The following is a 144,179-nucleotide window of genomic DNA, read 5'->3' as shown; positions in this document are numbered from 1 at the left end:
TGGATTATTATTATTATTATTATTATTATTATTATTATTATTATTATTACAGATAAGCAATAAAAAATGGATGGATGGATGGATGGATTATTATTATTATTATTATTATTATTATTATTATTATTATTATTATTATTATTACTACTACTACTACAGATAAGCAGTAGAAAATGGATGGATGGATTATTATTATTATCATTATTATTATTATTATTATTATTATTATTATTATTATTATTACGGATAAGCAGTAAAAAATGGATGGATGGATGGATGGATGGATGGATTATTATTATTATTATTATTATTATTATTATTATTATTATTATTATTATTATTACAGATAAGCAGTAGAAAATGGATGGATGGATGGATGGATTATTATTATTATTATTATTATTATTATTATTATTATTATTATTATTATTATTATTATTACAGATAAGCAATAAAAAATGGATGGATGGATGGATGGATTATTATTATTATTATTATTATTACTACTACAGATAAGCAGTAGAAAATGGATGGATGGATTATTATTATTATTATTATTATTATTATTATTATTATTATTATTATTATTATTATTACGGATAAGCAGTAGAAAACGGATGTATTATTATTATTATTATTATTATTATTATTATTATTATTATTATTATTATTATTATTATTATTATTATTAATTGTATGTATAAGTGGAAACATATAGACTTACACAAATAAAAGGAAACACACATCTTTTGAGGGTTGTTGTTAAAAACATGCTCCTGTAAAATCCAGTGCAACATGTTTCTGTGAAAATGTTGAACACAAATGAATGAAGACAGCACACACATTGAGTGGAAAGACAACCTGTCGCCTTGCGGGAAGCAGGTGGGTGGGTGGGGGGTACATTTCTCAGCAGCAACACCCCACGACCACAGGACATTGCAACACCATGCATCAGCAAGCGTGACAATTACACACCCACTTCGCACCGTCACCCACGTCTTGGATGGCAGTCCCCTTGCAGAAGACCCCCGACGCACAACTCAGGAGCGACTACTCAGCTATTGTGTCATTTAATCATAGTTATCAGATCTTGTAGGAAAATTCCACAAAGTTTAAAGTCAAGTGGAGATATTGACTTTATTTCAGTTTTTCTATCAGAGGCAGACTTCTGACAACCATGGCCAACTCTGGAATTCAGCTCTTGGGTTTTTTCCTGTCCCTCATTGGTATTGTTGGACTGATCATAGGGACTATTTTGCCGCAGTGGAAGATGTCAGCCTACATCGGGGACAACATCATCACGGCAGTGGCCATGTACCAGGGACTGTGGATGTCCTGCGCGTTCCAAAGCACCGGACAGCTCCAGTGTAAAATCTACGACTCTATTCTGCAGCTGGACAGTGAGTACCCTGCACTTTTAGAACATCCGAGGAACATTTTCCATGTTTCTTCAAAAACGCAGGCGTTAGTTTTGGTTTTCACTCACAGCCTCTTTTAAAAAGTGGGTGTGAGTGAAAACCAAAGGACAGCCAAACCATGGAGAATACATGATCACCTGTGCGTAATTACGCATTACGCACAGGTGATCATGTATTCTCCTTAAATAAAGCCCTAAGCCTCTAACATCCATAATTGAACCCTTTCATGCACAAATTATGAGAACCTTAATCAATTTTTTTTTTCTTGTGTGTTTTTATTCCTCTTTAGGCATGAAAAAAACAATGCAATTGAAAAATTTCTTAGGAAAAATAAATAAATTAATTAATAAATAAGCAAAAACTCTATAAAAAACAAAAAAATAAAGTTAAAAAAAGACATACTACTAATAATAATAATGATAATAATAATAATAAAAATGATCTTATGAACCTATTTTACATGAAGTTGCAAAAATGTCCATTCAGCTGGACACCTTGCATTTAATTTTTGAAATGAAGAAACATGTATTTACAGATAAATTGTGTGAAAACTGGGAGGAGGGGGTTGTAGTTCTGGGGGTGAGAGTATGCTCAGGGGAGATCTACACAATGTTACCAATTCATGTCAGAAAAGATTTGTAGTGTCTTAAAACTTTAATAAAGATATGTGCAAAAACAAACAAACAAACAAAAAAATCCATGAATATATATGAGAACAGCTGTAGAATAGCTGTCCACTATACATGAAAGGGTTAATCATGCTTTTAGATGTAAAGCAGTTTGGGCTTCTTTATGCTGTTGTGAAGTGCTATATACGAGGGGGGGGCTTAAAAGTTCATAGAATGACTAAGAAGGAGTTTCTCCACAGCAATGAAACTTAGCATACATTAAATTCAACCTCTCCTGATACTAACTGCATGGTTTCCTTCCAGATAAACCCACACTGGATAAATAACTTAGGACTCTGAAAAGTAGTACCAGAGACATTTGGTGAACCATCCGTGGTACCGTGGTCTTATCAAATGTCTGCAGAAAAAGGGGTTAGCCCCCAAGGACATTCATGCTGACATGGTTGCTATAGGGGATGATGCTCCAGCTTTATCAACTGTGCAAAACTGGGAAGCTGAATTCAAGAGGGGGAGAGAGAATGAGGGAGGGGTGAAAAGCAAGCATTTTCATGACATGTCTGTAGTACTACTTTTCAAAGTCCTAAATTATTTATCCAATGTGGGTTTATCTGGAAGGAAACCATGCAGTTAGTATCAGGAAAAGTTGAATTTAATGTATGCCAAGTTTCATTGCTGTGGAGTAACTCCTTCTTAGTCAGGCTATGAACTTTTCAGCCCCCCCGTAAATAAACTTTGATTTAATTTTTGATTTAACATATCAGCCTATACAACCGGTGTCACAGCCTTCTACAGATACACCTGGTTCATCCCTCACCTGGATGACTGTAATCTGACGCTATGGAACACTGTCCTCTAGATTAGGTACATGAGTCTTTGTGTTCATAAAAGTCAAACTCCAGGAGAAACAAGAAAAGGCTCTGAAAACAGATATTTATCAGATAAATCCATCTCTAAAAGGCCTTAAAAGAGGAGTTAGGAAAACATCTATATGTGGCTTCTTCATTTGTATATACCCTACTCCCCCCAAGTATCTGACACAATAAAATACAATGTAAAGGCAGTTGCTTACTACTCCATATACGGTTGCCCACAAAAGACTTGAGGGTGAAAATAGGATTTATTCTTTTTAGAATATTTTTTTTTTCAGTTTTCAATTATATAAAACATACACATACACAAAAAAAAACACAACAACAATCACAAAGGCTCAGATGTGTGCACAACCAATCAACTAACTAACCAGACAGTCCTTGTTCAAAGAAAGAAAGAAAGAAAGAAAGAAAGAAAGAAAGAAAGAGGGGCAGAGGCTGAAGTCAGTCACTGGTACACAAATACACTCCCTAGTCCAATCCAGGGTTTCCCTAATCCGAATGACAAATGGTATGGAATAACGAATGACCACTAGGGTTAGGGTTAGGTCATTCGTTATTCCATGCCATTTGTCATTCGGATTAGGGAGGCCCTCCAATCCAACTTCCTCCAAGTATGCAAGAAACAGAGTCCAAGCATTTGAGAAAGTGTCCACAGAACAGGTCCTCAAAGACCTGAGCTTTTCCATCTGTATTAATGACAACATATTATTGACCCACGCTTGCAAAGATGGAGGGTTTGGAGACTTAAAATGGGATTTATTCTTAATAAAGTGTAACTGTGTCTCAGTATGTAATCATTGCACCTGGAAAAAAGTTATTAGTGACGTGTATGAATAGAAATTAAAAGAGGAATGTTTCTGAAAATAGCAGTTTTCCAACTTTAAGGGTTACAGTGTGGTATGGTAGATTGTTTAGGTGTTTGATGAGTGGGAATGTAGGTAAAGACATACACCAGATGGTCTATCCAACTGGGAATTTAAGTGGTGACTTTAATTCAGGGTAAATGAGTCTATGTGGTATGTGTCCTAACTACTTAGCTGTCAGGTCTCCCCTATAACTAGGGGGTGACCATGGTAACGCCACTGCTGCCTCATAGGCTTCTCATCTAACGTACATCACCCAACACATGTCCAGTCTCCCCTAGTAACCTTTGTCATGCAGGAAAACCGGCATTAATTCAGAGAAAATTATAAGCTGTGGTAAGGGTCAATATTGATTTGCTTTGCAGTAAAGACTACAGGTATGCTGCAAATTTTTATAATAATAATAATAATAATAATATATTTTATTTGGATAGCACTTTTCATGGAACTCAAAGACACCTTACATACAGCAGATAAAGACAGAAGCCAAACACAAGCAGGTGCAAAAGGCAAGTATACGAATATAAAACAATTAAACGTTAAAATCAAACATTAAAAGCAATCTTAAATAAATGACTTTTTAAAATGGATTTAAAGGTGTTGAGGTCGGAGCAGTGTCGGATAGAAGGTGGGAGGGAGTTCCAGAGGGTTGGAGCAGCAATGGAAAAGGTTCTGTCTGTTTTGGATGATGCTAAAGTAGTCGCTACTGTACTTTGAGTTTGGTTTGATTTCATGTACAACTACAATATGTCATACAAAGACATACCATCTATTCCTCATCAGCTAAAAAAAAAAAACCCTTAGCGGTCACATTAATTATGTATCATATTTTATTAGTACCTTAAATGCATATCTGCTGAGTATAAAAGCAAGTTTAAGTATTAACTCTAAATTAATTGTATGTGCTAAGTCACAAATTGCACTATTAATAAAGATGTAGAGCAGGGGTGTCAGACTCATTTTAGTTCAGGGGCCACATACAGACTAATATGATCTAAAGTGGGCCGGACCAGTAAAATGATACAAATAACAGGATAAGAACTTATAATTAATATCAACTCCAACATTTTTTCTTATATTTTTGAGTGAAAAAAGTCAAATGTTTACATCTATGAACTGTACTTGAACATATCACCAACAAATACGAACAACCTGAAAATTCTTAAGAAAAATAAGTGCAATTTTAAGAACATCACGCCGTAGTTTATCATTTATACATGTACATCACAGCTTACAGACCACAGTGGATCTACAAATACACAAAACATTTAGTAAAAGGCAGATTGTTGGTAAAACTCCATGTAATTCTGTTAAAAAATTTCAGGTTGTTCACATTTTTTTTGTAAAAGTTTAGTCTGTAAATGTAAATATTTGTGTAATTTTACCTTTTTTACACTAAAACAAAGAGAGAAATTTGTGGTTTTCTTTATTTATAGGTTATTATGATAGTATTTTACTGCTCTGACACATTTTAGATTGAATTGACATGCTTGATTGTTAATATCTTCAGTGTAAACTTTGCATTTCACAAATTCATCCCAAGGGCTGGATTGAACCCTTTGGTGGGCCGGATTTTGCCCCCGGGCCGCATGTTTGACACCTGTGATGTAGAGGAAAAACAAAACCATTTCCCTGGAACTAGATAACACTAGGTTACAAAAAATTGTTTTTTGCAAGTTGTCTAGGTTTTTTCAACTGAATTAGGACCATTTTGCACCGCTAAATCCAAAAATGACATCTGTTTTTCTCAATCAGGTCAGGTTTTTTTTGCTAATTTGATTTTGAAAAATTTGATCTTCTCACAAAATTGATTACATTTTTGTGACTTTATCAGCTGATTTTTTTATTTAGTTCTCACCCAAAATAGGTTTTAAGAGAAAAAAAAAAAATTTTCTAACAGGATTCCTGTTAGGTACAATGGTGTATTCACCGCAGATGTAGCAGAATACGTCAGGCTTATTTTTGCAAGATCTTCTAGTCGAAGCCATTTCATTCACCTGTAACATTAAAAAAAAACATTAATCATAAATTGGCAAAAGTAAAATCTTCAGAACTCGTTTATTGCAAGAAATATGAAAGAATTTTGTATCATATGATGTGAAAATGCCCATAAATGTAAGCAAAAATGTTAAAAAGCCAATATGTAGCATAGTTCAGAAAGCTGACCTGACTGAGCAAAATGAATGTGATTTTTGGATTCAGCACACCAAAATGATCCTAAATCAGCTCAAAAAACCTAAACAATAAATTTGTTGTTGACCAGTGTAATAAATACATCCTGTTAGAAAATGATTTTTTTTTCTCTTAAAACCTATTTTGGGTGAGAACTATATAAAAAATCAACCGATAAAGTCACAAAAATGTCATCAATTTTGTGAGAAGATCAAATTTTTCAAAATCAAATTAGCAAAAAAACCTGACCTGATTGAGAAAAACAGATGTCATTTTTGGATGTAGCGGTGCAAAATGGTCCTAATTCAGTTGAAAAAACCTAGACAACTTGCAAAAAACATTTTTTTGTAACCCAGTGTTATTTATTATGTATTCACTGCAGATGTAGCAGAATACGTCAGGCTTATTTTTGCAAGATCTTCTAGTTGAAGTCATTTCATTCACCTGTAATACTAAAAAAAAACATTAATCATAAATTGGCAAAAGTAAAATCTTCAGAACTCGTTTATTGCAAGAAATATGAAAGAATTTTGTATCTTATGATGTGAAAATGCCCATAAATGTAAGCAAAAATGTTAAAAAGCCAATATGTAGCATAGTTCAGAAAGTTGACCTGATTGAGCAAAATGAATGTGATTTTTGGATTCAGCACACCAAAATGATCCTAAATCAGCTCAAAAAACTTAAACAATAAATTTGTTGTTGACCAGTGTAATGACATCTGCTTTCTTTGCTTTTACTTATAAAGAGTAAACGAAGCAGGGGAGTATTCCAATAATCTGTACTACTATTATGGAATAAATACATCTTTAGTTCTCTTCTCTGGCACCAGGTGAGGGGTGTAGAGTAACGTCAAAGTCACCCTAAACTAGGTTTGGGATCAACTATGTGAATGGATCTGCATTTCTACTCTTCTTCACTATTTGATCTGGTCTCCGTTTCCCTCCCCTCGGTGTCTCTCGGCCCATCCCTCCCTCGGTGCTGGAGTGATTTGTTTGTTTGGGCAGGGCAGGGATGGCCTAGACTGGCACAGACTGGTTCTAGGTGGACACAGAGAGAGAGAGAGTAACAAAAGGGGGGGCTCCCCGTGATAGGTTTATAGGACGAAGTGGTGGTGGTGGTGGCGGTTGGGTGGGGGGGTGGGGGGGCAGTGACAGATGAGTGCTCTCACAGTAATGTTTCAGCAGGCATCCACCTCTCAAACCCATGGGGAGGAGACAGAAAGACGGGCCCTGAGATGTTTGGTTTTCTGTTGTGTGTTCATGTGTATCCCAGGGTTTCTCTTCCAGGAAAAGCCCACATTAAATAGTCCTGGCAGGGTCATGCAATTCACAACCCGTAAAGTCTCACTGGGCAGGGGGGGGGGGGGGGGGGGGTCTACAAACCAGTTTATTCAAGTCTTTTGTGAACATCCACTCACCATTTGCACATTACAGTACTTTTAATCTACCTTTCACACTTTTTTTTCCTTTTTTTTGTGCGTGTGTCCTCCTCTCCAGGTTCACTTCAGGCGACTCGAGCCTTGATGATAGTAGGCATCATCGTGTCCATCGCAGGGCTGGGCGTGGCCTGTATGGGAATGAAGTGCACCACCTGTGGAGCTGGTGACAAACTTCGCAAGTCCCGCATCGCCATGACAGGAGGGATCATCCTTCTAGTGGGAGGTGAGGGTGGAAACACCTGCACACCTTTACACCCAGGTCCCCATATAGCACAGGTGTCAAACATGCGACCCGGGGGCCAAAACCGGCCCGCTAAAGGGTCCAATCCGGCCTGTGGGATGAATTTGTGAAATGCAGAAATTACACTTGATATTAACAATCATGAATTATGAGAACCTCAGTCAATATTTTTGTCTTGAGTGTTTTTATTCCTCTTTAGACATGAAAAAAACAATGCAATTGTTTTTTTGTTGTTTTTTTTTTATTTTTTTTTTTATGAACCTATTTTCCGTGGAGTTACAAAAATGTCCACTCAGCTGGACACCATGCATTTAAGTTTTGAAGCAAAGAAACATTTATTTAAAAATCATCTTCAGAAAGTGATATACTGTGTGAAAACTATGAAATAAAAACATTTTTAATGCTGCACCTGGAGGGTTCAAATGCAAACTTTTGGAACTATTAGGGTCCAAATACACAAATAAATGAACCAAAGACTGATAAAAGTGGGTTTAGCAAAATATGACCTCTTTAAAATATGTCAGCTTTTACCATTTAGGGCAGCGGTTCCCAACCTTTTTTGGCTTGTGACCCCATTCAAAATGAAGACCTTTTTTGCTAAATTAATTAGTTTTTGATCATGTAATAGTTTGCTATATTATGTTGCAAATTAATGTTAATAAGTTCGTAAGTTCGTGACGTAAGTTCTTCCATCAATATCTATGGCATTGTACAACCAAAAACAGTGCTTTTAGGCATTCCATATTTTCTTTTCTGTCTGTTTTAGTCACATGATACACACAGGAGTTAGTACTTGATTGCATAACCATTGTTTTTGATGACTTTTGATGGTCTAATAATTTTTTCCACGACTGTATATAGTAATAGTTGTATTATAAACCCTCAGGACTACTAAAGGGTCAAAACACAGAATTCGAAATCTCTCTTTGGGTACATTTTAGAGACAATTTGACAGATTAGTGTTGCTAAATGACCCAAATTTTTACTTTCAAATTCATTTTTGCTTTAGTTGGACCATAAGGGATTATCCAAAACAAGGAGCTACTTTATATTGAAATAAATGTTGGAATGGCAATGAATTAAAGTTAGCTTTCTGATGGGACGTTACTGTGTTTTTAACCGAAAATGTTTGGATTAGAGCAGAGGTGGGTAGAGTAGCCAAAAATTAGACTCAAGTAAAAGTACTGTTACTTTAGAAACATATTACTCAAGTACAAGTAAAAAGTAGTCATCCAAATAATTACTCAAGTAAAAGTAAAAAAGTACTTCATGAAAAAATTACTCAAGTACTGAGTACTTCCTGAGTAACATCGTATTTATTGTTCTTTTAAATTCAACAATTAATAAATGAAATGTTAAAATAAAATATATAGAATATCCATGGGAACATTACAGCTAGTTACAAATATAACCTCACAGTAATCGTTGTTGGTTCCATTATATTTCTAGTCTATTCTTATGGAGGCAGATACTGTGCATGTTTTTCCATTTACTTTTATGAGTTAGCCTAGATTAAAAAAAAAAAAGCATGCACAGTATCTGCCTCTATAAGAACAGACTAGAAATATGATGGAACCATCTATTTCTATTTACTTTTATGAGTTAGCCTAGATTGGGCGACACAGTGGTACAGTGGTTAGCACTCGTGCCTCACAGCAAGAAGGTCCTGGGTTCGATTCCAACACCAGTCGACGGGGGGTGGGACTTCTGTGTGGAGTTTGCATGTTCTCCCTGTGTCTGCATGGGTTCTCTCTGGGTACTCCGGCTTCCTCCCACCATCCAAACACATGCACTGATAGGTTAATTGGTTAATCTAAATTGCCCATAGGTGTGAATGTGAGAGTGATTGTTTGTCTCTATATGTTCAGCCCTGTGATGAACTGGCGAAATGTCCAGGGTGTACCCCGCCTTCGCCCCTGTGTACCTGGGATAGGCTCCAAGCGACCCCCATGACCCTAGGGAAGATAAAACGGGTTCAGATAATGAATGAATGAATGAGTTAGCCTAGATATCTTTATCTTAACATATCGTCCCCTTCTGTCGAATTTCTTTAACTCATGTGAGTCATGTGAGTTTTTGGCGGAAATCTTTCTAACAAAACAAAACAAATGGTTCATCCATTAACAAATGACCAAAAATAAAAGTAACAAGTAGAATGTGCACCATTGTAATGGAGTAGAAGTAACTTCTTCTTCATAAATATACTCGAGTAAAAGTGAAAAGTGTGTCATATTAAAAGTAAGTAAGTAAGTAAATTTTATTTATAGAGCACTTTTCACAGACAGGGTCACAAAGTGCTTTATCAAATCAAGTTTACAGAAACCCAACAGAATCCTCCAGGAGCAAACACTTGTGATTGGCGACAGTGGCGAGGAAAACTTCCCTTTAACAGCAGAAACCTCGAGCAGACCCAGACTCCTGAAGGATAGCCGTCTGCCTTGACCAGTTGGGGTTAAAGAGCGAGAATAAAGGAGGAGAAAAGAGAGAGCGATAGAGATATAGAGAAACTGGGGGACTCTTAAAAAAAGTACTCTTAAAAGTACAACTTATGTAAAAAGTTACTTAAGTAAATGTAACAGAGTAAATGTAATGCCTCTGGATTAGAGTGCATAATTCTGTGAACTCTACTTGAGGGATGAACACTATTCTTCCGTAAAAATCTGTTTTGTTGCATTTTTCAACACCTCTCTCCAAAATCTCCTAACCACGGTCATGAAGGTCTCAACACAGCATCCATCCTCTGTGAAGTAACTTCTAACAGAACCTTCACTTGTGTTGTTTCCACCTCATCATGGGTATTTGGAGATTACCCGTGACTCATATTTTTAAACTCTGGATGAAAACAAATCATTACACCCTGCACCTGCTTATGTAAGTAACATTTCATTAAAACCCGGCCAAACTCACCTTAGCATCACGCAGCTGCTTTAGATCCTCTGCACATCATACAGTATGTAGGAGGTAGTTTGATCCCAGGCCCAAAAACATTTCCTTCCCACTCATGTGCTCCGGAGGTCATTAGACTGGATGAGTCCAGTCTGCTGACGCTGACATAAGAGGTCTAACAGCCGCTGAAGGGCAGAAACTAAGAGCTAATTGTGCTGGAGTCTATAGCTAGCCACGTGGTGAACATAAGGGAGATAAAAGCATGAGGGCTAGTTTTGTTTTGTTTTTTTTTTGATGCACTGATTGATCTTTGTTGCGTTCTTGCAGGGTTGTGCGCCATCGTAGCGTGCTCCTGGTTTGCTCATAACGTGATCCGAGCTTTCTATAATCCATACACTCCCGTCAACACCAAGTAAGTCTTTCCAAAACCTTTTTTTTTTTCGTCAGCGGCGACTATCCAGAGGCTGTCTATTCACAATTAACACGTTTTCCCGGTTTGTAACAGGTTTGAGTTCGGCGCCGCCATCTTCATTGCGTGGGGTGGTTCGCTCCTCGACGTCCTGGGCGGGGCCATGCTGGCTGCTTCTTGTCCTCGAAAGAAGCAGGTATCCAAATATCCCTCCATGGCCAGCTCCCGCTCCGGCCCCCCGAGCAGCGCTAAGGAATACGTCTGAGAGCGCCCCTGTGACAAGACAAGAACATTCTTCTCTCCTGTTGCATCGGCGAGGATTAAAACTGAAGGTGTACGGGACGATACGAGATATAGACAGACTGATACGGGATGTATTTGATTTCCAGCAGGCCTTTTGATAACCCCTTCATCTTAATGTGGCCCTCGATTGTTTCATAAATGATGTTTCTCACCCCGTCCAAACATTCCACAATTGTTTACAAGTGGTCTTCGCAAATACATTATAATTGGATCCCCTGACTGAATAGACAAGCCCTTGGGGTGTAACCTCATGCATTGTAGCCTAAATGGTGGATTATGGCCAACATTTGCACCTCTTTGTAAAAACCAGCATCTATTAGCATTTGCCATGTAATTGAAAGTAATCAATCCCCCCCCCATGTGTGTGCAGCATAGACTCCCACAGACACATGGTGACAATACAGTGTTTTATATGAACTGTTCCTGGTTCTAAAATAGACCTAATGATAAGCAGGGTGTGACTTCACACACAGGGCAGACTGTGTAGGGTGAGCGGATCACACCAGCCTTTTACTACAACACTCACTACAGACCTCGCAACTCTTCATACCAGCCTGTTACAAACCCTGCTCTGATATGAAATAGTTCATAATGTAGTCACCGTGCCATTATCACTCTAATAGCTTCCATGTTCTACTGAGACACATGTTGAGACTGCCTCTATTTATATCGTCCAAATATTTTTTTCCTCCTGTGTAGATCGTTGAGAATTGCTAGTTCACTGCGACCCCAGTTTTAATTTTATAAAGCACAGGTGTCAAACATGCGGCCCGGAGGCCAAATCCAGCCCGCCAAAGGTTCCAATCCAGCCCGCAGGATGAATTTGAAAAGTGCAAGTTAGGGCATCAAAGTCAAAAATAATATCATAATAACCTATAAATAATGACAACACCATTTTTTTCTCTTTGATTTAGTGCAAAAAACATTAAATTATGAAAATGTTTAAATTAACAAACTATCGTTTAACAATAAAATGTGAATAACCTGAACAAATATGAACAACCTGAAATGTCTAAAGAAAATTAAGTGGAATTTTAACAATATCCTGCTTGTGCCTTTGTAGATCTGATCTGTAATGCATATGTATAAATGATAAGTCAAGGCAGAATATTGATAAAATTGTACTTATATTTCTTAACAAATTCCATTTTTTTCAGGTTATTCACATCCTTTTGTTTGGATAGTTTGTAAATGTAAATATTGGCATAATTGAATGTTATTTTTTTCACAAAAAACAATTTGGAGTTGTCATTATTTATTGGCTATTATGCTATTATTTTACTGGTCCGGCCCACTTCTGATTAAATTGGGTCGAATGTGGCCCCTGGAAGAAAATGAGTTTGACACCCCTGTTATAAAGGGATATTTTTATTTTTTACATGTTTTTTTCCTTTAAGGCACAGGTGTCAAACATGCGGCCCGGGGGCCAAATCCGGCCCGCCAAAAGTTCCAATCCAGCCCGCAGGATGAATTTGCAAATGCAAGTTAGGGCATCAAAGTCAAAAATAATATAATAACCTATAAATAATGACAACACCAATTTTTTCTTTTTGATTTTGTGCAAAAAACATTAAATTATGAAAATGGTTATGTTAACAAACTACCCTTTAACAATAAAATGTGACAAACATGAAAAAATATGAACAACCTGAAATGTCTAAAGAAAATTAAGTGGAATTTTAACAATATCCTGCTTGTGCCTTTGTAGATCTGATCTGTAATGCATATGTATAAATGATAAGTCAAGGCAGAATATTGATAAAATTGTACTTATATCTCTTAACAAATTCCTTTTTTTTCAGGTTATTCACATCCTTTTTGTTTGGATAGTTTGTAAATGTAAATATTGGTGTAAGTGACTGTTATTTTTTGCAGTAAAAACAATTTGGAGTTGTCATTATTTATTGGCTATCATGCTATTATTTTACTGGTCCGGCCCACTTCTGATTAATTTTGGTCGAATGTGGCCCCCGGAAGAAAATGAGTTTGACACCCCTGTTATAAAGGGATATTTTTATTATTTACACATTTTTTTCCTTTAAAGCATAGGTGTCAAACATGTGGCCCGGGGGCCAAATCCGGCCCGCCAAAGGTTCCAATCTGACCTGCAGGATGAATTTACAAAGTGCAAGTTAGGGCATCAGAGTCAAAAATAATATCATAATAACCTATAAATAATGACAACACCAATTTTTTCTTTTTGATTTAGAGCAAAAAACATTAAATTATGAAAATTGTTTACATTTACAAACTACCCTTTAACAATAAAATGTGAATAACCTGAACAAATATGAACAACCTGAAATGTCTGAAGAAAATTAAGGGCAATTTTAACAATATCCTGCTTGTGCCTTTGTAGATCTGATCTGTAATGCATATGTATAAATGATAAGTCAAGGCAGAATATTGATAAAATTGTACTTATATTTCTTAACAAATTCCTTTTTTTCCCCCAGGTTATTCACATCCTTTTGTTTGGATAGTTTGTAAATGTAAATACTAGTGTAACTGAATGTTATTTTTTGCACTAAAAACAATATGGAGTTGTCATTATTTATTGGCTATCATGCTATTATTTTACTGGTCCGGCCCACTTCTGATTAATTTTGGTCGAATGTGGCCCCCGGAAGAAAATGAGTTTGACACCCCTGTTATAAAGGGATATTTTTTACATGTTTTTTCCTTTAAAGAGAGATTGCCTTTTTTTAAGTCATAATTGTATATTTTCCACATTTGGTGTGTTCGAAATGACTGTAAGGACATGTATAACAAACATGTTTATCGGTACTTAATATTATTATTGGCTCATTTATGTGCTAACTTGTAGACTGTTTACACTGCAAGACAGCAAATGCATCATCCAACCTGTGCTCCCTATGTTCTCAAAACTAATTGGGAAAAAAAAAAAATACTATGAAATAAAGTTAACAAAACATTTTATGTGTCGTGCTCCACATCTCATCGAACTGAAGTGACACCACTTGTAGTGTTTTATTATGTCATATACTGTATACTGATCCATAAAGGTGCAATACGTAACTTATGTGAAGAAATTTACATGTATTAATTACTTTGTATTTCCAATCTGTGAAACATATTTTAAAGAATAAGCACCTTCCCCAGGTACCTACACTGTATCCTACACTGCAAAAAAGAGTGGTGTCAAAAAACCAAGATAAAAACATTAAATCTGAGGAAAACGGTACTCAAAACAAGTGAAATATCAGCCCATCAACAAGATAATTTCACTTGACAAGATTTGAATTAAGATGGTTAAATCTAGAAATAAGCATGTCTACAGATGTATGAACACTGAAAATAAGAAATTAACTCTTAAAACAAGATAAATTATCTAAAACTTTGAAATCTTTTTTTTTATTTCTTTTATCTTGGTAAGAAACAAACAATTTGCAGTGTACCAGTTTGTCTACATCCATGATAACAGTCTGTATTGATTTTTTCTATATGGAACACTCCATATAGATTACAGGTGTCCAACATGCGGCCCGGGGGCCAAATCCGGCCCGCCAAAGGGTCCAGTCCGGTCCTTGGGATGAATTTGTGAAATGCAAAAATTACACTGAAGATAGTAACAATTCTTTTAGTTCAGGTTCCACATCCAGACCAAAATATTTTCATCATAACATATAAATAATGACAACTCCAAATTTTTCTCTTTGTAAATGTAAATATTTTCATGTATTTACACTAAAACAAAGTATAATTTTGCAAAAAATGTGAATAACCTGAACAAATATGAACAACCTGAAATGTCTTAAGAGAAGTAAGTACAATTTTAACAATTTCCAGTCTGTTATTAAATGTTTTGTGTGTTTGTAGATCCACTGTGATCTGTAAGTTACAACGTACTTGTGTAAATGATAAACTGAAGCAGAATATTGTTAAAATTACACTTATGTTTTTCAGTTTGTTCATGTTATTCACATCTTTTGAAAGGATAGTTTGTAGATGTAAACCTTTTCATAATGTAAATTTAGTTTTTTCGCTCTAAAACAGGGAAATTTTGGAGTTGACGTTATTTTGATATTATGTTATTATTTTACTGGTTCGACCCACTTCAGATCAAATTTAGCTAAATGTGGCCCCCGAACTGAAATGAGTTTGACACCCCTGATATAGATGACGTTTTCATGAAAATTGCTGCCTATCCTAAAATGCCTCCCTTCTGCTCCTCTACAGCAGCTACACCAGCGAATCATCAGATCAGAAATGGAGTCTGTTCATTTCAACATGACCAGCTTCCATCACAACACTCTTAAGCACAAAAATATGCATAAATGTTCCATATTGCACCTTTAAAAAAAAAACTGAATCTCCCTGTCCAGAAAAACAACCTTCTATCTTGTAAATAAGTTTACATACAGTGAAAAAGACAAATATTCCACAAAGATTCATCTTTTATTTTGCGAGATGCAATACGAAAAGTTGACCATTTCCATGCAAATGGTAACAACAACCCAAACAACAATCTTTGAGTCAGAGAATGAGCTGTGAAATGCAGTGCTTTTACGACGCAAAATAGTGAAACACTAACAAATTTTCCCCCAAAATAGGTAACATGACATTAGCATGAGCCATTACAGATAAGGGGTCACCCCACACAGCAATCTTTAAAAAAAACACAATAGTCAAAAATGTCAGTGTAAGATTGTCTCAGCAGTGAAAGTTAATCACAGATCGTCACTTGTTTTCATTATATCATGCTGTAATCATGAGGTTTAAAGTAATCCACCTAAATCTGGGTGTGGTTCAGCAAGCAGATTTCTGCTGCATGACTGAATATTGATTTAAGCAAAAGTTTGGTTTACAACAGATAAAAGTGCCAATCAGTGGTAATGACCTACCAAAAGAATCTAATATCATTTGGCAATTTATTTCAAACATTTAGAAGTGTACATGTTTATCACAGTTGTCTGGCCGACTGGGAAACCTGCCTCTAGAAACAACAAACCTGCAGGGCTGTGTACTTGTTTATGATAATTTACTGCTGAGTTTGCAGCTCAGGCCAACAATGTGCTGAAATGTTGACTCTGCAAAAGAGCAAAAGAGTGGTTGGATTTTAAATACTACCTACATAGCCCTTAATATCAGGAAACCAGTTATGTGTTTTGATGCTTTAACAGACTCCATGCATAGAATTCTGCAACATGTCACTGCACATAACAGGCATTCCCACAAAGTGCACCATTTGGAAACATAATAAATCTTAATTATAGATGACTGAAGCAATAACCATTCAAGAACAAGTAAAAAACATAGAGAGGCCATAACAACACAAAGTGTCTCTTCTTATTTTTGTAACAATAAATAACTATTAGCTGTAGTTTTTTCTTTTGTAAATAGCGAGCTTTCATCCACTGGATAATAGTACACCACTTGCATCAGTGTAAGAGGAGAGAGTGATAGTCATTGCACAACCAAAGCTTAACAATTCACCTGTGTGATACGCATTAACAGGCTTCTGCTTCCTCACGCAGCCAACCCACATTCAGTAACCCCCGCCGCAAACCGGCTGCTGAGAGGCTGCTTTTCATCCAACGATTCACTCAGTGCAATTTTAGAAATGTAGCCCTTTTTAAGAAGCTCTGAAAAATATAGACAATCGCGCCAAATCTTTCTCAAGTCCTGATAGTCGACTACCACCCGAGGTATACAGTAGAGGGCAATGCAATACATTTCATTCACAGTCTGACCAAAGGTAAATTAAATAAAGACTATTTACAATCAGGGCCTAGGCTTCAGCTGGCGCAAAATTAGCCGTTTTTGTGCCTTGTTCAGCCATCAGAAGCTTCAGTAAGACACTTGACATGATCAAGGCCAAAGATCACTGATGGGGCGTTTTGGCGTCCTGGGGGATTAGTTTGGCACTTCTTGGTGAAGTTTAGGAGATGGGTGACAGGGATACAGGACATTGCCCATTGTTGTTCATGATGTCGTCCAGGTCTTCATCATCCAAATCCACTGAAGAGAAAAAAATCATGGGTCAGCGATTCCATGTACGTCGACAGCAGTTAACAGGTCAAAACCAGGGAGCAGAATATTATACTTCAAGTTTATTTAGGAAAGTATTAAACCTGTGTTTGCTATTAAAAATACTGTTTAGAATATCACTGCTTTAATGGAAGAGAAAGATTTTATGATAGTGTAATGCAGTTTGTTTTTTTTTTTAATTTTGTATTAACTTTTGTATTTGACAAATTTACTTACGTGTTATTAAATACTTCGTACTTTTTGACCTAATGTCATGTACACTACAAACAAAAAGGTAAGGATATTTCTTTTTTTTGTAATTTTTTGGTCATTTTTGCCATTTGTAAATAAAACTATGTCTCGTCATTAAAAAAAATGTGTTTCAATTCAATTCACACACAAAAAAGTAAAAAACCCTGTGCAAGAATCCCAACTGGAAAAAAATAGCCCAAAAAGTAAAAATATCCTTAACTTTTTTGTGTGTAGTGTATATTAGGTTATTTCTACAGCTCTGAAAAGTCTTAATGTGAAAATAGTCACAGAGTGTAAATACGTTTAATAATCCTTATAAGAAAAGTGTATCTTAATAGTTCTTTTTGTCTATTCATTGTCAGAAATGTTCCCATCTTTCACAGACTGACAATAAATATATAAAAAAGGAACACTACAATAAAAAGCACCTTGCATTCCTCACACTAGGTCAGGGGTCTCAAACATGCGGCTCGGGGTCCAAATGCGGCCCGCCAAAAGTTCCATTCCAGCCCATGGGATGAATTTGCAAAGTGCAAAAGTTCCACAGTCAAAGCAGTCGAACTCATGTTAGTTCAGGTTCCACATACAGATCAATCAATAAGATCTCAAGTAAAATAATAACAGCATAATAACCTACAAAAAATAATGACTCCATATTTTCTTATCGGTTTGATGTGAAAAAAAAAACAAAAACAATATTACATTATGCCTATAAATTTTGGTCTTTTAGTGCAAAAAAATAACATTAAATTATGAAAATATTTACATTTACAAACTATCCTTTAACAATAAAATGTGAATAACCTGAACAAATATGAACAACCTGAAATGTCTAAAGAAAATTAAGCACTTTTTTTTTTTTTTTTTTTTTACAATTTTCTGCCTGTTACTAAGTGTTGAGTGTCTTTGTAGATCTGATCCACAATGCACATGTAGAAATGATGAACTGAGGCAGAATATTGTTAAAATTGCACTTATTTTTCTTGAGAAATTTCAGTTTTTTCAGGTTATTCATATTTTTCTTGTTTGTGTTTTAGTGCAAAAAAACCCCCAACAACATTTAATTATGAAAATACTTACTTTTATAAACTATCCAAACAGAAAAGATGTGAATAATCTGAAAAAACTGAAATTTCTTTAAGAAAAATAAGTGCAATTTTAACAATGTTATGGCTCAATTTATCATTTATATATATATATGTGCATTGTGGATCAGATCTACAAAGACACAAAACACTTAGTAACAGGCAGAAAATTGTAAAAACTGCGCTTAATTTTCTTAAGAAATTTCAGGTTGTTCATATTTGTTCAGGTTATTCACATTTTATTGGTAAAGAATAGTTTGTAAATGTAAATATTTTCATAATTTAATGGGGTTTTTTTGCACTAAAACACACACAAAAAAATTTGGAGTTGTCATTATTTATAGATTATTATGCTATTATTATGAATTATGAAAATATTTACATTTACAAACTATTTTTAACAATAAAATGTGAATAACCTGAATGAATATGAACAACCTGAAATATCTTAAGAAAATTAAGCACAATTTTTTTTATAGTTTTCTGCCTGTTACTAAGTGTTGAGTGTCTTTGTAGATCTGATCCACAATGCACATGTAGATATGATGAACTGAGGCATAATATTGTTAAAATTGCACTTATTTTTCTTGAGAAATTTCAGTTTTTTTAGGTTATTCATATTTTTTTTGTTTGTGTTTTAGTGCAAAAAAAACAACAACAACATTTAATTATGAAAATACTTACTTTTATAAACTATCCAAACAGAAAAGATGTGAATACTCTGAAAAAACTGAAATTTCTTTAAGAAAAATAAGTGCAATTTTATCAATGTTATGGCTCAATTTATCATTTATATATATATGTGCATTGTGGATCAGATCTACAAAGACACTCAACACTTAGTAACAGGCAGAAAATTGTAAAAACTGCGCTTAATTTTCTTAAGAAATTTCAGGTTGTTCATATTTGTTCAGGTTATTCACATTTTATTGGTAAAGAATAGTTTGTAAATGTAAATATTTTCATAATTTAATGGGGTTTTTTGAACTAAAACACAAACAAAAATTTGGAGTTGTCATTATTTATAGATTATTATGCTATTATTATGAATTATGAAAATATTTACATTTACAAACTATTTTTAACAATCAAATGTGAATAACCTGAACAAATATGAACAACCTGAAATGTCTTAAGAAAATTAAGCACAATTTTTATAATTTTCTGCCTGTTATTAAGTGTTTAGTGTCTTTGTAGATCCGATCCACAATGCACATATATATAAATGATAAATTGAGCTATATGATTGTTAAAATTGCACTTATTTTTCTTGAGAAATTTCATTTTTTTCCGGTTACTCACATCTTTTTTGTTTGCATAATTTATAAAAGTAAGTATTTTCATAATTTAATGGGTTTTTTACACTAAAACAAAGATAACATTGGGAGTTGTCATTATTTATAGGTTATTATACTATTATTTTAATGGTTGGGCCCACTGAAGATCAAATCGGGCTGAAAGAAAATGAGTTTGAGACCCCTGCTCTAGGTCATTTAACCCTTTCATGCATGAATTATGAGAACCTTAATCAAGATTTTTTTCTATGTAGGCATGAAAAAAAAAAAAGTGATTTAATCTTTTTAAATGAACGTATTTTTCATGGAGTTACAAAAATGTCCACTCAGCTGGACATTATGTGTTTAATTTTACAAGCAAAGAAACATGTATTTACTGATATACTGTGTGAAAACTATGAGATAAAAACATTTTTATTGCTGCTAATCTGATGTTTTCTCACATTTTAACAATACCTGCATGGAGATAATGTTAATACTGATTTTAATACTGACCATAAGTCTTCTATTAGTTTATAAGACACCTATGATAGCTATTCAGTTTTCAAATTTAGTTTTCGAATATTGTTTTCTGTCCCCAATATCTGCTTCTTCTATCCACTTCCGCAAAACCTTCAACTGGTCTTCAAAATCTCTCAGTTCTGCCTTTTTTTTTTTTTTTTTTTAGGTGTCTTATAAACTAATAGAAGACTTATGGTCAGTATTAAAATTAGTATTAACAATAATATACAAAAAAAAAAACCCAAAAACAACCTTTTTCTTAAGGAAAAAAAAAGTTTTAATTACAGTTTAATAACAATTAGCTTTTTTTGCCAATCAAACATGTTAGTGCAGATCAGGTTTATCTAAAACACCAAATTTACAGTAATGGTATAAATTGCTGTGATGGGATGATGGGATGATACATAATACAGACTCTGAAACAGTTTTTATCCAGAGGCAGTTAGAATGATGAACTTTGAGCCCAGAATGCACTTTTAAATTGGCACTTTACTGCTGTGCACTTTATAAATGAAACTTTTTTTTTTTTTTTTAGTTATTTATAAATAATTTTGAGGGGGGGTGTTATTGTTATTGCTATTTTTTATATCAGTATTTGATTATTTTTATTATTTTATCAGTAACTTATACTATTTTTAACTAAATGCTGCTGACAGTCGGGGACCTGAGTACAATATTTCGTTTCGGTGTATTTTTATATGCTGAAATGACAAATAAACTTGAATCTGAATCTGAAGTGTGTTGGCTGATATGGAACTAAAACAACAAAATCCATATTAGAGGACACTTTTGAACAGCTGTCCACTATGCATGAAAGGGTTAAAGCTCCTACTCATCCCACAGCTCCACTTCTTAGAAAATAAACATCCTTACCTTTCTTGGACCGACCGATCTGGCCCAGCTTGGGTGCCCTCTGGCCCAGTCTCTGTGGGTTTGGCCCTCCTCCGTGGCCGTTGACCTGAGGATGGCCCGGGTTGTACTGACCTGCGGGGCCCGGCTGCCGTGGGGGTCCGCTGGGTGGGATGAGTTCTGGGATCCCTGATGCTCCGTACATCTCTGCCACGGCCGCTAGAAGGCGCCTTCTCCTGATTGGCCACTAGATGTCCGCACAACCAAAGCTTTGCGTCGTGTCGAAAACAGCTCCTCACTTCCGCAATGGCATTCAACAATGAATGTATGGAGAGTGAACAGCAGCCGTGTTGGAAATAACAGAGAAAAAGTCCTCCTATCCTGTCAATGAAAGTAAACACCTTTTGTCAAAAATAGCGCACATGCGTCAGAGAGCGCTCAGCTTTTGGCAAGTGCGCACAAACTCTTGTCGGCTGTTTACACTGAAATAACCAACGTACTCGCGTGTTTTTCCCCCCCCCACTCTTATTTCTTATTTCAACTAACGTATTAAAACCCCTCCTGTCCGTTATAACAGCCCAACACTACACTCACCACTCTACCATGTGACCCACTCGCTATAATAAACTCCTTTTCCGCGCGTCTCTAAAATAAACCCCGCTTTTCTCTGTAATCCGCTTCAATACTGGTAAATATCACAAACGTCACCTCACCTCTTCTTTACCGAGGCCACAGTAAAGAGCTGAATCCGGTAAAAGCGGCTCCCGTGATCCGTGTTGTTGTTTATCAGAGCTTTCTCTCTCTCTTTTCTTGGCACAACACCGAGAAAAACGTCGATTTAAAGGGCCCTCTCGTTGTTTTCTCGGCCTTGGGGATTTCCTCGTATTGTGTCTTGACTCATAGCGGCGGGTGTACGTCACTGTGCGGTTGATATAAGCGACAAGAGCTGACACTTCACATTATACAGTGGAGGTGTGCCAAAGTTTGGACGGCGCACTGCGTAATTACGCACCGGAGTGACGCAGACGTCAGCCAATGCCAGCGCGCGCTCCAGTTCTGCCTGTTTAGTAATGTGTTGAGTTGAGGGCGGTGGTTCACTGCGGTTTACTGAACACACAGGTGTCCCTTCTATCCTCCCAAACTATTCCTACAAAGACATAAAAAAAAAAAAAAATAAAAAAAAAAAAAAAAAGGGGTAACACTTTACTTATTTAACGCTCCAGTATCCCATCCCTTACTAGCACCAAGTGTGCCTTTTTGGCTCACTTGTGGAATAATGTCAATACAATTCTCATACAGTTTGTTTTTAATTTTTTTTTTACCCTTTTTTTCTACTTCATCAACTTGAGCCGTAAATAAAAATATCAAATATTAAATAATTGTCATATTTTTTTTAACCTTTTAAATGTCATGTTTGTAATGTAAACAAACCTTTTTTTTGTTTGTTTGTTTTGGGATGCAAAAAACAACATTTTTTTTTTTTTTCCAATATACTACATAAAAAGTGGATCACTTTTCTTGTGATTAATGGACCCCCCCTTTTTTTTTTGTGAGTGCGTGTGGGTGTGTCTAGCTTTTTGTTTTGTTTGGTTTTTGTTTTTTGGTATTTATATATGTGTATATATTCCTTGCATGGAGCCTATCCCAACTGCAGGTTCAGAAAATGAATAAATGAATGAACACATATCCGTTTTATTACAGAATTTTCTTTCTTGTACATATGTGATTTTACTTTTGGTTTTCAGGGTAAATTTTTTTTTTTTTTTTTAATTTATTCTTATTCTTATTTTCATTGTGGGTTTGGTTCTTGTACACCTTGTTCAAAAAAAATAAATAAAAATGTTAAGTGTGGCTCTGAATTCAGGGTTTTTTTTTTCTTTTGTTGGACAGTGACTATTATATTTTTCTGTCAGACTTGTATTGCCGGAATTGTTGAGTTTGTCTTTGTTGTGCCATACTTTTCAATAAAATATATATATATATATATAAAAAAAAAAAAAGTGGATCACATATTATTTGATTTTGCATCCTGGCATGTGTCAATGATTAACTCCAACACTGGTTAATTTGCATTATTATTTTTGGCGCTAGGTCAAATGTTAAAAAATACTAGCATCTGTCACCAAGTGTGCGTAAAATGCACACCTATAAATCAAACTATTAAATATTATATATTGATTTATTTTTCTGCTCTAATTTGATTTTATTTTTGTAAATCAAGGTCAGCTCTAATCATACATATCAAATGGAAGACATAGTGCATTTTTGGCACACTTGGGAGACAGATGCTTGTCTTGTAATTTTCTTTTGTTTACAATGTGCACATTTTAGTTGGTGGCCAGAATTTTAAAGATCAAGCAAAAATGAACAACTTTTGAATTCTAACCTTATTTAAATTGTGAAAAATAATATGAAGTTTTTAAAACGAAGTGCAAAGTGTGCCTAAAAGGCACACCCAGATACCGGAGGGTTAATGTTGTATAAAGTACAATAATGACATGACAAGTACAATGCAATATTAACATACTAATAAGACATGAACAGAACAGAACATAGCCAGGGGACAAACCACATAAAAAAAAATAAATAAATAAAATTACACAAAGTTCAAATCTGTTGCATAAATCAGTGGTTTTTATAGTTTTCCTATTTTTAGAGTACTGAATGATTGAAATATACTGGGTAAGCTCAATTTTAAAAACGAAAAAAGAAGGTTTGAGATTTGAAAATTTACATTTGTGAATGTGGTATTTTGCCAAAAATATAATGAAATTGATTATGTAATGTTGATCTGATTTGTTAGCAGGATATGAGTATATACTAAACAATATTTTTGAATAAGTATAAGAAAAATCAGAAATTATATTTTGAGAAATAAAAAAAACAGACATCTTGCCAGAAAATATTTGAAAAGGGACAGGACCAAAACAGATGACATACATTTTCTTCTGATTGATTACAAAATGAGCAATCTGCACTGACACCTTTTTTTGGTACCACTTTACTCAAAGGTCTAGTTTATAATGCATTTAGATCATATTAGTCTGTATGTGGCCCATGAACTAAAGTGAGTTTGACACCCCTGACTAAAGAGCACAGTTCTGGTGCTTACACAAAGGCTAATCACAGAAGAGAACAAACAGAGAAGGGGAAAAACCTCCTGTCCTCTCACTTCCAGAATTTTGCAAAGTTTACACAAAAACATCATGTGTTAGAAACTTGCTCATGTCAAAGTGGTTTTCATAATAATAATTAACCCATCAAGACCCAGTGCTACTTTTATGGCACTTCTCAAATGAATGTTTCTCTTTATTTAACCTTTCGTAAGGGATTTTACTCTATTTATTATAATGTTTCATCCGTAACTGTGATTCTCTCCCCACATTCAAATCCAGACTCAAAACTCATCTTTTCAGAATAGCCTACCCCCCATAAGTTCTACTCTCCATTTTACATCTTCATTTCTATATATAGTAATTATTCTTTTATCTGTTTATTTCTTTGTATTCTATGGATTGTCTGTTTTATCTTGTTGTACAGTGTCCTTGGGTGTCTTGAAAGGTGCTTATAAATAAAATGTATTGTTATTATTATTATTATTATTATTATTATTATTATTATTATTATTATTAATGTTATCCTCTGTATTTGGCATTCTTTCACTAAAAATCATGTGTTTTTCTATATTTAATTCACTGACCATGAAGAGCTTCATAAACTCAGATTAAAGTTGAGAGTTATTATATCAGAAACAAAGAAAACTGAAGAAAAAGTGACTTTTTCAACAAATTATCTCATTAATTGAACATTAATAAGTGTCTCCATTGACTGTCATTGATCCAACTCCATGGGTTTTACTGGTGAATCAATTTTGTAGAAGATGACGGTGTTTCCATGGTAACTACGGAGCCTCTGAATATCTAAATGGGTCATATCTGATGACCATGAAAAGACGATAAACTGTATTTTACACCAATTATTTGCATGTATTTATTGGATTAGTGGGTCAACAGGTATTAAACAGTTTAGGTCAGTTGATGGTTTTGTTTGTTGGTGGATGTTTGGGTGTTTAAGGGTTAAATAATAATGACCTCTTTCTTTTTCTCATATCCTGTTTTATATTATTTTTTATTATTTTCTCTGTTTTTGTTTTTTTTGTTTTTTTTTTTCTATCCTAAATTAGCCCTTACCTCTAATCTCTGTAAAATCAAAACAGGGAAACTATTCAGCTATATGACTTTAAAACCTGCAAGGTATGATTTTTTTTTTTTTTTTTTTTTGACTTTTAGCCTGTGAATATTGTGAAAACAAGTAGATGAAAATGATCCCCTTTGCACTAGCAAATGATATTTCCCAAGTGTAAACATGTTGTTACTAGACCGATAATAACAGGATTACTGTTATGTAACTCTGCAATGTACATAACCAGGCTAAGTAGAAGTTGAACTAGAAAACACCAGAGGAGCTCAAACCTCAGCCAAGGTAGAGAGACTCTGCACGACGACATGTGACCAGTGTTATTATGGGAAACGGAGAGAAATGGAAACTTACATTCTGGAAGATGATGGTCTGAAACTGCTCCAAAACTGCTTGACTGTTTAATTAATTAATTAATTAATTAATTAATTAATTTATTTATTTATTTATTTATTTATTTATTTTACCATTTTACGGAGCCCGTTTGGGGACATTGAGAAAAAATAAAGAAATAAATCGGGTCAAGTTTTATGAGATCTCGCAAAAAGTTGACCCGATTTTTCTTTTTCTTTAATTTTTTTTTCGCAATGTCCCCTAACAGGCTCCATACAATTTGACACTTCAACTTCAGAGAAAGATTTATTATTTTTTCTCAGCTATGACCTTTTTGTGGAACTAAATCTTGGCATTATACATGTATAGTATGTGGTGAAGCAGATTAAATCAGATGACCAAGATATGATTTTTTTTTTTTAATTTCCCCCAACACTCCCAAACTGGCAATTCTTGGGATTTTGTGAAATTTTCTAATCTTACCATACCTACCATACCATACCATACCTACCAGACCATACCATACCAGACCAGGCCAGGCCAGGCCAGGTCAGACCAAGCCATGCCAGGCCAGACCAGACCAAACCAAACCAAACCAAACCAAACCAAGCCAAGCCAAGCCAAGCCAAGCCAAGCCATGCCATGCCAGGCCAAACCATACCATACCATACCATGCCATGCCATGCCATGCCATGCCATGCCATGCCACACCAGGCCAGGCCAGACCAGACCAAACCAGACCAAACCAGACCAGACCAGACCGTACCATACCAACTTTATTTATGAAGCACATCAAAAACTTTACAGTTGGCCAATGCCGTACATGAATCATATCACAAAGGAAAAAATAATCAAAACAGTGATAACCCATGATGCAAAGTGGGCTAAGTACAACAAAATACACCCAAAGACCAACTCAAATTTAACCCAAACCCTAGCACACATACACACAAAATAAATGATGCTTTGTCCAAACTTGTGGACACTACATTTCTAATAGACAGATAAATGGTAGTAAATAATAAAATAAATGCAATGCAAAGATAATACATTTACATTTGTATTTGCATTTTTTCTGTTAATATTGAACTGAAAAATGTGAAAGCCAAAAAAAAAAGGCTAAAAAACACATGAAAACATTCATTATGTTTGTTTTTGTCTGTAAAAGCTATCACCACATTCATCACATTTTACAGGTGAATCCATGCACAGTTGAAATCCCCTCAAAGACTTGTCAAGACTGATCTGGTATGGATCAAATTCTCCCCCCTACGTGGATTTGGATTTTGCGGGGTGGTATATATTTGTCAGAGTTGCTGTTTTTCCTCACAGTGATTTGACAACCTCAGTGTAAACAGAGCGAATACAAAACTACTGCAACGTCATCATGTCCAGGATCGTTGCTGTGACTTTCCTACTCATCATTCTGGTTGATAACTTCTATGTCAATGCAGGTAAAAAGAATATGCATTTTAATATTTTGTCTAAAATAAAACCATTTTTTGAACAGTATTGAAGTTATCACCTTGCTTGGCTAATATGTAAACTGTGTGGAGTTAGAACGGGTTGATGGATGATGTATTATTGTTCTGTATAAATGGATCCTGTCTTACTTTTACAGTTGCATTGGCTGGATTTCATGTGAGCAGTGTGCACATACGGAAGTGCAGGTGCAAAGGTCAGTGACGCCTTTTTCTCGATTTTTTTTTTTGGTTACTGCTCCTTGTAATCAGTGATTGGAAAAAATATTTGATTTAGGATTGTCCTTCACTGTATTTTAGAGATAAGAGCCTGCTAGGACTGTTCTTAAGGCGTACAGTCGCAGCAAAAATTATTAGACCACCTTTGTTTTCTTCAATTTCTTGTTCATTTTAACACTTGGTACAACTAAAGGTAGATTTGTTTGGACAAATATAATGGTAACAACAAAAATAGCTCCTAAGAGTTTAATTTCAGAGCTGATATCTAGACATTTTCCATGTTTTCCATGTTTGATAATAACCAAAATCACTTCAGTTCTTACATCAGTAGCTATGATATTGTACCAACAAAAACAGTGCTTTTAGGCATTCCAGGTTTTCTTTTCTGTCTGTTTTAGTCACATGATACACACAGGAGTTAGCACTTCATTGCATAACCATTGTTTTTGATGACTTTTGATGGTCTAATAATTTTTTCCGCGACAACAAGTCTCCTGGTGATATTTGGTGATGATTCGCTTTATTTTCCAGACAGTGTTAGACCAGGTGTCAAACTCATTTTAGTTCACATTCAGTCCAACATGATATGAAGTAAAATAATAACATAATAATATATAAATAATGTAAACTCCAAACTTTTCTCTATGTTTTAGTGAAAAATGTAAAATTACATTATGAAAATATTTACGTCTACAAATTATCCTTTAAAAAAATGCGAATAACTTCAACAACTATGATCAATTTTAAATTTTTAAAGAAAACTAAGTGTAAATTTCACAATATTATACCTTATCTTCTTATTTACACATGTGCATCACAACTTACAGATCACAGTGAATCTACAAACACACCAAACAATTAGTAACAGACAGAATATTGTTAAAATTGATTGATTGATTTTTCATATATTACATTGATAGGAAGGTAAACGATAGACTGTTGAGTGGAGAAGAGGTGAGATTAAATAAGTTCTACTTCCTCCCACTCCTTTTCGAATATGCAAATGAAGTCATTCTTTGTTTTCATGTATATGTATAGGTTTTTGTTTGTTTTGTTTTCTTATAATCTGTTTAATTTATAAGGACTAAGTAGGATTATTTTGTTTTGTTACATATTCAAACTAAACTAAACTTAAAAAAAATGCTCTTACTTCTCTTAAGATATTTTAAGGTTCTCCTATTTTTTTCTGGTCATTCACTTTTTTTGTGAAAGGAGAGTTTGTAAATATAATTTGATCTCAAGTGGGCCAGAGCAGTGAAATAATAACAGTGAAAAAAAAAAAAAATTAAATTAAATTCTGAAAATATTTACATCTACAAACTGTCTTTCAAAAAATTTCTGAAGAAAAATAAGTGCAATTTTAACAAGATTACACCTCTGCTTACCATTTACACATGTGCATTACAATTTATAGATCTATAAATGCACTAAACCTTCAGTAAAAGGCAGAATATTGGTAAGATTGCATACATTTCTCTTAAGACGTTTCAGGTTCTTCACAATTTTTGTGAAAGGAAATTTTGAAAATGTGATCATTTTCATGTAATTGCACTTCTTTTTACACTAAAACAAAGAGAAAAATTGTGGAGTTGTCATTATTTACATGTTATTATGATCCTATTTTACTGGTTTGGCCTATTTGAGATTGAATTTGGCAGAATGTGGAACCTAAACTAAAATGATTAATGTCTTCAGTGTAATTTTTGTGTTTTGCTAACCCATCCCACGGGCTGGATTGGACCTTTTGGAGGGCCGGTTTTAGCCCACGGGCCACATGTTTGACATCCGTGGTGCTGGGTATACAATTCAGTGGAAAAAACTCCAAATTTTACCAAGCGTATTTTGATCATTTTTAGTTAAAATATTTCATCACACTTAAAATAAGACATAAACACCTTAAGAGAAACTTTTCAGTGAGATTTAATAACCTATTTTTAGACAATAGATCTGGAAAATCTTATTTCAAGAAATCTTACCAAGATAATTTTCACATGTTCCATTAGCAGATTTATTTGCTTGAATTAAACAAAAAAATCTTGAATTTAATAAAAAAAAAAAAAAACCTGACAATGGAACAGGTGAAAATTATCTTGCTATATATATTGTCTAAAAATAAGTTCTTCTAACTCACTAAAAAGTTTCTCTTTAGGTCACAGCTGTCAAACATGCGGCCAAATCCGGCCTGGGGGGTGGATTTGTGAATTGCAAAAATTACACATTACACAAAGATATTAACAATCAGTGGTGTCAAAAGCATTTTAATTCAGGTTCCACATACAGACACATACGGTCCAATTAGATTTCAAGTGGGTCAGAACCAGTAAAATATTATCATAATAACCTATAAATAATGACAACCCCAAATTCTTTCTTTGTTTTTTGGTGTAAAAAAGTAAAATTACATGAAAATATTTACATTACTAAACTATACTTTTCCAAAAAACATGAATAACCCGAAGAAATATGAACAAACGGAAATGTCTTGAGAAAAGTAAATGCAATTTTACCAATATTCTGCCTGTTACTAAATGTTTTGTGCGATTGTAATACACATGTGTAAATGATAAACTGTTAAACCGAGGCAGAATATTGTTAAAATTACACTTGTTTTTCTTCAGACAATTCACGTTGTTAATGTTATTCAGATTTTTAAGGAAACTTTGTAGATGTAAACCTGATCATAATAGAATTTTACTTTTTTCACTGTTATTATTTTACTGGTCCGACCCACTGGAGATCAAATTGGGCTAAATGTGGCCCCTGAACTAAAATGAGTTTGACACCCCTGCTTTAGGTAATTATGTCTTATTTTAAGTATGATGAGATATTTTGACTAGAAATGAGAAAAATACACTTGCAAAGATTTAGATTTTTTTCCAGTGTTGAATGAAATCAAGTGTAAATAATTAGATTAACCCTTTCATGCATGAATTATGAGAGCCTTAATCAAGATTTTTTTCCAGAGTGTTTTTATTCCTCTTTAGGCATGAGGGAAAAAAAAAAAAAAAAAAAAAATGAACCTATTTTCATGGAATTACAAAAATATTCACTCAGCTGAACACCATACGTTTCATTTTAGAAGCAAAGAAACATGTGTTTACTGATATACTATGAGAAAACAAAACAAAACAAAACAAAAAACATTTTTAATGCTGCTAATCTGATGTTTTCTCACATTTTAACATACCTGCATGGAGATAATATGCAAAAAAAACAAACAAACAAACAAATAAACAAGCAATTTTTGTTTAAAAAAACAAACAAAACAAACTGTTTATTTCAGTCTAGTAACAATTAGCTTTTTTTTTACACTCAGACATGTTACTGCAGATCAGGTTTATCTAGAACAGCAAAGTTGCAGTAATGGTATGAATTGCAGGGATGATGCACAAAATAACAAAAAACAAATCCATAAATATACAAGAAAACACCTTTGTTCAGCTGTCCACTGTATTGACCACCATGCATGAAAGGGTTAATGTGGAGATAAATTCAACCCTGTGCTCTGTTGTCATTTCAGTGCTAGTCGATGGAAGAATGAAATGTCCCAACCCAATATTTCCCACCAACCATGCAGATGTACTGGATCTGTTCAAATGCCTTTGCAGCAAAACAAACCGACACAGTGAGTGAAAAGAAATTATGTGTGGGTGTGAGATAGACACATTTTCTCTTTTATCTCCGTTAATATTCAGTAAAGCTGTTTAATACACTTTTCTCTTCAACTCTTTTTCATTTGTAGAGTTTCGCAGAATCTGCAGATCAGTGCAGCCAAATATTTCAACTCCCCTGTAAACCACGAAAGAACTACGAACTACGAACTACAAACTACGCTGAGCTCATGTTGCATTATATCATTTCATAACTACCATATGCACGCATCACATTGTCCTTGTAATGTGCTGTACAACCAAAATGTGACACATGTGACACAACAAAACTATGAAATGTAAGATATTGTCAATAAAGCTGTTATTTAACCCTCATGTTGAAACAGTTTGAAGACTCGCACAAATAATGACATATATCTGGCTGTTTTTACTTAAATGTCTAAAATGTGATGATTATGTTGTTTTAATTGTATATAAGTTTTATTTTCTGTTTGTTCATTTGTTTTGTACTGATGTGCCTTTTGGTCATTTCTCTGTCAAAAAAGAGATTTTATTTTAAGGGTTAAATAAAGAAAAATAAATAAAATGATGATAAGCACTTAACCCTATAATGCTAAATGCATGATGTTTGATACATGAGTTTTGAAGCCCTCTACATGATCAGTGTGATCATTTTTTTCTTGAAAAACCTGATGTATTTAATTAGATACATACAATTCCCGGATTATACAGCAGGGGGGAGGAATTTGTTCACCAGAGGCCTTTCCAGTGACACTACAAGACTGTCATTAATGAGGAAGGAGGCAGAACTTTGACAATTTTGAAAAGGAATTACCAATTTGTTAGACATGTTTGTGTTATATTATGTTTTTGTTTGTTCAAAAATAATAATATGTGAGCACTGAGACCCGATGTGTCAAATCTGATACAAAACTGAAACACATACATGGAAATTGATATGTGAAAAAATAGAAGGACCAATAAAGGCTCCAGTTTCACCTTAACCATTGTACACTTCCAATTTTTTTTTTTTTTTTTTTTACATCTGACCTTTCATATACAAGATAAACCACTGATTATAATTCCACTTCATAACATTTTACTGTGAAACTAGTGTATTCTTGTATGAATAGACAAGAATATAAAGGTTTGTTTCTCTCAAAAGAGGACAGACAAGTTTTCTTAATGAACAGCTGAGAATTTTTACCTTTTATAGCATATTTAAAGCACATCACATTAATATCAACATCATATACTACTACAAGCCAAAATGTAAAACACAAAAAAAGGAAAAAAAATTCTGTATTTCTTGTTCACTCTTGATTGTTTTTGTCTTTTTGAACTTTACTTTTTGTATTTTTGCTGCTGTTAACACTGCAGTTGCCCCATGATGGGATCAATAAACTCTCATCTTATTTTAAACATTTTACAACATATCAAAACTTCTTAACCATTTTAGAACGGTATCTGTTTTTAGCCACAGCCTATCTGTGTACAGGTCTTTCGGGGTTAACCCTGATCTCATTCTGTATGTAATGCTTTCCTTCCACGAATGCCACCTCTGTTAATCCTCTGTGCGATCTTGCATGTCAGCTTCAGCCCCCATGGAAAGGAAACAGGTTTAGTTTAATAGGGGAAAGGATTCACTCCAGTGAGCTTTTCAAGTCCGTCTATATGCCCACATGTGAGAACATTTTATTGTGTATTATAGCATTTAATCTAAAATCTAAAACCTAAATTAAAACCGAATCTTCTCATGTTATTCTATTTCTTTAACCACTATTTTGTTGTGACTTCAATTTAATTAAATTTTCTCAATAGTTTACCTTAATTCAGCGATTTATAACCATTGATTAGAATGTTATCTTCTGCATTTTCCTATATTTCATTTATTTACTATGTAGATGTTCATAAAAGCTGAGTATATTCAAAGGCTGTCAAATCAAAACAAAGAAAACTGAAGACCTTTTCAGCAAAATACAGGATTTACTGAAAATAAATATAAGCTTCTACAACCTCTGTTATTGGTCAAACTACATGGGTTCTACTATTGCCATGGTTCTCAAACTTTTTACAGTGGAGTACCCCCTGAAATAAGTTTTTAGACAAGTACCCCAACTCTCACTTCAACATTTTTAATTGAAAAAAATGAGGCAAAATGTATTCCTGTGCCAAAGGTGTTTGGTTTTATTTTCAAATCTTTGTAAACAAACAACATATATTTAACTTTAAAATGTTAAAAATAATACATCTTTATAAGTATAGTTTGTGTGTAAAATATAAACTGAAAATTGCCCTTTTTCATTAATAAGACAAATAAATGAATTGGTCATTAAAGAATAAATAAACCTTTCACCAACAAAAAATTATTACATATTTACTCAAATAAATTCATCTTGAATAATAAAAAATAAAATAGAATTGTTCTTAAAATGTTACCAAAGCTTAGAGTGGGGAGGGGGGGGGGGGGGCTCCGAGTCTTAAAAAATATTGAAATTAAATAAAGTCAGGAGTGTCAGTTTTATTATATTTATTGTGTTTTATATCTCAGCATCAGTTCTCATTATTTTTTATTTTGTATTCAGTACATAATGGTGTATTTAATATATTGCCCCTTGGGCTTCTTCCAAGTACCCCTGGGGGTACAGGTACCCCCATTTGAGAAAGTCTGTACAATTACTCTCATCCTGTGTAGCTATTGAACGGCTCACAAGCACAATTAAATGGAAAACTCATATCTTCCACGAGATATGGAATTAATTTCTCTAATTCTTAGAATCAAGGCCTGATATCTCGTCATCATAACTTACAAAGACAGACCATACCCCCCCACCTTTAAAAAAAAAAAAAAAAATTTAAATGATGTTTGATTATGTATCAGACATATGAAAATGGATGATGACAAGAATTCAAGTCACTATTAGTTATATTTTCTGTCAATTATTATTTTGTTTTTTACTTTCATTGCTGTTTCAAAATTTTGAGGTGGTGCGGTGTGGGGGGGTCACACAATGTTACCAATTCATGTCAGAAAAAATATATAATGTGTTAAAAAAAATAATAAAGTCTGTATTATTGAGTCAGCGAGGCAGAAAATGGTGTTTTCATGTTTGTTACAGAGCATCTGAACAATCCAAATGAGTCATATCTGATGGCAGTGAAAAAAGAAGTGCTTTTTTTTCAGTGTTCTTTTTATTGGAATCAAGGTTAAAAAAAAAAAAAAGGAAAAAAAAAGAAAAAAGACAGTCATACAAGAAAAACAATGCTTTTGGATTTTCTACATAACATAACAATACAACACCCACCCCACATCACCCCTCCCCTCCCCACCCTACAAATTCCCAGGTAATGCACCCCAATCTGAGAATAAATAAATAAATAAATAAACACATAGAAGCAATAATATTAGAAGGTATGACACTCATCAGGCATAGATAATTTAACAAAAAGAAAACAAGAGTGGAGTTGGTCTACAGCCCAGATGTGAGAGCAGGAGGTAGAGCAGACCCCCCCAAATGTGTATTTAATCTTTTCCAGACTTAGATGGGAACCAGTACATTTTATCCCCATATTATTTAACTGTATTGATACTATTAATGGGTCAATAGATTATTTTCCAGATGCTTTGGGAACATCCTAAACTGGATATATCATTAACTTGTTTATTTCTACAGCAGCTACAAAAATTCACACTGAGGTTAAAAAAGGTACACCATGTTTCTGTGTCTAAAATTCAGTGTTCACCTGGTTAGGCATAAACAGATTTGTCACTAAATAAACCGTCCAAATGCTGCAGGTCAGCGGACTTAATGTCGTGGGAATACAGCCTATTGTTTAACTGACAGTGTCTTATTTATACCAAAACACTACAGTCAAGAAAGAAGCACAAGTGAACAAATGTGAGAGTCAAAGTAGGAAAAGGAGGTTCAACAGGGCTCATTCTGTGGATCGGTGAGGATTTTTACGTCTGTGAAAACTTTCCACAGGTGAGTCATTATTATATTCGTTATCTTAAGGAAACTTATGACGTATTTCCAACTGGACTCAACTTTGCCCAGAAAGGAAAAGTAAATAATTCCCCATGGCTCAGCAGGTTAACCCCGAGGCACCAGAGGGAGGGAAGGATTCTTTAGAATTAGCCGAGAAGCAGAGTTAAAGAATAACTTGTGTCAGGAGTAAAGCAGAGTTTAACCCATAAAGACCCAAACATCCAACAGGAACCAAAACCATCTACTGATCGAAACTGTTTAATACATGTTGATCCACTAATTCTATCAATACATGTAAATAACTGGTGTAAAATGCAGTTTGTCATCTTTTCATGGTCTTCAGATATGACCCATTTGGACATTCAGAGGTTCCACAGTTACCATGGAAACACTATCATCTACTACAACATTGACTCACGAGTAAAACCCATGGACTTTCACAAATGACAGTGGATGAAGACACTTGTTTTATGTTCAATTAATGACATATTTTACTGAAAAGTCACTTTTTCTTCATTACCTCCGCCACAGAGGTTATGATTTTGCCAGCGTTGGTTTGTCTGTTTGTCTGTCTGTCCATGTACAAGATAACTCAAAAAGTTACGGACGGATTTTGATGAAAATTTTAGGAAATGTTGATACTGGCACAAGGAACAAATAATTACATTTTGGTGGTGATGGGGGGGGGGGGGGGGGGTGCTCTCTGAGTGGTTTTCTAGATTTTTTTCTATTTTTGATACAACATTCCCTAACTTTAATCCAGTGTTTTTCAACCTTGGGGTTGGGACCCCACTTGGGGTCACCTGGAATTCAAATGAGGTTGCCTAAAATTTCAAGTGAGAAAAAATAAATAAATAAAAAAACCTTACTAATAAAAAAATCTATGCTGAGTTGACAGAGACAATCCCAATCCATAAAAGACATGACAAACTGAAGCTGAAACTGAAGCACTGTGGTACTGTTTATCTTTCAAATGTTCATTGTGGTCGGTTTCAGATGCTGCAGCTCTTTCATAATTCATAGTTTGAGTTCTTGTTTGTTCAGTATTAATTGTCAGCCTTGTAAATCCAAGCTGGACTGACTGTAGGCAAGGAAAATTTATTTGTATAGCACAATTCATACAGAAGGCAATTCACAGTGCTTTACAAAAATGGAAAAGAGACTAAAAACGAGATTAAAAACACACAATTACAATTAAAACATAATCAATAAAACATAAATAATAATCAGTTAAAACAAAGTAAAAGAGAAGAGTGCAGATAGAACCCTTTCAGTTGTTCCATGCACAGTTGAACAGAGCTGTTTTCAGCCTGGACTTAAACATTGTCACAGTAGAGGCCTGTCTCACGTCATCAGGAAGACTGTCCTGACCAAGGAAAATCAAATTCTCACTTTGTGCAGTAATCTACACCTGGCTTTTCTACCTCCGTCCATGATAATATACATTATATAGACTAAATGTCGTCTAAAATGAACGTTTATTTGCAACATAGTATAGCAAACTATTACATGATAAAAAAACAAATTGATTTTAGCAAAAAAAAGTCTCAGTTTTGAATGTCTGGGGTTGCCACAAATTTATGCCATTAAAATGAGGTCACGAGCCAAAAAAGGTTGGGAACCACTGCTTTAATCTGAGCTTTTATGAACATTTTCATGATCAGTAAAATAAATACAGGAAAAATATCAATTTATATTAATAAAATGCCAAATAAAGACAATAATATTATAATAAATGGTGATAAATTGCTTAAGAAAGGTTAGATATAGAGAAAATGTCATTTGGGAACTCACACAAAAGTAGCTCTGGGTCTTTATGGGTTAATTCTTTCTGAGTGTGTGTGTGTGTGTGTGTGGGGGGGGCATAGAAGTTGGCTCTCACCTCTTTCATCTGTTCTGCGATAATGTTTTTTAGAGGATGTAATAACCCAGACTATGTGAACACACACACAGATGTACAGGTTGCCACACATCCTTTTGTTGAAGTACTTGAAATTTTTTTTCAACAGAAGGAAATGTGACAAAACTTCCCTTTTTTTGTATTTAACCACAACCTTTTAACAAAATATTGCTAATGTCAAGTATTTTAACCGTTTCATGCATAAATTATGAAAACCTTGGTCAATATTTTTTTCTTGAGTGATTTTGTTCCTCTTTAGGTATGAAAAAAACTATGCTATTGAAATTTTTTTATGAGCCTTTTTTTTTCATGGAGTTACAAAAATGTCCACTCAGCTGGACACCATGCATTTAATATTTGAAGCAAAGAAACATATATTTAAAACTCATCATCAGAAAGTGATAAACTGTGTGAAACCTTTGAAATGCAAACATTTCTAATGCAGCTAATCTGATGTTTTCTCATTTTTTAGCATATTCTAATTAGGGATGTCCAATATTGGCTTTTTTGCCAAAAACCGTTATGCCGATATTGTCCAACGCTTAATTTCTGATTCCAATATCTACTGATACCGCTGCCGATATATGTGGGATATTAAACTAATTTTAGGTAACATCACATATCTCCTGTCATGAAATTAACACATCATGCCTAATTTTATTGTGATGCCCCATTGGATGCATTCTCAAATGCAACAAGGCTTTCAAAATGTAAACACTGTCTGTGCAAAGAATACATACTTCAACTTAAGTTGTGAAAAAAATGCCATATTTGTTTATTTTCTCTCCCTCCCTCCATGAGTCTATTACAGTGTGGCAACTCTACTGTACAGTTTTGAAAACTGCACATTTTTTTCAGCTACAAACAATGCTTTGTTCACGTGTTGGTAAATGCCGGCGAAATCAAGACATTATTTTATCGGTTTTAATGATAGGCAAAAAAAACGATAACGATATTCACCGATATTACATTTTTATGCCAATTATGGGCCGATAATATCGGTGGGCCAATATTATCAGACATCCCTAATTCTAATACTAGTTATTAGTCACTTTATGGAGATAATGTGCAAAAAAAAAAAAAAAACCTTTTTGTTTAAGAAAATTTTTAATTACACCAATAATTCGCATTTGATTTACACTAAAACGTGTTACTGCAGATCAGGTTTATCAAGAAAAGCAAAGTAACAGTAACGGTCTGAGTATCAGTGTATGAGATGATGCATGAGTGTCCACTGTGTTGGTTGATATGGAACTAAAACAACAAAACCCACAGTTAACGTGTTCTTTTATTAGAAGCTCCAGGGATGAGTCTAGATTCAGATCGGTCTCAAAGTTGACAAAATGTATTCAGATCACAAATAAGTTGGACATTCAGCACTGAGGACTCCCCAAGGGGAGGCAAGGAGGATTGATTTAGGTTCAGTTTGTTTCTGTGTTTGTTTGTTGACACATTAGCTAAATTAATAACAAATTGGGTTTATAGATTGCCAGTGACCCAGGATAAATGTCATTATATTTTGGGAACAGTAGGTCAAAGTTCCAATTTTTCATGAATTTTTTTTACCCATTTACTCATTTACTTATAATGGGTCAAATTTCACGTCTATAAAAATATCCATTTGGTTTCAACTTACCTCAAACCTGGCACATACAGTATATAAAGGCAGTTGATATGATGACATCAGCTGCATCCAAGCCAAAATAAGCTACAATAGATGCAAGGGGTGGGGTTTATTGTGTCTGGCACCACTTGTTATTAATAATGTCACTATTGTTTTTGTTGCCAGATGGATACCTTAGAAATGTCCCGACAGGTGGTCCAGGTCCAGCCACAGACCAGGGTCCAGGAGGCGGGGCAGTGGAGTACTGGCCTGTGTGAATGTTACAAAGACATGGGAGACTGTAAGTGTGAACCCAGACCAGACCTACGTGCAGAGATAGCACAGGTGTCTAACATTAAACAGAAACATTAAAACTACGCAGAATTCTAAATGTTATACTTATACCCAGTTGTATAGAAATGGTTTTAAGTTTCATACATTTTGTTTTTACTCTAGATCACAGGTGTCAAACATGCGGCCCGGGGTCCAAATCCGGCCCGCCAAAGGGTCCAATCTGGCCCCTGGGATGAATTTGTGAAATGCAAAAATTACACTGAAAATATTAACAATCAAGGATGTTAAAATCATTTTAGGTCAATTTAATCTAAAAACGATCAGACCAGTAAAATACCATCATAATAACCTATAAATTATGAAAACTGCAATTTTTTCTCTTTGTTTTAGTGTAAAAAAAAAGTTACGTTACACAAGAATATTTACTTTTATAGACTAGCCTTTTATGAAAAATGTGAATATCTGAAATGTCTTAAGAGAAGTATGTGGAATTTTAATAATAATAATCTCCGTGTTATTTAACGTTTGGTGTATTTGTAGATCCACTGTGATCTCTAAGTTGTGATTCACATGTATAAATGATAAACTGAGGTGTAATATTGTGAACATTGTACTTATTTTTGTTAGGAATTTTCAGGTTGTTCATACACTACAAACAAAAAGTTAAGGATATTTTTAATTTTGGGGCTATTTTTTTCAGTTGGGGTTCTTGCACAGCGCTTCTTAGTTTTTTGTGTTTGAATTGAATTGAAACACATTTTTAAATTGCCATAGTTTTATTTACAAATGGCAAAAATGAACAAAAAAATGACCCAAAAAAGATGAAATATCTTTAACTTTTTGTTTGTACTGTATTTGTTCATGTTATGTCGAGTACAATTCATACATGTAAATATTTTCATCACGGAATTTTACTTTTTTCACTCAAAAGTTGTTATCCTATTACACTGGGTTACAAAAAAATGTTTTTTGCAAGTTGTCTAGGTTTTTTCAACTGAATTAGGACCATTTTGCACCGCTAAATCCAAAAATGACATCTGTTTTTCTCAATCAGGTCAGGTTTTTTTGCTAATTTGATTTTGAAAAATTGGATCTTCTCACAAAATTGATGACATTTTTGTGACTTTATCAGTTGATTTTTTATATACAGGGTGGGGAAGCAAAATTTACAATATTTTGAGGCAGGGATTGAAAGACAGTGTATGACCAATTAGTTTATTGAAAGTCATGAGAATTTATTTGCCACAAGAAAATTGACATAATAGAAAATGTTTTTATTCTATGTGTCCTCCTTCTTTCTCAATAACTGCCTTCACACGCTTCCTGAAACTTGCGCAAGTGTTCCTCAAATATTCGGGTGACAACTTCTCCCATTCTTCTTTAATAGTATCTTCCAGACTTTCTCGTAATATTTTTGCTCATAGTCATTCTCTTCTTTCCATTATAAACAGTCTTTATGGACACTCCAACTATTTTTGAAATCTCCTTTGGTGTGACGAGTGCGTTCAGCAAATCACACACTCTTTGACGTTTGCTTTCCTGATTACTCATATGGGCAAAAGTTTCTGAAAAGGTATGGATAATAGTGTTAGGTATGATTATGACATCAATATATGTTTGGTTTCAAAACAATTGACGTAGTGCCTGCTGAGAAAAAACAACTAAATGTTCATTGTAAATTTTGCTTCCCAAACCTGTAGTTCTCACTCAAAATAGGTTTTAAGAGAAAAAAAATCATTTTCTAACAGGATTCCTGTTAGGTCCAATGGTGTATTCACCGTAGATGTAACAGAATACGTCAGGCTTATTTTTGCAAGATCTTCTAGTCGAAGCCATTTCATTCACCTGTAATATTAAAAAAAAAACCATTAATCATAAATTGGCAAAAGTAAAATCTTCAGAACTCGTTTATTGCAAGAAATATGAAAGAATTTTGTATCATATGATGTGAAAATGTGAAAATGCCCATAAATGTAAGCAAAAATGTTAAAAAGCCAAAATGTAGCATAGTTCAGAAAGTTGACCTGACTGAGCAAAATTAACCCATAAGGACCCAGTGTGACATTTGTGTCAGTTCCCAAATGATTTTTTCTCTATATTTAACCTTTCTTGAGTGATTTATTACCATTTATTGTAATATTATCCTCTTTAGTTTGAGTTTTTTTTTTCAGTGGAAATCATATATTTTCCTATATTTGATTCACTGATCATATAGATATTAATAAAATCTCAGAGTAAATTCAAACGTTATTTTATCAAAAACAGAGAAAACTGAAGAAATAGTGAATTTTGCAGTAAACTCTATCTTTAATTGAACATAAACCAAGTGTCTCCATCCACTGTCATTGTTCAAACTCAATGGATTTTACTGGTGAATCAGTGTTGTAGAAGATGACAGTGTTTTTACGGTAATTATGGAGCTCCTGAACGTCCAAATGGGTCATATCGGATGACCATGAAAAAATTAGAAACTGCGTTTTACACCAATTACTTAAATGCATCAGTGGATCAGCAGGGATTAAACAGTTTCAGCAGGTGATTTTGGTAGATGGTGGATGTTTGGGTCTTTATGGGTTAATGTGATTTTTGGATTCAGCACACCAAAATTATCCTAAATCAACTCAAAAACTTAAACAATAAATTTGTTGTTGACCAGTGTTATTTATATTATTTTACTGGTCCGGCCCACTTTAGATCATATCAGGCTGTATGTGACCCCTCCTTTGACGCCTCTGAGATACAGTGTGGATGTCCATGCAGCTGTAGTGTGTTCCAGTGCTTTGATCTGACCCAGTGTGTGTTTGTGCAGGCTGCTTCGCCCTGTGCTGCCTCCCACTGTTCACCTGTAAAGTCACCAGTGCCGTGGGTGCATGCCCCTGTTTACCTCTGCTCGACTGCCTCGGCTGCGTACCGCCGGCATCTCTCGCCATGAGGGCGTCGGTTAGGGAACGATACGGCATACAGGTAATATAAGACAGCACTAAGGCGTCTATTCACTGCTGTTTCACAAGAATGAACCCTTTTAAGACTGCAATTATAACAGGCCACCTAGGTTTTCTCTGCAATAAAAGTGTCAGAAAATGTATTTTTTTCCAATTCTTTTGCACCTTTGTTTTCAGGAAGAACTTAACTTTCAATATTTAATTTAATTTAACCCTTTCATACACACTGGTCACTACAGTGGACAGCTATTCTACAGCTGTTCTCTTGTATATTCATGGATGGATGGATGTTGTTCTTTTCATTGTTGTTGTTGTTTTTTTACACATATCTTTATTAAAGTTTTAAGACACTACATATCTTTTCTGGCATAAATCGGTAACATTATGTAGATCTCTCCTGAGCATAAATCCCCAGAATCACAAGCCCTCCCCATAGTTTTCACACAATTTATCAGTAAATACATGTTTCTGTGCGTCAAAAATTAAACGTGTGGTGTCTAGCTGAGTGGACGTTTTTGCAACTTCATGAAAAATAGGTTCATAAGATTTTTTTTTAATTATAATTTTTTTATGTATTTTTTTTTTTAAATTTAAAATTATTATTGTTATTTTTAAATGATTATTATTTATTTTTCAGAAGAAAATTTTTAATCGCATTGTTTTTTTTCATGCCTAGAGAGGAATAAAAACACTCAGGAAAAAAATTTGATGAAGGTTCTCATAATTCGTGCATGAAAGGGTTAATTTAACCCTTTCATGCATTAATTGTGAGAACCTTCGTCAAGATTTTTTTCTTCAGTGTTTTTATTCCTCCTTAGGCATGAAAAAAACAATGCGATCAAGTTTTTTTTTTTTCCTGTGGAGTTATAAAAATATCCATGCATTTAATTTTTGAAGTAAAGAAACATGTGCTTAAAACCCAATATCAGAAATTGATATGAAAACAATGAAATAAAAACATGTTTAATGCTGCTAATCTGATGTATTCTCACATTTTAACATATTCTAATGCTATTAATTCCTCACTTCATCCCGATAATGTGCAAAAAAAAACCCTTCTTGTCTAACAAATAACAACTAATTTACACTCAAACATGTTAGTGCAGATCAGGTTTATCAAGAACAGCAAAGTTACAGTAATGGTATGAATGTCAGGTTATGAGATGATGCGTAAGTGTTCACTGTGTCGGCTGATATGGAACTAAAACAACTAAACCCATTAATATACAAGAGAACAGCTGGAGAAGAACTGTCCACTGGAGTGACTTATGCATGAAAGGGTTAATTTAATTTAATTTAATTTAATTTGTTTGTTTATTTCGAGCATTTACAGAATACATGCAAATTCAAAATTCCAAAATCATTCATCTACACTCAAAAAGGAGTGGGAAGAAGAAAGAACAGAAAATATCTGGCCATTAATTATCATTATTATGATTATTGAAGTTTTTCAGCATATTTATTATCAGAAACAACTTTAAATTTCCATAATAAAAATGATTGAGATTGCAGGAATAAACTTTCACCTATTTTACATCTGCTCAAACATGCTTTTTATTGATTTATTTATTTTATTTATTTATTTAATAGGGACAGTGCATATTAATGAACATCTACAACAATTGCAGCTGTAAATATGCCAGATTTTATTATTTTTTGGTCTTGAACATTCAGTATCCATATTACAGCTTCATATTTTTTGTTAGTTCCAGGCATTTTTTTAGCCTGTATTGAAGTCTCTGAAACAGTTCCTTTCTACTTACAGAAGAGTCTCACATTGTTGCCGTAAAGTGTTATATACTGTCGGAAAGCTCAGGATCTCAGCTTTCAGATGCCATTTCAATGTTGTGGATGCTACAAACAGTTCAGGAGTTACAGTAATTTGAATGCTATAAAGTGCAAAATGCAGCGACGGGGAAAATGTCGACTGAAAAACAGCAAGTAGCTAAATGACTAAAACTGTCAAATTAAACATACATTGTAAAAAAAAAAAATCCTGTTGTTTTTACGGAAAAAAAACTGGCAGCTGTGGTTTCCAGAACAATACTGTAAAAAACACATCCAACTGTAAACATATTTGTGGAGTAACATGTAGATTTAACACTTTAAACATGTAGATTTAACACTTTAAACATGTAGATTTAACATTTTAAACATGTAGGTTTAACACTTTAAACATGTAGAGTTAACATTTTAAACATGTAGATTTAACATTTTAAACATGTAGATTTAACATTTTAAACATGTAGATTTAACATTTTAAACATGAAGATTTAACATTTTAAACATGTAGATTTAACATTTTAAACATGTAGGTTTAACACTTTAAACATGTAGATTTAACATTTTAAACATGTAGATTTAACACTTTAAACATGTAGATTTAACATTTTAAACATGTAGATTTAACATTTTAAACATGTAGATTTAACATTTTAAACATGAAGATTTAACATTTTAAACATGAAGATTTAACATTTTAAACATGTAGATTTAACATTTTAAACATGTAGATTTAACACTTTAAACATGTAGATTTAACACTTTAAACATGTAGATTTAACATTTTAAACATGTAGATTTAACACTTTAAACATGTAGATTTAACACTTTAAACATGTAGATTTAACACTTTAAACATGTAGATTTAACATTTTAAACATGAAGATTTAACATTTTAAACATGTAGATTTAACATTTTAAACATGTAGATTTAACACTTTAAACATGTAGATTTAACACTTTAAACATGTAGATTTAACATTTTAAACATGTAGATTTAACACTTTAAACATGTAGATTTAACACTTTAAACATGTAGATTTAACACTTTAAACATGTAGATTTAACATTTTAAACATGTAGATTTAACACTTTAAACATGTAGATTTAACATTTTAAACATGTAGGTTTAACACTTTAAACATGTAGATTTAACATTTTAAACATGTAGATTTAACACTTTAAACATGTAGATTTAACATTTTAAACATGTAGATTTAACATTTTAAACATGAAGATTTAACATTTTAAACATGTAGATTTAACATTTTAAACATGTAGATTTAACATTTTAAACATGAAGATTTAACATTTTAAACATGAAGATTTAACATTTTAAACATGTAGATTTAACATTTTAAACATGTAGATTTAACATTTTAAACATGTAGATTTAACATTTTAAACATGTAGATTTAACATTTTAAACATGAAGATTTAACATTTTAAACATGAAGATTTAACATTTTAAACATGTAGATTTAACATTTTAAACATGTAGATTTAACACTTTAAACATGTAGATTTAACACTTTAAACATGTAGATTTAACATTTTAAACATGTAGATTTAACACTTTAAACATGTAGATTTAACACTTTAAACATGTAGATTTAACACTTTAAACATGTAGATTTAACATTTTAAACATGTAGATTTAACACTTTAAACATGTAGATTTAACATTTTAAACATGTAGATTTAACACTTTAAACATGTAGATTTAACATTTTAAACATGTAGATTTAACACTTTAAACATGTAGATTTAACATTTTAAACATGTAGATTTAACACTTTAAACATGTAGATTTAACATTTTAAACATGTAGATTTAACACTTTAAACATGTAGATTTAACACTGGATTTAAATGGCAAATGTATTTTTCTCCACCTTCATGGTGTCCAAAGCACTTTCCAAATCCACCAGGTCCAACTGGGAACAATTTAGGGTTCATTTTCTTCCATGGACACTTTGACATATGGACAGTCAGAGCCTGGATTCGAACCACCAACCCTTTGATGATTGGACGAGCCGCTCTACCAACTCTCCCAACCCATTAATTTACAAGTTTAAAATGTTACATTGTTAAACGTTTACTTTTTTATAACTTTTTTAAAAATAAAAAAAACAGTAAAATACGCCGTTATTTCAACTATAAAACAATAGAAATCCATAATTTCTACATACAAATCTGGTTTTGTTCACATACTCTTCCTGTAAGAACTACAGAACTATATTGTTTCAATCGTTAACACAATTTTTTTTTCAAATAAACAACTTTGCATTGTACTGTCACTTATAGTTTTTTTATGTTGTAATTTGACAACTTTTTGGTGTTAATTCTACAGTCATTTTTTACAGCGTAAGAACTGAAAGTAGTGAAACCAAATGCTATACTTACCATTCAAACATCTTCCATTTACTCAAACACAGTGACAGCACTAATGTTTAGCAACTCAGAAGTTTCCAGTTAGATTAAATACAGTTAGAAACACATAAACATGTAAAACCCAATATAGTAAAAGTGACATCCTGTAATGAAATTTTGTAAAGTCATGTGGTATTTCGTCGACGTGATACATCCTCTTTACCTGTGAAAGCCTTGTGACTCATGAGTAAGTTGTGTGGAGTTTGAGGAATTACCCTGATGGTGTCAAACCTACAGTATGTGAAGGTACTTTCAACTTTAATGTAACTTTAAAAAAAGAACAACAAATGGTGCCAGGTACATCAAACCCCGCCCCTCACATGTATTGTAGCTTATTTTGGCATCGATCCAGCTGATGTCATCATGTCTACGCATGTGCTGATGTCAGTATATCAACTGCCTCTATATATGTGCCAAGTATGAAGAAAATTAAAACAAAATGGATGTTTTTATAGACATGTGAAATCTTGCCCATTGTAAGTAAATGAAAAAAGAAGATGTAAAAAAAAAATTCATAAAAAAATTAAATTTCGACCTATTTTTCCCCAAATGTAATGACTTTTATTCTGGGTCACTGGCAATCTATAAACCAGATTTGGTGTGAATTCATCCAGTAGTTTTGCTGCTACAGACATTTGAAATTTCACCCATTATAAGTAAATGGGGGAAAAAAAGAATTTTAAAAAATCATAAAAATTGAAACTTTGATCTATTTTTCCCAAAATGTAATCAGATCTATTCTGGGTCAGTGGCAAAATATAAACCAAATTTGGTATGAATTCAACCAATATTTTTGCTGTTAGAGTGTTAACAAACAAACAAACCAAAAACAAGACCCCTTGCCCCCCCTTCAGGTGGAGTGGGGTAATAATGACACTGGGTTACAAAAAAATGTTTTTTGCAAGTTGTCTAGGTTTTTTCAACTGAATTAGGACCATTTTGCACCGCTAAATCCAAAAATGACATCTGTTTTTCTCAATAAGGTCAGGTTTTTTTTTTTGCTAATTTGATTTTGAAAAATTTGATCTTCTCACAAAATTGATTACATTTTTGTGACTTTATCAGTTGATTTTTTTATATAGTTCTCACCCAAAATAGGTTTTAAGAGAAAAAAAATCATTTTCTAACAGGATAACAGGAAATCACACTGAAGATATTAACAATCAAGGATGTTAAAATCATTTTAGGTCAATTTAATCTAAAAACTATCAGACCAGTAAAATACTATCATAATAACCTATAAATTATGAAAACTGCAATTTTTTTCTCTTTGTTTTAGTGTAAAAAAAAAAAGTTACGTTACACAGGAATATTTACATTTATAGGCTGATTTTTTTTTTTCACTTAAAACCTATTTTGGGTGAGAACTATATAAAAAAAATCAACTGATAAAGTCACAAAAATGTAATCAATTTTGTGAGAAGATCAAATTTTTCAAAATCAAATCAGCAAAAAAAAACCTGACCTGATTGAGAAAAACAGATGTCATTTTTGGATTTAGCGGTGCAAAATAGTCCTAATTCAGTTGAAAAAACCTAGACAACTTGCAAAAAACATTTTTTTGTAACCCAGTGTATGTTTACGCATTTGGCAGACGCTTTCCAAAGCGTGTAATAGGATAACAAAGTGTAATAGGATAACAATTTTTGAGTGAAAAAAGTAAAATTCCATAATGAAAATATTTACATGTACGAATTGTACTCGACATAACATGAACAAATACAGTACAAACAAAAAGTTAAAGATCTTTCATCTTTTTTGGGTCATTTTTTTGGTTATTTTTGCCATTTGTAAATAAAACTATGGTAATTTAAAAATGTGTTTCAAATCAATTCAAACACAAAAAACTAAGAAGCGCTGTGCAAGAACCCCAACTGAAAAAAATAGCCCCAAAATTAAAAATATCCTTAACTTTTTGTTTGTAGTGTATGAACAACCTGAAAATTCCTAACAAAAATAAGTACAATGTTCACAATATTACACCTCAGTTTATCATTTATCCATGTGAATCACAACTTAGAGATCACAGTGGATCTACAAATACACCAAACATTAAATAACACGGAGATTATTATTATTAAAATTCCACATACTTCTCTTAAGACATTTCAGATATTCACATTTTTCATAAAAGGCTAGTCTATAAATGTAAATATTCTTGTGTAACGTAACTTTTTTTTTACACTAAAACAAAGAGAAAAAATTGCAGTTTTCATAATTTATAGGTTATTATGATGGTATTTTACTGGTCTGATCGTTTTTAGATTAAATTGACCTAAAATGATTTTAACATCCTTGATTGTTAATATCTTCAGTGTAATTTTTGCATTGCACGAATTCTTTTTTCGCTTTTTTTGTGAAACGCTTTAGTGACTGTGGATCCAGGTTTGTCGTTTCGTTTCATTTTTTTGGCAACACTTTACTTGAAGGTCTAGTTTATAATGCATTAAGCGCACATTCATAAGACAGTATAACACATTTATAATGCATTATAAAAGTCATTACAACAGTTTATGATCATGTAAAACAACTTATACCAAGGTTAATAAAGTATTATAAGTATAGGCATAAAGTATTATAAATTCAGCTTTCATAATGTTTTATACATCCATACCAAAGTGACAACAGTGTTTGTAGGAAGAATCTCAAGTCCTGGGTTACAGAACACATTATCATTGTATGATATTATAACACAAGTATGATGACGTATGAGCAGTATCTGCTGGCTCTAAGTAAAGTGTAAGTCAAAAATTATACATCAAAGTGTTCGTAATAACTCTTTATTTTGCAAAAACATAACATTAAAAGAACAGCTACAGTAAATAGAAGTGTTACATGTTGCTTTATACATAAATAAAAATAATGTGGCAGCTCTAAATCTTTGTTAATTCAAACACATACTTTTTTTTTTTTTTTTTTTTAATAAATATGAAATCCCTAAAATAGATGGGTATAGGGACCAGTGACAAAACCTAACAAAAGTTCCCCACGTAAAAAACTAAATTTCTTCACACTGCTTTGGTATGGATGTATAAAACATTATGAAAGCTGAATTTATAATACTTTATGCCTACACTTATAATACTTTATTAACCTTGGTATAAGTTGTTTTACATGATCATAAACTGTTGTAATGACTTTTATAATGCCTTATAAATGTATTATAATGTCTTATGAATGTGCGCTTAATGCACTATAAACTAGACCTTCAAGTAAAGTGTTATCCTTTTTTTTTTCCCATTTGGCCTGTGCACAGTTGGAATGTGAGTGTTAAATGTAACCAGGGGTGAGTTTGTTCTGTTGTCCTCATGGGTTGAACAATGACACTGATTGCTTTGACGCATTCTAATTACACAGAGCTGCAGAGGTTTGAATAATAATGATTACCGCTGTGGGGATTTAGAAACACAGCGCACACACACAGGGGAAAAGAGATGCGACTTAACTCGAACACTGCAAGTACTGTTACGACACACACAACAGACCAGATTTATTGAGTTGATTCATCTTCACCGGGGCAGTCAATGTGTTAATCCTACGAATCAACATCATTGTCGGACTCCTGCCAAGCTACCCACCCACCCACCTCACCGCTTCACTGCTGTGCTGTTTGTTGACACTTAACACCCCTACACGACCACAGATCCCCCATCGGTGCCCCCATCCTCATACAAAAACAGATGCTACCGGGATGCGCCTGGATGCGCAGCGTCGGCCACTTTCTGGGACAGTGAAGCGAACGGAGCGATAAGGCAGGAGGTGGGAGTGGTTGGAGGCCAAACAGGCATGAGCTGGAGCGCTGCCATCGGGAGAAGGAGGTGGTTGGTAATGTTGGCTTTTCTGGAGGTGGAGTGGGCCGTGGATCGCTGTCAATACTGCGGAGCATGAGCGCTGAAGGTGCCAGAAGATCTTATGAAAACAAATCCAGGCATGTAGGCAACTATTCTGCAACGGACAAAGGGAGACGACTGTGAAGAACAGAGAATAGAACAGATCACCACAGACTCTTTGGTGTGTTCAATCTATGGCGGCTTTGTTTTTAACCCTTTCATGCATAGTGGTCACTACAGTGGTTGTGTTTATTACACTGGTCAGCAACAAATTTATTATGTTTTTTGAGTTGATTGAGGATAATTTTGGTGTGCTGAATCCAAAAATCACATTCATTTTTGCTCAATCAGGTCAACTTTCTGAACTATGCTACATATTGGCTTTTTAACATTTTTGCTTACATTTATGGGCATTTTCACATCATATGATACAAAATTATTTCATATTTCTTGCAATAAACGAGTTCTGAAGATTTTACTTTTGCCAATTTATGATTAATGGTTTTTTTTTTAATATTACAGGTGAATGAAATGGCTTCGACTAGAAGATCTTGCAAAAATAAGCCTGACGTATTCTGCTACATCTGTGGTGAATACATAATAAATAACACTGGGTTACAAAAAAATGTTTTTTGCAAGTTGTCTAGGTTTTTTCAACTGAATTAGGACCATTTTCCACCGCTAAATCCAAAAATGACATCTGTTTTTGTCAATCAGGTCAGGTTTTTTTGCTAATTTGATTTTGAAAAATTTGATCTTCTCACAAAATGGATTATATTTTTGTGACTTTATCAGTTGATTTTTTTACATAGTTCTCACCCAAAATAGGTTTTAAGAGAAAAAAAAAAATCATTTTCTAACAGGATGTATTTATTACACTGGTCAACAACAAATTTATTAAGTTTTTTGAGTTGATTTAGGATCATTTTGGTGTGCTGAATCCAAAAATCACATTCATTTTGCTCAATCAGGTCAACTTTCTGAACTATGCTACATATTGGCTTTTTAACATTTTTGCTTACATTTATGGGCATTTTCACATCATATGATACAAAATTCTTTCATATTTCTTGCAATAAATGACTTCTGAAGATTTTACTTTTGCCAATTTATGATTAATGTTTTTTTTTTTCATATTACAGGTGAATGAAATGGCTTCAACTAGAAGATCTTGCAAAAATAAGCCTGACGTATTCTGCTACATCTGCAGTGAATACACCATTGTACCTAACAGGAATCAAGTGATCAAATGATTTTTTTTCTCTTAAAACCTATTTTGGGTGAGAACTATAAAAAAAAAAAAAATCAACTGATAAAGTCACAAAAATGTCATCAATTTTGTGAGAAGATCACATTTTTCAAAATCAAATTAGCAAAAAAAACCTGACCTGATTGAGAAAAACAGATGTCATTTTTGGATTTAGTGGTGCAAAATGGTCCTAGTTCAGTTGAAAAAACCTAGACAACTTGCAAAAAACATTTTTTTGTAACCCGGTGTTATTTTAATTCCATATCAGTCAACATACTGGACACTTATACAGGGTGACACAAAAAAATAGGAACTTTTTAACAATCCAATAAAACCAAGAGTGATGGAAGAAAAATATTTTATTCATAGTAATTGAAACCTTAAAACATGCCATTTAAGAAACAATGATGGAATTTTCATTTTTTAAAAATTACTTCCTGTAGATGGCGTCCTCCTGTACGAATGCATTCTTGAAATCTGCTGTTGAGATTCCTCATTGACCGCTGCAACATCTCAGCTGGGATACTGTGAATTTCATCCTGAATTCTCTGTTTTAACTCATCCAGAGTTCTTGGTCGAGTCATGTACACTTTACTCTTGAGATAGCCCCACAAGAAAAAATCACAAACTGACAAATCTGGCGATCTAGGGGGCCAGGGAACATTACCGAATCTTGAGATCACACGGTTACCGAACAATTCTCGCACAGCCTCCAATGGTTACTAAAATGGGGGTGTGTTTACTTGCTCAAGGTCACTGTCTCGCAGTGCTGCCACTTGCTCATGTCTGCCAATACGCACCTCAAAAATTCCTCGTTTTTTTGGGTCACCCTGTTCTACCATTCAAAAGTTTGGACTCACCTGGTTTTTCTTTATTTTCATGACTATTTCCATTGTAGATTCTCACTGAAGGCATCAAAACTATGAATAAACACATGGAATTATGTAGTGGCATAACTCAAATCATGTTTTATATTTTAGATTCCTCAAAATAGCCACATTTTGGTTTTAGAATAGAATAGATCTTTATTGTCACTGTCACAGGAACAATGAAAATCAGTTTAGCAGCTCAGTTCAATTTAGCAACAAAACCCTTAGTGTAAAAGGCACTGTATAAAAAGTCACACTGTTAAGAAAAGTGAACTGCGCAAGGGCTTCAGAATAAAATATGAATCCACATGTGCTACTAAAGTAATGCTAGAACTCCTGAAATGAATAAAATACACAGAAAGAATATACAAAAGCTAACTCTATACTACTATTATTACACTGGGTTACAAAAAAATGTTTTTTGTTCAAACTTTAAACATCATGGCATTATCAACTATACGAGAGTTTTCTTTCTATGTAAAGTACTTAAGGTACAAAAACGGACCATTTCAAAAGGGTACAGAAATGTCTCTCAAAAAAGTACACCCCCAGCGACAAGCATTTGTACCCTTTTAAGTACACGCTGGTACCTCTATTTTTGAGAGTGTAATATATAAATAAGGTCAACTCCAAAGTTTTCTCTATGTTTCAGAGTGAAAAAAGTACATTTACATTTTGAAAAGGTTTACATCTGCAAACTATCTTTTCAAAAGATGTGAATAACACGAACAAACTGAAAAAATAAGTGTAACTGTAACAATATTCTGCCTCAGTTTATCATTTACACATATACATTATAATTTACAGATCACAGTGGATCTACAAATAGACAAAACATTTAGTAACAGGCAATCTTGTTAAAATTGTACATACTTCTCTTTCATGTTTCATATTCATATTTGTTCATGTTATTCACACTTTTTGCGAAATTAGGCTTTGTTTTAGTGGAAATACATGAAAATATTTACATTCACAAAGAGAAAAATTTGGAGTTGACATTATTTCTACGTTATTATGATAGTGTTTTACTGGTCCTGCCAACTGGAGATTGAATTAGTCTGAATGTGGAACCTGAACTAAAAGAATTGTTAATATTTTAGTGTAATTTTTGCATTTCACAAATTCATCCCAAGGGCCAGACTGGACCCTTTGGCGGGCCGGATTTGGCCCCCGGGCCGCATGTTTGACACCTGTGTGTTAGAGTATATTAAAATGTAAGAAAACATCAGATTAGCAGCTTTAAAAATGTTTTTATTTCATAGTTCACACACAGTATATCAATAAATGCATGTTTCTTTGCTTCTAAAATGAAACGCATGATGTCCAGCTGAGTGGATGTTTTTGCAACTCCATGTTGTTGTTGTTTTTTTTTTTTCATGCCTAAAGAGGAATAAAAACACTCAGGAAAAAAAAATCTTGATTATGGTTCTCATAATTCATGCATGAAAACAAACACACAGAAGAGTTTCAAACTACAAATCTGCAAAAGCTGCATTCAAATACACAATTCTATAATATCGTCTGGGGGCGGAGTGTTAATTTTACTTGTGAATGTCACCCTCCCACATTCAATTTCCCAAGGGAGGCAGAGAAAATAGGATCCGCTCCCAGGTCTCAGTGTCATGTTTAATAAATAAAAAGCTCAGTTATTACAATGCAGCAAAATTAAGGCTCATTACCACTCGGATTAATATTGTGAAGATTGTTTACGAGGTTCTGAGTTGTCGTGCTGAGTCAGTATCATGAAGCTGAAATCACATGCACAGGCTGCACATGGCACAACATGATCCGTCTTCTTACTTCTCAGACTTTATTGATTTAACAAATCTCACCCACCAGCATTTCCATCTTGACACTACTGACAAGGTCTTTATCGTGATTGCTGTTGCTAAGTGCAAAGACTCGGCTGCATGAAACTCACGTCTTGAGTAAATAAGACTCTTTACAGCAGGGGGGTCGAACTCATTTTAGTTCAGGGGACACATTCAGCCCAATATGATCTCAAGTGGGTCGGGCTAGTAAAATAATAACAGTGAAAAAAACCCAAAAATAAATTATGATAATGTTTACATCTACAAAAATCTGAATAGCATGAACAACTGGAAACATCTTAAGAAAAACAAGTACAATTTTAACAATATTATGCCTCAGATTATTAGTTTATCCTTTACACATGTGCATTACAACTTGCATTACAGTTACAAATGCACAAAACATTTAATAACAGGCAGAATATTGGTAAAATTGTATTTACTTATTTTAACCTGCTGAGACTCAGCAATGCATTTTGTCCTCTGTAGGGGATAAGAGTTTTACAGCTTTATTTATTTAAAAATAAATAAATAAATAAATAAACCCAAAACAAAAAAAAAGACAAAAAAAATGCTGCCCACTGCAAAGGACATTGCATTAAAAAAAAAAAAAAAAAAAAAAAAAATTATCTGAAAAAAACAAAACAAAAAAACAACAAAAAACAATTGCATCATGTTGTTTCCATCCAAGTCAGTTATTTAAGTAAAGTAAAGTAAACACACCAGCAATGACATTTAACCTCCTGAGACCCAGCAATGCATTTTTGTCCTCTCGGGACAAGAATTTTACAGCTTTATTTATTAAAGAAAAAAAAAAAATACTGCCCACTGCAAAGGATATTGCATAAAAAAATAAAAAATTTATCTGAGAAAAAAAAAAAAAAGTTGTTGCATCATGTTGTTTCCAATCAAGTCAATTATTTAATGTAAAAAAAAAAAAAAAAAAAAGCCAAAACTTTTCCTTTCCTGGGTCTCAGGAGGTTTAGACATTTCAGGTCATTCACATTTTTTGTAAAAGAATAGTTTGTTAATATAAACATTTTCATGTAATTTTACTTTTTTACGTTAACCTCCTAAGACCCAGCTATGGGTTTTCTGTCCACATTTGTGGACAACAGTTTCACAACTTTATACAAAAAAAAAAGAAAAGAAAAGAAAACTGTCCACCACAAAGGACATTCCATAAAAATTTTTAAAAACTGCATCTGAAAAAACTGTTGCATCATGTTGTTTCCAATATAGGCACTTATTTAATAAAAAACAAAAAAAGCTTGTACTTTGCTGACATTTCCTGGTTCTTAGGAGGTTAAACCAAAGATAAAATTTGCTGTTTTCATTATTTATAGGTTTAATATGATTGTATTTTACTGGTCTGACCCACTTGAGCTCTAATTGGTCTGTATGTGGAACCTGAATTAAAATCATTTTAACATTCAAGTCAATACTTATATTGTCTGTCAGTTATTATTTTATGTTATTTACTTTCACAGCTGTTTTCAAAATTCAGAGGGGGTCTTGGTGGGGGGGGGGGGTCTAGGGATTTATGTTCAAGGGAGACCCACACAATATTATCATTTCATGTCACAAAATATGTGTAATGTGTGAAATCCTTAATAAAGATATGTGTTAAAAATAAATCATTTTAATATCGTTGATTGTTAATATCTTCAGTATAATCTTTGCATTTCACAAATTCATCCTACAGGCCAGACTGGACCCTTTGGCGGGCCGGATTTGGCCCCCAGGCCACATGTTTGACACCTGTGCTTTACAGCAAAAGATAAATGTGATTTTTATTGTTTTGTGGACAAATCCTTTTACTGTCTGATGCATTTAACCTCCTGAGACCCAGGAAAGGAAAAGTTTTGGCTTTTTTTTTTACATTACATAATTGACTTGATTGGAAACAACATGATGCAACTGTTTTTTCAAATAGATTTTTTTTTTTTTTTTTTTAAGCAATGTCCTTTGCAGTGGGCAGCATTTTTGTTGTTGTTGTTGTTTGTTTAATAAATAAAGAAACTCAAAAAAATGCATTGCTGGGTCTCAGGAGGTTAAATGTCATTGCTAGTGTGTTTAGTTTACTTTGACTGGAAACAAAATGTGAGAAAGTTGTGACAAATGCAAGAATTTTACATTGTCACATTTATACATTGCAAGTATAAGCTAATAACAGCACCCGAGGCATATGAGGACTGAACTGTTGGATTGTATATTGGCAAAAAAAAAAATGCACCTAAATGCAAATATTCACCTTTTGTTCAAGCCTCCCACCTATGTTCAGGCCTCGGTGTGTGTCTTACAGGGGAGTGTGTGGAGCGACTGCCTGTACGGATGCTGCTGCTACCCGCTATCTTGGCTCCAGATCTCCAGAGAGCTGAAGAGAAGAGCAGCATCCCACGCCTCCTCCTCCTCCTCCTGCTGCTCCTCAGCCAGATACACCGCTTTGACGTCCCTGCAGGGGGCGCACTTGGTCTAGACTCACCGAGCACCTCTGCCTGTCCTCCAGAGTACAGGAGCTGATTTAATCACACTTCCTCTGGTCCCCGAAGCCACTCCTTAGTACCTCAGAGATTTCAGAAAGGGCACAAAAAGTCCCAAAGACAGATAAGTTCACTTTGTACAGAACAGAACTGATACTTTCAGAGCGATCAGTAGTGAAGAACAGGAAAGGTGCAGCACTGATAACAGCTGAAAGACTCATATTTTAGAAATGACACATCTTTACCCTTTAAATCAAGCTCTGCTCTGTTTATGACTGTGCATATGGCTGTAATGACATCTGCCACTGCTGATTTAGTTTCTTTTTTTTTTGTTTGTTTTTTCGAAAAATTATCCACTATAAGAAAAAAAAGACCAGCCAAAAAAATTATCCACTATAAGAAAAAAAAGAGAACTGCCTGAAAAATTATCAACTATAAGGAAAAAAAGAGAACAGCCCGAAAAATTATCCACTATAAGAAAAAAAAGAGAACAGCCCGAAAAATTTTCCACTATAAGAAAAAAAAGAGAACAGCCCAAAAAATTATCCACTATAAGAAAATAAGAGAACAGCCCGAAAAATTATCCACTGTAAGAAAAAAAGAGGACAGCCCGAAAAATTATCCACTAGCCCAAAAAATTATCCACAATAAGAAAAAAAAGAGAACAACCCAAAAAATTATCCACTATAAGAAAAAAAGAGAACAACCCAAAAAATTATCCACTATGAGAAAAAAGAGAACAGCCCAAAAAATTATCCACTATAAGAAAAAAACAGAGAACAGCCTGAAAAATTATCCACTATAAGAAAAAAAAGAGAACAGCCCAAAAAATTATCCACTGTAAGAAAAAAAAGAGAACAGCCCGAAAAATTATCCACTATAAGAAAAAAAAGAGAACAGCCCGAAAAATTATCCACTATAAGAAATAAAAAGAGAACAGCCCAAAAATGTATCCACTATAAGAAATAAAAAGAGAACAGCCTAAAAATGTATCCACTATAAGGAATAAAAAGAGAACAGCCCAAAAAATTATCCACTATAAGAAAAAAAGGAACAGCCCGAAAAATTATCCACTATAAGAAATAAAAAGAGAACAGCCCAAAAAATTATCCACTATAAGAAAATAAGAGAACAGCCCGAAAAATTATCCACTGTAAGAAAATAAGAGAACAGCCCGAAAAATTATCCACTAGCCCAAAAAATTATCCACAATAAGAAAAAAAAGAGAACAACCCAAAAAATTATCCACTATAAGAAAAAAAGAGAACAACCCAAAAAATTATCCACTATGAGAAAAAAAAAGAGAACAGCCCGAAAAATTATCCACTATAAGAAAAAAAAGAGAACAGCCCGAAAAATGATCCACTATAAGAAAAAAACAGAGAACAGCCCGAAAAATTATCCACTATAAGAAAAAAAAAAGAGAACAACCCAAAAAATTATCCACTAGCCCGAAAAATTATCCACTATAAGAAAAAAAAGAGAACCAAAAAATTATCCACTATAAGAAAAAAAAAGAGAACAGCCTGAAAAATTATCCACTATAAGAAAAAAAGAGAACAACCTAAAAAATTATCCACTATAAAAAAAAGACAAGAGCCCAAAAAAAGTTTTTTGAGTAGAGTAAAGCTCTCATTTTGGAAAACATACCCATGACTCAGTGGCAGATCTACAAAATATTACATACGGTGGCAAAGGGGAGGGTGGGGTATCAACACACGATACTTTTTATATTAAATCAAAATGGGAAAGAGGATTTCAGTCAGACATTTCTTCAGAAAATTGGGAAGAGATCTGCACTGAAGCTCTCAAAGTGACCTGGGATGACATCTATGCCGCATTATTTGACATGTTCAGAGTACACATACCTAAGGAACCCTTGCACGCCCTGCTAGGAGCCATTCCTGAGGGCGTTGAAAGCACAGATAATATTTATCTACTTCAAATTCTCCTGGCAGCAGCAGTTACAGGTACCACTGTCAACTGTGACACCAAATGTTCCAACACTCCAACCATGGAAAGACCGTATGTATGGGGACTTTATAGAATGGAGGATAGAACTTAGAATTTAAGGCTCCATATTGTTCCGAACCAAAAGAGCAAGCCACCCCCCCCCCACCACCACCACCACCACCACCACCACACACACACACACACACACACACACACACACATACACACAAACAAATAGTTTTTGTTTTGTCTTATTTCTGTTTTGTTCTGCTCTGTTTCATGTTGTTTTCATTTTGTCTGTGTGTAAACTTGTTGGTATGAACCTATCTGATGTGATACTTCAGTCTGTTGTCTTTTCAGTATTTACAATCCAAGTCTTATGACTGTGTGTTGAATGTCTATGTGTCCAGTAAATCATAAGTTAAAAAAAAAAAAAAAAAAAAAAGCTTATTGATATTAAAAATCTCTTTTTCAAAAGTATCCTGGCCAAAAGAAGCAGCAGCAGAAGTTACACAAAACAGAAATCACAGCTATACTTTAAATCTTATATAGGTAAATAAAATACACGTGAAACACAATAAAAGTCAGTTCTAACACAATACATAAATCACTAAACTAAGAACCTACAAATAAAAAAACATCAATAACACTGGTCAACAACAAATTTATTGTTTAAGTTTTCTGAGCTGATTTAGGATCATTTTGGTGTGCTGAATCCAAAAATCACATTCATTTTGCTCAATCAGGTCAACTTTCTGAACTATGCTACATATTGGCTTTTTAACATTTTTGCTTACATTTATGGGCATTTTCACATCATATGATACAAAATTCTTTCATATTTCTTGCAATCAACGAGTTCTGAAGATTTTACTTTTGCCAATTTATGATTTTTTTTTTTTTTTGTGATCAAATATTTATTGATTTTTATAATATAAAAACTAAATTAACAACCTAAAACAAACAAACAAACAAGGTCCAGGACATTAATTACAAAAATTTGCATCTTCACATGACAAAATAATATAACATACAATCATACAACAAAACACAAGAATACGACAAACACACGCACGCCTCATACCAAAAGGGCTTTAAGATCAGACACAGTTCGATTCCAGAGCTCGATAGTTTCTTCCTTGGCATTATGCATCCGCGCTGTGGATAATTCCAAGTAGGCCACATCGATAAATGTTAGTACCCACTGACGGTGAGACAAAGAGTGTGGAGGTTTCCATCTTGTGGCTAGCATCTTCTTAGCCGCAGTCAAGCCAGCCAAAAGACTCTTTCTTGCATTTTACGACATTTCAGCTGAGACATATCATTGAGGATCAAAACCAAAGGCGAAAGAGGGATATCACACGACAACAAATTAGACAGACTATTCCTCACCACCTCCCAGAAATATGCCACACCTGGGCACTCCCACACCATGTGAAAATAGGTACCTAATGAGCCTGTATGACAGACAGAACAATTTGGGTCAGCCTTCAGCTTCATATTGTAGAGTTTATGAGGTGTCATGTAGGTCCTATGAATAAAGTTCAGATGAATCTGTTGGTGATCGGGGTTCTTAGACGAGTGTAATACAGAGTCCCATACTGCTTTCCAGTCAAAATCTTGTGGAATATTAGGGACATCCGTTTGCCAACAAGAATCCAAGTGTAAAGGAACATAAATCATTTCTAGAATATAAACATACAGCTTAGAAATTACACCTTTTAGTCCACTGGTACCATTAAAAAACCTAAGGAGAGGATGATTTTTCAGCGGAACCTGCCAAGGTACCCCATAGGCTTTCATGGCTGATCTTAACTGCAGAAAGAAAAAGAAAGTGGAGCGCTGCAAGTTAAACTTAACACATAGATCCTCAAATGAGAGCAGGCCATTTTCATGGAATATATCACCAAGGGAACGTACACCTTTATCGAACCACTGTCTACACTGAGCTTGTTTAATAGAGCATTTATCAATCAGAGTACCTTCATTATTGAAGATGGGGGAATAAGGATTCCAATTAGATGTAATTCCACATGCTTTCTCTACAGAGCGCCATACTGCGATGGTGTGAGATAAGATGGGACCGTACAGTGCCCGGCATTTCTTCAGAGGAGTGTTTGCAAATAATACTTCCTGTAACTTTAATGGGTATGCCAAAGATTCTTCCAAAAACCGCCAAGCCACATCCACTGAACTGTTAAACCAGGTGACCAATGGTCGTAGTGTAAAAGCCCAGTGATACAGCCTGAAGTTGGGTAGTGACAAGCCTCCTGCGGACCTACGACGTTGTATTGTGGACAATTTCAAGTCAATTTATGATTAATGTTTTTTTTTAATATTACAGGTGAATGAAATGGCTTCGACTAGAAGATCTTGCAAAAATAAACCTGACGTATTCTGCTACATCTGCGGTGAATACACCATTGTACCTAACAGGAATCCTGTTAGAAAATGATATTTTTTCTCTTAAAACCTATTTTGGGTGAGAACTATATAAAAAAAATCAACTGATAAAGCCACAAAAATGTAATCAATTTGGTGAGAAGATCAAAATTTTCAAAATCAAATTAACAAAAAAAAAAACCTGACCTGATTGAGAAAAACAGATGTCATTTTTGGATTTAGCGGTGCAAAATGGTCCTAATTCAGTTGAAAAAACCTAGACAACTTGCAAAAAACATTTTTTTGTAACCCAGTGTAATCACCAACATTGATCCTTTTCCAGTTATTTAAAACAGAGGTTCTCAACTGGGGGTGCGGACACTGTCCTGGGGGGGGGGGGGGTGAGCACATGGGGGGGTTGCGAGTGACATCGTCATGCGTGTGCGTTAGTGACTACTCTTGTACATCTGTTGGGTTTCTGTAAATTGGCTTAGAGTTTGGTTTTGACCAACTCTATATGTAAAGTGTCATGATAACTTTTGTTGTGATTTGGCGCTGTATGAATAAAATTTGATTGATTGATTGATTTGATTGGTTTTCCCCTGTAAGTCGGTTTGGAAAAAAGCATCTGCCAAATGCATAAATGTAAATGTAAAACAACATAGATCACTTTGCATTTCGTTCAACATATTGCTGCCCCATCAATCTCAAGTTTGTTTTCCAGGGGGTGGGGGTGGGGGGCAGGTAGTCAATGATCAGATGAGGGGAGCTGACTTTCACTTTGTCACAGCTTTATCTGCAGAGCTATGTAAACCACTACATCCTCCACACACAGGTCCGTCATGTTACTTTTACAATTACACCGCCCACCCCACCCACCCCACCCACCCCTGGTCCCACAATTTTTTTGGGGCATGGGGGGCGCCAGTAGGTTCATGATGCCATAAGTGGGTCGTGGTTCAAAAAAGGCTGAGAAACCTGGATTTAGAATGACTTTGAATGTAATTAACCAATTCCTTCAGTTTAATCTCCTTCTATAAATTGTGGGAGTAGAACATTTAAAAGAATGTAAATGCACAGCATGTAAATAGATTCAACAAAAAATACTTTAAAACTATTTATTGTTGTCCCGTGCCGTGTCTGATACGACTTGCATGCAGTCAGTGTATGGTCTGTGTCACTGATGACCTTTTTAGATTAAAGTGGTGCAAGACACTGATAATCTGATGTCTGCCAGTGGAAATTGTTGGAACACCTCAGACTGGACAGACCAGTCAGTGACGTACGTATTTAGTTGTGTTGTCACGTTCACTGTCCTGATGGGTTCACTATAAGACGCCCTGGAGCTCTGCAAGTTCATCAGCTGACTTTACAACATCTGACCCACATTGTCTCCAACACAGGACAGGACAGGTAAGACCATCCAACCATCGACACTTAAAGTAATCAAAATAATACTGACCTTTGAAAGGAAAGAGGGCGGAATATACATTTAAATCTAGATTTTTTAATCACTTTTTTTGAACACTACATTTAAATGTGTTTCTTTAACCCCTTAATACCTGAATTTACATACAAGTATATTAGAAAATTATTTGTTTTTACTTTCAAGTAGATGCCAAATTAACTGTCGCACATAAAATAGATAGAGTGTTGGGTTTGTTGCATATTTGCAACAACAGGCAATAAAGATAAAAAAACACATTTTCCAGTCTGAGGCATTTTCTTGGTTCCACATACAGACCAATATGATGAAGGCCTTCTAAATATAATCAGCTAGTACTGTTTCATTATAGCCGCATGTCGCTAACATGTTACAAACAAAAACATACAAATAACTTTAAAAATATTCATCATATGTAGTCTACTTTAATATATATGCTGTAGAAGCACACAATGAACTAGTGAGTATTTTTTTTAATTTTTTGTCACAACTTAACTTATATACAAAAATTGATCCACTTTTACGTGTGTCATAATTAGCTAGATGTAGGTTCATCACCGACCGATCCGATGATAAACAAGTGCTTGAAAAAGGTTCCTAGGAACATGTTGAATATGCTCAAACCGTCATTGGGGGAATATACAGTATACACTATCTCAGCTGTTTCCGTGATAGAAACAGTATGTCGCAAATTTATGACTGGTGGCGTTAAGGGGTTAACCTCTTAACATCATAACGACATAAATTTGCGACATATTGTTTCCATCATGGAAACAGTAGGTTGTGAATTTATGACATTATGACGTTATATAGCATATATGTAAAAGACCATATTATTTCAAAAAAATGTAGGTTTAGGAGTTAAGAAAGCCAAAATGATGGAAAAACAGACGTAACTAGACATGGATGTAGGCATTCACTTCTGTTTTTCAAGTGATTTTAGGACATTTTACAAAATTTCATCCACAGTGATACAGTCTTTCACAAGTAGATTATCTAATGCCTAAGCACATCTAGCATGCAAGTTCATTAATGAACAAATGAAATTAATGAATAAAATTACTTGAAAAACAGAAGTGGATGCGTACGTCCACTTCCGGTTCCGTCTGTTTTTCCGTCATTTTAGCTTTCTTGGCTCCTAAACCTACATTTTTTGAAAATGATCTTTTCCGGGCAACATGGTGTTACAGTGGTTAGCTCTTGTGCCTCAGAAGGTCCTGGGTTCGATTCTAACACCAGTCGATGGGGGTGGGACCTTCCTGTGTGGAGTTTGTATGTTCTCCTCATGTCTTTGTGGGTTCTCTCCAGGTACGGGTGCATCCTCCCACCATCCAAAGACATGCACTGATAGGTTAATTAGTTAATCTAAATTGCCCATAGAATGTGACAGTGACTGGTTGTTTGTCTCTATATGTCAGCCCTGTGATGAACTGGCGACTCGTTCAGGGTGTACCCCACCTTCGCCCATAAGTAGGGGTAGGGTCCAGTGACCCCCCCCCCCCCCGTGACCCTAGTGAGGATAAAGTGGGTTCAGATAATGAACAAATGAATGATCTTTTCCGTATACGATAACACAATCAAAGCCATACATGTTTCTTGTTAGGTTTACACGTGTGGTTTTTCAGCTGAAATGTCTTTTTTCTTCAGAAGTTGTTGCCATGGCAGATAAGACAGTCATGACCCAGCCCAGACCTTTCATCCAGACTACAGTATCCAATGAGTGGACGTCTGGCATCTGCGACTGCCTCCAAGACCTGCCCCAGTGTAAGCCATATCTGTTTTTGAGTGGGTTGACCGGGGATACATATTTAAAGGAGCGAGCCATGACATGCAACTCCTGAAGATGCATGCCGAGACAAAAAAAAAAAACAAAAAAACCTCCCTGTGTGAAACTGAAAACACGCTGATTATGTTTTAGACTGATCCGTGCTCAGGAATGCAAACAGAAATCAAACTACATATCAGTGTGTGGTAAATTTACTTGAGCATTCATACCATGTGATAACAATCTTCTTAATCCCTCAAGTGCCCTACAAAAATGTGTACCTCTGGAATTTTTTTGACCTCATTGGCTGCTTCCGAAGGTGATGTTGACTAAATTCTGGTTTCTAGACTTACAATGACTCATTTTCTCAGGAGTCATTCTGGTGTCATCCATCTGATTCGCTACACCTTTTAAAAGTTTGGGTGGTTTTTCTCTCTCTTCTGCCCAGTTCACTCAGTTCTGGTTGTAGTTATTGTTACCATTATAATGATCACCATGGCTGTTACTGTTTGTATTGTTGATACTTTCATGTGAGGGTCTTCGCCACCTTCTTCTCTCTTGCTCTCGCCCCTTCAACCCCCCCTCCCCCATGTCAGGTCCAGTATCGAAATGTGGTTCAACAAAACTCATAATAAAGATGGAAGAATATCAAGGGGAGCTTCATATACAGGTGACACAAAAAAATGGTAACTTTTTAACAATCCAATAAAACCAAGAGTGATGGAAGAAAAATATTTTATTCATAGTAATTGAAACCTTAAAATATGCCATTTAAGAAACAATGATGGAATTTTCATTTTTTAAAAATTACTTCCTGTAGATGGCGTCCTCCTGTACGAATGCATTCTTGAAATCTGCTGTTGAGATTCCTCATTGACCGCTGCAACATCTCAGCTGGGATACTGTGAATTTCATCCTGAATTCTCTGTTTTAACTCATCCAGAGTTCTTGGTCGAGTCGTGTACACTTTACTCTTGAGATAGCCCCACAAGAAAACATCACAAACGGACAAATCTGGCGAGCTAGGGGGCCAGGGAACATTACCAAATCTTGAGATCACACGGTTACCGAACAATTCTCGCATAGCCACCAGTGGTTAATAAAATGGGGGTGTGTTTACTTGCTCAAGGTCACTGTCTCGCAGTGCTGCCACTTGCTCATGTCTGCCAATACGCACTTCAAAAATTCCCGTTTTTTTGGGTCACCCTGTACTTTATGAAGTTTCCCTTGGCAAAGCACCAAAAGGCAGCCAGACTACCATTCAGCTGTTATGATGCTGGACAAGACAAGTTAAGAAAAAAGAAGAAAAAAAAAAGTTTGGGTGGTCAGTCTCCAAATTATTGGCCTAATAATAAGATTTTTAGGGTGAATACAACTTTAATTGTCAGGCAGTTGCTAACCTCCGAAATTAACTTCCATGCTTCTGTTTATTGAATTAACTCATAAAGACCCAAAACATCCACCACTGACCAAAATCATCTTCTCATATAACTGTTTAATACCTGTTGAACCACTAATCCTATTAATAAATGCAAATAATTGGTGTAAAATGCAGTTTGTCATCTTTTCATGATGGTCATCAGATATGACCCATTTGGACGTTCAGAGGCTTCATAGTGAACGTGGAAACACTGTCGTCTTCTACAACATTGATTCACCAGTAAAACCCATGGAGGTTGACAAATTGCAGTGGATGGACTGGAGACACTTGTTTTATGTTCAGTTAATTCCATGTTTTACTGAAAATGTCACTTTTTCTTCAGTTTTCTGTGTTTTTGATACAATAACAATTTTAATCTGAGGTTTTAGCAAATTAAATATTGGAAAATAGATGATTTCCTCTGGTAAAATGCAAAATAGGCAGCATTATTTTTATAATAAATGGTGTTAAATCACTTAATAACCGTTATATTTAGAGAAAAAAAAAAAATATTTGGGAACTGCCACAAAAGTAGGACTGGGTCTTTATGGGATAAACATGATGCAAATGCTTGATGAAGTTTCCCACTTTACTGTCTCTGTCAGATCAGCTTTTGCATTAGCTCACCCATTCCCTTTCACAAAATGCTGGGATCCTTTGCAGCCCTGCAGCATCGTCCAAATATGGTCACTTCTAGCTCCAAATGACAAAAAATAAATGGGTAACATCACAGTCCTTCCATCAACTCTATGTGATAAATATATTGGTCTTGAATTGTGTCAACTGATTTGGTTGCTTGCATTGCAGGTTGCCTTGCCTTTTGGTGCCTTCCTTGCTTCACCTGTATCACGGCTCGTGAGGCTGGGGAGTGTCTATGTTTACCTCTGCTGGACGCGTTTGGAGCCATTCCTCCCATGACCACTGCCCTCAGGGTGTCAGTGCGCCAGCGATACGGCATTGAGGTAAAACGACTTTCTATCTAGATGGGATCATGTTGCATAAATACAGCTAACAAAACAAAAAAAATGAAACGATGCATTTATCCACTTGTGGCAATTTCACAGGATTTGGCTACAGACAAAGGGCCAGATCTACTAAAGATTTGTGCTTATAAAAACATGTGCAAACTCATTGCATACAAAAAAAATGTACAAACTGATGTACTAACAGTGCGCTCTAAGGGTTGTGTCTGCATCCAGTTAGTACATTTGTCACAATTAGGGATGTAATGATATGAAAATTTCCTATCACGGTTATGTGTCCAAAATTATCACAGTTATCATTATTATCGTGGTATTGTTGAAATTGTGTTCAAAATGTTCAAAAAGTACTAATACACACACTGAAATAATTTAACCAAGTTGTATTTTGAAAAAAAAACAACAACAACAACAAAAAAAACAAATAAAATAATTGGTACAATGTACCTTCTGTTGGCAGAAACATTCAAATATTAACCCTTAGTGGTGAGTGTATTTTGTCCGTATTTCAGTCCTTTTGATTTTGTCTTTATATACTATATAAACAAATGTTTACTATACCCATGTCTGGGATCTGTTTTTTCAGCACAACTTCATCTATTTCATCTGCCTATTATTTTTTCACTTTAACCTACTATAAAAACATAAAAGGACAAAAAACACAAAAAAATATATAAAATCCAATTTGAAAAATGTGAATAATGTATTGCATAAATAACACATAGATGCTTAATAAACCTTTTCACAGACTTTAAAAGTGAATATTGGTTCCAAATATTAGGTATAGAAAATTAAAATTGTAATAAATTAAAACTATATACAAATAGTTGACATAAAAGCAGATCTTTACATAAGGTTTTTTCCCCTAAAAGTGCAGTAATCAAACACGGTTATCATGATAATTAGAATTTAAACGGTAACACTAACCGTCTGGAATTTTACCACGGTTTATTGTTATACCAGTAATCGTTACACCCCTAGTCACAATGAATATGCAATATGGGGCCTTTACACACAACTGTGCTTGTGCTGGGAGGAGAAAATGTAAATATATTAATTTAGCACACACAAAGTGATTTATCAAACCCGAAAACAATTTTACTCATACAAATTGCGTCTATTTTTAACATGTCTCAAAGGGAGGTGCAAACGGTTTGGATGCATAATTGTGCACACATGGCTGCAGTTATTGTTGCAAGAAAGAGACATCGCAATGATGAAACAACACGCAGAGAATGCATTTTGCACCCTCGTGGAAACATTTTTGGAATGATGGAAGAAAAAATAATTGAGACGTATGCCCCCCCACACACACACACACACACTTTACAGGACTCTTGTAAGATATTTTTCCACTTGATCTGATGATTGTGATTAAACATACACACCAACATTAAGCTACAGTGGGACAAAATGAAGTGCGCATGACAGACATTCAATCCAACAACCCCCACAGCCCCCCCCCCCCCCCCCCTCTATATATCCATTTTTGTACCTTAAGTACTTTACATAGAAAGAAAACTCTCATATAGTTGATAATACCATGATGTTTAAAGTTTCAACCGGTGGCGTAATTGAGAAAAAAACAAAAAACAAAAACAGCATAGGCAAGCTACGACATCAAGACATGGAGGTGTGAATGAAAACTTGATAAAACAGAGATTATGGCAATAATCAGAGGTTCTAATAAGCTAAATAAATTATTAGGCTATTATCATTGAGCTAATTGGGCTATTAAAGTAAAACACAAATTATTATTAAATATAATATAGAGTAATTACAGTATGATATATAATAAATAATGCGTTAAGCCTAATGTTTGAACTATAATTAGTCCTACAGTTCAGTTCTCCTAGCCTATAGCCTATTCTCATGGTCTACACACATTTTTTAATAATGCTGCAGGGTACCTTATAGTATAAATTTGTACTTTACATAACTTTGGACCCTTTTTCATAGTCTAAAGGTGCAATTCTGGCCTCCTAAAGAGCAATATTGTTCTTTTGAGAGAACATTCTTAAAAAAAATGTACTTATAGGTACATAAATGTTCTGATCTCATACCTCTGTTTTTGAGAGTGTATATCTGACAACTGATTGGTTTTAAAAATGTTTTGCCATTTGTCACAATACATATAACAGCTCACACAACAGCATATATGGTCAGTGCAAAAAGCTACAGTACATCATGTTCCTTAGTTCCACTTTGAAGGTGATTTATCTCTGCGGTTCGATCACAGCCCACATCTGGAGCTGGCAGATGAACATTCATGCACTGAACTTGTTCCTGAAAATGAGTTTTTTTTTTTCATAAGTGTTGCATGTCCCCACATTCCCACAGTTCATAACCAGGTTTATTTCTCAACAGGGTACGATTTGCAAAGACTGCGTGTATTCTTTCTTCTGTGGGCCCTGTACCTGGTGCCAGATAGCACGAGAAATCAAAGCACGAAAAAGTCCCATCACCTTCGTCAACATGGCATCGAAATAAGATTACATGCACAGGTTATCACTGCGTCAATGACAGCAGAACCAGCGTCATCGCCATCATCACCGGGATCAGAGTTTTTCACGCTATTTGGATTAATGGATGACTACTGTTCTGTTCCAAGCACGTCTGCCTCTGAGGAATGCCACTTGGCAGCTGATTACAAGTCTTGAAAAGCAACGCATCCACTAATGACATGCAGGAGATAAGCTGCCTCAGTAACAAAACAACGCAGATGTACTGATCAGGACTACTTGTGTAATTCTTTTCTATGTTTTTATAAATGATAAGTATTTACTAGAAGCTTCAAAAGTGGGTCACTTTGACTCATCATATCCACTTTGTACTGATGATTTACCTGTTTATACCTGAATTATCAAACACACCTAATTGTCACAGTTGGAAATTTGTAACCTTTTTACTCCCATTTCCAGTATATGTATTTAAATAAATCCAAGTGCAATAGAACAAAGTTGACTAGTCTCAGGTGAGCTCTATCAATAACAATCCACACACACATTTCATCAAGCTTGTCCTGCACAAATATATACACTACAAACAAAAAGTTAAGGATTTTTTATTTTCACAATATTTTTATTGGTATTTAACCCTTTCATGCATAAATTATGAGAACCTTATTCGAGATTTTTTTATTCCTCTTTAGGCATTAAAAAAACAGTGCAATTGACATTTTTTTATTGAACCTATTTTTTATGAAGGTAGATTTGTTTCTTTATTGCTGTAACCATAAAAAAAAAAATTCAATAAAAAAAAATTGCAATAAAAAATAACCTTTTCAATCAATGAAAAGTGTTGAATGCAATATATATATATATATATATATATATATATATATATATATATATATATATATATATATATATATATATATATATAAAATCCAAAAATTGCATTTGAACACTTTTCTTTGATTGAAGAGGGTTGTTTTTTTTTTTTTTTGGCTTTTTTTTTTTGAGTGAAGTGAATTTTTTTTTTTTTTCATTGAAAATATTTGTTTATGGTTTGTACTTGTAGCATAGTAAAATGTACTGTGATTCATTCCATTACTAGAAAAAAAAAGTCAAATGAAGCAAGTTTAGGTGACTTAACTGGTAAAATAACAAAATAAGACAAATGCTAAAAAATATTTAAGATCCAAAAAATTGCATTTGAACACTTTTTTTTCTTTGATTGAGAAAATTGATTTTTTTTTTGTTAATTTTAATTGGAAAAAAAACCCAACAAACAAAAAAAAACATATGTATACACACACACACACACACACACACACATATATATTTTATTTTATTTTATTTTATTTATTTATTTATTTTTTTGGTTAAAGCAATAAACAAAGAAATCTACCTTCATAATTTTTCATGGAGTTCCAAAACTGTCCACAATTTTTTGAAGCAAAGAATGCAATATCAGAAAGTGATATACTGTGTGAAAACTATAAAAACATTTTTAATGCAGCTAATCTGATGTTTTCTAGCATTTTATCATATTCACAATTTTTATTAGCAATTGATTTATACTCAAACATGTTAGTGCAGATCAGGTTTATCAAGAACAGCAAAGTTACAGTAATGGTATGAACTTCAGTGTATTATTATGGGATGGTGCAAAAGTGTCCACTGTGTTGGCTGATATGAAAGTAAAACAACAAAACCCATGAATATACAAGAGAACAGCTGTAGAATAACTGTCCACTGTAGTGACCAGTATGCATGAAAGGGTTAACTTTTATGCTGAAAGGTATACAAAGCAAATGATATACAAAACAAACATGAATCAAAACAACATAAACACTCATACACACACCCATTCACACCACGTAGACTTGCACCAAATGATATGTAAATATATATATAAATAACACACATATATTCTTATAAACATGTACATGTATGCAAAAAAAAATAAAAATAACAATAATGATAAAAAATATTAAAATATAGCAGTCATGATAATAAAAAAATTAAATAAAATTAAACAATGATAATTTGTATGACACGTCCCTATTTTCCAGATACCATAATGTTCATATAAGGTTCCCATAATTGTACAATTCCTCCAGTTTTCCTTTGGTAATGTAAGTCAGTCTTTCCAGTCCGATACACTCTGATAGTTCTTTTATCCATTGCTTCATAGAAGGAGTTTCCATGCTCTTCCTGTTCAAAGCGATAACTCTCCTGGCATGTAACAGTCCAAAGTTCTAAAAGTTAAGGATATTTTTAATTTGTGGGCTATTTTTTCCAGTTGGGATTCTTCCACAGCGCTTTTTACTTTTTTGTGTGTGAACTGAATTGAAAAAATTTTTTTTTAACGACCAGACATAGTTTTATTTACAAATGGCAAAAACGACAAAAAAAAAAAAAAAAGAAATATCCTTTACATTATATTTGTAGTGTATGTCACAAATGCGCCAAAATCAGGTGGATGTTTTGGTTACATTTTTAGAAAGAAAAATCCTTTGAAAACAATAGGAAGATGAATGATAGTATGCACGAGAGGAAGTTCAACGGACGCTCCCACAGATTATATTAACACTACATTTGGTCTCATGTGAAACTCCAGCAAAAATCTGTTTGGATTCATAGTAAACAGCCGTCACCAAGTTGCACAAAATGCCAAGAAGCTGAGTAATTGCTGTAAACGTCGTAGAGGGGGATTTAAATGAACCATATCATGACACAGAACAATTGAAGGAAGGAAAGCTTCTGAACCAGCAGGCGTCCCACAGGGAGCTTTGTTCAGGTATCTGAGCTTCAAATCAACTTTGAAAAGGAGCAATGAATGTAGAAAATGTCCCGCGAGAGTAAAAGTAATAGCTGTTTTCATTTTCAGACCTTCCGTATTTGAGTAATCTCCATAGCAACGACTCATCAGCGTCCTCCTGTAGCTCCTATTGGCTACTGAAGTACCAAACACCGACATATGTACAAGTAGGTCACATCCAAGTCTGACCTTAGAGTATAATCAAATCAAACCATGTCTCAGGTGAATATCTCCTGCAAACCATCTAATCTCGTTCTGCTTTGATACATCAGATTGCTTTTGGGTTTGTTTTCCATTCTGTTTTGTTAATCTGTGTTATCTCTGGTCACTTTATCCAACATCTTGGACTAAATTTACCGCTTTGTTTGCATACTTACAAGTCAATCATCCATCTACTGTCCTACTTTCAGGTTTCTGCTTTTAAGATTCAGTGTGTGATATTTAGTGACATCTACAGGGTGTATCAGAAAAAAGTAGACTCTCAGAAAAAACAACGTAAAACCAAAATGCGAAGACGTTTTGAAAATATAGTCCTGTATATTTATTGACCATGTAATTCTCCCTTGATTGACACCAGTGTCCTGGGTCCGTTTTCATGCTTCAGTGAACAACGCTAATTTGAATTGTGCAAAATAAAAGTCTTTTGCGCATGGAAGTGTAAGGGTTAATATGAGAACTGTCGCCATGGAAGACAAATTCCATTGGTCTTTTACTTGCCTGCATAAAACAGGAAAAAAAAAATTATTACATGTTAACCCCCTACCATCAATACAAAGATTTCACACATCAAGAAACTGAAAATTAACAGCAAAATTTGCTCAGTGAGTCAATATTTGGGTTTTACACTTCAGGATTTTAACTGAAGGCACACATTTCCATTAGTCAGATATTACCATAATAGCTGAAATTGTAGGGCTAAGCAAGTACTTTAACATGCCATGAAGGAATAATTACCAAATATTTAATAAAAACATGAGTGTATCATCGACAAAGTAACAGAGGAAAAATACACAGCAGTTATTCAAAAATGCCAAGAAGTGCAGGTTCAAGTTCAGTTCAAGGAAGGTGTAAATATTTAGCATACCACAGGTTTCTTAATATATGAGAGTACATTATATCCAAAAAATAAAACTGATATCATTTTAATTTTAGTTTAAAAGACATGAATCCATGGTACTGAAGTGAGAATCCGAAAAAGTAACGGAGTGAGGAGTTTGTTCAGTGTGATGAACTATAATAATAATAATAAGTGTTCAGAGAACGCAAACCTCCACCAAGCACCCTAAACGGTGTGCATGTGTCAATCGACTATTTCTTTTTAAATTTTACAGTGTCAAGGTTGTTCCATACAGCAGAAAAGTTGAAGCTTGTTTCCAGTCATGTCTATGTCGAATTATATTAAATTCCAATCAATATTTGTTGAGTTATAATGAAAAATGTGTCGTAAATGGGATTTTCAATGTTAAATTGAAATGCCCACAGAGTCCACATTCCACAGTGGATGTGGACAATTTTGTGATATGATGTGATTAAGATATTGTTATAAGCTACGGGTGTATCAAATTGGAGGCTAATCGGAGTCGTTTTGAATTTTTTTATGAATTTTCGAAAATTGCTTAATGATGACAAATAGGAAAAATTGAGATTTTGTGACCTTGCTGTGACCTTGAACTTTGGCCTACTTGGCCCAAAATTTAATAGGTTGGTCCCAGGGCCTAGGAATATCTGTGGGTAAAATTTGGTAAAGATCGTTGTTATAGTTTTCTTGTAAAGTTGCTAACAAACAAACAAGCAAACAAACAAACACACAAACCAAAGCAATCACAATACCTCCTGGTGGAGAAAATAAAATGATGATAATAATAATAATAATAATAATAATAATAATAATAATAATAATAATAATAATAATAATAATAATAATAATAATAAAAGATTTTATTAAGATACCGACAAAATTATCAGTCTTTGGCGACGTATGTTTCATTACTAAATTAAATACACATCTTTCTACTGTTTTTTATAATAAATAAGATTCAAATTCATTATAGTATTTGATTACTATGAAATACAAGATTAGACACAGGCAAATATTTGAACATATTTATTTACACATTCATTCATTCATTCAAGCTTTATTAAGGGCACAGAAATAGGTCCACAAGATAAGATTAAAAAAAAACAAAAAACGTCACAATAAAAAAGAAAAGAAACAGCATAAATCCATATGTTATATATATGCAATTTACATTCTGAACTGATGCTGTATACAATCATTTACAACCTTTACTGTTCTTAATTTACTCTGTATTCTCATATGTTTTCTTATACATCCAGTTGTAATTCAGCTACAAATTAAATAAACACAGTTATAGAAAGTAGAGTTACATGTTTTTCATGCTGAGTAATCAAAAACATTATTTTAGAGAAAAAAAGACATTGACACCGATGTTGACTTTCGCTTGGCCACGCGCATATGTTTATCTTCACACTATCGTCAAACTCTGAAATGTGTCAGTCAACAGAAACCCTCAGATTCATTTCACTTTGCACAGCACAGACTGTTAATACTGTGAGAAGGAGTTCTTTTCCCTGCTAATAGTGTGGGCTGGAAGTTATAAATAACTAATGTCCAGCCCTGAAATGGAATTGTTTTTATCCAGACAGTTTGCCTATTCTTGGTAAATACAGAACCTTGTATTTTGCTTAGACACTTCTTTTTACTCCTAATCTAAAGAATGACAGCTGTTAAGCATATTTCATGTATTTTCTAAAATGCTATATTAATTTAAAGGAAGAATAATGAGATGGTATGCATGTATTTTAGTGAAGACAATAACAATGTCCTATTTGAGGACTGTTTGGGAAATACAAATACGTAGTAGTAGTAGTAGTAGTTTATTCAGTCGTTACTTTAAATAACAAAAAAACCAACATATCCATTGTTCCATGTCCAATGTGACCGAAAGGGTTTAGGCCACAGGTGTCAAACATGTGGCTCGGGGTCCAAAACCGGCCCGCCAAAGCGTTCAATCCGGCCCCCGGGATGAATTTGCAAAGTGCAAAAATTACACTTAAGATATTAACAATCAAGGATGTCAAAGTTGTTTTTGTTCAGGTTCCACATACAGACTTATGTGATCTCAACTAAAATAGTAGAATAATAACCTATAAATAATGACTCCAAATTTTCTTAGTTTAATGTGAAAAACATAATATTACATTACATCTATAAATAAGTAAGGACAACTCCAAATTTTAAATGATGAAAATATTACCATTTACAAACTATCCTTTAACAATAAAATGCAAAAAACCTAAAATTTTAAAAGTGAAATTTTAACATTATACTTCCTGTTATTAAATATTTTGTGCCTTTATAGATCCAGTCTGTAATATACATGTATAAATTGTAAGTTGAGGTGTAATATTGTTAAACTTGCACTTATTTTTCTGAAGAGATTTCTTTTTTTTTTTCAGGTTATTCACATCATTTTTGTTTGGATAGTTTGCAAATGTACATATTTTTAAAATCTAATTTTGATTGCACTAAAACAAAAGAGGAAAAATTTGGAATCGTCCTTTTTTACAGGTTATTATGCTATTGTTTTACTGGTCCGGGTCACTTAAGATCAATTTGGCCTAACGTGGCCCCTGAACTAAAATGAGTTTGACACACCTGGTTTAGGCTGAAGCTACAACTTATTTTGCCTAACCCTATTTACAATTAACACAATTTTTCCACATGAAAACAAACAAACAAACAAAAAATTTTCAGTGTAATCATTGCTAAATATACAACAGAAGAGAATACATATTTAATTTAATTCAGGTAAATCATGTCCTTACCTCAACTACCAATATTAATCCTAGTCTTTTAAACAAGTATTTTCTTCAGTCAAATCCTGAGCTCTATATTTTTGAATAATAGTTACACTGAACAAAAATATAAACGCACCACTTTTGGTTTTGCTCCCATTTTTCATGAGCTGAACTCAAAGATCTAAAACTTTTTCTATGTACACAAAAGGCCTATTTCTCTCAAATATTGTTCATAAATTTGTCTAAATCTGTGTTAGTGAGCACTTCTCCTTTGTCCTTTGCTGAGATAATCCATCCACCTCACAGGTGTGGCATATCAAGATGCTGATTAGACAGAAGGATTATTGCACAGGTGTGACTTAGGCTGGCCACAATAAAAGGCCACTCTAAAATGTGCACTTTTACTGTATTGGGTGGTCCAGGGGGGTCAGAAAACCAGTCAGTATTTGGTGTGACCACCATTTTCCTCGCACAGTCAAAACTTGTGACATCTGTGGTATTGTGCTGTGTGATAAAAGTGCACATTTTGGAGTAGCCTTTTACTGTGGCCACCCTAAGGCACACCTGTGCAAAAATCATGCCGTCTAATCAGCATCTTGATATGCCACACCTGTGAGGTGGATGGATTATCTCAGCAAAGAAGAAGTGTTCACTAACACAAATTTAGACAGATTTGTGAGAAATATTTGAGAGAAATAAACCTTGTGTGTACACAGAAAAAGTTTTAGATCTTTGAGTTCAGCTCATGAAAAATGGGAGCAAAAACAAAGTGGTGCATTTATATTTTTGGTCAGTGTAATTTGTACATCTAAATATCACATGAGAATGGACAGTTTTTAGTCAAATTACTAAAATTAAATGACCACACAACCTCTTTTTAGTTTTCCACAGTGAATCTCCCCCCCCCCCCCCCCCCCCCCCCCCGTATTTAACTGTTTATTTAAATGGCTACAGCGAATATTAAAGATTTTACAAAAAATTAAATAACTTTTGCTGAATACCAGTAACAAATATAGGGGCTTTAACAGATATGAGGAAATCCTTGATTCTGATTGGCTACTCCTGCTCTGAGCACATGTGACTGATCATGTGACTTTACAAGCATTCCAAGCAAAGGCTGTGAGCAGGGGTAAGACATGTTGTTTCTCATATCTGATTTTTTTCAGCAAAGAACTCCTAATTTAGCTATTTAAAGTGTTCTTTTCATTATTACTGGCTGGTGCAGTTAAAAATAAAACTGAGATGGCATTTGTCATAACGTGAAACAAAAGGGAAACCTACTGCTTTCACTTTCAAAGTCATTCACTGGACATCAACATCTTTTACAGGTACGTCTCTACAGATATCAGGACATAATAACTTATAATAACATAAGTTTTAGACTCAGGAGCCATAAGCTACACGTCTGCATGTGTGTGGTATTCCCTGTTGACGTTTACATAACTCCACAGAGGCAGAGGAGAGGAGGGAAGGCTGCACTTCACTGATATGACTGTTACACCACCATTCGTGCTGTTATTGTAATCACCAATGCTCACTTTATTTTCCCTCCGCTGTGTGACCTTGCTACTTCCTTCTTCCCTCTTTCCCTGCCACTCCTGTCTCACGCTCTTTGAGTGCGTCCCACTTTGGATTTTATCCCAGTAGTGCCTCAGTTTTCCTTGCCAAAAAACTGCAGTTCTGACATTTTCACCTGCAAAGAAGGAGTAAGATTGTAAAGGAAGCACATGAAACTCCCGTTTGTGCAAAAATAATGATCTATAAATTAACAGAAATAAACTGGACTTGATTGCAATTAACCCTTTCATGCATAGCAGTGATGGGACTTTTGGCTCTTTGAAGGGAGCCGTTCAATCAGGAGCCGTTCACTGAAAAGAGCCGTTCAAAAGATTGGCTCTGTTATGTTTTTTGCATTATTTTGCAACACCAATGTTTCAATGACTAAATAGGCTACATGTGATGATTGACATTACATTTTAAAGGCGTTTAATTGGTGCGGCAGTAAATATTATCTTACCGTAAAAAAGAATAGTTAGTTAAAATGTGTGGGCTAAATCCATGACATGAGAGGTGACATTAGGCAAATGCTGGAATTGGACCAAAAACATCACGGTACATTATGTGGACTAGTCTGTAGCCTAAAAATGAAGAAGAAAATAAAACATTTTCTTATGAAATAACATTTTATTCTCCTCAAAACAATAACAATAAATGTGTCTAAACATACGGAAAAAATTGCACAAAACACAACAGTGATTAATCACTGTTTGTTTTTGGTTTTTTTCCCTTTTTTTCTTCTCTTTTTTTTCTCTTCTTTTTTTATTTTTCTCTTCTTTTTTCCTTTTTTCTTTCTTTTTTTTTCTCTTTTTTTTTTTCTTTTTCTTTTATTTTCTAATTGGGCTCAGCTGGCTGACAGGCAGCTGTCTGTACTGATAAGGCAGCAGCCGACACCAACTGTACTCCCAGTCATCATTGCCCATTTTTCTAACACCTTTGCTTGTGTATCCTCTTTTATTTGGACATTTTACCAGGGAGTATCTCACGCTACTTTTTTTTTTTTTTTCCCTACTTGTCTTGTCCAGCGTTCTAACAGTAGAATGGTAGTCTGGTTCCTTTTGGTGCTGAACAAATTTGCTTTGCCAAGGGTAACTTCATAAAGTATATGAAGCGCCCTTTGATATTCTACTGTGTTTATTATGAGTTTTGTTGAACCACATTACGATTAATCACTGTTATTAATCAAAAAAAAAAAAAAAAGAAGAACGGCTCTTTACAAAGACTTGGTTCCCATCTTTCATTTCAAAGAACCGTTCCAAAGATTCAATTCGTTCATGAACGTCACATCACTAATGTATAGTGGTCACACAGCAAAAATTGGAGAGTTGAATCAACTCCCACAGAGTTGATGTTAACTCTTTTTCAGAATTTATATAGGTCCTCACTTTACAGAGTTAAATTAACATTTTCATTGGAGTTAATTATTTAACACTATGCCAGAGTTGCCTTTTTAACTCAGAAACCTGAGTTAACTTAACACTGACTGATTTAACTACCAACACTCACAAGAGTTCAAAAATGGTAAATGGACTGAACTTATATAGTGCATTTTCTACACTTTCATGGTGCCCAAAGTGCTTTATCCTTTCTCTCTCGCACACACACACACACACACACACACACACTCCAGCAGGCGACTTCGACATGTGGATAGTCGGAGTAAGGATTCGAACCACCGACCCTTTGGTCATTGGACCAACTGAGCCACAGCCGCCCTTCATGAGCTCACTGACCTGGGTTAAATTAACCCATATGGATTTATTATTTACACTGTCAGAGTTTCTCCTTTAACTCAAACAGAGTTAAATTAACACCATGAAAGTAACAAAAACAACACTCATTTTTCTTAATTTTCACTCTGAAAGTAGTGTTAATTTTAATCATAAAAAAGTGAATCCATTAAAAATGACTTAAAATTCAATGTGAACAGGATGATTCAAAGAAAGCTGATGCATTTTTTTTAGAAAATTAATTTTTCCTCTTTTTTCTCTCTGACAGTGACAGTCTGATAGAAATTGTACAAGTTCACCTGGTTTGAAATGCAGGGGCCAGGCAGTTAACACTGGAGAGACGCAAAATAACATTTCACCTGAGTTAATTTCCACAGGCTTGACTAACTCTTTTCATTAACCCCAACTCTGAGTGACATTTAACTCACAGTGAGTTAAAACTACATTTTGAGAGTGAAAATTGACTCTCAAATGTTTAACCCTGAAATTTCAACTCTCCAGTTTTTGCTGTGCACTACAGTGGACAGCTGTTCTACACTTGTTCTCATATATTCATGGATTTTGTTGTTTTAGTTTCGTATCAGCCGACACAGTGGACACTTATGCACCATCCCATACACTGCCATTTATACCATTACTGTAACTTTGCTGTTCTTGATAAACCTGATCTGCAGCAACATGTTTAAGTGTAAATAAAGTGCGTGTTATTGTTATAAGTCTGTAATTAACAGTTTTTTAAACAAAAGTTGTTGGTTTTTTGTCAGATTATCTTCATGAAGTGAGTAATGACTGGTATTAGCATGTTAAAATGTGAGAAAACTTCAAATTAGTAGAATTAAAAATGTCTGGTAAAGGTTCATACTGTCTTCCACATATAATTATTGTAGATAATTCATTTATCAGACAAACTTGTAAAGCAGGTAAACAAACCACTATCCCTGTCTGATAAATGAATTACCTACAATAAGCATTAAAAATGTTTTTATTTCATAGTTTTCACACAAAATGTCAATAAATACATGTTTCTTTGCTTCAAAATTAAATGTATGGTGTCCAGCTGAGTGGACATTTTTGCAGCTCCATGAAAAATAGGTTCATAAGAAAATTTTCTTTAGGCATGTTTTTTTCATGCCTGAAGAGGAATAAAAACACTCAGGAAAAAAATCTTGATTAAGGGTCTCATAATTCATGCATGAAAGGGTTAATATTCAATGCTTTGAGCTGCAAAAAAAATGTATAACAAGGAAATGGGGGAAGATGAACGTGCCATCAAAGGATCAATGAAAAACTACGATTGAGGACATATTTCTAATGGAAAAACTAACACACAGATTGAGACTACAAGAACCACAAATGAACAAAAAGTGGAAAAAATGGACATTATCTAAGCAAAATAATTGGTAAGACTGTGCTACCCAGACATGTTCATGTTGTTGTGTTTTCATTTTGTTGTTGTTCTTTTAAAATTAATAAAATATAAGTTACAAAAAAAAAAAAGAAATTCCAAAAAAAAAAAAAATTCAATGTTTTAATTCTAAATAATAATAATAATAATATGTTTATTTATTTCGAACATGCAAAGAAACAAAATGAAACAAAACAAAGCAAATTAAGACAAAACAAAATAACATTTAAACGAACAGAATCTATCTTCAAATACGTGCAAGTCTGAATTTTACATGGTCGAAAAGGAGTAGGAAGAAGTATAAACTTATTTAATCCTACCCCTCAAGTGCCTTTTACACCTTTAACACTAACTTAATACAACAATCAAACAATACATTTTTCCTTATTTTAAAATTCAGCCACTACAAATGTATTGCGCTTACAATCCTGACCAAACACAGTCTTCGTATTGACCTCCCCTCTATATTACCTCACTTAGACCTGTGTGTCACATACGATCCACAAATTGGACTTTGATCTGGTTGGAACAGCCTGTTTGTCAGAAAACACAAGTCTCATTTACTACCCTGCCTCACTCAGGACACAGGGACTGAGCTAAACCTCTGGATTTTCATTCAACCAGACTGAGGTGAGACATTTAATTCACTTTTAACACAATGATTTAACTACAGACATAAAACAACTACCTTATACTAATGCTAATGCTAATCTGATGATGGAAAAGCTATTGAACAATTCAGCTCAAGACATTAATCAATTGGATCAGTGTTTCTCAAACTGTGGCACGAGCCCCCTAGGAGGGACGCGAAGGCTTGGCGGGGGTGGGGTTCTTCAGGTTAGAACATGTAGCAGGTGGAAGTAATGTTTTAGCGTAGGCACACCCTGGACGTACAACTGTCACAAGGCTACACTGTAACAAATTTTACCGTTAAATAACAGTAAAACACTGGCAGCTAGAGTTGCCAGCATGCTACTGTTATTCTATAGTATCTCTACTGTAATCTACAACTACAGTTTCTTACTGTAAAAAGTATTACAGTACTGGGCTGTACATAATGTACCTTTTACAGTAAAATACTGTTAGCCACAGTGGCTGCATTTTACAGTAACTACCATATTCCAACAAACAATATATTACAGTAAAATGTATTTAATGTAATATTTACGATATAACACAGCGAAAAGCTAGGATTTTAACATTTCAAGTTACATTTTAAAATATAAAATCCTGAACATTGCTAGAAAAAGCTCAAACAAGAGATAACATTATTATATATAACCATGTAAATTGACACGCTGTTTAGTTTAACAGTGTCCACTTCGCAGCTAGCAAGTATGCTTCAACTTAAATTAGCTGCATGTTTGCTACATACGGTTAGCACCCCGAAATATGAAGCAGTATTTTCACGTGTTATACTGAGCAAGTTGCGTCCGGTGTGAACGCACTTCATGGAAGCAATTTACTGTTTAATGAATCCAAAATGCCACAGTTACGTTGATAAAATCACAATTACCTGATAAATGAACAACTGGAGCAGGATGGAGTTCTGCAGTGTTGGTAGAAGCATCAGGTGACCTCTGCTCCGGTGCTGTATGGGGTTAAGTCCAGGTGAAAATAGTCATCCTCTGTTATTTTCTCTTTTTATTTTATCCTTCTGCTTCAAAAAAGAACCACTTACCTTTGATGCAGCCAGTCTATAGTTAACATTCGTTGGGTTGAATCTTCTCTAAATGAGCTGGTGGGACTTGATGCCAGATGACTTTGTTCAGAGCAGTTCTGGGCGGACAGCAGTGGAGGAACTGAAGAAAATACTGTATATTACTGTCAAATTTTGCAGTAGCTTACGGTTTTAAATTTGCACCTTAAAGACCTCATTATTTACAGCATTATACTGTATTTACAAATAACAGCATGATACTGTACAAAATTTGCTGTTTTTTTACAGTAATTTGTTGCAGTGTAGATAAAGAGTTTAGGTTTGGAGAATGGACAAGGATTGGATTGGAAAAAAAAAAGTGATATGTTTATGTTTTTGCACAGTTTGTACAGTTTGCACATTAAAGGTGCGGGAGACTTTCGTGACCAATTTTTCATCAAATCTGTCAAACCTCGGTCATAGCCTAAGTATCACGAATCTGTAAGTCTTTCTGTGATTACTCACCTGAATCTCTTGCATTACGGTGAACAATTTTGAAGTGCCATCCACCATAAACAAACCGTATGTTTACAAACAGAGCTGGGAGGTAACTTGGGCATGTTCGGAATTTTGTTGTGACGTGCATTGTAGGAAACGCCGGTTCATGCTGCTGTCTGGCACCGGCAGCTGCTACAAATAACATGGAAATGGCAGGAGCTCCCTTCCCCTCTATGCATATTCCTCCAGCCGTTTCCGCATTTCAGCCGTTTCCGTGTCTTGTTTGTTTCATCCATACAATATCATATGGTTCGTGCCGCTGCCTGACAGCGGCAATGCGAGCCTTTGCTTCCAACAATGCACATCGCGACAAAATTTTGAAGATGCCTGAGTTACCTCCCAGCTCTGTTTGTAAACACGTGGTTTGTTTACGGTGGATGGCACTAAGAAATTGTTTACTGTAATGCAAGAGATTCAGGTGAGTAATCACAAAAAGACTTACAGATTCGTGATACTGAGGATATGACTGAGGTTTTACAGATTTGATGAAAAATTGGTCACGAAAGTCTCCCGCAGCTTTAACGTTCAGAGATTTACAACGGAAACAAGCTCATTGCAGCCACTGATATTGTTCAAATGTTTATCTATGTTACCAAAATTTGTTTGTTGTTCTAAAAAAAAGTAACTTTATTATCATAGTTGTAAGATAATTGCATAATTGGAAAAATAAATGGAAAAATATTGTCTCGGGAGCAGTCTGGTTAAGTTTATTTGTGTTGTTCAAGCAAAAATTTAAGTTATTCTTACTTTGAATAACAAATTATTCAAGGAAAAGCAGTTTCTGTCAAAAGTTATAGTTTCACCACTGCTACAATAATCACTTTTCCATTGGACATCTGCACAAAACTTCACCAATATTTACTAAATGTTGGAAAAACAAAAGTGCGTAATGTCGGTTTTTCCTTTAAATCACAAATGCAATTATTTATTATCGCAAGATGACACGAGAAGTCATTCCATAAACACGGCGACGAATGTAAATATGGTGTTGATTTACAGATATATTCATTATTATTATATATTACCCCTCTATCTCATACTAAATTACAAAATGATTGGGTTTCCTGGTGTGTCCACACATACCGTGACATGTTTCTTCTTCTTCTTCGCTTGTTGTAACATACGTCAACATCCAGTTTTTTAATTCACCTGATTCTAATTGCGAAAAAAGGTCTTTCCATTGCATTTTTGCGTGATATATTATTTGTGTTACGTCCAAAAACCACCTCTTGCCAGCGCAAAAACTTTTAATCGAAAAATGAGACTTTTGGCAAAATTGTCGTTTTTCCATTAGGTAAATTTTTATGCGCAAGTTATATTTGCGCAATTTGAGGGTCAATGGAAAAGCGACTAATGTTAGGGGGGGTTGTTCACCTAAGGGGGGCTCGAGAGAAAAAGACTGAGAACCACTGAATTAGACAGATGTTAGCACTAACTGTACAGCACTGACACTGACCAGCAAAGGACAGAAATCTATAGAAAAAGTACTCTGCTAATTACATATGTAGTCAGCTACAGAATGCATCGACATATCAAACTCATATACTTAAAACTTTTACTTCATTCACTCTGCATTGTCACCATAACACAGTCTACATCACAGTGACCATGAGTTTAAATGTCTGTCCTCATGTGTGAAGCAATATCACTTTAACAACCTAGAGCTGATAAGCTTATCATAGGTGAATAGCAGTAAAAAGCTTTTGTTGCAGGGTTGTTGTTTTTTTTGCCATGTGTCACTTATAAAAAAAAAAAAAAAAAAAAAAGATAGAAAAGTGTAGGTGGTCTCTTTTGTAGGACTTGTTAGGACAAGTCTTAGAATCCAGGGGAGAAGCTGGAGAAAGTTCACAACCGTTCACCTAAATCATCAAAAATATTCACCCTCTTGGATGTTTTGTCCTCTCACTGCTTTAAATCTTTAAATAGAATCATTAGGATTTAGGTTTTTTGACAAGAATTTACAAAAAACTGCTTAATGTCAAAGTGAAAACCAATCTTTCAAGTATCTCAGTGAATTAGAAATATATGAAAAATAAGTTATGGCATAAACATTTACCTCATACATAGTACAGGCTGTTCATTATCTCATTATTCATCATGGGTGTATTAAAACAAAGTCAGGTAAAGTGCTTTTTCTTCAAGGTCGGTTATGATTTGTGGTCGCAACAGAAAAAAGTGGTTATATTTATATAAATTTATCTGGACGAACATGTGTTGTATATTGTGCTTTTGATGTCAATTAGCATACAGATTACATTTCTGGTTTATTAGTGTATTCTATTTATATTATTTATTGCTTTTGTCTCTTCACACTTACTTTCCTTATTTGCTAGTGTTTTTTTAAGACTGTTTTTATATGCAACTGAGCTATTGTGACCAAGTAATTTCCCTTGTGGATCAGTACAGTTTGTCTAAGTCTATCTAACTATTGCTCATCTTCTTCCAGGACATGTCGAAGACCGTTTCACTATTCCTGACAGCGCTGTGCTTCCTGTTGCTCAGTTCCACTTTTTGCAACAGCAGTAAGATTCTGGTAGTGCCAGTCGATGGCAGCCACTGGATAAACATGGAGCTGATCCTCCGAGAACTGCATTCCAGAGGCCACGACATCACAGTTCTGCGCTCTGCCGAAAGCTGGTACATTCCGAGTAACTCCTCAATTTTTACTACTATTAACGTACGCATGCTGGAGGATGAGTCCGACAAAGACTTTTACAATAAAATGCTACTAAATGTTATTGAGTGTCGCAAGTTGCCAACTTTTGTGCGTTCCTTCTGCCAGCAACGCTTGATCACATCTATGTTGATTAAAGGCCATGACATCCTGGCCAGAGCAGCTGCAACAATGTTCGATGACCCCGTTTTTATGCAGATGATGCAAGATGCCAAGTTTGACTTAATGTTGACGGACCCTGGTCTGCCTATAGGCATCCTTCTGGGGAGTTACCTCAAGTTGCCTATGGTTTTCAACGTGCGCTGGATCAACAGTGGGGAGTGCCATTTGACTATGGCTCCTTCTCCTGCCTCCTATGTCCCTGTGTCCGGAAGTGAACTTCACGATCAGATGGATTTTCTGGAAAGGATAAAAAATGTGCTACATTATATTTACAGTTTTGTTGAGCAGCGCTTCTATATTAACCCTCCCTACTCGGATCTGCTCCAGCGCCACTTCCCTCCTGGAACCACTCTTCAGTCTCTGCAGTATGAGGCTGATATCTGGTTAGTGAGGGCTGATTTTGTCTTTGAGTTTCCTCGTCCAACCATGCCCAACGTAGCCTACATCGGTGGGTTCCAGTCTAAACCTTCCAGCCCACTCACTGCTGAGCTGGAGGCCTTCATGCAGAGCTCTGGAGAACATGGGGTGGTGGTCATGTCTCTGGGGACCCTGGTGTCAGCCTTGCCTCGCGAGGTGACAGAAGCCATCGCTGCTGGTTTTGCTGAGCTCCCTCAGAAGGTGATCTGGAAGTTTATAGGTGAAAAGCCACGATCTCTGGGGAACAACACCTTATTAGTGAAGTGGCTGCCACAAAATGACATCCTGGGACACCCCAAGACTCGTGCCTTCGTGGCCCACGGAGGCACCAATGGGATGTATGAGGCCATCTACCACGGGGTTCCTGTTCTGGGCCTGCCCCTCCTCTTTGACCAGTTTGACAACTTACTGCGCCTCAAAGTGCGGGGAGCAGCTCGGGTATTGGAGGCCGGGTCACTCACTAAAGAAAATTTCATAGAGGCTCTAAAGGACATCCTGGAAACACCATCATACCAAGAAAATATAAAGCGCCTCTCCAGACTGCACCGTGACCGCCCCATGTCTGCGATGGACACAGCCATCTTTTGGATCGAGTACGTCATCAGACACAAAGGAGCAGCCCATCTACGCTCTGTAGGATTTAGCCTGCCATGGTACTCCTACTTCAGCCTGGATGTAGCTGCTTTTTTCATGGCCCTCATTTGGGTCTTTGTCTGGGTTTCAAGATTTGCTTGTAGAAATATTTGCTGCAGAAAATCAAGAAGAAAAACAAAAGCAGAGTAAACATTTTTACAAATAGTCCCTTTTGAGAACACTTTAACCCATAAAGACCCAGCGCAACATTTATGGCAGTTCCCAAATGATTTCTTACTCTCTTTTTCAACTTTCTTAAGTCACTTATCACCATCTATTATAATATTATCCTCTGTAATTTACATTTTTTCAGTGAAACTCTATTTTCCTATGTTTAATTTATTGGTCATGTAGATGTTCATAAAAGCTCAAATTAAAATTGATGGTTATTATATCAGAAACAGAGAAAACTGAAGCAAAAGTGACTTTTTTCAGCAAATATATCAATAACTGAACACAAATTAAGAATCTACATCAACTGTCATTTGTCAAACTCCATGGGTTTTACTGGTGAATTAATGTTGTAGAAGATCACGGTGTCTCCACGTTCACTCCGAACATCCAAATGGGTCATATCTGATGACCATGAAAAGATGACAAACTGTATTTAACCCCAGTTATTTACATGAATTAATAGGATTAGTGGCTCAACAGGTATTAAACATTTCAGATCATTAGACGATTTTGTTTGATGGTGGATGTCTGGATCTTTATGGGTTAATCAGTAGTTAGTCTTGTTCACATTATAACCTGTATCAGAAAATAAAGCTCTTAATCAGTGTGTTTCTAAAAATTTGCTTGTTCGTTGTTATTATTTTTTTAAAGTTTGCTCTTTTCAAACCTACTTATGAATGTCACAGTTGTACTTTGAAACCATAGCGTTGCAAACTACTTTCTTCACAGTATAAGGAGCTGAATTACAGGTAATGGAGTAATGTATACAAAACTACAAAAACAATGTTTAAACTACTTTGGATGAATATGATTTGAATTAAAATATAACACTAAAGCAACACATACCAGCAAGAAATATCATTTAACTGAGCTTTTTAGCAAATTTCAAGTAGATTATTCTATGCTGATTCCACCTCATGCACCATGAAAATGTTATTGCTGAATGAGCTGAAAACAGACTTCGCTCCTTTGCACGTGCATAAAAGTAAAATGAGTGGTGGATGTCTGATGGTTAAAATAGAAGAAAAAGGAGGTCAGTAGAGAAACAATGGTAAAACACATGCACACACACACACACAAAAAAAAAACACTCTTCTTTCATGGTCCAAAATTTGTCTGTGGTTGCAACAACTAACTAAGCAAAATGCCAAAAGTTGTGAATTAGCATATTTGGGTGCGTCTATGAAACTAGTCCCTAAAAACAAAACATGGGAGTAAAAATTCAAATCAGATGTAGACTAATGTTATGAAGCAAGTTTGGAAGCACTTTACGTCTGTTTTAAAAATAAATATTTACTGAGATAAATACAAAAATCCGTATGTAACACGGTCAAAAGAACACGAGAATTACGTGCTACTATTGTTTTTTTAATATCTCTTTATTCTCTCACAGGTACATTTTGGGAATTGAACTAATTATGCAAGGCAGAGTGTTTCACAAAAATATCTGCTGTTGCAAAATCATTTGCGATTTATATGCATTTAACTGGGCAGGTTCTGCATGTAACCCAAGTGGACACGATGGGTTACACACAAAACCTGGAATGAGACTGAGATTTATGAAAAACCTGCATGTCTGGGTTAGAAAAACCACTAGGATCATTAAATTTAACACAGTGTCTTTCATTATAGCAGTATATAAGACCATTTACAGCCATGCACTGACACCTAGGTGGCTTTTCATGTCCTAATTTTGGTCCTATTTTTGGCCCCAATATTTTATTAAAAATTCATTAATTTTGGGATGGCTTAGAGCAAGAGTATAATTTTTTTGGCATTTATCTGAGGTCATCATTAGGTACATCCTGGGGGGAAATATGTCTAAATTTCTCTTTTATTATTAGATCTAAAAAGCTGGAAAAGTGCCAAATACCAAAATGTGCCCAGTTTAATAGACACACCTAATTATGTTTAATTAGATGCATTTCACTATTCCCTGTCAGTTTCCACAGCAGTAGCTCTGTTTTTCACTGCAGTGATATAATTGTTTAATGTTTCAGTCTCAGTGTCATCTTGATTCAGAATTATTTCCTAAAATGCCATGATACTTCTTCTTCTGTTTGGATGCAGCCTTTTTTTTTTTTTTTTTTTTTTTTTTTTTCACAGCCCTCTTTGGGGACTTTCTCTGGGCTTCAAGACATGCTTTTAGGACTATTTGCTGAAGAAAATAGAAAAGTTGAAACCAGAGTAAAGATTACTGCAAAAATTTCCACAGCTGTAGTTGTATTTTACATTTCAGCCTCCATGTAATATAATGATTATTTCAAATATGTACCTTTAAGTAGATTGTAGCTGCAAAAGCATGTCAGTTCAGGGTGCACTTCTTTTTTTTTTTTTTTTTTTTTTTTTTTTTTTTTTTGCTGGTGCTAAATTTGGAAGTCAAGCAGAAAACCTTATCACCAAGAAGAAAAAACTGCTGTTAAAAATATTACAGACAGGACCGAAATATCTGAGTGGATTACGTCTTACTGGGGCCCTTACTGACCTTTTTGGAATTTTATCTCGACTTGAAAAATTTTGGAGGAAAATTTTTGTTTATGGAAGTGATTAAGTGGAAAGATAAGAGCAAAAGGTTACGTGACACAGACAATCGGTTGCATTGTGGGCTGTAATAACCCACAGAGGGCCCCAGATGTAGCGCTGGTTTCAAGTAGGCGAGTGAGAGCTTTGTTTTACAACGTCCTGCCTGTTTTTCATGAAAGTTTGAGGGAAGGAATAGCAGAATGGATGACATTTGTGCAATCTCCTGTTTGCATTTCCAATAAAAACCAGTAGAATCATCTCATATGCAACAGCAGCGTACTTGTAGACGCTTCTTTTTACTGCAGCCAACTTGCGCTATAGGGTACAACTGATAAGCCCAGTGTGGTTTATATAAGAGCACAGAGAACATTATGCAGAGTGGAAGTAATGTCCTCAAGGAATCATGGTTTAAAGTACATTTTAAAGGGAGGGGGGAAGTGGAAAAGTTATTTGTGCATGTATCTAGGATTATTCAATCAATCACAGATCTGTAACTTTTTAAAGGAAACAAAGTGTGCGATTAGAGCCCACTCCCTTTGAAACTGTGTGGTAAAAATACTGCCTAACACCCATTGTCTCAACATACCCATTCTTCCCCAAAACAATTTCAATTGTGAATGATATTTTTTCTCCCATGGTGCCTGAGCGAAGTTCACTCTGGGTAAATTACACACAGTCAGCGTCTATAAACTGTTGTGTTGTACTGACTCACACTCAGTTTGAGGAAAAGATTTTCTGTTTGACTTCTTTGCAAACAACTTTGCTTGCTTTGACTGCAAGAAGAAATGTGCTTTGCTCTACAGTTTTGTTTTTCACCTCACTCCATCTGTGGTTTGAAATCTTGTTTTTTAATCACCTCTATCTTTTCAATCAGACATGCGCACACACACCTTTTTCACTTTGGAGGCCTCTGTACTGATTCGTGTTAGAACCCACAACCTTATCTTCACATGCAGCGTGTTTCATTTTAATCCTGCCTTAGCCTCAACTAAACTAATACAGTATGTCAACATCTGATCAAGTGTAAACCAACCGGGGTTTGACCCCAAATGGTTGTCCGATTCACATAACAAAAACACACATTTTAGAAGTTTGCAAGAACTTTTTTACTGAGAGTCAAACTGCATAATTTACTATGCAGACATGTAGTCAGATGTGTTAAAAAGAGTGTTTACAGCAGTAGTTTCCAACCGTTTTTGGCTCTTGACCCCATTTTAACATCACAAATTTCTTGCAATCCCAGCCATTCCAAACCAAGACTTTTTTTTTTTTTGCTAAAATTAATTTGTTTTTGATCATGTAATAGTTTGTTATACTATGCTGCAAATAAATGTTAATTTCAGATGACATTTAGTCTATATAATGTATATTATTATGGATGGAGGCAGAAAAGCCAGGTGTAGATTACTGCACAAAGGGAGAATTTTATTTTCCTTGGTCAGGATCAGTGGCGGCTGCTCGTCTTTCAGACAGGGGAAGCTCATTGTCGGCTTACATTTAAAAAAAAGTCACGTTATTTAAACATAAATTTGGCCCTCCGTTCCATTTTAAGAAAATTGTCAGTGACCCTTTCGTACCAAGTAAACAAAAAAACATTGAAATTATGTTAAATTGAAACAAGGAAGTACAATGAGTGTGTTTTATTTACAGTGCAAGAAATGAACAAGTAATTTCGTAGTGGTTTCTCTCTTGATTTCACAGCAGAATGTGCGACGGTATGAAACTGAACTGTGTCTGTGAAGGAGTAGATCTCAAAATAGCTGTCAATCAAATGCGATTCAGCCTTTCGACTGATCCCCCAATCAGCACGTGGAAGCCTGGCGTCCAGCCCGGCCGAGCTCCGCTCACAGCTCCATTCACCCCCAAAGACACCGGGCGTCTGGGGGCGGGACAACATCGTGGCATTTATCCAATTACCGTCCAGTTTTGAGGCAATGAAAAAAAACTGTTCCACTGAGCGTCTACGGGCAAATGCACTGAGCATAGATTGTATGAGAAAGGGAATGTATTAGACAGTGAACAACATCAAGTCCGTTGATTTGTGATAGAGCTGATTCTGAACGAACTCGTCTGTGAGATGAACGTGTTCTAACACATTTGTAGTCAATGAAATGTCAACACAACCGTACATATTTGACCATTTAATTTTCGTAATTTTAGGGGAAGCCGGGCTTCCCTTGCAGTCTATGAGAAATCGACTCTGGTTAGGATATGTACAGTCAGTCCAGCTTGGATTTACAAGGCTGACAATTAATACTGAACAAACAAGAACTCAAACTATGAATTATGAAAGAGCTGCAGCATCTGAAACCGACCGCAATGAACATTTGAAAGACAAACAGTACCACAGTGCTTCAGTTTCAGCTTCACAGTTTGTCATGTCTGTTACATATTGGGATTGTCTCTGTCAACTCACCACATATTTTTTTAGTAAGGTTTTTTTTTTTGTTTGTTTTTATCAATTACTATAAATTTCAGGCAACCCCATTTGAATTCCAGGTGACCCCATGTGGGGTCCTGACCCCAAAGTTGAAAAACACTGGTTTAGAGAGAGCATAACCGAGGAGTGTATATTGTCATTGGCGCATGACCAACAACTTACAGGGCATTAGTGGACACCCTACATCAGGTCCTCCCCCCGTCCACTTCAATCATCCTGCCCACTACTAGAGTGAGAGAGCGGGATCCAGAGAGAGGGAGTATGTTTTTGTTCTGGGTCAGAAAGGCGTTCTCCTGCCTCAGGATGTTGCCTTTAAAGCTGAAGAAGTGGGTTTCCTGTGGAGGAAACGATCATAGAATAGACAAGGCTTGGTCGAGACACCGTGTTCCCAACATTTGTCCAGTGCAGGTCATCTAGCTGCACAGTGGGCAGCACTGCCTCGTGTCTCTCTCACAGCACTGACATGTAAGTGGAGTTTGACATTACTAGTTTAATTCCTCATGCACCGGCTGATACTGAAGCACCTGAGTATACTCTTGGCCTCTACTCTGCAGGTTTGCTTCCTCTGATGGATCCTGGATGATTTGAAGATCAGTTGACTGACTGCGCAAAAGCTGAACTGGACACTACCCACTGGAGAATGCATTTAGAAATATAACATGGACAAAATGTTTTGTGCTTTTTGTTTTGCTTCTGAATGGGTCATTCTAATCAGTTCATCATCCTATGAGCCTTAATCAGTGTCTGAGCGCTGTCTCCAATGTCAGCTGTTTGACTGACAGAGACATGTCCAATGACAGCTGTAACCTCCCTCTGAACACAGACACTTTGGGGCTGACCTGTATCTATGGCGTCATCTTCTCTTTGGGTCTCCCCAGTAACCTGCTGTCCCTCTGGGGACTGTACCACCTGGGCCGCTCAGGCACTGGAGGCTGTCAGCTGGTTTACATCCTCAACCTGCTGCTGTCTGACCTCCTCCAGCTGCTCACTCTGCCTCTGTGGATCCTTTACCTTCAAGGTGGGCATCGCTGGCCCTACGGACAGTTAACCTGTGAGCTGGTCGGATATGTGTTTTATGTAAACGTCTACGCCAGCGTCATGTTCCTCTGCCTGATCGCACTGGACCGCTGCCTGGCCATTGTGTACCCGCTGAGCAGCCGCCGGGTGCGGACCGTCAGGGTGGCAGCAGTGATGGGCTCAGCCGTGTGGACTCTCACATTCCTGTTCTGTCTGTGCGGGCTGCTGCCGTCTGTGTTTGACTCCGACAGACTTCTGTGTCTGGAACAGTACCCCGTCAGCCCCAGATATGCTCACTTCAAGATCACCACAGTGGCCCTAGGCTTCCTGCTGCCATGTAGCATACTGGGGTGAGTTAAAACACAAGTGAACATCCTGTATCTTAGTTTACATTCAGAATTGTGTAATAGTGTCTCAACATTCTGTGGTCAAGTGACGCTGCCTGTCAATACACAACACAGGAAACACTTTTGCCCTACATCTAAGTGACATGTTAAAAAGGAAAAAAAGATACAATCGACACTTAACCCCTTTATCGGGAAAGTGGCTTTTTTTTTTTTTTTTTACTTTTATTTATTTAGTGCTAGACATGTATTGTGACAGGGGTAATGAAAAAAAAAACAAACAGACCAAAAAAAAAAGTAAAAAAGTTCATAAGACATGGACATTGGGCAAAACAAAGACAGGTGCAAACAGAGGGCTATTTACAGGTGTGTTTGTGTGCATGTGTGTGTATATGTGTGTGATTGGTTTTTTTTGTGCAAGTTGGGTATATTCAGGTGCAGACAGAAGAGGGAAGGAAAACAAAATTGACTATCTAGTAAGTACAGGGGTCAAAAGCGAGAGCTCAGTAAAGGGTTTTAAATAACGGCATTGACAGAAGCTTAACTATTTTTGGTCATTTACACATTAAAAGACAGTGACAGCAACAGTTCCAGTGAGGACAGTGAGGCAACAGTCTCAGGTCCAATGTGGTCTCCAGGGTCTGTAAGGTCCACCTCTGCATGAACAGTGAGTGGACCTGCTTTGTTAGGTACCATGAAGTAATGGTACTAATGTAAGGAATGATGTTCAAAGGGAGAATGTGGATGCGGACAGGGGTCTGGATCAGCACTTATATTGGTCTAGTGTTCTAAAGTACATGTTTCTGTCACCTTACATGTGTTTTTCCTGTTTTTTTTTTTATATATACTTCTTGGATTATTTTGTTTGGTTGGGTTTTTTTTGCCATTTATGGGTAAGGAATCAAATATGGTAACTTCATTGACCTTGATTTTCTACATGACAATAAAAAAAGTTTAAAAATGGCACAAAAGTAATTAGGGATGGGAATCGATAAGAATTTAATGATTCCGATTCCATTATTGATTTTGCTTATCGATCCGATTCCTTGTTAATTCTCATTGGGTGAGGGAATAAAAGAGTACGAACAGGTGTGTTTGCATGAACTGTCTTTTATATTTCCATCTCTGCACAGAAAATATAACATATACAGCATGCACAAATAATAATAACAGATGATGCCAGGCCCAATTCAGGGGTGGTGGTGGTGGTGGTGGGGGTACAGTGAAAGTGAAACTTAAGACACTTTACTAATACAATGTTTGTTGCCCGCACTGGAAACCGGGCCCAGATGACGGTCTGGTGTTCACTCTGCCGCTAGAATCACAAACTGCCGTTAAGTAGAGTATCAAATACATGACATTCCTGTAAATGAATCACATGCTGTGTGGACAAATGTTTACGCATATTGGAGGGATTCCACCCTTTTGAAGACATGGAAGCTTTACAAATGTTACAGGTGTCCCTGGTGTCGTCTCTTTGGACCGTTTCTGCCTCGACGCCATGTTGGCTACGCTCTGACCAAAGCAATGCAGCGTATGTGACGTCATCACGCATGCACAATGAAGGTGGAAATAAGCAGAATCGTTAAGCAGGCAGGCAAACGATTCCAAGGAATTGAACTACTGGGAACCAGTTCTCAAAAAGAACCGGTTCTCGATTCCCATCCCTAAAAGTAATAGTCTTGTTATGCCCTATAAAGGGTTAAAACTGCAGGTGCATAGAGCCGCATTATGTAATAAATTCCCATAATGTAATAAAAGTTCAAAATGTAATAAGAATGTCACGTCATCTTGTAATAAAGCCGCATTATGTAATAAGCTGACGCATTTTGTAATAAACTACCTCAATGCATTATGTAGTAAATTTTTTCACATTATGTAGTAAGTTATTACAATTTGAGGAATTTATTACAAAATGCACTTGACACATTTTTATTTTAAAAAAATGTAATAACATGGTTCATTATGTAATAACAATCCAAATGAATATAATTTCAGAGCAATTTAGAGGAAATTAGTCGCAGGAGCTACAGGTAATGTAATCAGAACTTTAACCACACAGTTTAACGATGAAAATAAAAATGTGTCAAGTGCATTTTGTAATAAATTTCTCAAATTGTAATAACTTACTGCAGAATGCGAAAAAATTTACTACATAATGCATTGAGGTAGTTTATTACAAAATGCGTCAGTTTATTACATAATGCAGCTTTATTACAAGATGACGTGACATTCTTATCACATTTGGAACTTTTTTTACATAATGGGAATTTATTACATTATGTGGCTCAACAAGGCGCGTTGATGTTATGTGCGGAATGAATGATTAATCGACATAAAAGTAAGAACAGTGAATGTAAAAGTCGTACACGCTTCCCATAGGAAACAAAAGTTTTCATCTGTATCTCTGCTTCCTCCCTCAGTTACACGTCCGCCCACATCGGGGTGACACTCAGACGATCTCCTTCGCTCTCTGACCATGAACGCCATAAAATTGTTGGCATCCTGGTTGTCATCACCATAAACTTCATTGCTGTGTTTGGGCCGTACCATCTGGTCGGTGGATACAGGTTTGTGTCTTTGCTTCTGACGGATAAGCCGTGCGGATTGGAGCGTTCCATTTTCCTGGTCTACCGTCTGTGCTACGGTCTGACCAGCCTCAACACTCTGCTGGATCCTCTCTTCTACATCTTCCTGTGCCCGGACGCCCGACTAGAGCTGCAGAGGTCACTGCCTTGTTTAGGAAGAGGCCACAACACCCACAAAACAATGACACTCAGCCCCAGAGCCCACCGTGTCACACAGAGGCAGAATGAAACAGGACATAATAATCTCCTAGCCATATAAACTGGATTTAACCACAGATAAAACCACTGCTGTTTTATATCAAAGCAATTGTGCCACCCAGAGGAAGTGCACGTGTCACTATTTTATGACTTAAATGAACTCTGAACCTCAAATTCCTCAAATTCAGTGTTATTTTAACCCAGAAAGACCCAGTGCACCTTTAGTGGCAGTTCCCAAATGAATTTTTTACTATTTCTACCTTTCTTAACTAATTTATCACCCCTTTTTTTTTTTTTTTTTTTTTTTTACAATATCCTCCTGAGACCCAGCAATGCATTTTTGTCGTCTGTATGGGACAAGGGTTTCACACCTTTAGAAAAAAAAAAAAAAAAAAAAAATGCCATAAAAAAAAAAAAAATTTAATTAAAATAAGAAAAATTGTATCTGGAAAAACTGTTGCATTATACTTTTCCAATCATGACAATTATTTAATGTAAAAAAAAAAAAAAAGTCATAACATGTTCTTTCTTGGGTCTCAGGAGGACATTATTCTCTGTATTTTGCATTTTTTTGGTGTAAATCATATATTTTTCTATATTTAATTCCCAGATCATGTAGATGTTCATGAAAACTCAGAGTGAATTCAAAGTTAAATATATCAAAACAGAGAAAAATGAAGAAAAAGTCACTTTTTCAGCAAAGATATTGCTAACTGAATGTAAAAACAAGTGTCTCCATCCACTGTCATTGATCCAACTCCATGGGTTTTAGTTGTGTGTTGGGGACAAGGGTTTCACACCTTTACTTAGAATAAAAAAAAACCTGTCCGCTGCAAAGGACATTCTATAAAAAAAAAAAAAAAAAAATTAAAATAATCAAAATTGTATCTGGAAAAACTGTTGCATTATACTTTTCCAATTACGACAATTATTTAATGTAAAAAAAAAAAAAAAAAAAAAGCCAAAACATGTTCTTTCTTGGGTCTCAGGAGGACATTATTCTCTGTATTTTGCATTTTTTTGGTGTAAATCATATATTTTTCTATATTTAATTCCCAGATCATGTAGATGTTCATGAAAACTCAGAGTGAATTCAAAGTTAAATATATCAAAACAGAGAAAAATGAAGAAAAAGTCACTTTTTCAGCAAAGATATTGCTAACTGAATGTAAAAACAAGTGTCTCCATCCACTGTCATTGATCCAACTCCATGGGTTTTAGTTTTGCGTTTCCACGGCAACTATGGAGCCTCTGAACATCCAAATGGGTCATATCTGATGACCATGAAACTGCATTTTACACCAATTATTTACATTGTATTATATTGACAGGATTAGCGGATCAACAGGTATTTAACAGTTTATATTTTTAGATGGTTTGTGTCACCGGTGGTTGTTTGGGTCTCCATGGGTTAAATTGGCTTCTAATAATTTTAGTCGGTCAATTTTATTGTTTATTTTATTATCAACCTTTATTTAACCCGGAAAAAAATCCCATTGAGATGAAAAAACCTCTTTTACAAGGGAGCCCCGGCCAAGATACAGCAGCAAATATAGAATACAGTTACAAGATTACACTGTTACAATACAAATAACTGCTACATTTGACAGTAAACAGTTACTAAGAAATTTTAAAAATTACAAGCAGATAAAGAAAAACAAGTCTGTGTTATGGAGTCGGCCTCAAGAACACGTAGTTTGGACTTAAAAGCACTCAAAAGAAATTCAATTATTTTCCAGTCTTCCTGCAGCTGATTCCAAAAAAAGTGCAACATAAACAAAAGGCCTTTGACCCAGCAATACATGATAATTTGTAAGGAAAGAATAAATATCAGAATTTGTCCTCACAATTAATGCACAAATGTAAACATGTACCTCTGAGAAGCAATGTGAATGTGATCTTCATTCGATCAAAGAAACAGTGATTATATAGTGTTGGTTCGTTGGTCATATTCTATACTTTATAAATATGGAAATAATGAAGTGTATGAAGCAAAACTGCCCTCAGATGGAAATACTGTCATGTCTTGTTTTGTATCATGTTCTGATTTGGTTATTTGTTCCTGAGGACATTTTTTTTTATTCACATTTATTTTTTTTTACACTTTTTTTTTTACACTTGTTATACCGTATTTACAACAATTAAAAGAATCATGTTTAATTTCCTAATTGGTGTCTGAGTTTGTTTGTTTTTTTTTTATGAGTATGAATCAGTACAGAAATAATGAAATCCAAGCATAAAACTGCAAGTAAAATTTATTTCAGTTCAAAAATCATAAAGACATTGCATTAATATATTGGACTTATTGAACACGGAGGCAGATATACAGTACAAACACAAACAATCTGTGCTCTAATATGAACACAATGAGTTGATTCACTGTACTACTGCAATCTATTTCCTGATATTTGCCCCCACAGCAACTGATAAAATCAACAGAATGACATTTCATGTTTCTGCAAAGTCTTAGCTCACAAAGTAATGCAATAAAAATGGTATGCATTGAATTATTTGGCAATATATTCATATGTCAATTAAACATTTGACTCAAATAAACACCAGTCTCTAGAAATTGGTACATGATCAAATGACATTAGAACTGAATTATCAGCTCAAATGAAAACTTGAACATAAAATACACTTTCAGTCCAGTTTTCCAGTTCACATCATCTATTATGCAAAGCAGTTTAACCCTTTCATGCGTACTGGTCACTACAGTGGACACTTATTCTACAGCTGTTCTCTTGTATGTATATTCATGGATTTTTTTTTTTTTTACACTTATCTTTATTAAAGTTTTAAGACATTACATATCGTTTCTGACATGAATTGGTAACATTGTGTAGATCTCCCCTGAGTGTAATAGTTACAGTTTTCATGCAATTATCAGTAAATGCATGTTACTTCGCTTCAAAAATTAAATGCATGGTGTCCAGATGAGTGGACATTTTTGCAACGTCATGAAAAATAGATTCCTAAGAATTTTTTTTATTATTATTACAATTTTTTTTTAATGTATTTTTTTTTTTTTTTTTAACTTTTTTTAAATTTATTTATTTTCATAAGAAAATTTTCAATTGCATTGTTTTTTTCATGCCTAAAGAGGAATAAAAACACTCAGGAAAAAAAATCTTGATTAAGGTTCTCATAATTCGTGCATGAAAGGGTTAAAGTTATAATCATAGAATTTTGTGCATTTTGTGTTAAAAAAAAAAGAAGTTAAAAATCAAAACTACCAGAAACAAAATATTAGAAACCTCATTTTGTCTCATGGAACACAAATTTTCCTCTTGTCGTTAAATCATGACATATTTTTGCGGAATTCATAATAAGCAAGTGTATTTTTTCAAAAATAAGCTAAAAGCAAACTGAGCTTTTTTTTTTTTTTTTTTTTACAATATATACATTTTCATCCACTGAGTGTATTTGTGTAATAATAAACGGTCTAAACATCACAATCAGATTCTGCTGACTTGACTGAAAATGAGAAACATTTGTTTCCGCATCAAAATAAGGCCTGTGGGTACACTTAACAGGTCGCTGTTTTGATGTTTCTTTTTCATGTTTTTTTGGCTGGCTTTATGCTATTCAAGCAATTCATATAATTTCCTGAACATGTGGTCGACATCAAATAACTCAGCAGTTAAAAAAGCTTTTTTTTTTCTTTTTACCGCACAGTCCACAACCCATTCAAAATGAGCTCACAACCCACTTTTAGGTCATGACCCACTAGTTGAAACAATAGGAACTGATGCATATGTCCTGAGAGGCTCTTGCATAACCTTCCTTTAAAGCAGTGTTTCTCAAGGGGGCCGGTACCATCCCCCCAGGGGTGTTGGGAATGAGAAAGGTGAGGGGGGGGGGGGGCTCAGACAGTAATGGGGGGTGTTCGTTTACAGTTAGTCATCACAATGTGTATCAGAATAAGTGGTGCCGTTCAAGGTTATAACAGTTTTGGATTTTTCATTATAGTTTAATTTTATTTAGTTTTGACTTTTTTTTCTCTAATTCAGTTAGTTTTTTGAGCAGGTTTGCTAGTTTTTATTAGTTTTCGTTTTTTTCTAAATACTTAGTTTTTGGTTTTTTTTTATATCTTTTATCTTCTTTGCCGTCATATTCAAATAAATCCCAGACAGGACTCTGCTGCTTTCTCCCAACTTTAGTCTCCATGTTTGCAGGTAGGGTGGGGACGAGAAGACGACTGTAAACGACAAGTGACAAGAAGTGATGGACCGTTAAATATCATATGGTGCCGCTAGCTAAAATTGCTTGAGGGAAATAAATTGCTTTCGTATCAATCCCACATTGACAAAGACAAAAACGAAGGGAATTTTATCCATAATTTTTATACGTTTTAGTTAGTTTTATAAGCACGCAATACAGTTTCAATTAGTTATCGTTTTTTCTTTTAATTATAGTTTTTATTTATTTCAGTTAATGAAAATGTTTTTACAATTCTAGTTTTCGCCATTTTGTTAGTTTTCGGTAATGATAATAACTTTGGTGCCATTGTACTACCAGCATGTAACGTCAATGGCGCATTTACATGTCATCCTTAAGGTTGGTCACATTACTTACTAATCCCCACCCCACCCAAAATTTTTGAAGGAGTGAAGGAGTCACAATGACATGAGGGGGCATTTGGTCACAATAGGTTGAGAAACAGTTCTTTAAAGACTTGATTTTCTGCACAAATGAAGAGAATAACCAGGGTTCCTACAGGTTTCTACAAAATGAAAGACTTTTTAAGACCTTTTTACGACTACTTAGAACAGAATGTAATCCCCATTTCACAGTCATACTGGCAAAAACTCATGACTCTTAGAATTCAGGAAAAAAGTACTTATTTACTCCAATGCCTTGATTCCCATTGTTCAGAATTAAATTGATTTAATGCACAAGGTACAACAAACTTCAAACATGTTCTCCACTCGTGTCAACCAGGTCCAGAATGATCTTCCCTCCAACCAGACATTATTAAATTTACACTTCCCCATGCTTACTTTTCACTTGCAAACCATCCCTTGAAGTTCCCAAAGTTAGCTTCCTCGGACGACGTGCACATGACCAACAGCTACACGTGTGTTGGACTGAATGTTCTGCGATCATTTCTCACCAGGGGCAAGTTAACGATAACTGGTTCCTAATTTCAATATGAATTGTCAGGTTGGAGCGGGTGGAACTGAGTAGACTAACATTACTTTATTTCAGAATTTAACATTTAATAAACACATTTAAACACAATACAGCCAACAAGTTTATGGCAACATACACTACCGGTCAAAAGTTTTAGAACACCCCAATTTTTCCAGTTTTGCATTGAAATTCAAGCAGTTCAAGTCCAATGAACAGCTTGAAATGGTACAAAGGTAAGTGGTGAAGTGTCAGAGGTAAAGAAAAAAAAAAGGTAAGGCTAAACAAAACTGAAAAATAATGTACATTTCAGAATTATACAAAAAGGCCTAATTTAGCGAACAAGAAATGGGTTAACAACTTAAAGCAGTTCTGCAGCAATGGAGGTTGATCAAGCCTCGAAAGTTGGTGCTACCAGTTCCTACAGGTGTCCCTAACCCTAACCCTCTGTCAGCATAAAAGTAGTGTTGGAACACACTTTGGTACCATACCGTTGGGAGCATTATTTGAACAGTATTGTACTGCAGAAAGTAGTGTGTTACTGTAAAAATGGAAAAGAGGAAAAGGCAATTAACGATAGAAGAGAGACAGACCATCATAACACTGAAAAATGTAGGTCTGTCCTACAGAGAAATTACCAAGAAAGTCCAGGTGTCAGTAAGTCCAGTTTCCTTCACCATCCAAAGGCACTCAGAAACTGGGGGAAATGCTGACAGGAGGAGGTCTGGCAGAGCCAAAGACACAACAGAATCAGAAGACAAGTTTATGACAGTCAACAGCTGGAGTGAGAGGAGACTCACAGGACAACAGCTTCAAGCGCAGCTCATTAGTGGTCATAGTAAGCAAGTCTCAGTTTCAACTGTGAAGAGAAGACTTCCAGTTGCAGGTTTGATTAGTCCATAACACCTTCTTCCAGTCTTCAGTAGTCCACTGGCGGTGTTTCATGGCCCAGCCAAGCCTCTTTTTCTTATTCTGAAGTCTCACCAATGGCTTTCTTGCTGCAACTTGACCCATCAAACCTGCAACTGGAAGTCTTCTGTTCACAGCTGAAATTGGCCTTTTTGTATAATTCTGAAATGTACATTATTTTTCAGTTTTGTTTAGCATCATTATTATTTTTTTTTTCTTTTTTTTTTACCTCTGGCAGTTCACTGCTTACCTTTGTACCATTTCAAACTGTTCATTGGACTTGAACTGCTTGAATTTCAATACAAAACTCAAAAAACTGGGGTGTTCTACAACTTTTGCCTGGTTGTGTAACTTAAGACCTAGACCTACCATATGAAATTTTATACCTATTTAAAGACATTTTTAAGGTATTAATGCAGATTTGTAAATTCAAGACTTTAAAAGCCTTTTAAATACCCCATGGGAACCCTGAATAACAGCCAGTATTTGTGACTTGATGGTACATTCTTTGGTTCAGTTCTCATGAGTTGAAAGCCCCTCGCTGACTTCCATTTCTCCTTTCAGACACAACGCCGTAATGGCATTTCGTGGCTTCAGCGTAGCTTCTGAGGTGCTATTAGAGATACGACCGCTACTGCGGCGCCTAGCCAGCTCCGCCAGATCCTCGGCCAGAACGCTCTCCATCACCGCACCCAGAGAATGCCTTATCTTACTGCACAGGTCGGGGCAGCTGAATACGTACAGAACGGGGTTGAGGATGCTGTTGAGGAAACCGATAGTTGCTGCAGTTGGGAGGCCACGGGCTATACTCTGCTGTGAGGGATGATCCAAGGGGGTCAACACCTCCATGACGCTCAAGATGTGGTAAGGAGCCCAGCAGATGATAAAACTCACCACTACGGCCACAACAAGCCGGACAAAACGATAAGGGCGACGGCAGCCTCTGCGTGCCAATTTGGCATTCACAGCAATGTAGCTAAAGATGATGATTAGCAATGGAATCAGGAAGGCTAGAAAGAACTTTGTGAGGCCAAAGGCTTCTTCACGCCTCTTACATAAAGACTCCAGGTCGAAGGGTTGAGCTGGGAGCAGCTGAGCGTAATTGTAGTAACACTTGATCCGACCATTTCTATCCGTAATGGTGTCACGAAATAGGTAGAAGGGGACTGTGCACAAAACAGCCAAGGCCCAAATCACCCCACAGACTTTTGCCACTATAGCTGTGTTCCTGTAGTTCTGGGCCCACACCGGTTTCAACACCACCAAGCAGCGATCCATAGAAATCGCCGCTAGCAGGAAGCCGCTGACGAACATGTTGAGGAAGAAAATGGAAGAGTGGAGGCGGCAGAATGGGGTCCCCAGCGTCCACGTCCTACCCTTGGCCATGTAGAGGGTGAAGAAGGGCAGGGAGGCCGTCGCCAGAAGGTCGGACGCCGCGAGGTTAAGGATCCAGATGCTGATCACGGAGCGACGCACATGGAAGCCCACGATGCCGAGGATGAGGAGGTTTTCCACAATGCCGACGGATGAGAACAAGCCATGGAGGGAGATGACAAAAGCACTCAATGGGGTGATCTTTTGCGTTGAGTTGATTGGGTTCAAAGTGACGTTCACCATGGTTGTGAAGATGCGAGGACAGTAGACGGGGCTTGAAGGAGATGCCATCTTCAATGGGAAATGTTCTACTTGGGGTTATCCTTTAGCTGAGCTTTATAGTTTGCACAGCAGTTATCTAGGATAGAAATGTGTAAATATAAATATGTCATTCACAAACAGAAAAACAATGCAATTATAAGGTGAGAGCCTGGAGAATGTAGGTGTCAAACATGCGGCCTGGGGGCCAAAACCGGCCCGCCAAAGGTTCCAATCTGGCCCGCGAGATGAATTTACGAAGTGCAAAATACAAAAATTACCCTGAAGATATTAACAGTCAAGGGCATCAAACTCAAAAATAATAGCATAATAACCTAGAAATAATGACTCCAAATTTTATTCTTGGTTTAATGTGAAAAAATAATATGACATTATGCCTATAAATAATGGCAACACCAATTTTTCCTCTTTGATTTATTGCAAAGAACATTAAATTCTGATATCCTTTAACAATAAAATGTCAATAACCTGAACAAATATGAACAACCTGGAATGTTTAAAGAAAAATAAGTGCAATTTTAACAATATTCTGCCTATTTTGTGTCTTGGTAGATCTGATCTGTAATGCACATGTACAAATCAAGTTGAGTTCAAGTTCATATTGATAAAATTGTACTTATTTTTCTTCAGAAATTTCAGTTTTTTCCAGTTATTCACATCTTTTCTGTTTTGGATAGAAATAGTTTCATCATTTAATGTTATTTTTTGCACTAAAAAATTTGGAGTTGTAATTATTTATAGGCTATCATGCTATTATTTTACTGGTCCGGCCCACTGGAGATTAAATTGGGCTGAATGTGGCCCCTGAAAGAAAATGAGTTTGACACCCCTGCTGTAGAAACACAAAAACTACTCATTAACCCATAAAGACCCAGTGCTAATTTTGTGGCAGTTCCCAAATGACCATATGCTCCCCTACAGTCTACAGGAGATGTCTGAGCCCAGGCAAAGTAATTATAATTTAAGGGGAACTGAAATCTACAAGAAAATTAAGTGTAGAAAAAAACTTTAAAAGCCAGAGTATCTCTGTCAGAGGGGTACGTCTGTGGAATAATCTGGAGCAAAACTTAAAGATGTCTTCTTCAGGTTGTGCATTTAAAAGGATGTATAAATCCAGTACAATAACAAAATATAGAACATCATCTGCATAAGCGAATATCTAGTTATAACACAGACGTGTACATAAAATAAGATATGATTGTAATTAATTGGTTATCATGATAACAAGGTATTATCATATTTATTGATCATTGTATTTGGAGTAAATATTTAAAGTGCATATAAATCTTATAGTTTATATTAAAGTGGGTTGATTTCACAAATCTGAATGTGTGTGAAGTGATCAAAAAAGTGGATATGAGTGGTTTGTAAGGATGTTTTGTGTTATTGTAAAAATGTACAGAGGATAATGTGTGTTAACAAAGCAAAGGAAGCGGATCTAGTTTGATTATTAATTTGATAAAAGAGGATGGGAGTCAATAAGTTATACTTCTTCCCACTCCTTTTCAAGCGCAGAAAATTTTTGTTTGACCATGTTCTGTGTTATCTGATGATTCTATGTGCTCAAAACAAAACTACTATTACTACTACTACTACTACTAAATTATTTTTTCTCTCTATTTAACCTCCTGAGATCCAGCAATGCTTTTTTGTTCTCTATAGGGGACAAGAGTTTCAGAGCTTCATAGGAAAAACAAAAACCCAAAACAAAAAACAAAAAACGCTGTCCACCGCAAAGGACATACCATAAAAATTTTAAAAATGTATCTGAAAAAATTGTTGCATAGTGCTGTTTCCGATAAAGGCAACTAATTTAATATTAAAAAAAAAGCCAAAACTTGTACTTTCCTAGGTCTCAGGAGGTTAATTTAGCATTTCTTAAGTGATTTATCACCGTTTATCACACTATTATCCTCTGTATTTTGTATTTTTCAGTGAAAATCAGGTATTTTCCTATATTTAATTTACTGATATGTACTTAAATCATCATGGTGAGATTACATTTGAGAGTTATTATATCAAAAACAGAGAAAAGTGGCTTGTTTAGTAAAATATATAATTAACTGAATGCAAAACAAGTGTCTCCATCCTGGTGAAACAATGTTGCAATGTTTCCACATTCGCTACGTAGCCTCTGAACGTCCAAATGGGTCATATCTGATTATCATGAAAAGATGACAAACTGTATTTTACCTGAATTATTTTAACGCAAAGTTTATCCCAGGGCCATAATTGCACTGAATACTGCTGGACATTAATTAATTGTGTGGAATGCTGAATGTTGTCAGGAGTATATGATGATGTTTTATGTGTCTTTTATACTTCTAGTAACACTTTTTATGCTGCTTTTTTTTTTTTTTTTTTTTTTAGATATTTATGCTGTGAGGGTTTTCTTTTATATTTCAGTTTTTATACTCTTTTATATGCGTTATTTATACTTTTTTATGGCACCTAGGATGATTGCACTTTTTTAACCTTTTCATGCATGAATTTTGGGAACCTTAGTCAATAATTTTTCTTGAGCAATTTTATTCCTCTTTTGGCATGAAAAAACAACTTTTTTTTCATGGAGTTACAAAAATGTCCACTTAGCTGGACACCATGTGTTTAATTTTTGAAGGAAAGAAACATGTACTTAAAACCCATCATTAGAAAGTAAGATAGATAAGATACGATATACTTTATTGATCCCCCAAGTTGGAAATTCAAGCGTGTACAGCAGTGCAAGATAGTATGTGTCAATACAATAGAAAAATAAAAAGAGATAAAAATATAAACAATATAAAGAAGTTTGTTAAAGTGGCTAAAGTGACAAAAAAAAATAAAAAAATAAATAAAGTGATATAATGTGTGAAAATTATGATATAAAACATTTTTAATGCAGCTAATCTGATGTTTTCTCACATTTTAACATATTCTAATACTAGGTATTACTCATTTTATAGTGATAATATGCAAAAAAAAAAAAAAAAAAAAAAAAAAACTTTTTGTGTAATACAACTGTTAATGACAGTCTAATAACAATTAGCAATTGACTTACGCTAAAACATGTTAGTGCAGATCAGGTTTATCAAGAACAGCAAAGTTACAGTAATGGTATGAAATGCAGTGTATGGGATGGTGTCCACTGTGTTGGCTGATATGAAACTAAAACAACGAAACCCATGAATATACAAGAGAACAGCTGGAGAATAGATGTCCACTGTAGTGACCACTATGCATGAAAGGGTTAATTTTGTTGCACCTGTATAATGACAATACAGACATTCTATACTATTCTATTGTATTGATAGGATTAGTGGTTCTAAAGTAATTATACATTTAAGATCAGTAGATGGTTTTGGTCACCAGTGGATATTTGGGTCTTTATGGGTTAAAGCTAAAATCATGATGGACAAAATGTAGTTCTTTTGCATCACAGTTACATGAAAAGGATCTGAGCATGTTCACGAGTGTGTTTGTATTCATTTTATTGGAGAAAATCACTAACAGCGTCAAGAAACCCAAAATGTTTCCACTTATGTTTTACTTTTACTTAGTTTCACAATTAATATAATGACGTATTAATACGTAAAAGGGAACTGTGCATTTTCAGTTTGTTCTACTAAACCATGGAACTCATTGCCCACAGAACCCACACAATGAGGCTTTCGGAATGTGTTGAGATTTTTGACAGTCCTCTTAAGACCCACTTTTATACTTTGGTATTTCTATGATTTTAATTGCAGTTTAAATTAGTATTTCATATTGGTTTGACTATGTCATTCTCGATTTTCTAGTGTATTTATGCACGTCCTAAATTTTACAGAGAAAAATCTAAGCCTTCATTTTATGTTGTATTTATGTTGTGAATTAATTAACCCTTTCATGTATACTGGTCACTACAGTGGACAGTTATTCTACAGCTGTTCTCATATATTCATGGATTTTTTATTTATTTATTTATTTATTTTACACATATCCTTATTAAAGCTTTAACACATTACATATCTTTTTGACATGAATTGGTAACATTGTGTAGGTCTCCCCTGAGCATACCCCCCCCCCCCATTAGTTTTCACACAATTTATCAGTAAATACATGTTTCTTTGCTTCAAAAATTAAATGCATGGTGTCCAGCTGAGTGGACATTTTTGCAACTTCATGAAAATTAGGTTAATCAGAATTTTTTTTTAATGTATTTAACTTTTTTTTTTTTTTTTTTAAATTTTATTCATTTTCATAAGAAATTTTTCAATCACAGTGTTTTTTTTCATGATTAAAGAGAAATGAAAACAGTCAGGGAAAAAATTTGATTAAGGTTCTCATAATTTGTGCATGAAAAGGTTAAATTTCTTGAGTTAAGGTGTGTTATTTTTATCTTGTTAAACACTTTTGTAAGTATTACCTACTTACTATTATTTACTTAGTATGATTTTCAAGGAATGATGGTGGGATCTACACTACCAGTCAAAAGTTTGGACTCACCTTCTAATTTAAATGGCATGAGATGGACCGCAGATGAACAACAAATGCTCAGCATCACTGGGAAGTCCTTTAAGACTTTTGGAAAACATTTCAGGAGACTACCTCATGAAGCTCATTGAGAAAATGCTAAGAATGCGCAAAGCAGTAATAATAGTAATGTAATAATAGTAGTATAGAGTAGGGCTGAAAGATATATCGTTATCGTATCAATATCTAGATATGAACATTCAAGATATTAATATCGAAAAAGCAACGATATAAACGATTTCCCCTACGCTCGCCCTGCATGTACAGCTCTGGAAGTCACAACAAATTTAACTTATTCATACTTTATGTTAATGTTGAGGACTGGCAGTGAGTTCTTATAAATAAAACTGCACTTTCCACTTTCTTTTGTATTATGATGTTTGTATTTTTCTGAAAAATGCTTGGTTTTCACCAAACCCGTAGTCATATCGTATCATATCGATATCGAGATATCTGGCATGAATATCAAGATATGAAATTTTGTCCATATCATTCAGCCCTAGTATAGAGTTAGCTTTTGCATATTCTTTCTGTGTATTTTATTCATTTCAGGAGTTCTAGCATTACGTTAGTACAGTGGTTCCCAACCTTTTTTGGCTCGTGACCCCATTTGAACATCACAAATTTCTGGCGACCCTAGACATTCAAAATGGAGACTTTTTTTTTTTTGCTAAAATTTTTATCTATCTATCTATCTATCTATCTATCTATCTATCTATCTATCTATCTATCTATCTATCTATCTATCTATCTATCTATCTATCTATCTATCAAGTAATAGTTTGCTATACTATGTCGCAAATAAACAGTAATTTTAGATGACATTTAGTCTATATAATATATATTATTATGGACGGAGGCAGAAAAGCCAGGTGTAGATTACACTGGTCTACAATTTTTTTAGAAATGATTTGCTTCAGACATTAAATGTGCTAAATGTTACGTATTTTAATAAGATTAATTGGAAAATAAATGACAAAAGTGCCGATTTGCTGATGTTTTCAAGGTATATGATTAAGTGTTACTACACATATATATTGGTTTATGTACATTTATATAATAGTTTTATAAATCTTCCAGTAAATAGAACCTGTAAAGTGAATGTATTCTAATGTGCAGACAGTGTTTTGAAGTAGATCTTGTAGCTCTGAGACAAATACTCCTTTTGAGTCAAACCCATTCTCTCATTAATTCTTGAGTTTCTCATTTTGACCCAAGGCTGTATCTTGGAAAGTTCAGCCAACCAGCATTTTTGACTTGATTTTTCTTTATCAGTGACTCTCATGTGGTAAAATTTCATTACTTTTATTCTGGAAGCATTTTCCTTGTAGACCAGTGTTACTGCACAAAGTGACAATTTGATTTTCCTTGGTCAGGATATGTACAGTCAGTCCAGCTTGGATTTACAAGGCTGACAATTAATACTGAACTAACAAGAACTCAAACTATGAATTATGAAAGAGCTGCAGCATCTGAAACTGACCACAATGAACGTTTGAAAGGTAAACAGTACCACAGTGCTTCAGTTTCAGCTCCACAGTTTGTCATGTCTTTTATGTATTGTGACTGTCTCTCTTAACTCACCATAGATTTTTTTATTAGTAAGTTTTTATTTTTATTTTGATGAATTACTCGAAATTTCAGGCGACCCCATTTGAATTTCAGGCGACTCCACATGGGGTCCCGACCCCAAGGTTGAAAAACACTGCTTTAATAGCACATGCGTATTAATATTTTATTCTGAAGCCCTTGCGCAGTTCACTTTTCTTACCACTGTGATTTTTTATACAGTGCCTTTTACACTAAGGGTTTTGCTGCCAAATTGAACTGAGCTGCTAAACTGATGTTCATTGTTCCTGTGACAGTGACAATAAAGATCTATTCTATTCTAAAATCAAAACGTGGCTATTTTGAGGAATCTAAAATATAAAACATGATTTGAGTTATGTCACACTTTTTTTAACTACATAATTTCATATGTGTTTATTCATAGTTTTGATACCTTCAGTGAGAATCTACAATGGAAATACACTGTAAGCCCGGAAGTTGTATTCACTAAAATGCTTTACATACAATGTACTTAAATGATTTAAGTTTTATGACATTACTATAAAATGTTAAGTATATTCTACTAATTTGTAGACATAGTTGAAAGTACGAAAAAGTTGAAGTTGAATGGATTTAAATCACTAAGTTTTAGTCATGACAACACCTTTTTATCTCTGCATTGCATTGTGGGTATTGGTCGTGTTGTTGAAAATGTGTTTTTTTTTATGTGCAGGGGTTCAGCGGGGTTGTGGTGTTAGTGTTCATTTTGACTTAATGTGTGTATGGCAGTGTTTATTGGCCTTTTTGTGTGTGTTTTTGCATTTTTGCAGAGCTGCACCATGAGTCAGAGCCATAGGCCCAACAATAGCTTTCCTGTTCATCTCACATTGTTATTTAGCAATGCAAATCTTACTGCCTTATCCAAATCTAAAGCATTTTCTGTACTGGTAGATTGAGCAAACCTCCATCCATGCTACAATATAGTAAGTTGAATAATTATACAAAGCACTTTATATTGCAAAAGATTTTAACCTAAATCAATTTGAGATTGAGAATAATGAACTGATGATATTAAATCTAATGATTATACAAAGCAATTGACATTGCAACAAATTTAAAGTTCAATTAACTTGGCATTTAGTGTGTTGTACTTAAAATACACTGAACAAAAATATAAACGCACCACTTTTGTTTTTGCTCCCATTTTTCATGAGCTGAACTCAAAGATCTAAAACTTTTTCTATGTACACAAAAGGCCTATTTCTCTCAAATATTGTTCATAAATTTGTCTAAATCTGTGTTAGTGAGCACTTCTCCTTTGTCCTTTGCTGAGATAATCCATCCACCTCATAGGTGTGGCATATCAAGATGCTGATTAGACAGCAGGATTATTGCACCGGTGTGACTTAGGCTGGCCACAATAAAAGGCCACTCTAAAATGTGCACTTTTACTGTATTGGGTGGTCCAGGGGGGTCAGAAAACCAGTCAGTATTTGGTGTGACCACCATTTTCCTCGCACAGTCTTCTTCATGAATTCTCTGAAACAGCTTTGGAGATGGCTTATGGTAGAGAAATGAACATTCAATTCACAGGCAAAAGCTCTGGTGGAGATTCCTGAAGTCAGCATGCCAATTGCATATTCCCTCAAAACTTGTGACATCTGTGGTATTGTGCTGTGTGATAAAACTGCACATTTTGGAGTGGCCTTTTATTGTGGCCAGCCTAAGTCACACCTGTGCAAAAATCCTGCTGTCTAATCAGCATCTTGATATGCCACACCTGTGAGGTGGATGGATTATCTCAGCAAAGAAGAAGTGCTCACTAACACAAATTTAGACAGATTTGTGAACAATATTTGAGAGAAATAAACTTTGTGTGTACACAGAAAAAGTTTTAGATCTTTGAGTTCAGCTCATGAAAAATGGGAACAAAAACAAAAGTGGTGCATTTATATTTTTGTTCAATGTAGCAATTCCATTCAAATCAAGCATTTAAGTTTAATACACTCCAGTTTTCATTACTCATTACTTACATTTTTTAACGCAACGAGTTATCTGAGATTTTTTTAAGTAAACTCAACTATCCGGTCTTACAGTGTAGTCATGAAAATAAAGAAAAACCAGGTGAGTCCAAACTTTTGACTGGTAGTGCATACTCGTAGAATCATTTGTTATCACTATCCTTCCATTCATTCTGCCTGTGGTAACATTTACATCAGTGCCATAAACCAGGTGTAACTGCATCATGCCTGCAAATGTCATTCTCATTACCACTATGGAAAATATTAATTTGTTTGCCAAATTTCTATGCATTTCAACAGAGTCTGCTTCATCATCTCTCAAAAAATAAACTTCGAATTTGTGCAACCACTACAAGACCTTCATTTGTAGACATTCTTATCTTGTCAGATCACCACCATTCCCCACATCCTCTCTGCAATTTCTTTCAAGGTCCTTTCAGAATTGTTTGTTTATGCAATAACAACACAAACATATTTTTTACACTATTTTTTAAAATATTTTTACACATTATAATGAAATAACACTAATTTCTGCAGGGGTTATAATACATTTATCACTCTGTTGAATTAATTAAATTAATTAGATTATTAAATACACAAACATTTGTAAAGAATGCAAATCAGAAGATGAGGATTTAGCATTCACATTTCAAAAAGGATACTGAAATCATACCTATTTTAGCACAGTGTGACAACATGTTGGTTTGCATTCTAACCAGCTATTTGTGGTTATGAGCAAATGCGCAGCTGAGTTTAAACTCCACATTCTTCTGCAAGAACCAAAACAGCAACAACATGTCAAACTGATCCTTTAAATCAAATTAAATTATATTTCAACATAAATTATGAGTCCAAGTGCAGGATACTAATTTTGAAATAGCTACTAAAACTAACTGCCTCTCAATATCGCCTGTTATTAAACCCCCTCTACAAACCTGCAAATTCTCTCCTCTGCAATTAAAAAAAAAAGATTTAATAAAAAAAAAAAGTAAAATCACCCACCCGTTGCTCTGTTGTGAGATGTGTGATGTGAGCCAGTTTGTGTCATGTTATGGCACTGTATGAAACTGTACCAGCCTTCTGGGCGTCTAGGTTCAGCAATAGGAAGTTGCAAACCTCAAAAAGAACCTGAAGTCTTTCTAAGAGACTGTCAAACCAACTCAATTAGATAAAACATCCATGAGTCAGGTTACCGATAGAAATAAAACCCATTAAATCTGTTGGTCTCTGAGAAGAAACTTTCAGTATGGAAATGAGAGTTCCAATTTAAAGAGTACATGTCATTATTATCATTTTGTGTTGAGATTTGAGTGAACTAGCATTTAATAATCATTCTGTTTCCTGCTTTAATATATGCCAGCAATTTTTTTTTTTTTTTTTTTGAAATAGAGTTTTCCCAAGAAATCAGTTTCCTTATTATATTATAGATGCAGCAGGTATCAAAAACACCTACAGATGGGTCCCTTCTTGGATCATGTGGGTGTCAAACTCTACAAAATGACCATTAATTTCACTAACTTCACCAGCAGTGGGATGAACAACTGAGTACTGAGACTAGGCTGTAATAATATATACCATATCATACCAACTTTATTTATAAAGCACTTTAAGAACTTTACAGTTGGCCAAAGTGCCATATACCAAACATAAAACAAGGGATTAAATAAGTAAATAAAACTAGTGATAACACAGGGTGTTAAGCGGGCTAAGAACAACAACATACAACCATCATAAAAACAAAGACACATTAAAATCTGTTAAAAACAGCATAAAAAAACAAACATGTCACTCACTGATTAAAAGCTAATGAATGAATGTCCTTCAATTTCAGTTATAGTACTGTTGTAATGCATAAAGATGCTCAATTAAACTTTAAGATGAGTCTTATTGTTTGTATCCATGTAAAGTTTAGAGAAAGCATCTATTTATGGCATTTTTCTCCTTTTTTTTTAGGTATGCATGTTCTTAAAAACTGACTTCAGGAAGTTAATCCTGGAATAAAAAAAATAGGCTTCTTCTGCCTATTTCTGAAATCTACTAGTTATACAAACTTGTTGACACTAACACTGGAAGTGTATGAGAAAACTGAAGGGTGTTACAGTGTTAAAACCTGAACAGAAGAGAGAGCAAGAAAAGCAGAAGTACAAGGGAAATGGTCTAGTGATGAACTGATACCAGTCTGTCCTTTTCCATCGGTATGTCTGTTCACTGTCAGTACTAAAGTAAAAAGAATTAAAAAGAAACTGGGTCAATTTTGCATTTTTATGCCTTTGTTTTATTATTATTTTTTTGTTTCTTTGTTTATACTGACATCTACTGGTCTACTGTGCTGTTAACACCTGAAGTCAGGGGTGTCAAACTCATTTTAGTTCATGGGCCACATTCAACTAAATTTGATCTGCAGTGGGCTGAACCAGTAAAATAATAACATAATAATATATAAATAATGTCAATTCCAAACTTTACTCTATGTTTTAGAGTGAAAACAGTAAATTTACATTATGAAAAGGTTTACATCTACAAACTATCCTTTCAAAAGATGTGAATAACATGAACAAACTGAAAAAATAAGTGTAATTTTAACAATATTATGCCTCAGTTTATCATTTACACATGTTCATTATGACTTATAGATACAGTGGATCAACAAATATGCAAAACATTTTATATCAGGGAGAATATTGTTAAAATTGTACTTACTTCTCTTAAGACATTTCAGGTTGTTCATATTTGTTCAGGTTATTCTCATTTTTAGCAAAATTATACTTTGTTTTAGTGTAAATACATGAAAATGTTTACATTTACAAAGAGAACAATTTGGAGTTGTCATTATTTTTATGTTATTATGATAGTACAGGAGGTCCTCAGGTTACGAACGAGTACCGTTCCTACGCTGGCGACGTAACCCGAATTTCCGCGTAAGTCGGAATTAACCCTTTAATACCCCCTGTCCTTAATAATGGTTGCCACGGTCGACCGACTGAAGCGTTAGGCTTTACCGATGTTCGTCGGCGTCTCACCTTTCTCCGACCTTTTGATGATGTCCAGCTTCGTTTCCATCGTAATGGCTTTCCTCTTGGCAGGACCAGCATCGCTAGAAGATCCTGCTTTCTTTTTTGGGGCCATGATGTGAAAAAGGAGGGTGAAAAAGGCGAGGATACCGAGAAAATTACAGAGCACAAACACAGACACTCTACACTATGGGGCTGGAGACAAAACGGCGGACGAGACTCAGGCGTCGTAAAGTCGAAACAGCGTAGGTCGAGTACCGCGTAACCTGAGGACCTCCTGTATTTTACTGGTCTGACCCACTTGAGATTGAATTCGTCTGAATGTGGAACCTGAACTAAAAGGATTGTTCATATTTTAGTGTAATTTTTGCATTTCACAAATTGATCCCAAGGGCCGGAATGGACCCTTTGGTGGGCCGGATTTGGCTCCCGGGCCGCATGTTTGGCACCTGTGCCATAAGTACTTCAAGTCTTGAATGAGAACTAGTCCAGACCCTCTCGGTTCATTTTTGATGTTGAATAGATTTAACAGGTCTGGTCTGTGGATGTAATTGGATAGACCGTCATCCAATCAGAGACAATCATCGTCATAATCGTCATAGACAAAAACCAATGATGGACAGGCAGCCTGACCTTGTGCCTCATACATTGGCTCAAGTCGATCTAAGCTCAGTGGAGATTTTATTCAGTAATTTTATTGTGAGAATCTGTCAAAGCTGCTCTTCATACAGAACAGTGAAGTATGACATTGTCCTTAAAGACCCTCTATGGCAGGGGTGTCAAACTCATTTTAGTTCAGGTTCCGCATTCAGCCCAATATGATCAGAAGTGGGCCCAACCAATAAAAGAATTACAGTGAAAAAAAGTTAGATTACATTATGAAAATGTTTACATCTACATGCTATCCTTTAAAAATGTAAATAACATGAAAAACCTGAAATCTCTTAGGAGACAGGTGTCAAACATGCAGCCTGGGGGCCAAATCCGGCCCGCTGGATGAATTTGTGAAATGCAAAAATTACACTGAAGACATGAACAATCAATGGTGTCAAAATCATTTTAATTCAGGTTCCACATACAGACACATACAGTCCAATTAGATTATCCATTATAACCTATAAATTATGACAACCCCAAATTCTCTCTGTTTTTTGGTGTAAAAAAGTAAAATTACATGAAAACGTTTACATTACCAAACTATACTTCTATAAAAAAAAATGTGAATAACCTGAACAAATATGAACAAACGGAAATGTCTTTAGAAAAGTAAATGCAATTTTACCAATATTCTGCCTGTTACTAAATGTTTTGTGTGATTGTAATACACATGTGTAAATGATAAACTGATAAACTAAGGCACAATATTGTTAAAATTGCACTTGTTTTTCTAAAGACAATTCAAGTTGTTTATGTTATTAAGATTTTTAGGGAAATTTTGGAGATGTAAACCTGATCAAAATACAATTTTACTTTTTTCACTGTTATTATTTTACTGGTTCGGCCCACTGGAGATCAAATTGGGGTGAATGCGGCCCCTGAACTAAAATGAGTTTGACACCCCTGTCTTAGGAAAAATAAGTGCAATTTTAACAATATTCTGCCTCAGTTTATCATTTACACATGTACATTCCAACTTAGAGATCACAGTGGATCTGCAAGTACACAAAACATTTAATAACAGGCAGAATATTGGTGAAAATGCATTTATTTTTCTTAAGACATTTCAGGTTGTTTATATTTGTTCAGGTTATTCACATTTTTTGTGAAAGAATAGTTTATAAATGTCAAAATTTTCATGTAATTTTACTTTTTTTACACTAACATGAAGAGAAATCCTTGGAGTTGTCATTATTTGCAGGCAATTATGATAGTATTTTACTGTTCTGACCAACTTTAGATCATATTGGTGTGTAAATCCTTGATTGTTTTTTGTTTTTGTTTTTTTAATAATATCTTTATATGAACTTTATATTACACAATTAACAATATACTCAACATTAAGCAAACAATAAGCAACATATTCCCCCAAATATTCTGTTGGGTTTCTGTAAATTGGCTTAGAGCAGGGGTGTCAAACTCATTTTAGTTCAGGGGCCACATTTAGCCTAATATGATCTGAAGTGGGCCGGACCGGTAAAATAATATAAATAATGGGACAAGAACTTATAAATAATGTCAACACAACAGTTTTCTCTATGTTTTTGACTGAAAAAAGTAAAATTCTTTAATGAAAATGTTTACATCTACAAAGTGTACTTCAACATAACATGAACCTGAAAATTCTTAAGAAAAATAAGTGTAATTTTAATAATATTACACCTCAGTTTATCATTTATACATGTGCATCTCAACATACAGATCACAGTGGATCTACAAATACACAAAATATTTGGTAACAGGCAGAATATTGGTAAAATTTTACATACTTCTCTTAAGACATTTCATATTGTTTATATTTGTTCAGGTTATTCACATTTTTTGTAAAAGGAAAGTCTGTAAATATAAACATTTTTGTGTAATTTTACTTTTTTTTTTTGCACTAAAACAAAGACAAAAATGAGCGTTTTTCATTATTTACAGGTTTTTATGATTGTATTTTACTGGTCTGACCCACTTCAGATTGAATTGACCTAAAATGATTTTCACATCCTTGATTTTTAATGTTGTCATTATAATATTCGCATTTTATAAATTCATCCCAGGGGCCGGATTGGACCCTTTGGCGGGCTGGTTTTGGCCCCCGGGCCACATGTTTGACACCTGTGGCTTAGAGTCTGGTTTTGACCAACTCTATATGTAAAGTGTCATGAGATAACTTTTGTTGTGATTTGGTGCTTAACCCATAAGGACCCAGTGTGACATTTTCGGCATTTCCCGAATGAACTTTTCTTTATATTTAACCATCCTTAAGTGGTTTATCACAATTTATTGTAATATTATATTCTGTATCTTGTTTTTTTTCAATAAAAATCTGGTATTTTCCATCGTTAATTTACTAATCATGTAGATGTTCATGAAAACTCACAGTAAAGTTGAGGGTTATTATATCAAAAATAGAGAAAACTGAAGAAAAAGTGACTTTTTCAGCAAAATCTATCGTTAACTGAACATGAACCAAGTGTCTCCATCCACTGTCATTGATCAGACTCCATTGGTTTTACTGGTGAATCTATGTTGTAGAAGATGACGGTGTTTCTATGTTCCACTATGGAGCCTCTGAACATCCAAATGGGTCATATCTGATGACCATGAAAAGATGACAAACTGCATTTTACACAAATTATATACATGGATGAGTGGATCAACAGGTATTTAACATTTTGTATCAGCAGATGATTTTGGTAGATGGTGGATGCTTGGGTCTTTATGGGTTAATAAATAAAATTTGATTGATTAATAGATTGATTTGATTGGTTTTCCCCTGAAAGTCGCTTTGGAAAAAAGCGTCTGCCAAATGCATAAATGTAAATGTAAATAAATAAATGAATGAAAGCAAAAACAAAAAAACAAAAAACAAAAATCAAGTAAATAAAAATAAAATGAGCATAAATAAACAGCGTACAGCTCCATAAATCAGCACCACTGTCAAAATTACTTGGTCTCATAACATCTGAGAAACTCAGTTAAAGGCGACCATATTTTCACTAAACCCCCTCCCCTTCCTCTAACAATATAAGTGAGTCGTTCCAATACAATTACAATACAAGACGCCATCTCAAATCCTTCATTGTTAATATCTTCAGTGTCATTTTGGCATTTCAAAAATTCATCCCACAGGCCGTACGTTTGACACCTGCGCTCTAAAGGTTGCAACAACAATAATCTTTATCATTTCTACACCTCTGTCAGTGTGTGAGGGTGTATTTACCTGCAAAGACCCTGTCCTCTGCTTCAATTCTCCATTTTGCTCATGTTCGCTGTTTTTCAGACGTTTCTTGGTCTCCACTTTACTCAGCCATGAACAACATGATGCAGTATAAAAACAAAACAACTGTTCTCTGGTTATTTCCTTCTATCTGACAGACAAAACTCTGGGCAAAGCAAACACATACAGACGCAGACCTTTCAGCCTGTTGACAACCACAAAAATGAGGAAGCCGGTTTTATATTTGTGAAGACAGCAGCGTGTTTATTTGTGTTTTTGGAATGTAACATGACAGAATCAGGAAATAACTTTTCATTTGTATATTTCACTGCTTTTTTCCTGTTACACTGCTTGTTCCTTCCAGTTGATACGTTGCTCAGTTGACTACCATCCTCTCTTCCTCATTAACTGAGTGAAGAGGCCAAGTTTGATCAGTTCTGCTTCGAAACAGAAACCATAAATATTACTTATGTTTTCACTGTGTGTTAAGTTGATGCAATACAAATGATCCTTCCATATTATTATTAGCAAAGTGGTGCATGATTCAGATTTAGATTATTTATTTATTTTCCTTTTTTCAACCAGGTAAGTCAGTTGAGGATGGACGGACGGATGGACAGACAGATAGGTACTTTATGAATCCCGAGGGAAATTCAAGATTTTTTTTTATATTAACCCTGTAAAGCCTAAACCATTAAATCACTGACAGAAAATTCCAGTTCTTTGAAACTGGAGCCTTTATTGGTCTTTCTAAACAACCACATATATATATATATATATATATATATATATATATATATATATATATATATATATATATATATATATATATATTTTTTTTTTTTTTTTTTTTTTTTTTTTTTTTCAAATATCAATTTCCATGTATGAGTTTCCATTTTGTATCATATTTGATACATCAGGTCTCAATGCTCAAATATTAGTACTTGGTAACCAGGTATGGTAACCAGGGTACGCTTTGCAGTTTGGGTCAAGTACAGAACTACAGAACTTATATATCTACCTGATATATCTTGGATTTATTTTTACCTCCGCCAAGGAGGTTATGTTTTTGCCAGGGTTTGTTTGTCTGTTTGTTTGTCTGTCCGTTAGTGTGCAACATAACTCAAAAAGTTATGGACAGATTTTGATGAAATTTTCAGGGTTTGTTGGAAATGGGATAAGGAAGAGATGATTAACTTTTGGGGGTGATCGGGGGTGGGGGGGCCCATGGGGGGCCCACTGATCAGCCTTGGCGGAGGTCTGCGCTCTCCGAGTGCTTCTAGTTATTTTACTAGTTTTAGTATATCTTGAATTTGTGTAACTTTGTACAGCACTTTGCGTTGTTTCAAAACTATTATATAAATAAACTTGACCTTGAGAAATGCAGAACTACTGAAAATTACTTCTAGATCTGATTCAGAAGATCAGTGTGTTTACATGTGTATCAATAGAAAGTGATGTGAAGTGGAGTCCTGATCTTTCCGATGTATAGACTGAGAGAGGTAAGTTCCCATGAAAAATCCTACATTTTGGTGTTGTTTATATGGTTCATAGCGAAGATGAAACAAAAAATCAGCAGGTAACACAGGTCTACAATTTTTTAGAAATGATTTGCTTCAGAGATTAAATGTGCTAAATGTTACGTATTTTAATAAGATTAATTGGAAAATAAATGACAAAAGTGCTGGTTTGCTGATGTTTTCAAGGTATATGATTAAGCGTTATTACACATCTATATTGGTTTATGTACATTTATGTAATAGTTTTATAAATCTTCCACTAAATAGAACCTGTAAAGCAGGGGTGTCAAACTCATTATAGTTCAGGGGCCACATTCAGCTTAATTTGATCTCAAGTGGGCCGGATCAGTAAAATAACAACAGTGAAAAAGTAAAATTACACTGTGATCATGTTTACATCTACAACGTTTCCTTAAAAATCTGAATAACATGAACAACCTGAAATGTCTTAAGAAAAGCAAGTGTAATTTACCAATGTTCTGTCTTAGTTTATCATTTACACATGTACATTACAACTTAAATTACACAAAACATTTAATAACAGGCAAAATATTGGTAAAACTGCATATACTTTGCTTAAGACATTTCATATTATTCACATTTTTATAAGATACTTTGTTAATATAAACATTTTCATGTAATTATGTAATGTAATTATACTTTTTTACACTGTAGTTTTCATTATTTATAGGTTATTATGATAATATTTTAGTGGTCTGAGCCAATTGAGATCAATTGTTTTTTTTTTTTTTTTTTTTTTAACTTTATTTATAGAACTTTTCAACATCTATAAAACTTTTCATTTCACAAGTATGACATGTATAATTTCAAGCAGTGTATTCATAATACAAAGATTGACACTGGACATGATAAACAAACAGAACCAAAGGCAAAACAAAACAAAACAAACAAAAAAGAGATCAATTGTTCTGTATGTGGAACCTGAATTAAAATCTTCAGTGTAATTCATCCTACGGGCTGGATTGGACCCTTTGGCGGGCCGGATTTGGCCCCCGGGCCTTATGTTTGACACCTGTACTGTAAAGTGAATGTATTCTAATGTGCAGACAGTGTTTTGAAGTAGATCTTGTAGCTCTGAGACAAATATTCCTTTTGAGTCAAACCCACTCTCTCGTTAATTCTCGAATTTCACATTTTGACCCAAGGCTGTGTCTTGGAAAGTTCAGCCAACCAGCATTTTTGACTTGATTTTTCTTTATCAGTGACTCTGATGTGGTAAAATTTCATTACTTTTATTCTGGAAGCATTTTCCTTGTAGATCAGTGTAATTTAACATGATGTACTTCTAGGACACAGGTGTCAAACATGCAGCCCAGGGGCCAAATCCGGCCCGCCAAAGGGTCCAGTCTGGCCTTTAGGATGAATTTGTGAAATGCAAAAATTACACTGAAGATATTAACAATCAACAGTGTAAAAACATTGTATTTCAGGTTCCGTACAGACACATATAAACCAATTAGATCTCAATTCGGTCCGACCAGAAAATCACTACCAGAATAACCTATAAATGATGACAACTGCAGATTTTACCTTTTTTTTTGGTGTAAAAAAGTAAAATTACATGAAAATGTTTACATCAACAAACTATCCTTTTACAAAAAATGTGAATAACCTGAACAAATATGAACAACATGAAATGTCTTAACCCTCCGGTATCTGGGTGAGCCTTTTAGGCACACTTCGCACTTCGTGTTAAAAAAACTTCACATTATTTTTCACAATTTAAATAAGGTTAGAATTCAAAAGTTGTTCATTTTTGCATGATCTTTTAAATTCTGGCCACCAGGTAAAATTTGCACATTGTAAACAAAAGAAAATTACAAGACTAGCATCTGTCTCCCAAGTGTGCCTAAAACACACTATTTCTTCCATTTGATATGTATGATTAGGGCTGACCTTGATTTACAAAAATAAAATCAAATTAGAGCAGAAAAATAAATCAATATATAATATTTAATAGTTTGATTTATAGGTGTGCATTTTACACACACTTGGTGACTGATGCTAGTATTTTTGAACATTTGACCTAGCGCCAAAAATAATAATGCAAATTAACCAATGTTGGAGTTAATCATTGACATATGCCAGGATGAAAAAATCAAATAATATGTGATCCACTTTTTATGTAGCATATTGAAAAAAAATTGTTTTTGTGTTTTTTGCATCCAAAAAATGGTTTGTTTACATTATAAACATGGCATTTAAAGGGTTAAAAAATGCAGCAGTTATTGAGTATTTGGTATTTTTATTTAAGGCTCAAGTTGATGAAATAGAAAAAAGTGTAAAAGAATTAAAAACAAACTGTATGAAAAAATGTTTGACATTATTCCACAACTGTGCCAAAAAGGCACACTTGGTGCTTAGTAAGGGCCTTGCTGGATGGGATACTAGAGGGTTAAGAAAAGTAAATGCAATTTTATCAATATTATACCTGTTACTAAATATTTTGTGTGTTTTTAATTGTAATTACCTCCGCCAAGGAGGTTATGTTTTTGCCAGGGTTTGTTTGTCTGTCTGTCTGTCTGTCTGTCTGTCTGTCTGTCTGTCTGTCCGTTAGTGTGCAACATAACTCAAAAAGTTATGGACAGATTTGGATGAAATTTTCAGGGTTTGTTGGAAATGGGATAAGGAAGAAATGATTAAATTTTGGTGGTGATCGGGGGTGGGGGGGCCCACGGGGGGGGGGGCACAGACCAGAAAATTTCATCAAAATCTGTCCATAACTTTTTGAGTTATGTTGCACACTAACGGACAGACAAACAGACAGACAAACAAACAAACAAACAAACCCTGGCAAAAACATAACCTCCTTGGCGTGGGGGGGCCCACGGGGGGGGCCACTGATCAGCCTTGGCGGAGGTCTGCGCCCTCCGAGTGCTTCTAGTTTAAGCTGTAATACACATGTAAATGATAACCTGATGCAGAATATTGTTAAAACTGCACTTTTTTTTCTTAAGACATTTCAAGTTGTTATTCAGATTTTTAGGAAATGTTGTAGATGTAAACATTATCATAATGTAATTTTACTTTTTTCACTGGTGTTATTTTACTGGTCCAGCCCACTTGAAATCATATTGAGGTGAATGTGGAACCCCTGAAGTAAAATGAGTTCGACACCCCTGTTCTAGGATCATGACATCTTCTATGTAACTGTAGAAAAACCTTCTAATACAATATGAAATGGAAGGACCCTGTAAAAAAAAAAATCCTTCTCACTTCCTTTTTGTACAGACATTGACACCCACAAATGCGCAATCACCTGGTTACTTACTCAACTGTTTTCCGCTGAAGGTGCAACTTTAGCCCTCAAACCCTTTTTCTGAAGTTGCCATTTTATAGTGTAAGAGTCAGAGCACCACAGACGGAAGGATGATCAAACTTTATGTGCTTCTGATTTCCCTCCTTCGAGTCCGTAAGTGACAGCGAATTATATTTTTCTATGTAAAAACCAAATTCTCAGCAGCAGGAGATATTTTCTTTGGAAGATTTTCCAACATCCGACAGAATATTCGCATTAAGTAACTTGCTCTTATTTGTGTTTCAGATGGTGTTTTCTCATATTCTGTAGTCTACACTCACATCGGAGACAATGTTTCTTTACCGTGCATCTATGCATCCAGTGCCAGGTATCTGTGTTGGTACAAACAGGCTGCAGGGGAGCAACCTCAGATAATATCATCTGACTACATACACTCACTTCATGGCAACTCAGAGAAGTTTGACGGCAACAAACGATTTTCCGTGCATGCTGAAGCCGGATCCTATCATCTGAAAATCTCCAACATCCAGCAGTCGGATTCAGCCATTTACTACTGCGGACGGACCAGTGTGGCAACCACCGAGTTTGACAATGGGACATTTCTGGTTTTAAAAGGTATTTTCATTGCTCATTTTTGGGGGTATTTGGAGACTTTACGCCAGGGGTGTCAAACTCATTTTAGTTCAGGGGCCACATACAGACTAATACGTTATAAAGTGGGCCGGACCAGTAAAATAAATAATATAAGTAATAGGATAAGAACTGATAAATAATGTCGACACCAAAGTTTTCTCTGTTTTTGAGTGAAAAAAAGTCAAATTCCATAATGAAAATGTTTACATCTACAAACTCTACTTGAACATCACATGAACAAATATGAACAACCTGAAAATTCTTAAGAAAAATAAGTGCAATTTTAGCAATATTACACTTTAGTTTATCATTTATACATGTGCATCATAACTTACAGATCACAGTGGATCTATAAATACACAAAACATGTAGTAACAGGCAGAATATTAGTACAATTCCACACACTTCTCTTAAGACATTTCAGGTTATTGACAGTTTTTGTAAAAGGCTAGTCTGTAAATGTAAACATTTTTGTATAATTTTACCGTTTTTACACTAAAACAAAGAGAAATTTGTGGTTTTCTTTATTTATAGGTTATAATGATAGTGTTTTACTGGTTCTGATGCATTTTAACTCTTTCATGCATGAATTATGAGAACCTTTGTCAATATGTTTTTCTTGAGTGTTTTTATTCCTCTTTAGGCATGAAAAAAAAAACAATGCAATTGAATTTTTTTTTTATGAACCTTTTTTTTGTGGTGTTACAAAAATGTCCACTCAGCTGACACCATGTGTTTAATTTTTGAAGCAAAGAAACATGTATTTAAAAACTCATCATCAGAAAGTGATAAACTGTGTGAAAACTATGAAATAAACATTTTTTTTCATTAAATGCCAAACTAATTTAATTACTAAATTGCTACTGTTTTCACATTTTATCATACTCTAATATTAGTTATTACTCATTTCATGGCAATAATATCCTCCCAGGAATTTGTGTTTTACTGGTTCTGACCCATTTTAACCCTTTCATGCATGAATTATGAGAATCTTTGTCAATATGTTTTTCTTGAGTGTTTTTATTCCTCTTTAGGCATGAAAAAAAAAATGCAATTGAATTTTTTTTTTTATGAACCTATTTTTTGTGGTGTTACAAAAATGTCCACTCAGCTGGACACCGTGTGTTTAATTTTTGAAGCAAAGAAACATGTATTTAAAAACTCATCAGAAAGTGATAAACTGTGTGAAAACTATGAAATAAAAACATTTTTAATACTGCTGATCTGATGTTTTCTCACATTTTATCATACTCTAATATTAGTCATTACTCATTTCATGGAGATAATATCCTTCTGAGACCCAGGAATTTGACAATTTTAGCTTTTTTACATTAAAAATTGTCTTGATTGGAAACTGCATAATGCAACAGTTTTTTCACATACATTTTAAAAATTATTTTTATTTATTGATTTATTTTTTTCATGAACTGTCCTTTGCAATGGACAGTATTTTTTTTTTAAGTAAAACTGTAAAACTTTTGTCCCCTACAGAGGACAAAATGCATTGCTGGGTCTCAGGAGGATATGCAAAAAAAAAAAAAAAAAAAAAAAAACTTTCTGTTTCAGAAAACTGTTAATTACAGTCTAGTAAGAATTAGCAATTAATTTACGCTAAACCATGTTACTGCAGATCAGGTTTATCAAAAGCAGCAAAGTTACAATAATTGTATGAATGTCAGTGTATTATGGGATGGCGCATAAGTGTCCACTGTGTTGGCTGATATGGAACTAAAACAACAAAACCCATGAATATACAAGAGAACAGCTGGAGAATAACTGCCCACTGGAGTGACCACTGTGCATGAAAGGGTTAAACTGAACTGACCTGAAATGATTTGAACACCATTGATTATTGATATCTTCAGTCTACTTTTTGCATTTACAAATTCATCCCACGGGCCAGATTTGGCCCCCGGGCCGCATGTTTGACCTTTGTGCTTTACACTAATTTCTGTTTTTGAGTCTTTTCTAAAATCTCACTTGCATCTTTCAGAATCCATGCACATTTCTTTCCACCAGCAGAAGGTGTCTAAACCTGTGCAGCCAGGAGACTCTGTGACTCTGAACTGTACGGTGCACACTGGGACCAGCAACAAAGAACATACCGTTTACTGGTTCAGAGAGGATTCAAGGAGCTCCGGCCTGGGAGTTATGTACGTCCATACAAACAGCAGCAGCCATTGTGTGAAGAGCTTAGAGTCGGGGTCTGCTACAAAGCGCTGTATGTACAGTCTGACAAAGAGGAATGTTAGTCTGTCTGATGCTGGGATTTACTATTGTGCTGTGGCTTCATGTGGAGAGATAGTGTTTGGGAACGGCACAAGGCTGGATTTAGGTGAGCAACACACACTGGGCAGTGACTGAACAATAATGATACTGATATTTAACCCTGTAAAGCCTGAACCATTAAATCACTGACAGAAAATTCCAGTTCTTTGAAACTGGCGCCTTTATTGGTTCTTCTGAACAACCAAGTGCGATCAGTTCTGCTTAGAAGCACAAACCTTAAATATTAGTTATGTTTTCACTATGTGTTAAGTTGATGCAATACAAATGATCCTTCTGTGTTATTATTAGCAGAGTGGTGCATGATTCAGATTTAGATTATTTATTTATTTATTTTCCTTTTTTTAACCAGGTAAGTCAATTGAGAAGCAGTATTAACCCTGTAAAACCTGAACCATTAAATCAGGGGTGTCAAAGTCATTTTGGTTCAGGGGCCACATTCAGCTCAATTCGATCTCAAGTGGGTCGGACCAGTAAAATAATAACAGTGAAAAAAGTAAAATTCTATTATGATCAGGTTTATATCAACAAAGTTTTTTTTTTAAAAATCTGAATAACATGAACAACTTGAATTGTCTTAAGAAAAACAAGTGCAATTTTACCAGTATTCTGCCTCGGTTTATCAGTTTATCATTTACACATGTGCATTACAATCACACAAAACATTTAGTAACAGGCTGAATATTGGTAAAATTGCATTTACTTCTCTAAAGACATTTCCGTTCGTTCATATTTGTTCAGGTTATTCACATTTTTTATAAAAGTATAGTTTGGTAATGTGAACATTTTCATGTAATTTTACTTATTTTCACCAAAAAAAAAGGAAATTTGGGGTTGTCAAATGATCATATTTTACTGGTCTGACCCACTTGAAACCTAATTGGACTGTATGTGGAACCTGAATTAAAGTGATTTTAACATCCTTGATTGTTAATATCTTCAGTGTAATTTCTGCATTTTACAAAGTCATCCCGCGGGCCGAATTGGACCCTTTGGAGGGCCGGATTTGGCCCCCGGGCCACATGTTTGGCACCTGTGCATTAAATCACTGACAAAAAATTCCAGTTCTTTGAAACTGGAGCCTTTATTGGTCCTTGGTCCCAACCCCCAATTTTTTTTTTTTCAAATATCAATTTCCATGTATGATTTTAGGATAAAGCGGGTTCAGAAAATGAATGAATGAATGAATGTATGATTTTCAATTTTGTATCATATTTGATACTTTGGCTCTCAATGCTCAAATATTATTATTTTTGAACAAACAAAAACATAATATAACACAAACATGTCTGGCAAATTGGTAATTCCTTTTCAAAATTGGCAAAGTTCTGCCTCCTCACAATCTTGTAATGTCACTGGAAAGGCCTCTGGTGAACAAATTCCTCCCCCCTGGTAGATTATCCAACTACTGCATGTATCTAATTGAATACATCAAGTTTTTCAAGAAAAAAAATATCACGCTGATCATGTAGAGGGCTTCAAAGCTCATGTATCAAATATGATACGTTCGGCATTAAAGGGTTACAGTAACACAGGGGCTGATAGTTAACACTGATGTTTTGTTTTAGTTGTCCCCCCTCCCTTAACAGAGAAATCTTTATAGTATTTTCAGCACGTAGATGATATGTCGGTGCATCCTTACCTGAACATGTTTTTCACTCCTGACCTTATGAAGTACAGTTTTAATACAAAGGTAGAACAGTTAACTCTTTAAAACCTGATGTGTCATCGCTGACACACCCAACACCTATGCAGTTCGGATGGCTGGAACTCTTTCACTGTTTGTACAGTTGGAAAAATTCTAGTGGATTCTGAAACCTGAGACGTTGTGCTTTATAGGCTACATTGGGTCGTTGTGGTAATTTCACTCATGCCTGCACCAGAAGTTGGAGAAGAAGCCGTTTTAGCAGTTTTATAACATGCAGTAAATTGTAAATGATTGCTAGATTTTGAAAGATCTGGAGAAAAAAAAGTGTTCTGGAAAAATGGGTCAACGGGCTCACTGACAGCATATTTTCTAACCTTTTTATAGTCCAACAAAAGTCCAGGAGGACCATTTTAGGCTTAGGGTTTAAGGTAAGGTAAAGTCAGTTTATTTGTTCTCCTTAGACCCAGGAAAGTCTTTTTTTTTTTTTTTTGCCTTTTTTACATTAAATAATTGCCTTGATTAGAAACACCGTGACCGATTTTTTTCAGATACATTTTTAATTTTATTTTATGGAATGTGTTTTGCAGTGGACAGTGTTTTTGCTTTTTATTTTTTAAGTAAAGCTGTGAAACTCTTGCCCCCTACAGAGGACAAAAGTACATTGCTAGGTCTCAGACATAACAGTGATTTAATGTGCTTTACATGAATAAAATGCACTTTATTACAAATATTGCAAATATTACAAATATACCTGCAGCTGTTACTGTCATATCTGATTCTGTTCTAATCCATTATTCACCTCATAACTGCTGATGTTTTACACTACCGCTGCTATTGTAAATAAGCTTACATATATACTTCATATTCGATTATAGTGTATTCTTATTGTATTTTTACTTCTATTTTAAAATTTCCATGGCTTTTTTTTTATTTAAAAGGTGAGAGAAAAATGATATCTAAATTCTGCATCCAGTGAATTGACAAAATAAAAATCTTTGAATGTTTAAAAAGAAATATCCATATGGGTAACAATTGTTTCAACAATTAAACATCAGAATTTGAAAATATATTATTTAAAGAGAATACAGGATGCATAAAACAATGAAAATAATTTTATAAAATCTATATATAAATGATTAAGAGACTTCCAGAGCTACATGCCATAAGTAAAGAGGATAAGTGCATGAGTTCATTCATAGGTACATGAAGGTAGGGTCTGACTTCCACAGCTTTGTTTTTGTTTTGTTTTGTTTTTTTGTTTTAAATATATATGAAAGTCTACATTTCTTTTTCTATTTCCACAGGAAAACAGGCATTCCCTGTCTTAATGCAGTGTATAGTTGCAGCTCTCAGTTTGTTGGAAATGGGATAAGGAAGAACTGATTAAATTTTGGTGGTGATCGGGGGTGGGGGGGCCCACAGGGGGGGCCACTGATCAGCCTTGGCGGAGGTCTGCGCTCTCCGAGTGCTTCTAGTTTTTAATTATTATTATTTACACTACCACTCAAAAGTTTGGACTCACCTCGTTTTTCTTTATTTTCATGGCTATTTACATTGTTGATTTTCACTGACGGCATCAAAACTATGAATGAACACATATGTAGTTAAAAAAAAGTGTGACATAACTAAAAACATGTTTTATATTTTACATTCTTCAAAATAGCCACATTTTACTTTTATTACTGCTTTGCATATTCTTGGCATTTTCTCGATGAGCTTCATGAGGTAGTCACCTGAAATATTTTCCGAAAGTCTTGAAGGACTTCCCAGTGATGCTGAGCACTTGTTGACCACCTGCGGTCCATCTCGTGCCATTTAAATGAGAAGGTGAGTCCAAACTTTTGACTGGTAGTGTACTTATTCATTTACTTATTGTTTTTTTAGAAGCACAACCCCAGACAAGTGTCCCGGATTACACTGCTGACACTCAGGTTGGTTTAAAATTTTCTAATCCGACACTGCTTTTTTTTTTTTTTCCTCTTTACACCTTTGATAGAAATAAATTAACCCTTTTTATTCCCTACAGAATGAGGAATGTGATGCTTTGCAGTACGTAGCTGTGGATTTCAAGAAGAGGCAAAGTAAGCGCAGGAGGCACAGGAGCACAGAGGAGACGACGGTTTATTCTTCACTTAGAGTGTCTGAACTCCAGTGATTTCTGCTGCAAATCGAACTCTGCATCCCACCAACAACAGCTTCTGTACCCTCCAGCTATAGCAGTATCTGATCCAGCTCATTTAACAGGATATTTGAAGTCTGTTCTAATATTCTAATACTGTCTTTGTCATGATCTGCTGGTGAACAGTTAAATTCTGGGTCAGCAGGGGGCAACAGTCTACCTATGTATCACACAAATCCTTTAACTCTGCAACCTGGGATTTTATACAGAAGAAAAGGAAAATATTGAACTAACAACCAACAAAGAGGTTTGGCTAGGAAAAAAATGATTTAGAGAAAGCACTGTGATAAAAACTGCAGATTGGAGCATTTTAAGGGCGCACATAGATGGTATGTCCTGTTTATTTGTGACATGCGACAGCCGCCCACAGAGTGATGCATCTGGAGGTTCTGATGTGGTCGACTGACACAAAAACAAACTGTCCTTGACCCCAAAAGACCCCGAAGGAAAAAAAAAAAAAAAGAAAAGAGACAAGACAGAGAGAAAAAAAGGAAAGAAAGAAAGAAAGAAAGACAGACAGATAGACAGAGAAAAAAGAAAGACAGACAGACAAAGGAAAAAAAAGAAAGACAGATGGATGGACAGACAGACAGACAGACAGAAAGACAGACAGAAAAAAGAAAAAAGAAAGACAGACCGACTGACCGACCAACAGACAGACAGAAAAAAAAAGAAAGAAAGAGATGGATGGACAGACAGACAGAAAAAAGAAAGACAGACAGAAAAAAGAAAAAACAACAGACAGAGTGACAGAAAGAAAGAAAAAAAGACAGACAGAAAGAAAGAAAGAAAGAAAGAAAGAAAGAGAAACTTTGCTGCTGCTGACATCATTATAGTAATTACACATTTATTTAGGAGCTGAAACTTTCTCAGTACAAGTTCAACCAAATAAAAAACTGTGCAAACCCCATTAGACAGATGCTAAATACTCTTAAATAGAACTTAAACAGGGTAAACACATTTTACTTGGCTGGAGTTTTTAAAATTAGAGTTAACATTTGTCTGTGAAAGTCCATGATGGGTATTAAAACTATGAAAAAATGAGCCAGATTTTAACCATGTTATGCTTTTAAAGACAAAAAGTAATATCAGTCACTAAAAATATATATTAGCTGTTCTACTGAGACAAAATTAATGAATGAAAAACAAGCCCAACAAGATTATTTCATTCTTTTTAGTAAATGACTGAAGGCCTTCTTACATTCACACATTTTTTACAGTGTACTCTTGTACTTCTGGAATCTCTATCACAGTCAAATTCAATTAAACTCGACATATTTTTAATCATTCCTAACTAGGGGTGTGTATTGGCAACAATCAGGTGATATGATACAAATCACAATACTAAGATCACAATACGATATATCACGATATATCATGACACTGTTAAAAAGGCAGTTTTTTGTTTGTTTCTTTTTTAAAAATGACCATTTCCTCGAAAAATTTAATTACACCAGAAATATGCACAAATACTAAACACATTTTTATTTGATCACAACAGGATCTGATGCTATATCACAAAATTTTCCTGTTAAAACTTAAATTCTGTTTTACAGACATTACAGTTTAAGATCCTGTTCAAATGTTCATATTCTATTAGTGCAGAACTAACATCAGAACATTATTTTTGTGCAATTCCAACAAAGGAACTAACATTATTTAATAAAAGAGTGTTAAATAATGATAAAGAAAATATAAGCAAAAAAGAAAAACAAAAAAACCCCAAAATGAACCATCACAATATCTGCATTTGAAAAAATACTTAAAAATATCGATACAATACTTCATGATATCGATACAGTATTGTGAAATGAAATTGCAGCACCAATATTTTCTTACAACCCTATTCTTAACCCTTCTTTATGAATCACCCAAAAAAATAAGAATAACTTAAGCTTCAAAAAAAAAAAAAAAAAAAGGTTCTAAAACACCTCCTAAACACAGAGACAACTTTTTACAGCCAACTGACTAATGTGAAAACTGAAAAGAAAAAAAAAAACTTCTGTGTTCAGGCTCTGGTCAAGTTGTCATGTAGCGTTCGACTTCATCCCCGGTGGTTTTCTCACCTTTATCTCTCCCCTGTCTCCGGTTCGAACAGGATGCGTAGGTGGGTTTTAACTGTAAGCGGCATAAACTGTTGCACATATATTAGTTGCAGTCCTTTCACAAGGCCTGGGCTCTGTGATTGTTGAGCCTTTTGGTTATTTTTACTCCCACGGGTCTATTAAGATAACACACACACTCTGCCACACCTTTTTAAAGTCAACAGAAGAACAAAGGCAACCCATCCACACCACACAGACGTAGGAGACTACATTTGCGTTGCACTGCACGTCTTTGCTCTCAACTCCACCTTCAGATGCATCGACTGTATGTCACTGAAGCACATTAAAGAAGAGACGAGCAAACACGACGCACCACAAGCCACAAAAAAGGCCCTCGTTCTTATCTGTGCAGTGTAAGAGGAGAAAGCATATCTACCCATAACTGACCTCAATTCAGCTGTTAAAGGTAACAGCACAGTGGAAACAAGACCAAGCTGAAGGACAGGAGAAACTGCACACAGGAAGCCCAGTCCTTCTGTCTGATCACTGACGCATTCTGGTCCAAAAACTGGAGAAAGATACTGTGACGTGTGTGAAAAGTAAAAACTGTGGTTTAGGAAACCACAGCGGTATTTGCCGCATCTCGACTCGACTGAATCCAAATGATAAAGCAGCAAAATAGAGAAACAGCTGACAAATTTTAGTGCAACTGCTGAAGAAATTATTTGTACACATGACTGAGCAATAGAGATTTTTTAAAGAAAGACAAAAAAAAAGGCTAAATTTTAAAGATTTTACGCAAAAAGAAATCCCATCAGACCAGTTTGAAGAGTGTGAAGTTGGAATGAAAGGACAGGATTATATTCATTTATTCATGAGATCATATGAACAGTTACACGTTTTTACATTTTGCTTTGTATGTGATTTGCATCTTGTTATTTACTTATGTTGGTGTGGTATTGTAATTGTTTTGCATCATTTCATCAGGTATACATTTATGTTTGTTTTTTTGTTTTGTTTTTTTTGCTTTGTACTTCCTGTATATGTAGTTTTGCACTTGGTTTTGTTTTCATTTTGTATTATCTTTGCATGTATTTGGTTTGGTTTGTCTGACTTTATACAGTATGACTTTATAGCTAGTTGTGTATAGCTAACTATTAAAAGTGGGGTGCGAGATGTTTTCCTGGAACATTTTTTGCTATATTGCTTAAAATCCCCTTCACACCCCAATTACAACCAATTAATTAAATGCTCTAACACAAAAATTAAAAAAGATAGATAGATAGATAGATAGATAGATAGATAGATAGATAGATAGATAGATAGATAGATAGATAGATAGATAGATAGATAGATAGATAGATAGATAGATAGATAGATAGATAGATAGATAGATAGATAGATAGATTTTACTTTATTAATCCCCTAGGGGAAATTGAAAATACAAAATGCGGTCACATTGCACACAATAAATACACTAGTCAACATTTGCTAGGGATCAGGACTATAACTTTGCTATATTCGGGGGTGTAATTCTGGAAACTTGAAAATTTACTTTCCCAGTGGAGTACAGCCTGCGGATGCGGATGGTGGCCACACACATTATTGACATCACACCATATGTGTTTCTGAACATTCTGAGTGGTTTCAGTGAAACAAAATTGGAAGAGTAATTGTTGTGAACTCTAATTTCTAGGGTTGTATCACCCTTTTGCCAGAAAGTGCAATAAAAATTTATGTTTTTTTACCTTTTGGTCCATTTTTCTTTACATGACTAGCCAAAGTACACACATAATATATGAAGTCACCCAAAATATTATACATCAATTATTGTGCAAATATAAAACTGATCCCTAGCAAATGTTGACTAGTATAAATAAATGCAGAGTATAAGTAGCTGTGAATAACTTAGATTAAAAAGAGGTAGACTTAAAAGACAAGATGTGTTTTCTACCTGTCACATAAAAGCATAAAAACATTAAATCAAAGAAACCCACCCAAGGACAGAAGTGTTCCTGAGCTTCTACCTCCTATACACCCCCACCCAGTTGCTCCTCCTCCTGTCTCCTCCCACCTCCCCTCCCACTTTAACAGTTATATAGTCTTATTGCATGAGGGACAAACGACCTCGCATATCTAGTGGTGGAGCAGCTCAGTGGGTGCAGTCTGTTGCTGAAGGTGCTCCTCTGCTGGCTCAGGACCCTGCATAATGGGTGGTTGACATTATGCATGATCGCCTTCAGTCTGGAGAGGGTTCTCTGCTCTGTCACTTCTTCTACGGAGTCCAGCTTCAGGTCCACCACAGAGCCCGCCTTCTTAATGATCTTATTCAGGCGCTGGATGTTCCTCTTGCTGCCACTACCCCCCAGCAGATCACAGCGTAAAAAACAACACTAGCCACTACAGAGTCCTAAAACATCTGTAGTAGCTTGGTGCAGATGTTAAAGTGTTCAGAGACCAGTCCAGTTTATTGTCTATTATCAGGCCAAGGTATTTGTAGGAGGAAATGTTGATAGGGGGGGGGGCACTGATCTGCCTTGGCGGAGGTCTGCGCCCTCCTAGTGCTTTTCTAGAAAAGACAGCGCAGCCCACCATGACCCCCCCCCCCCCCCCCCCCCCCCAGACCCAATCACCACCAAAATTTAATCATTTGTTCCTTGTGCCAGTATCAACATTTCCTGAAATTTTCATCCAAATCTGGAGCACTGATCTGCCTTGGCGGAGGTCTGCGCTCTCCGAGTGCTTCTAGTTTATTCTAACACACAATGGACTGAAAACTAGCTAACACTAGACTAGCTGCTGATTATGCAGATAAATAACATCAGACCAATACTTTGTTGACATAAACAATCTGCATAAACACCGCATCCATGGGGGCTGCCGTTGCTACGTGACGTCAGAACTCGGAACTGGGAGTACATGGATCTAGTACGAGTTCACGGGTGGGACGTCACAGGTTTGACTGCCATCCCAGTGCATTTTCACCAGTAGAAGGTCGGAAAAACACGAGTTACGGGTTGCCTGGAACACAGTATAAACAGTATAGCTTTCCAGATAACATAGACTCGGTTAAATTCTCCTTTTTTTATTATTTGTTTTGCTTGTTTTGTGTCCTAACAGCAAGGTTTCACCCTTTTACATGATTTCTCTCATCGTCTTCATCAAAAGGAGGAGGATGTTTATCATGTCTAACCTCTGACTTGTTTACGAAACCCCCACCTTTTACGCCGTCTTACTGTCGCCGTGCATTTCTCAGGAAGCGTGGGCGTTTGTGCGAAGAGCGTTGGTCAGTACGGACTCGTCTCTGCTGAGTCAATAACCTTACAGCTTTTACCACAGTGTTTTTTAGAGCATGCATTCAGACCGCACACATCAAAAGACAAGTCTGAGTCCCACACACCTCACTGCGTATGTTGGGTAGAAGTTGGCTGCAGCAGGCGATTGAACTCAACAAAGACGTTAGGTCGTAGCTAAAGCATGTGAACAAGTGAACAAAACATCAGTGCAAACACTTCAACATTAAACACATATACAGTCATGAGAAGTGGCGTTTAACTATGTAACGATCAAAAACAGCAAATATTCAACTCCTTCTCCTTATTATCAACTGTGAAGGACGACTGTCAACTGTTACAAATAACAGAACTCTGTCCTGATGATGACCACTGGAGGCGCTACAGAGCAATATGTCAATAAGTTCTCCATTTTGTTTGAGAAGGTGTACAGACACGAACAAGAATGCCATGTAGAATATTTTCTTGTTATTACCCCACCCCCCCCTCCGCAGGAGAGGCAAGGGGTATTGTTTTTGGTTCAGTTTGTTTGTTTGTTAACACTCTAGCATCAAAATTATTGCTTCAATTCATACTAAATTGGGTTTATAGATTGCCAGTGACCCAGAATAGATCTGATTACATTTTGGGAACAGTGGGTCAAAGCTAAAATTTTTTATGAATTTTTAAAATCTTTTTTTTTCCATTTACTTATAATGGGCAAACTTTTGAATGTCTGTAACAGCAAAACTAATTGTTGAATTAATGCTAAATTGGGTTTATAGATTGTCAGTGACCCAGAATAGATGTTTTTACATTTTGGGAACAATAGGTCAAAGTTCACATTTTTTATGATTTTAGTTTTTAATCTTTTTTCCTCTCCCATCTATATTATAAAAACCAAGTGGCCTCTGTGTGTGCGTGTATGTATGTGTATCTGGGGATTCACACAAAATCCGGAAAGACCTGGCTGCTGCACTTTGGCATAGTTATGTATTTTTGGTTGAGGAACAGACTAGCGAAAACGGCAATTTGATAAGGACCAATATTTTGGGAGACAGTAGTAATTGACCACATACGAGCCAGTGGTCATCAAAGACCAGACTGTTGATCAACTGGCCACATACACATACCTAAGGGTCCATATTGATAACCTGCTTTGCTGGAAACCACACATAGAAAACTTGTGCAACAAACTGCAGCAAAGACTGTATTTTTTTTAAGACGACTGAGGCTGTATGGGGTCAGCAAGTAGATTATGTTGATTTTTTACAGAGCTATCTTAGAAAGCCTCATTAGATATGGCATCACAGCCTAGAATGGCAACCTATCAGTACAACTAAAGAACAGGCTGGACAACATGCACAAAACAGCAACGAAGATTATAGGTATGAGAGGGTATAATCCATAGATAATCTGTATAACCAGTCGGTCATGAAACAAGCAACAAAAATCTCTTCAGACCCGACTCATCCATTGTCCTCCGAATACAAACTTCTTCCATCAGGAAGCAGATTTTGTACGCCAAAGTGAAGAACCAACCGTCTCAAATTATCATTTGTCCCAATGTCCATTAAGCTGCTGAACAATGTTAAGAACCAGTGCAACAGAGCAACGTGCAACAAACACACAGCACTTTAGCACTTTTTTCTTTTTCTCTTTGCACTTTAGGCATCTTTATATGTTCTGTGTTGTGATTGTCATGTGTAGTCCATGTCTGGTTTATATGGCAGACTGACTGTTTTTGTTATAATGTGTCCACGTGATGATGTTTTTTATCTTGTCTGTGAAGCAATGATATGTAGCACTGTGCCCAAGATGAATTTACCCCAGGGGACAATAAAATTTATTTTACTTTACTTTTACTTACTTTTACTTTACTTTTACTTACTTTTACTTTACTTTAATTTTGGAACACAATAGCTGTACAATCACGTTGCTATGGCCAGAACGCTTTGGCGGTAACTGCTGGACAAATACGATACAGCATGCACAAATACACAACAGCATAAAAACTACCACATCTAGAACCCGTGGATCCCCACGGGTCAGTGCACTACAGCGTGTATCAAAAAAAACTATACATTTTGAAAAATTACCCCCAGTTCCACATTTGATCATTTTTGGAATTCTCTTTTATGGATGTCGGTCGGTAGGGGATTGGTGGATATTCGTCCAAATTTACAGACCCAGGTTTTCATGCATGAGTGAGCAGGGGCAAATAACGCAATCCAAGTTAAAACTGGTTTATACAAAGTAGCGCTGGGATTTAAATCCAATCAAAGGTCATGGGAGAGGACAATGGGCATCCATCTTGTTTTCCATAAAATTGCCAGGTTACAGCATTAACACTTTGGCCACCATGTCAATTTCATTTCTTTACTCATGGCAAAAAAACAAGATAAATGATGTAATACTTCTAAATCAGTGGCGGCTGCTCGTCTTTCAGAGAGGGGAAGCTCATTGTCGGCTTACATCAAAAAAATTGTCAAGTTATTTAAACATAAAGTCGGCCTTCCGTTCCATTACCATTGTCTGCCATCATGTGCCCTTTGCTAGATAGCTAGTTCACTCCGACCTAGCCGACAGTATGATTGATTTAACTATCTACAAAACGATATTAAACTTGAACAAGAAATTATTAAATTATGGAACTGAAACAAGACAACGCTGAAATTATGTTAAATTGAAACAAGGAAGTCCAATGAGTGTGTTTTATTTACAGTGCAAGAAATGAACAAGTAATTTCCTAGTGGTTTCTCTCTCGATTTCACAGCAGAATGAGCGACGGTATTAAACTGAACTGTGTCAGTGAAGGAGCTGATCTCAAAATAGCTGTCAATCAAACGTGATTCAGCCTTTCGACTGATCCTCCAATCAGCACGTGGGATCCTGGCGTCCAGCCCAGCCGAGCTCCGCCCACAGCTCCATTCACCCCCAGAGACGCTGAGCGTCCGGGGGCAGGACAACATTGTGGCATTTATCCAATTACCGTCCAGTTTTGGGGCAATGAAAAAAACTGTTCCACTCAGTCCCATTGAAGTGCATGGACGCTGAGCGTCTACGGACAAATGCACTGAGCAGAGATCGTATGAGAAAGCAGAGACACGGGAATGGAGGAGAAGTGAACAACATCGAGTCTGTTGGTTTGTGATAAAGCTGATTCTGAACGAACTCGTCTGTGAGATGAACGTGTTCTAACACATTTGTAGTCAATGAAATGTCAACATAAGCGTACATATTTAACCATTTAATTTTCGTAATTTTAGGGGAAGCTGATCTTCCCTTGCAGTCTATGAGAAATCGCCACTGTTCTAAATTTAAGTTTGTTTTTTAATCTTGGTACGAACCAAATAATTTGCAGTGTATTAACCACAGCATGATTTACTGAGTCTTATACAACCATGTGCAAATACATCTCACACACACTGTCTCATAACCCACTGGACCTTTCATTCACTCAAACTGTCCCCATGTTTTTACCCCACTATGCAAAAATCACCTCTAAGTATAAAAAAACCCACTAACACCCACCAACTTCACCTTCACACAAGCACATCACACCTGCTGGTCCCCTGGTGTACTGCAGTGATGGAGCCAAATAAACTAAATTAACCCGGTCACCTGATCACACTGATGTTTTGGAAAAGAACTGGCCAATCACAAACAGACACCGTCTCCTTTAAGAGTCGTCTACATCCATCAACTCACACGACACAGACTGCAGATCTTCAGAGATGATGCCACCTTACATTCTGCTGCTATTTTTGAGAATCTGTGAGTACTTTCCACCTCTGTCAGCTTTAAGTTTCATTGAGGTCTAAATGTGGGTTATGTTGACCTGTATTTATTTTACGCAGGTCTGGTTCCAGCTGAAGATATAATTCAAGAAAGTGGGATCAAAAAAGCTCGAGTTGGTGAAAATGTGACTCTGCAATGCTCTTGTCAAGATGACGCTATAACTTTCTTCTTCTGGTACCAGCAAACATTAGGAGGAAAGCCTCAAATGATATCAAATCGGATGATGCACAAACAAGATGCAGAGATCACCTCTGACTTCATGAAAAGATTTGAAGTTCATGGAACAGGAAGAGATAACAACCTTACAATAACAAACCTCCAGCTATCAGATTCAGCCACATATTTCTGTGGGGTTTTACTATTCAGTGCAGTTGAGTTTGGGGATGGAGTTTTCCTTCATGTACAGGCTTCTCTGACCCCCCTGCAGGCTGTTGTGAAGCAGCAAACTCAGAAACACTTTCAGGATGGAGACCTCATTGATTTAAGCTGTACAATATACGCCCAACCATGTGCAGAGGACCAGGACCAGAGCTTCTACTGGTTTAGACACAGTGCATCTCAGCCTGCCATTGTCTATCCAAGTACTGGGCAATGTGCAAAACTCTCTGACGATTCATCTGTGAAAAACTGCACTTTAAGTCTGAGAGTGGAGTCTGCGAGCTCCTCTGATACCGGGACTTACTACTGCGCTCTGGCCTCCTGTGGGGAGATCATATTTGGAAACGGAACAAGAGTGGAGATTTCAGGTTTGTGATAACAGCTTACAATGTTTTTGCACTGAGATAAGATAAGATAAGATAAGATAAGATAAGATAAGATAAGATAAGATAAGATAAGATAAAATAAGACAAGATAAGACAAGATAAAATAAAATAAGACAAGACACGATAAGATAAGACAAGATAAGATAAAATAAGGCAAGATAAGATCAAATAAGACAAGACAAGATAAGACAAGATAAGATAAAATAAGACAAGATAAGATAAAATAAGACAAGACACGATAAGATAAGATAAGACAAGATAAGATAAAATAAGACAAGATAAGATAAAATAAGACACAAGATAAGATAAGACAAGATAAGATAAAAATAAGACACGACAAGATAAGATAAGACAAGATAAGATAAAATGAGACAAGATAAGATAAAATAAGACACGACAAGATAAGACACGACAAGATAAGATAAAATGAGACAAGATAAAATGAGACAAGATAAGATAAAATAAGACACGACAAGATAAGATAAGACACGACAAGATAAGATAAAATGAGACAAGACAAGATAAGATAAAATAAGACAAGATAAGATAAAATAAGACACGACAAGATAAGATAAAATAAGACACGACAAGATAAGATAAGACACGACAAGATAAGATAAAATAAGACACGATAAGATAAAATAGGACACGCCAAGATAAGAAAAGATAAAATAAGATAAGACAAGACAATATAAGGTAAAATAAGACAAGACCAGATAAGATAAGATAATATAAGATAGATAAAATACTATTTATCCCACTGTGGGGAAATTTCCCAGTTAACAGCAGCAACATACAACAAGCAAGTGCAGCGAAAAAGACAGGGAGAAAAAAACCACAAGCAAGTGAAAAATGAAAATCTGAAGAGAAAAATAAGATGTACTTTTATACTTGCTTGCCTGCTTTTTTGGTTGACATTGTACCTGTTAAAGTTGATGTTAACTGTATGAATGAACGCGTAATTTGCAGTAAGTAAAGTTTTACTGACAGAAACGTTTTCAAACATATGAAAATCACAAAAGTGCATGGATATCACACAAACAAGTGTCACTAGAATCATTCCAGTACTGACCGTTGAGTGAAATCATCTAAGTTTTTTTTTATACGCTTTCTTACAAGATGATGTGTCTTTGTACATACTCTAAAATTCGACTATGGGAGAACTTTTTTTCATATTTTATTAAGACTTTCACACACAATTCCAGACTTTTTAAGACTTTCAAGCCCTGCCCAAACACCCTGTGGTATTACTGAATAAAATTATAATGGAGTCTTTTCTCTTCCCTGTCAGGAGGTTTAACCGGATTCCACACTGTCTATGTGTACTTCCTGAGCGCTTCACTGGTCATTTCCATTGTTGTTGTCCTCATCTTGACTTTCATCATGTACAGATTGAAAAAAAATCTTTGTTCTGTCTGCAAAGGTAGGATTTTTACAGACACTAACCATTCTATATATTGTACATTTTGTAGTGAACTGGCTTCAACATTTGCATATTGTTGTTTTCAGGAGCTCCTCCTCTGAATGATACTGCGGTAGGTGAAATAAAAACATAATAAATCCACTTTTTGAACTGTTGAGATCAATGAATAACATTTTAAAATTAACCAGTGTTTTCTTTACCAGGGCCAAAATGCAGATAATCTTCACTATGCTGCCCTGAGTCTGAACAGAAACAGTGGACGTCAGCACCATGAGGAGCATCTAGAGAGTCATTGTGTATATTCTAGAATAAGGAGTAGGAAAGAATAAAGGTGTTTCATGCAATCAATTTTGCAAGATAAATGAAAATATTTGCACAAATCACCTGCAATGTAATTTAATGTTTAAATAAAGTACTTTATAGAACTGTGTTTGCATGTTTTGTATGTGCATACAAGCAACAGACACCAGCAGGTTTGTAAAAGTCCCCTACAGTCTATTATTATCTCTTTCTAGCAGAATTAGAAGTACGTGCAGCATCTTTCAACGTAGCAGCTCTCAGCTTTCACTCCTGTGGTAAAGGTGGTTCACACTATACCATAAAAGTTTCCACTGGTGGAAACATAAAGTCTTAGCAGAGCTTTAAGACCAGAAGAGTAGCCTGTAGCAGTAGTGAGGCTGGCCGCACATAACTTGATGTGTGAAAAAAACAACAGCAAAAAAAAAAAAAAGAGAGAGAGAGAGAGACATGATGCTTGATGCAGATATGCACACAGTAAGTCAAAACTAAAGGCATTCAGTGTTTGCAAACCCCCAAGATTAATATTATTAGTCAGTAAAATAAGAAAATGTCCACTTTTATTACTTCATTTCTGTAAAATGATAAAAATACGCTCTTAGGAAGGGATTCAAAATGAGTGATATGTTTGTCACAAAGGTCAGTAGTTTGGACTTAGTTCAAATATTAAGTGAATTATAGTCAATTATGGATTCAATAAACGACAAAGAATACAGATGATTGTGCTTGAGTGCAACTAAAAATATAATTAACCTCAAAAAGGGAATCCAGTGCAGACGCCACTAAATTTATGTTACCTACGCCAAGGAGGTTATGTTTTTGTCAGTGTTGGTTTGTCTATCTGTCTGTCTGTCTGTGTGCAAGATAACTCAAAAAGTTGTGGACGGATTTGGATGAAAATGTTAGGAAATGTTGATACTGGCACAAGGAACAAATGATTAAATTTTGGTGGTGATCGGGGGTGGGGGGGGCCACTGATCTGCCTTGGCGGAGGTCCGCGCACTCCAAGTGCTTCTTATTTATTTATTTATTTATTTATTTATTTATTTATTTAATAGGGACCATGCACATTTATGAACATTACCATATTAAAAAATACACCCATGTAAAAATGCCAGAATTAGTAAAAACAACTACTTTTCATCTGCAGTCCCAAGGCAGGAGACAGAAACAAAACATAAAACAGCCAATATTGATACATCACTCATTAGCTATAAATAAAAAAGATTTTTAAAAAAATACACATACTGATGATGAACAAACATAAAAAAAAAAAAAAAAACGCATCGGATGAAATGAACATGATGAGCATTTGGTCAACTTTTAGATCATAAATTCCTAAAAATTCCTAAATTATGGGATATTGTTCTGTTAAATAATGATACCATGAAAGAAGGAAGCAGGACTTCACCCTCTGTGTGTTTCATAAGATACTTTTTAATCCCAAAACCAAAAATTTGGAGTCATCAGACCAAAGATGCAACACTTCTACTTTGTTTTTCTTCTCTGCTTCTAATTCATTTTTCTAGTTTTGCTTTGACACTGAAGGCCTGACTCATCCACAGCTGCTGTTTACAAGGCTGGTGTATAGAGCTGTTTATTGGCTGGGACTACACTTCTTCACCAAGTGACCTACATTTCCTAAAATAAGCATCATCTTAAGTTCATGAGCTGTGGGGCTTTTTCCTGAACAACAGCATCTTGACACGACACCTCTGCTGACCTCAGAGACATTAAAAACACAATATATTTCACCAGTTAAAACAGATTCATTCCAGGCAACTACATTAAAAAGCCAACTACGACAAAGGAAAATAGTCAACTGAAAATAGAGTGACGCACATTTTGGCTTTTTTGAGGTGTAGTTCATACTTCCGCAGAGTTCACAAACTTTCAGAATCAGTGCACCTGACAGGCACTGAGGCTTTGCTTTGGTTTCCATTCGTCTCTTATTGTAAAGCTACAGGGTGTTATATTTAGCACTATCCAACAGTAAAGTTGCAGATTACAAATGACTGCCGAGGCCTCATCTCACCTTTCCATACAGAGGCCACTAAAACTGCAAACTACAAAAACCCTCTTTAGTGTTCGTCCATTCTGACATTTTTTTTGTAAATAGAATATTAATGAACCATAATCCAATAGAGCTTTTAAAAGGCAAGACAACTCTCAGTGGACTCAATCTGCAGATATAAATGGTTCTTTCAGAGGCAATGAAAGCACAGTTTTTACTATTTTCAATATTGAAAACATAAGTATGAACATTAGTGTATATTGTGTTTCAGAAAAAAAACATAGAATATAACATATATTACATTAATATGCACATTCAGAAGGGCAAAGGTCAGTATAAGGGATGCACCAGTACCCCTTTTTCCAGACCAAGTACAAGTACTTACATTTGAGTACTTGCCGATACCGAGTACCGATATGAGTTCTTAATAATACCATTACAGTTCTTAGTTACTTTTGTAAATGTGCTTTATTGTCATTGTCATTAGTCTGACTGGAACAAAGTGCTGCTACTGACATTTAATGTGTTGGAATGAGCGTTTCTCAATCAATCCACCAGGGGGCGCTACTCTTAATTAGCCATTCTGGCTGAATACCACAAAGAAAAGTAAAGTTTTTTAAGAATAAGAAATTCAGTAATGACAAACATGGAGACGACAGAGGTAACACTAATGTGGATACTAATGCTGCAACGTTTCCATTGGTAAGGTTTAAAAGCAAAGCTTCAGGAGCTAGGGAAAAGATAAATGAGCGTTAAGTTTCGTTTTCACTTTTGCTGGTGGGGGTCCGCATCGCTCCGTACCCCCATAGTATTACAAGAAAGACAGAAACTGGCCCAGCCCTGGGTAGCTGTCTTAAATCTGTCAGTAGTTTTTCACTAACTCACACAGTCGCTCTTTGAACAGATCCTCTACCTCCATGGTTCCCGCTGGTATTCTCCGTCTGGGTACGCATCCACGAGCACCTGGAAAACGGATGGAATGTACGCAGAGGATGGACAGAATGCTCTGTCCGTATCCGTCTGTGTCTTTAATGTTACTTCCAGTCAGCGTTAATTTTATC

The 144,179-nt window shown here is 35.1% G+C and overlaps 8 protein-coding genes across 14 annotated transcripts; 7 read left to right on the top strand and 1 right to left on the bottom strand.

Moving 5' to 3' along the window:
• Positions 1–1,174: 1,174 nt before the first annotated feature.
• On the top strand, positions 1,175–11,205 carry cldn7a (claudin 7a). Its single transcript, XM_030162921.1, has 4 exons — positions 1,175–1,397; positions 7,451–7,615; positions 10,847–10,931; positions 11,025–11,205. Exons 1-4 carry the CDS (start codon positions 1,175–1,177, stop codon positions 11,191–11,193), a joined length of 642 nt encoding a protein of 213 aa, XP_030018781.1. The 3' UTR covers positions 11,194–11,205.
• A 23,698-nt stretch (positions 11,206–34,903) lies between these two features.
• On the top strand, positions 34,904–56,647 carry LOC115438262 (PLAC8-like protein 1). The gene is made up of 4 exons (XM_030161716.1): positions 34,904–35,031; positions 38,724–38,838; positions 41,641–41,795; positions 56,052–56,647. The coding sequence occupies exons 2-4, from the start codon at positions 38,724–38,726 to the stop codon at positions 56,223–56,225; spliced, it is 444 nt and encodes a 147-aa protein (XP_030017576.1). The 5' UTR covers positions 34,904–35,031; the 3' UTR covers positions 56,226–56,647.
• A 5,235-nt stretch (positions 56,648–61,882) lies between these two features.
• LOC115438248 (cornifelin homolog A-like) lies at positions 61,883–69,137 on the top strand. 3 transcript variants are annotated; one of them, XM_030161694.1, is made up of 4 exons: positions 61,883–61,977; positions 63,656–63,772; positions 66,001–66,155; positions 68,541–69,137. In XM_030161694.1, the coding sequence occupies exons 2-4, from the start codon at positions 63,667–63,669 to the stop codon at positions 68,661–68,663; spliced, it is 384 nt and encodes a 127-aa protein (XP_030017554.1). In that variant the 5' UTR covers positions 61,883–61,977; positions 63,656–63,666; the 3' UTR covers positions 68,664–69,137. The 3 variants fall into 3 exon arrangements, with proteins under 3 accessions (XP_030017554.1, XP_030017555.1, XP_030017556.1); XM_030161695.1 differs by having other exon boundaries at positions 61,916–61,977; positions 63,659–63,772; XM_030161696.1 differs by having other exon boundaries at positions 61,968–61,985; positions 63,655–63,772.
• A 7,238-nt stretch (positions 69,138–76,375) lies between these two features.
• Positions 76,376–86,408, top strand: LOC115438232 (UDP-glucuronosyltransferase 2B31). 3 transcript variants are annotated; one of them, XM_075353531.1, is made up of 2 exons: positions 76,376–76,392; positions 84,599–86,408. In XM_075353531.1, exon 2 carries the CDS (start codon positions 84,602–84,604, stop codon positions 86,186–86,188), a length of 1,587 nt encoding a protein of 528 aa, XP_075209646.1. In that variant the 5' UTR covers positions 76,376–76,392; positions 84,599–84,601; the 3' UTR covers positions 86,189–86,408. The 3 variants fall into 3 exon arrangements, with proteins under 3 accessions (XP_075209646.1, XP_075209645.1, XP_075209647.1); XM_075353530.1 differs by lacking the exon at positions 76,376–76,392 and adding an exon at positions 76,408–76,591; XM_075353532.1 differs by lacking the exon at positions 76,376–76,392 and adding an exon at positions 80,548–80,585.
• Positions 86,409–91,547: 5,139 nt separating this feature from the next.
• On the top strand, positions 91,548–95,713 carry LOC115439031 (G-protein coupled receptor 4). Of its 2 annotated transcripts, XM_030162929.1 has the most exons (3): positions 91,550–91,640; positions 91,730–92,542; positions 94,960–95,713. In XM_030162929.1, exons 2-3 carry the CDS (start codon positions 91,902–91,904, stop codon positions 95,381–95,383), a joined length of 1,065 nt encoding a protein of 354 aa, XP_030018789.1. In that variant the 5' UTR covers positions 91,550–91,640; positions 91,730–91,901; the 3' UTR covers positions 95,384–95,713. The 2 variants fall into 2 exon arrangements, with proteins under 2 accessions (XP_030018788.1, XP_030018789.1); XM_030162928.1 differs by having other exon boundaries at positions 91,548–92,542.
• Positions 95,714–101,599: 5,886 nt separating this feature from the next.
• On the bottom strand, positions 101,600–118,093 carry LOC115439030 (prostaglandin D2 receptor 2). Of its 2 annotated transcripts, none has more exons than XM_030162927.1 (2): positions 117,960–118,093; positions 101,600–103,096 (listed from the first exon to the last, which is right to left on the bottom strand). In XM_030162927.1, the coding sequence occupies exon 2, from the start codon at positions 103,027–103,029 to the stop codon at positions 101,878–101,880; it is 1,152 nt and encodes a 383-aa protein (XP_030018787.1). In that variant the 5' UTR covers positions 103,030–103,096; positions 117,960–118,093; the 3' UTR covers positions 101,600–101,877. The 2 variants fall into 2 exon arrangements, with proteins under 2 accessions (XP_030018787.1, XP_030018786.1); XM_030162926.1 differs by lacking the exon at positions 117,960–118,093 and adding an exon at positions 112,083–112,129.
• A 4,748-nt stretch (positions 118,094–122,841) lies between these two features.
• On the top strand, positions 122,842–129,966 carry LOC115439033 (tyrosine-protein phosphatase non-receptor type substrate 1-like). Its single transcript, XM_030162930.1, has 5 exons — positions 122,842–122,909; positions 123,042–123,371; positions 125,383–125,724; positions 129,208–129,254; positions 129,350–129,966. The coding sequence occupies exons 1-5, from the start codon at positions 122,867–122,869 to the stop codon at positions 129,476–129,478; spliced, it is 891 nt and encodes a 296-aa protein (XP_030018790.1). The 5' UTR covers positions 122,842–122,866; the 3' UTR covers positions 129,479–129,966.
• Positions 129,967–138,523: 8,557 nt separating this feature from the next.
• LOC115438713 (uncharacterized) lies at positions 138,524–141,178 on the top strand. The gene is made up of 5 exons (XM_030162495.1): positions 138,524–138,596; positions 138,680–139,366; positions 140,676–140,807; positions 140,894–140,919; positions 141,011–141,178. The coding sequence occupies exons 1-5, from the start codon at positions 138,557–138,559 to the stop codon at positions 141,134–141,136; spliced, it is 1,011 nt and encodes a 336-aa protein (XP_030018355.1). The 5' UTR covers positions 138,524–138,556; the 3' UTR covers positions 141,137–141,178.
• Positions 141,179–144,179: the final 3,001 nt, after the last annotated feature.

Source organism: Sphaeramia orbicularis, chromosome 18 (assembly GCF_902148855.1).
Source record: "Sphaeramia orbicularis chromosome 18, fSphaOr1.1, whole genome shotgun sequence".
Classification (NCBI taxonomy): domain Eukaryota; kingdom Metazoa; phylum Chordata; class Actinopteri; order Kurtiformes; family Apogonidae; genus Sphaeramia; species Sphaeramia orbicularis.
This window is presented reverse-complemented; position numbering and strand designations above follow the sequence as displayed.

Bases quoted from the DNA above. Each gene is read 5' to 3' on its own strand.
- LOC115439031 (XM_030162928.1), top strand. From the start codon at position 91,902: ATGAGCCTTAATCAGTGTCTGAGCGCTGTCTCCAATGTCAGCTGTTTG. The intron at 92,543-94,959 runs GTGAGTTAAAAC...TTCCTCCCTCAG, and splicing joins CTGCCATGTAGCATACTGGG to TTACACGTCCGCCCACATCG.
- LOC115438262 (XM_030161716.1), top strand. From the start codon at position 38,724: ATGGATACCTTAGAAATGTCCCGACAGGTGGTCCAGGTCCAGCCACAG. The intron at 38,839-41,640 runs GTAAGTGTGAAC...GTGTTTGTGCAG, and splicing joins TTACAAAGACATGGGAGACT to GCTGCTTCGCCCTGTGCTGC. The intron at 41,796-56,051 runs GTAATATAAGAC...TGTGTCTTACAG, and splicing joins GGGAACGATACGGCATACAG to GGGAGTGTGTGGAGCGACTG.
- LOC115438248 (XM_030161694.1), top strand. From the start codon at position 63,667: ATGGCAGATAAGACAGTCATGACCCAGCCCAGACCTTTCATCCAGACT. The intron at 63,773-66,000 runs GTAAGCCATATC...CTTGCATTGCAG, and splicing joins CCTCCAAGACCTGCCCCAGT to GTTGCCTTGCCTTTTGGTGC. The intron at 66,156-68,540 runs GTAAAACGACTT...ATTTCTCAACAG, and splicing joins GCCAGCGATACGGCATTGAG to GGTACGATTTGCAAAGACTG.
- LOC115438713 (XM_030162495.1), top strand. From the start codon at position 138,557: ATGATGCCACCTTACATTCTGCTGCTATTTTTGAGAATCT. The intron at 138,597-138,679 runs GTGAGTACTTTC...TATTTTACGCAG, and splicing joins GCTGCTATTTTTGAGAATCT to GTCTGGTTCCAGCTGAAGAT. The intron at 140,808-140,893 runs GTAGGATTTTTA...TGTTGTTTTCAG, and splicing joins TCTTTGTTCTGTCTGCAAAG to GAGCTCCTCCTCTGAATGAT.
- LOC115438232 (XM_075353531.1), top strand. From the start codon at position 84,602: ATGTCGAAGACCGTTTCACTATTCCTGACAGCGCTGTGCTTCCTGTTG.
- LOC115439030 (XM_030162927.1), bottom strand. From the start codon at position 103,029: ATGGCATCTCCTTCAAGCCCCGTCTACTGTCCTCGCATCTTCACAACC.
- cldn7a (XM_030162921.1), top strand. From the start codon at position 1,175: ATGGCCAACTCTGGAATTCAGCTCTTGGGTTTTTTCCTGTCCCTCATT. The intron at 7,616-10,846 runs GTGAGGGTGGAA...GCGTTCTTGCAG, and splicing joins GATCATCCTTCTAGTGGGAG to GGTTGTGCGCCATCGTAGCG. The intron at 10,932-11,024 runs GTAAGTCTTTCC...GGTTTGTAACAG, and splicing joins TACACTCCCGTCAACACCAA to GTTTGAGTTCGGCGCCGCCA.
- LOC115439033 (XM_030162930.1), top strand. From the start codon at position 122,867: ATGATCAAACTTTATGTGCTTCTGATTTCCCTCCTTCGAGTCC. The intron at 125,725-129,207 runs GTGAGCAACACA...TTGTTTTTTTAG, and splicing joins CGGCACAAGGCTGGATTTAG to AAGCACAACCCCAGACAAGT. The intron at 129,255-129,349 runs GTTGGTTTAAAA...TATTCCCTACAG, and splicing joins ATTACACTGCTGACACTCAG to AATGAGGAATGTGATGCTTT.